Source organism: Pezoporus occidentalis, unplaced genomic scaffold (genome assembly GCF_034315485.1).
Source record: "Pezoporus occidentalis ecotype Australia unplaced genomic scaffold, CSIRO_AGI_Poc_V1 ctg40, whole genome shotgun sequence".
Classification (NCBI taxonomy): Eukaryota; Metazoa; Chordata; class Aves; order Psittaciformes; family Psittacidae; genus Pezoporus; species Pezoporus occidentalis.
The window spans coordinates 849,631-962,096 of NW_026915725.1; the positions used below are offsets into that span (position 1 = coordinate 849,631).

The 112,466-nt window shown below is 40.2% G+C and overlaps 3 protein-coding genes across 3 annotated transcripts in view; 2 read left to right on the top strand and 1 right to left on the bottom strand.

Annotated features, from left to right (window-relative positions):
* The first annotated feature begins 1,028 nt into the window (after window positions 1–1,028).
* On the top strand, window positions 1,029–38,020 carry LOC134171390 (protein adenylyltransferase SelO-like). Its single transcript, XM_062633524.1, is given in 25 exon segments — window positions 1,029–1,180; window positions 1,182–1,268; window positions 1,523–1,538; window positions 1,541–1,641; window positions 2,382–2,409; window positions 2,412–2,447; window positions 2,545–2,584; window positions 2,684–2,782; window positions 6,827–6,891; window positions 7,605–7,744; window positions 8,056–8,070; window positions 9,472–9,492; window positions 9,495–9,546; window positions 10,281–10,364; window positions 11,314–11,443; window positions 12,096–12,146; window positions 12,228–12,306; window positions 12,397–12,522; window positions 14,535–14,614; window positions 18,883–18,937; window positions 19,287–19,353; window positions 19,356–19,720; window positions 20,948–21,219; window positions 32,260–32,419; window positions 34,582–38,020. Coding segments are annotated over 22 exon segments (1,458 nt in total). The 5' UTR covers window positions 1,029–1,138; the 3' UTR covers window positions 19,400–19,720; window positions 20,948–21,219; window positions 32,260–32,419; window positions 34,582–38,020.
* Window positions 24,368–87,636, bottom strand: APBB1IP (amyloid beta precursor protein binding family B member 1 interacting protein). The gene is made up of 14 exons (XM_062633552.1): window positions 87,416–87,636; window positions 71,030–71,101; window positions 67,184–67,271; window positions 65,096–65,376; window positions 61,437–61,514; window positions 59,458–59,617; window positions 55,977–56,098; window positions 48,633–48,707; window positions 47,169–47,312; window positions 43,637–43,747; window positions 31,462–31,560; window positions 30,370–30,487; window positions 28,147–28,244; window positions 24,368–25,812 (listed from the first exon to the last, which is right to left on the bottom strand). The coding sequence occupies exons 2-14, from the start codon at window positions 71,099–71,101 to the stop codon at window positions 25,294–25,296; spliced, it is 1,965 nt and encodes a 654-aa protein (XP_062489536.1). The 5' UTR covers window positions 87,416–87,636; the 3' UTR covers window positions 24,368–25,293.
* A 15,131-nt stretch (window positions 87,637–102,767) lies between these two features.
* Window positions 102,768–112,466, top strand: part of LOC134171418 (uncharacterized) — a 19,499-nt gene continuing 9,800 nt past the window's right edge. Inside the window, exons 1-3 of the mRNA XM_062633553.1 lie at window positions 102,768–103,567; window positions 103,852–104,410; window positions 110,828–111,366. Of these exons, the coding sequence (XP_062489537.1) occupies window positions 103,529–103,567; window positions 103,852–104,410; window positions 110,828–111,366 (1,137 nt within the window). The 5' untranslated portion in view covers window positions 102,768–103,528. The remainder of the gene's footprint in view (window positions 103,568–103,851; window positions 104,411–110,827; window positions 111,367–112,466) is intronic.

Genomic DNA, 112,466 nt, shown 5'->3' on the forward strand with positions numbered 1-112,466 from the left:
ATTGTTCACGGCAAGGAGTAGGTGTGAAGGAAGAATGAAACACGTTTTTTCAGTATATATGTTGTACTACAGCAAGAATTGCATCTTCTTCCATTCGCTGTTTAGATTACTGAGAGAAGATTTCAAGCTGGTTTCTTAGGTTACTTGGTGATAGTCGCTGCACATGGACAGTATATACCATGGTTACTGGTGCACAATGACTTAATGTGTGGGGTTAGCTGAGCTTCTCTGTCTCATATAAATATCTTTTAGGGTGGCATATAACTGAGTGCAATATAAAACTGTTCCGTGACTGTTCTAATCAGTTAATTAAATCAATGTTTAAGTATGTTTTTTATATCTTAAAACTAGCATGCTTTATCAGGTTCTTTAACTGCATAATTCAGTCCTTCTTTTCAAATATCTCAAATAGAGTAAAATTCTTGCTTGCATGTAGGTTTAATGTACATTTGTTCTGGGTTCAGCAGTAGCAGTCATTTTTCTCCTTCTTGGTAGCTGGCGCAGTGCTCTGTTTTGACTTTTGGCCTGGGAACAGAGCTGCTAACAATGATGTTTTGGTCTGGCCAAGGACTTTGTGAGCCTCATGCTCTGCCAGGGAGGAGGGGAAGCCGGGAGGAAGCAGAGACAGGACACCTGACCCAAACTGACCAAAGAGGTGTTCCATACCACAGCATGTCATGCCCAGGATGTAACTGGGAGTTACCTGGAAGGGCTGGTAGGACTGCAGGGTGGGAGGAGGTATTGATCAGTGCTTGGTCGGGCTGGGGGGGGGGGGGGGAGTTATCTGTCGGCTGGTGATGAGGTTACGTATTCTCTCCCCTTGTTATTTCCTTTATCATTATTATTATTGGTGGTAATAGTAGTGGTTTGTGTTATACCTTAGTTACTAAACTGTTCTTATCTCAACCCAGGGGAGTTGCATTCTTTTTTGATTCTCCTTTCTGTCCCTCCGGGAGTAGGGGGAGGGAAAGAAGGGGGGGAGTGAGTGAACAAGCTGCCTGACTGGGTTTAAACCACGACAGCATTGTGGTAAAGAGTCAGGTTTTAATTGTTTCTGAAGTATTTTGATTGGATTTAAGAGAAAAGGTATTAAGAATAATATGATTACTTGTTTTTAAAAACATTTCTTGACTCTTTCATGTTTGCAGATCCTTTTCCAATTGATGTGATCCAGGCAAATTGATGTGATCCAGGTGAGGCGTTGCATTTTTTCAGTTGTCTATCCTACACCCTTTAAATCTAGAGTTCATTTTGTAGCTGTTTCAAAGGCTGGCTATTTTATTTTTTTTTTTAAATTCCTCTCTAATTAATAGAGATTGTTAATACATGTTCTAAAATATACCTTAATATTCATATGCTATTTATTGTGAAAGCGTCTTATCAATACATACTTTAAACACATAGAACATTTAAAACATATTGTCAGATGTCTCTTCATAACAAAATCTGTAGAGAAAACACATTCATTACCACTGAAAATATGACCATCTACAAGTACCATCTGTATTACTTTTTTCTCCAGGAAGTTCTTGAAAATATTTAATGTCTCTCAAAGGGACATCTGATTTTCTTCAGTTTGTCAGTGGTGGGAAAGTGATAGTTGGGTCTCTTCCATTGGCCCATAGGTATGGGGGCCATCATGTAACTGTGGCACTCAGTCTTCCAGGTGGAATTATGTAGGTTTTCATGTGAATTGTATCTTGATAATACCTGTAAGAGCATATGCCTGTGAGTATATATATTGAGGAACATTTTGCTTGCAGATTTGTTCTTCATAAGGGGCTGCAGATGGAAGAGAACTATGATATTCTTTCATGGTACCATGTCTAGTTTCTATGCTTATGTTTATGTCAGGAGCAAATTATCTTTTTAACCTCTGTTAGCTGTGGAGCCTTCTTAGCACCACTGCAGCCTAACAAGCTCCGATTCATGATAGGTATTATCAGCTTAGAGGAGTGAAGAAGGGCAAAGCCTCACTGCAATACCGTGATTACTAAGAGTTAAGTTTCATAAAATTATTCATGGAGAAGAATAGTAGAATTTGATTTGTAATTTCCAATTAAGAAAAAAATTATAACTTGTGTCAGTTTAGAGGCTCATTATACAAAAGAGACAGAGCTGTAGCTGTGCATCATAGCTGGAAGGTAGAGGAAAAACAACAACAAAGGATTATTGGTGTTATTCTTTTTCTGTGGTTTTCTGATTCATTATTGGTGTGGGTGTGGAAATACAGCTTTAGGGATCAACATCTTAATGACTACCTGAGCAAATGTCTCATTATATTGTGTAGATCACAGAGAACCTACGTGTAGCTTGTACTGTTTTCAGTGTAACTGCTATAAATGATAGAATAAAATAACTTGATTTTAATTTTTTGGCAGTTTGGCAGCTGGGCAGGTCAGCTGGGTGATGAAGAGCCCACTTGATCGGAGTATATTCAAGTAGGTGTGACTTTTAAGTGACTGATTCAACTTGGTATTCTGTTTAGCTGGTTCGTGGATAGCTCAAGGTATATTGTTAGAAGTGTTAATGCTACTTTTGCAGGCATGCACTTAAAAGGGTCAGGAAGGACCCCGTGCTCCAGGCAAGCTGCAGTTAATCTATGTACACCCAAAATGGATGTTTTCTCTTTGAAATTTGGTTTGATTTTATGACCTACTCCTTGTTTCTGTATTCTTCATATGAATGGCAATGGAAGAGCTGTGCTTTGTTCTTTTATGTGAGAGTTTTTGTGTAGTGAGGCCATGCACTATCTTGGAATTCCTACAGGCAGAGCTGCTATGTGTTTTTTTCACGGTACCTAGTTTGCAGGTAATTTTGTACCTGAGTTTCAGTGAGCATCAATAAAGCAGGACAGTATTTCTGTTTCCAGGAGGGGAGATCTTTGGTTTCATATGTGTACAATCAGAAACAAATATGCCCCTCCATTTTCACAGATTTTTGGATAAAACTTTGCAGTAATAATGAGCTCCAGCAATTAATCTATTCACTTTTGTCTTTGGTATGCTTTACAGTATTACTTTGTTTAGATACAATATTCTGTACTGTTTCTTTCTTGCAGTGAACTGCTCTTGTTCACTTGTAGAACTGAATTACCTTAATCTGAAATCTGGTTCATTTTGTAAAGAAAGTTTAAAGTGAAAGTTAGATCAAGTGTTTATATCTGACACTAATTTCCCTCTCCAGCTTTTATGATACTGCAATCAGGAGTTTCTTCTCTTAAAAATAATTCAGAATTGTTCTCTACCTTGTTACTCACCAAAAGACCTGTAAAACCATCAGGACTAGACTGCTGCTTTGTAAAGAATAATAATAATAATATCTTTAGCATATGTGGATAATCAGTGAGTCTATTAATACATTTTTATATGGTTAATAAATGAGTCTTCTGTTACACTAGAGCTAAGCATTTGGATGTATTTTTCTAGAATCAGGAAAATATTGAAAGTGGCTAATTCTGTATTGGCATAGTCGTCTAGTTGTAATTTTTATGACTGGTAGGAAAAATGTCAGATGGATAGGTGTTAATATTGGAAGTAGGACTGAATGTAGGTATTCCTTATTTGTGCAAACACCTCTTGAGCAGAAAGGGAGATTTTATAAACAAAAATAATTTAAAACTAATTCTGTTTTAACCACAGAAACATATAATCACAGAATGGTTTGGATTGGAAGGGTCCTTAAAGACCATCTAGTTCCAACTCCTTGCTACAGGCAGGGCCACCTTCTGCTAGGTCAGACTGCTCCAAGCCCAGTCCAACCTGGCCTTGAACACTGCCAGGGATGGGGCAGCCACAGCCTGTTCTAGAAGACCACCAAATTTATCAGGCACAATTTACCCTTAATTGAAGCCATGTTGGTTGTCATCAATCACCTCATTTTCCATGTGCTTTAGCTCAGTTTCCAGGAGGATCTGCTCCATGTTCTTGTGGGACACTGAGATGAGACTGGCTTGTAGTTCCTTGGATCTTTTTTTTTTCTCTTTTTAAAAGCTGGGGTTATATTCACTCTTTTCCAGTCAGTGGGAACTTCACTGGACTGCCATGACTTCTCAAATAGCAGAGTGGCTTAGCTACTTCATCCACCAGTTTCTTCAGCACCCATGGACTTGTGCACCTTCAGGTTCCTTGGATGGTCCTCAACCTGATCTCCTCCTACAGCAGTTCTTCAATCTCCTAGTCCTTGCCTTTGCCTTCTGAGACTTGGGCAGTGTGGCTGGAGCTCTTGCTAGTGAAGACTGAGGCAAAAATGTTGTTGAGTGCCTCAGCCTTCTCCATGTCCTAGGTAACCAGGTCCCCTGTTTCCTTCTGGAGAGGGCCCACATTTTTCTTTGTCTTCTTTTTAACCCTCCTGTACCTACAGAAGCTTTTCTTGTTGCCCTTGATGTCCCTGACCATTTGTAATTCTATCAGGGCTTTAGCTTTCCTGATCTCTGGCTGCTTGGTTATTTTCTCTGTATTCCTCCCATCCTTGCTTCCATGCTCTGTAGCCTTCCTGTTTGTGTTTATGTTTGTGCAGGAGCATTTTATTTATCCATACAGGCCTCCTGGCAATTTTGCCTCACTTCATTTCTGTTGGGATGCATCACTCCTGACCTTGGAGGGGGTGATCCTTGAATATTAACCTGCGTTCTTGGGTCACTCTTCTCTAGGTCATCTTCTTTATCCCATGGTATTCTATCAAGCAGATCCCTGAAGAAGCTGAGGTCTGTTCTGCTGAAGTCCAGGGCAGTGAGCTTGTTGTGTGCCTTCCTTGCTGCCCTAAGGATCTTGAACTTCACAGTTTCATAGTCACTGCAACCAAGGCTGCTCTGGAGCTTCACACTCCCCATCATCCTCTCCCTGTTGGTGAGAACAAGGTCCAGCATAGCCTCTCTCCTCATTGGCTTCTCTGTCACTTGGAGAAGGACATTATTATCACTGCATTCCAGGACCTCCTGGATTGCTTATGCCCTGCTGTGTTATCCCTCCAACAGGTATCAGGGTGGTTGAAGTCCCCAGTGAGGATCACAGCTTGTGAAAATGTGTCTGCTCCTGTCTGTCTATATAGTGCCTCATCCCCTCGGTCTTACTGGTCAGGCAGCCTGTAGCAGAACCCCACTATGTCACCTGTCCCTGCTCTCTTTTTAATCCTAACCAATAAGCTTTCTGTTGGCTCCTCATCCACTCCTCATTAGAAGACTAATGCATTCATTCATTTGGATGATTTTCTCAAAACTAAGCAAACTGATTTTTTTCAGGTGATTGTGTTTAAAATGTCAAGTTTGTTTTGTGTTCCAAGTAGTCTGATATATGTAATCTGGTATTTCAGGCTTTAATGAAAGTAAATGTTCTGCAGAAAAAGCCTGTACTCAATTGCCACATTGCTAGGTGTCTATATTTGCAAAGTGTCTGCAAACCTCTCTAGCATTAATTTTAACACATTTCATTTGTTCTGTTGAAGTGCGGTGTTTGTAAATGACTTTTTTGATGATTTATTCACTGACTTCGCCTTGAGACCCTTTGCTGTTTGCTGTTCATGTAAAACTTTAAATCTGTCTGCATATCAGCAGACAGCATCTGGCAAGGTTATAGCCTTTTTTGGCTGTCTCAACAAAATGTTCAGCGCAAAACCAGTATGAAATTACGCCTTAGCTGTGCACGAATTCTATAGAGTACACAGTGTGCTTTAGTTCTCTGCTGGCAAATTTGTTAAATGCCTGGCTCTTAACTGCTGTACAGCCTCTCCAGACTGTTTGCAAGACTTCATTTGGAAAAAACCCTGCTGATACCCATATTCTTCCCAATAGGGAGCTGTTATACTGAGGCTGGTAGGATGCACTTCTAGAGGTCTTGTCAAGTCTTGGCAGAAGTGTGGGGAAAAGCCTTACGGCTTATCCCAGAACACCCAGCAGGTTGGTTTGCTCTATTAATTTTAAGTACTGTGTTCCCAATGGGGTGCTACAGTTTATGGTTGTACTGCCAAATAAAGAACACTTCTTCATATGGTACCTTTTTAATCACATACTGGGACTATCAGTGAGCAGTGTTATGCATTAGGTCAAAAAAGTGAGCCAATCTGCATAGTTTTCAGAGTGGCCTTTACTTTCGTTGAGCTTGATGTTCATGCAAAACAGCCAGCAGAGCACTTGGGAGTGTAAAGTCCAGCCCTTAAGCTAGAACCAGGGGCAGGGAGGGATATAATCTGTCCTTCTGTGAGTGTTGTTCCAGCTTCTCTGGTGTAAGAGCAATTTCAGTGCTCCATAAACTGTGATTGAGCGTACGTCTGGTCTCCTACTGCCTTTCCTCAAGTAATGTACTTACCAACTATAGGGAATGTTTGAAAACTATTTTTATAGTAGGGGTGTATGTATCTTTACAGGTTTCTGATTGCTAAGGGTCCTAGATCTGTCCCCAAAGTTCCTGAGACCACAGTTTTGGCTCAAGTAAAAGGCAATCTCCATCTGATGCAAGATTTTGGTTTCTAATTTCTCTGTCCTAACTTTGCTGTTGTCCTTGGGGAAATTGTGACTTATACTTGTGACTCATCACACTTATATGTCACTGAGATTCCAAATGAATGCAGGAGTTTTTTTGAATGCAACCGTGTCTGCAAGATGGGGGTAAGTAATTGAAATTGGACAACATTGTATTAATACAAAATAAATGTATCTTGCTAATGAAGCTTGGTAAGCCTCAACTTACTGTTTGCCAGCGTCATTTATAATATGCCAGCAAAAAAAATCCTTCTTTTTATTAAAGAAATAGTTATACGAAATATGACTTGATCTCTATTGTAAATTATTTTTTCCTGAAATAAGTTAATGTTTATTCCTTGCTTGTTACAGCTTAGTTGTAAGTGGTGGTGATGTGTGAAGAGACCAGCTTCATCATGGAAATATTAAGAAAGAGGTAATGAACATATTTCAGAATAATAGGAATAATATGTTGCAAGACTGTAACGTAATTCTCCATTGCAAAAATGAATCTTAATATGTCATCTGTGTGTATTAAAAAGTACTAACTAGGCTTCATTTCATTTATTAAGATATAAAACCTCTTCAGATAAAATCAGTCTGAAAAATGTCATAGTTAAAGAAATGAAGCCCTATGAACAGATCTATTATGACTGTGGCATATGTTTTGTGGGGGTATAATTTTTATTTTCACCTGCCATTACAAAAATGACACTGAAAACTAGGGAAATTTTCCATTGTTCTGATAGCAGTACTAGGATTATGGGAACAATACTGTGGCTGTGCCTCTGCTAGATCATCTACACCTGCTCTGAAAAAGAGTGGGATGACACAGTGTGGGGAAAAAAATCTGCTTATGCTGGTTCTTCCTTTGTTTCTAACGTCTCTGGAGTAACTCTGATATTAATGCAGTACTGGAATTTTGCCTGTGTCTGCTGGTGTAGCAAATTAAGCTTTATCATTAAAATTGTGTTGTAATGTAGTATTATACATACTCATCTGCTGTGCATTAAGTATACTTGCAAAGATACCAGTTTGACTACGCATGTATAAATTCTGTATCTATAGAAACAACAGATGACAGCTTTTACTATGGAACTGTGTTATTTTGCTCATACTCTTGTTTACATTTAAACACATGTCTGTATTTAAGGTGCAATAGTGCTACATCTTGCCAAATCATGGTTTTATACAGGATCCTTAGAAATCTTAGGTCATTCTGGGGGATTGGCCTTACAAAGGTTTGGATTTAATCTTCATAGTAACTATATTATTTTTCTTAACAATCAAATATGTATTAGAATGTGTATATACAGTTGGAATTAAAACATAAATTACTTAGAAAGGAAGATTGCATAATTTAGAAAGATAACCTGATGGTTTTATGCAAGCATAAAAAAGATCTTACCTCATAGGGGTAAAACCACTTAGGTCTGGATCTTACAAAATGAGCAGAGTCTTACAGCTGAAGTAGTTCTGCTAACTGAGCACTAGTGGGGTAGTTGTTTGATTTGGAAAGATTTGTAAATTTAAAGCATAAGTTGCTACATTTCTCATAGTTGCCTGTGAAGCTGAATTAACAGAAATATGAAATAAATCACTGGGATAAGTATGTTGTACAAAGTATTCTCCAAAAACATGCAGAACCACAGAAGTATGTGTGTCAGGCAATTAGCATGACAAATTTTTGGTCTACTGTAAATATTTAAAAGTTGGTCATTTTTCCTCAGGAGCAATACAAATTGTTCTGGGGTGCTTAAAAATGGGCAGCAGATGTACATTGTAGTAACTGATAATTCAGTTTAACTTCCAGCATCTCTCCATACTCTTTTTTTTTTAAATCTCACAGCAGATTTTAGTTTTAAAACTGAAAGACTGAATTAAAGAGCAGGTTTTAAGTTTTGCTTTGGTTTGGTTTGGATTTAAAGCACATGTAAAGATCAATTGTATTTACACAAAATAGACAGCTCCTTTCTGCCTGTTTTGGAGGAGGCCTCACCAAGGCTAGTGTGACTGTGCTTCCTCCTCAGAATTGGTCCTCCTGAGAGAGGATGCTTTGGAGCAACCAGCTAAAATCCAGAGACACTCGGTTGGACACCCTTCTGAAGGTTAAGTGCTAGGTACTCTGATAAAATCATCACAGTTTGAGGAGAATTCAGTGATTTGCCCCAACAATCTGATTAGAAGGTAGAATCTAGACATTTGTGTGTGTAGCCACACAGCCTTTGCCCAGGTCCAATCCTTGCCCAGGCTACTCTACCCCACATGTAGATGGTGCTTACAGCTTCCTGTGTCTGGCCCTGGCTGGCTCTGACCACAAGGGTCAGAGCTCCTAAGTGTACAGGGAGCTCCTAAGTGTACTAAATGTCCGCAGCTCCTCTTTAAAGCTTTGTATCTTCAAAGATGTCTTTTTTAAAAAGTTATTTTCTGCAAGCATGTGAAGAAAAATTATACAAATCTTTTCAAAGTTTCAAGTTTTAGAAGGTTTTTAAATTTGAAATAAGCTTCCAGGCTTTATTAGCTGAAGTTTGTTAATTCTTTTCAGTAAAACTGCTTCTTGAAATCTTTTTTCTCTCAAGTATGTACATTTTCCACCACTTTTCATTGGGGAAATGTTTATTGGGAAGCTTTCATTATCTGTTTCTTTTTTTTTTTTTCTCTTTCTGTTCGGATTTCAAGTGAACAGTGTCCATAAAGTGATGAATTTTCTCTTGCTAATATAAATTCGGTCTATATAGTATATACTCTGGTATGTATAGTGTCTTTATTTCTTCTTTTCTACTCTTTAATTGCTTTTAGGGCATACGTATGTACTTATTTAACCATATATAGCCTTTTCTGGTAAGGCTGTTGTGCAGTTGCTTAACTTAGAATGTGAATGAAAGGTCCTGACAGAGATATTCATTTAAAAATAGAATGTATGACATATTTCTAAAGTGAATCAAATGTTTATGATATTTCTTGTATTCCATATTTTTGATTCAGAGGACTTGATGTAAAAGATGTGTTGATTTTAGGAATTTTTCTCTGCAGTCGTCTATTGGAGACTGCAGATCTGATTGCATTGTGGATGTCTGTGGGGTTTGCACATGGTAAGCTGCAGCTGATAGCATTGGCTTTACAGGAGTAACTTTTAATGGTCATATACTTAAAGATGGCTTTTATTTGTCACTTTGTTCTTCAGTTCTTCTGATGTCTTTGTCTACAGCAGTATCTGTTATGCGTTAATATAGAAAGGTGTTTTTTTTTCAGCTGGAGTACATTCCAGTCCTTCAAATCATGAGTGTTTCTGACAGAAGCAAGAATATAGGAGCAATAGTTCTCAGAATTGTTGGGATAGTCTGATGTACAAAGACCATATGTTAATGTCATATAGAAGTTTAGTTGCTCTGAATTTGATTAAAAACATGGCCTTTTATAGTGAATAGGATACAGTGCTGACCACCTTTCCTTCAGATTTATATTATGAATAAGACAATAGCATTGTCTTGCTAATACAGCACGCGGCGAACTTGCAAGGAAGCAGCTAATCACCGATTTGCAAGACGCTGTTTCAATGCTGTGCAGCACTGAAATGAAAAGGGAACAGTGCCACCTAGGTATAGAAATCAGATGCAAGATAATGCAGTAACAGGTTCTCTTTTTCGTCCTTAAAATACATGTCAGGTCGAGTGAGAGAGACAGCTTGATTTTCTAGAGTCTAATTTCTGAAAGGTAACTGCTCCAAAGTTCTGCAGATTCAGTGTATCTATTTCACAGCAGATTTTATATCGACCACACAGTTCAGGTAGAAGTTTAACTTCTGTTTCTTCTTGTTTAATTGTAGGTGTGTACAATACAGATAACTTCAGTTTATTATCCATAACAATAGACTATGATCCATTTGGATTTATGGATTCTCATGACCCAAGTAAGTGTACCACCTGCTTTTAAATGTATTTTTTTACTTAAAATAAATTCTTTATGTAGTTTCTGTATACGTAAAAACTAACATTATTAGGAGTTTTAAGAGATGTTTAAAGAATTTGGGGGGGGGGGGGGAATTATCAGAGGCCAGTTCCATGGCAATCCAAGGCAATTTTAATGAAATATCACTACTAACCCTATTTTCATAAGTGTTTCCAGTTGAACTTCATGAATTGAACAGATGTTACAACAGAAACCTAGAAAATTAAAAACTCTGTTGCTGTAAACAGCCAAAAGCAAAAGTGTCATATAATAACTTTGCATGCATCATGTTCTAGCTTTATAGTCACAACAATTACATGTTGGATGAAAACAAATCAGACCAACACAGCCATGGCAATGTTTCTTTGAAAGTATGAATTCAGTCAGTCTGGGATTGATAGATATCGGTCCAGTATATACATAAATGCATATTATTTGATTACTCAGATGCAACCTATAAATAATAATCTTCAGAGTCAGTTGTTATCTCGCTGTTTTTGTGAGATTGCAGCCTCAAATTAAGGAAGTCTCATGAGAATAAATGTTATATTGTTTCTATTGTATTTGAAAAACAAAGAAACAAACAAAACCACAGGGCTTTTCTGGTTTTCGATCTGGTGGATTGACCCCAGTTAGCAATTAAGAACCCACTCAGCCACTTGTTGACCCCCCCTTCCCCGCTGCAGGTTGGGGAAGTATATTTATATACTTTAATATATTTCCAAATAATAGATCTTGAGTTAATTCACTGTAAATAAGTAACCTTGTGATCTAATTTTAAATATTTAGCAACTTCAGGGCTTTTATTAGTTTGCTATGTAAATATAACAGTGGATACACGTCAATATTTTAACATTGATTGTTTATTGTAATTACTCTCTTGTGGAAAAGTAATGTTTTGTTTGAGACAGATCTTGTTCCAAACACGTCTGATGATGAAAGGAGGTATAAAATGGGAAACCAGGCAAATGTTTTGCTGTTTAATCTAAGCAAGCTGTTACAAGCTCTAAAACCTTTATTGGATCCCAGGCAAAAGCAGCTGTAAGTAATCCTTAAAATATCTTAATGCTTGAAAGAACTAGTGAGATGGGAGACCATCTAATCACCGTATGCATAGGAAAGAAAGGGATTAGCCTTTAAAAATCTTCTTTTCTAAGTGGAAATTGGTTCTGAAGTAATTATTGGCAGAGTAAGGTTGGAGGAAGGGGAGAAAGGTTTTCATTAGCCATAAATAATAGCAAAATATGACTGGCAGGTGGTCCTAGATGTTCTGTTGTCCACTCTCTTTTCACTAAGGTAGGTTCTTTGCCCACAGTTTTCTATTCTAAGTTTGTCTAGCTTGTTCTCTAAGATGCTTACTGATAAAAACCATGCATCCTCCTGAAGTAATGAGGTAGTATTTTAATATCCTATTGTAAAGATTCCTGATATAAACCTTCAGTTGTGCAGTTTAAACTCATGACATGTTACTCAGTATGAAAAGGATTTTTTCTTCTTTGCAGCAGCTGTTTGTATATTTGAAGCCTGTGAAAGTGTTTCCCCTCAGTCTTTTTCCCACTACAGATCCCAGTAGATTCAGAATAACAATGTTTGTGAGATACCAGTCAGAAGAAGTTTTGTTTAGTGTACAGTAGGATTGTACTCATAATAATATTTTAGTTCCATAGATCTGACATTGCTTTTGTTTTTGCAGAGCTTCCCAGGTTTTGAAGTAGTATGGTGACCGCTATTACATCCATATGCAGTTCCAGAACTCAAACCTCCTTGTCACAATAATATAAATAATATTATGTAACAGTTTCCTTACTTTGTTAGTATTTTTCAGCTTTACAGAACTATTTAAAACAAATATGGGTCTTGGGGAGAATGAGGATGATAATTATTTGATTGCTTTCCTCCTAAAAGTGAGTTTGCTTTGCTAATTTTGTTGGGAAAGTTCTGAACGGATACCACATATTTCAAAACCACTGATGGAATTATCTTTATTTCACTAGCTTATGGAAGATACAAAGGCTGACCTCACATTGAAATTACTTTTCAATGTAAATGTCATTGAAATAATATTTCGACAGCTCAGTGAAACTACTGAAGACCAGTTAAAGGAGCTCCACATTCCTGAGGTATTAATATAATAATCCAATTTTAGGAATAGTTAAATGAGTAAAGCAAGTTGGACATAACCCTGATATAATAGAGGATGTCTCAAGCCATGATTTGTCTGGGAAATGTGTCGTTGTTACATTATTAAGGGACGGGGTGGGGGGGGAGACTCATATATCTGTGTTGTGCTACCACCCCATGTTAAGCCTGTGTCTGTTAATGAAGGATACATTAAAAAAGAGTGCTAATGAAAGATACATTAATGAAGTGGGCTGAAGTCAGATTTTCCACCTCTGGTACAGGTCCAATATGAGCAGTTATAAATATTCATACACAGGTGGGAATGTGATTTCACATTCAAGATGGGTCTGCTAGGAAGAGCTTTCCTCCCACATCCCTTCCTTTTCTTTTTCTTTTTTCTTTTTTTTTTTGTGTGTGTGTATGTTGCTTGAGAATACCTTCCAATAGTATTTCATAAGACACAAGTGAAGTTGGACAGGGATCATAAGGAAAGGTTCAACCTTGGGTCATTCAGACTATTCCTAACATGGGTTTACCAGGTGGCCTAAACCTCAGCTCTCAGGCTCATCCACTTGTCTTGGTATCTAATGGTAAGTGAGATTCCATCTTGTCATAAACTCCTGCTAGAATCTCAGCCCATAGTGGCTGCTGCCCTTCCTTGGACAGAAGATGGGTTCTAAATGTAGCTTGAAGCGTAGGAACACATTTTGTTACTGTGTCCTGCTCAGCTTGGTATCCCATCCCATGTTGCTGCTAACTCAGCCTAAATGTATTCTTTAGGACCAAGTACAAAAGAGATAGAAGTATTAAAACTTCTTACCTGGATATAGTGTAGTCTTTAGAAGTGGAAATATAACTGAAATGGTTGAACTGGACTTTGATGCTAGGTAAATAATCAGTAGATAAAAGTGCAGAGGAGAAATTCTGAAAAGAAAGCTTCTAAGAACATGGTCTGGAAAGAAAACTAGGCCTTTTTTTTCTTTTTTTCCCACGCAAGGGTGTTATTTAGCCCACAAGTTCCGAGTCCCAGAAGTGATGTGGTAAAAGCAGGTACAGTTTTATGCTGGTAGAAAGTTCTATTTTTTTTAAAGATTTTTTTAAGTACAAAAGTAATTTCATCTGCTGTTTATTCACATTAATACTTTGCTAGTAGCAAAGCAAGTTTTCATCTTGGTCTGTAGATCACTTGCATTTTTTGAAGCTGCACACCAAAATTGACCTAAGAAATGGGAATACTTATGTTTAGTATTAACTGGAAACATTCTCAAATTCCTCCTAAAGCAGCTTAGCCCTGCACAGCTTTGAACTAATGCGTGACTCCCACACTCACCTGTAATCCACCTGCCAGACCCCCAGCTCTTAGTCACATCTGTAATATTAACTCATTTTTATACTCAAATGTGGTTTTCATTATATTCCTCTAAAAAAACTCCACAGATGTGATCTAAACTTCAATTTGTTCTTGCTTTTAATTTCCCTTACTTAGCTTTTGCCCATTTTCTCTTGTATATCTGCTGTTTACCTCCTTTTATCTATGTCCATGTCTTTCTAATCTGTTCTTTCTCTGAAGTGCATGCTTTGTCTGTGAGCTTTGGCTACTTTCTCTCTTTTTTGGCTACTTTCTCTCTTTTTTGGCTATTTTCTCTGGTATTTGCATCAGCTGCAATATGAAGCAGCTGTTAGCTCAGTGTAGTCAGCCAGGGAAGCCTCGTTTGTTGTTGTTGTCCAGCACTGGAGGCCACAACTCCAAGCTCTAGTTTCTCTCCAATTGCCTTTTTCAAGTTCTCTCTTCTCACCCTTTTTCATCTCCTATTGTGTCTATTCTCCTTAGTTTTCCCCTCCCATCATCTGATTCTCTCCCCATCCCACCAGGCAGAGTGAGGAAGTGGCTGTGTGATGCTTACTTGCCGGCTGGGGTTGAACCAAAGACATTTGTTTGCTTTACTTTGTTTTTTTTCTTAACAGGAACAAAATCCCCATTACCCACCATTAACTGTTTCTTTCTCTTCAGGAGTCCTGGACTCCCCGGGATCTGGGTAAACACAAGTTATTTTCAGAATGGGTTACTATGTACCTCTTGAGATTGAATTGGTAAGTCTGAGGCAGTTTCAAGTGTAAAAATAACACCAGATGTGTATTTGCCAAAGCAGGCAATGTTAAGCTGCAGCGATTTTCCAAAATCTTTAGCAGATCTGGTAAACTGGCCCAAACATGATTTCATATGCCTTTTTTGTCCTTATGGTTCTAGGTTGTGCTAGATTTCAGAATAATTACTATTGTAGTTCTGTTTTGACACAGAGATATACATAAAAATGACATGGGAGGAGTGGTCTGTACTTTCCGTCCTTCACTGAGCAACTGATGAGATTTCTTTGGTTAACAATTTTTGTTAAAATACCAGCTGTGATAAATTTGTGAAATTTGCCTGTAAAATACAATGAGCAACTGAAAATCTGTAGCCAAATGGGAATGAAGGAAATGCAGGATCTGATCAAATTCTTCACAAGAGATATTATAAGCTTCAACATTGTGCTGCTTTGCAGGGTCTTTTAGTCTCATTTCTAGTGGAAATGGCTGTGCTCTTTTGTTAGATATTTCTCACAATTTTACTTGTATTTTAGGAAGTTAATATAAGAACAGTTACCAAGAAGGAAGGTTTGGTTTAGCACTGGGTTTTGATAGGGTTAAGAAGTTTCAACTTTGGGACTCTGAGGCTCTTGGCTATTTTCCTTAGCTAAAATTTGATGCTGAAAAGTGTCTAAGCACACTTCATATTTTTCCGTGGCTTTTGAATCTGCTTCTAGAGAAGATCATGACGTTCTGAGTTTTTATTCCAAATCAGAAAGGATCCTAGTTTGGGGATGGTCTTCTGCAAATCAGCATCATGTTTTTCCACATGCATCCTGTGGTATAGAGGACAGACAAAACAAGGAAAAGGTTTTGCTTTCAGGATCACAGTAGTTCTAGTGGTCTGTTTTGGTAGCAGTCCAGACTTGATATGCAAAGATTCATGGTTATGCTAGTTAAGTTTTCTTCCATATAATTGGTCATCACAATATATCCATACAGCAGAACTGCAGAAATTTGTAACAGGCTACTGATGTTAATTTCTTTTTGAAATTTAATTTTACTTTTAAAACCCAACAGATCTTGTCACATTTTTGCTAGCTGCTCCATAACAGTGTGGCTGAAGTTTTTTTATGGAGTTCTTTTCTTGCTTTTGTTCTCTTTTGCATCATACATTTAAATAGATCTCTTTGATGTCCCTTGTGGTCTCTTTAAATTGTGTTTTGTTTCTTGTTTAGTTGTTTTGGTTTGTTTTTTTTTGTTGTTTAAGTATTTACTTGTAACAGCTGTCTCGTCAGTACAATTTGCAGCAGAAAGCTGGCTCAACTCAGTCAAGTGTTCATTTTTATCCACCATTTTATGTTAAAGACAAAACCGTCAGCTCTTTAGACTTCTATGTGGGTTGGTAAGTCCCACTAAATTTCATATTGCTGTCTTTAGTACTGACCGACCTTGAATACATTGCCATTACACCTCATTATTCATCACCTTTCCCTCATCATTACTAAGTGTAGTAAAATATCTTACTCCTCAAAGTACCTTACCTTGAGGCACTGAAGCTGATCACTTATTATCTTTTTTCTTTCTTCATTTACTTTTTAGTTCTTAGCAGCACTTTATCTTGTACTGCCTAAACTTAGGAGTTGTTCAAAAAGTTTTGACAATCCAAATCCCAATACAAGTCTTTAATTGTATTTCTTTACAAAAGAAACAGGAAAAAAAAAATGTAGACCAGATTATAAAATCCTCATAAGGGCACAAAATGTCTTCTGCTTTGTCCTTTTCTTATCTGGCTTGTCTTACTCTTTCATAATTATCTTGTCATTTGTTTTAATTAGATACTTTTAATGCCTTTGTGAAACTTGACAGTTTTCTATTGTTAAGAATATATTTCTGGGCCAAATATTCTCCTCTAGTATGAGTCATGGGTTTAATGTGAGTTATGTTTTTTTTTTTTGTATGAGTCATTTGTTAACTTCTCCACCTTTTAAATATTCTTTTTATATTGTTACCACACTTTGTTATTGAAAACCCATTTACCAGATGAAATCAAAAACTTGGCCAGAGCAGATTATTTTGCCAAGTAGGAAAACACTGTTCTTCAGCAGTTAGACTATGTAGAGATTATCAGGGTTCCAAACAGCTGGTTGTATTTTTTGGCTTTTGTTTAATATCTGGGAGTACATGCAGAACAGGGGTAATGTGAACATGAAGAATGTCTGTATCTGGATGGGTTGCACCTCTGCCTTTTTCTCATGGAAGTCAGAACCTGGATGTTGTGGTGGAATGTTCTATTACCTGTGCAGCTTTTATAAAGGAGGGAGTGGAAATGCCACCTGAAGTGCTTCTGGTTTCGGGCCATATTCTGATTTTGTAAGAGAGCTTCACCTTGTCCTTTCTGGCAGGAACATGGGCAGCCAGAGTCCAGCATGTACAGCATAGGGTGACTTTTTGTCCTTTACTTTTCTAAATAAAATAAAGACCCTTTGCGTAATGCTTGTGTATGTCAAATCTTGTGGTTTAAAATGGCTATCATTCTGTTTCAAACAGAATTTAATTGTATTGGATACATAAAATAATCATGCATTACTGATTACATAGCTTCAGTAAATTCTAGTTTGTTGGCTGGTTAAATGGTGCTTTTTAGAAGCAGTGCTTTATTACAGAGGAGTCTGTTCACTGTGCTAGGCACTAATTCTGTATGGGGAGCTATTAAATATGAATAAAGTCCTGTGATTGTCTAACCACAGAACCTTAGGAAGAGCCAGTCAGAGCTGTTCTCAAAGACATCAATTGTCTTGGTAGTCAGCTAGGATAAACAAGTTATGTTTGCAAGCTGAGGAAGCAGTAAAAGGAGATGCAAGAATACAGTGTATTGGGAAATGGAAATAGATTAAGTTTAATCCTTTTATCCAAATATTGTTTCTGATCATCTCCCTCCTAATATGATTTATTAATCACATCGTAACTAATTGGTTAGAGAAATTTTATTTACTAATTGAGTAGAGAGAAATTTGGGATGGTGATTTTGATGAATATTCTGCTTTCTCTAAAATCATCTTTCAAATACGCTGTAAGGATATTTACAGAAATATTTTATAAATATATATGTATATTTTTTTAAAGAAACATATAAAAGTAACATTTATGCAAATAAAACCTGCTGAGACACAAATGGAAAGAACAGTATAAGTTTGTGTATGTCCAAAAATAACAGACTTCCGGTTTCAAGTCCATGGGTGAAATGTCTCTGTTATCACTAATTCATCTCTTCATAATAATCAGCTACTGGATTTGGCAAAATATGCAGACCCACGTCAAATTAAGATTTGCAATGCAAGTTTGAAACGTTTGTTACAGTTAATCAGTAACATTGTTTTGTTCATTAAAATGAAAACTTTCTGAAGTAGAATGCTAGGCTTTAATTGCAGTTGACTGACATTATCTGCTAAAAAATCGATAATAAAAGCCATGTGTGCTTATGAGAATCCTCTTTGGCATACAGTTTGACAGGATGCCTTTTATGAGTTCTTAGTTGCTGTCCTGTAACATGTAGCCTGGTTTACTAATTCAGCAGTTTCATTTTCTATCCCTTCAATTTCCCTACTGCTGTTTAGACACAGCCTGGCACATGCGAGAGATGCAGTGCAGTGGTAATCAGTGTTTCCAAAAAGATACAGCAGACAGTTAGGAAAAATCTGGGGAACCTCCCACTATCCCTAACAAGAAATTAAAAGGAAAGTTGATAAAGTAGTTTCTAAAAATACAGCAGAAATAAACATTAGAGGCTTTTATGGCTAAAGTTTTGATACATGATACAGAAAAAGGGATATCTAAGTACATATACTTTAATTGCTATCTTAATAATTCCTATTCAAATTAAGTAATGTAAGACTAATTTTTATGCTCTCCAGGAAGGTACTGACAACACTGAAATATGCTTTCCAACAATATAGCAGGCACCAAAGCCATGGTAAACTCATCACATTTGAAAAGTCTGCAGGTGTTCACCACAGGAAATCCTTTGTGTATCAGTGCGATGTTCTGTATTACTGTAGTCTTTGTTTGGTACTTTGACGCACTGATTATGCAAGTTAAAAAAGTTCCTTTAACAGCTCATCAAAATAAGTAGATTAGTTCCTTTTCCTTTTTATGCATTTTTTTTCCTTGATCTGCAGATTAAACCTTCTTGAAGATTTCAATGACATGTTTCAATGACTGTGTTTCCTCTTGTTGAATATGTCTAACTAAATTTAACTGAATATACTTTTGGTTTCAGCTGTTAATCCTAGGAACTGGATGGCAGAATCAGCAGTGCAAAAACCTAATTTGAATGATTTCTCAGAGGTAAAATTATTTCATTCTTTCCTGACATATTTATTAATAATTGGCATAATTATTAATGAAAGAGTTGTTGCATTTACTTTTTGAACCAATACTACACTTTGATCAACACTGTACCAATACCAATTACTATTAACAATACTAACAAAAGTAGTAATAGTATTATTTATAAATAGTAGCAACTATATTAATAGTAGCATTAATAATAGTAAGCAAACTTTAAGTATAAAAATAGTAAGCAAAAATAATAGTTTCTGGAGCTAGGAGGGTGCATAATATGAAGTGGAAGAAACTTTTCTTGTTTTCAGGAAAACATTTTGCATAAAAACTTACCCATTTTAATTACTTACAGGTTTGTCTGCTACAGCAGATCTTACAACACCCCTTACAGAGACAGCAGGCTGCAGTGAGAGCAGGTTACTCCCAGCTTGGGCCAAGGATCTTAAAGTGAGCTGTTCATCCTGAGAGAAAACTGACCAAGCAAGAAAGATGATCGAGATAGACTGAAGCTCAGGCCTTCAAACAGGATCAGTGGATCAAGCCACAGGAACTTTTCTCCCTTACACTGTGTGGACTGAAATCTGGTACTCTGCTAGCCAAGACAAAGTTGTCTTAGCAACTTTATAAAAGATTAGAGAAGGGGACCACTATGTATGGTTGCATCAACAAATTATATTGGCGTTTATAACTCTGCCTTTTCTCTTCAGTTGTGCATTTATTTGAGTCCCAATATTTAAGTTCTCCCAAGCCGTCACACTTAACCTCTCAGAGTTCATGGCTGATCAGGTGGGTCTCAATAGCTTCTAATGGCTGGTCCATTTAAAATCCATCTAAGCTACTTTTAATAATACGGTATTTTGATGAATGTTTTCCTTGCTGTTACACACTGTTCAAATACAATTGTATTCTGAAGATATAAATGTTCTTAAATCTTTTGCAGAGACAGAACAGAGGATCATCTTACACTTAGACCTTGCCACCTTTTCTCTTTCTGACCTTGTTTTGTCCCATTAAACTGCCAAAAAAGATTTAAAGGAAATCTAATTAAATAATGAGCAAAGATGTCTGTCTTGGAAGTGACTTGCCTACAAATAAACTGTGGTGCCTTTGCCAGTGTCAGGTGCCAGTCAAGCCTGGTCCACTGCTCTTTGAAAGTCTATCTTTTGATAGTATTAGAAAGATTGTTGGCACATGGGTATAAAGCCTCAGGAAATTTTCACTGCTTGAACCTGGAAAAGGGCTTTCTTGGAAGTATCTTACTGTATATGTAGTTGAGTCAATGTGCCTTTTGTATCCAGCCACCTGATGCTATGAGGAACTAACAAAAGTCTTGCAGGGCAAGTATTTAAAATTCAGCTGGAGCTGCTATATAGAATCCTATGAGTAACAGGGAGAGACTAGTCTGAGTCCTGTGTCTCATTATTTATCCTTTTTTGATATTCCATTTTCACAAAACTTAAACCAAAATTAATACATAAGGAAGCAGGTTCAGTGGTTATGCTTGAAAATTGACAGTAAAAATAACTTATTTGGGGGCTTTGTTACTTCTTGACATGACCTTTACTCTTCCCAAAGCCAAAATCTCCAAATGTCTTGAGTGCCACTTTAATTTTGAAATAGAGGCTATTAAGTGGTGTAATCACCATTTCACAGATCTATCTCTAGAAACATAACTACAGTGGAAAAAATACAGTATTAGAAATTATTCAGAATGGTTTCCTCTCAGAAATATAGTTGTTCAAATATAAATACAGTTGTAATGTAAGTAATAGTATCATAATGTGAGGCATAGTATAGGTATTTAAATATTTTTCTGAAAGTCCAATGAAATTTGAGCAAGTGACACAGGTTCAGCCTGGGTTAGCTTCTTTTTTGCAGGTCAGAAGTGCTCTTCTGCAACCATTGCGATACTGTTTGAGCTGGCAACACTTCAAGATAAAAGGAGTGTGCTGGGGGGGGGGGGGGGCTGCGTTCTCAACCTAGTGCAACATTGCTGTTGATGTCTTTTCACAGATATGTACAAGCAAAACAGCATGTTGTGATGAAATCTGTGAATGCCAGCATTACCACCTGCAGTGGAACGAGTTACACTGCACCTAAGTGATGATTGGAAGGTGAATGTATTTGTGCCTGCAGGGTAAATACAGCACCACTACAGCTTGGACCCTGGTTTCCAGTTAGGTGAAAGGAAAGAACTCTGTGCTGAACCAAACATCTGTTTAAGATAATTTTGTGTGTGAGCCAAACATGACTGCCTGTACATCTTCACCTCATGGAGTAACTGTGTAAGTACAAAGCATTTTTATACTGCTTTTTCCTTCAAAGTGTTTTGTAAATGTTAAATCCTGTTAGTAACAGCAGCAAGTGGAGCTGTATTTCACCCATAGTTATATGTAAAGAAAACTTCCCAGCATCACAATATAAAACCAGAACATCCTGAATGGGAACTCTTTTTACAAGCAGTGATATGTACTTCCCACTGTGCTCATTGTGAAGCTTTTCTCAGGTTCTTCAAAACCATCTGAAAGAATGAAGCAAGCCCTGAAAATTGGTTTCACATATTCCTTTGGTTGCAGGGAGTAGGTCAGCTACTTCTCCAGGAGTTCATTCATGGATTCAGTCATGTATGTCCTCTTACCCTGTTTTACTGGCATATCTGCCATTTTTTTCTCCCTGGTTTTACCATGCAGATCAGATTACCTGTTTTTAGTAACTATTCTAATTTTGTAATAGTCAGTACTGACTGTTAATGGTGATAAAACTGTCTTAGAATATTCTGCAGGACCATGAGAATTCATAAGCCTTAACAACACTGAATCTATAGCAATAGGACAAGGGGCAATGGGTTTAAACTTAAACAGGGGAAGTTCAGGCTGGATATAAGAAAGTTCTTTACTGTGAGGTGGTGAGGCACTGGAACAGGTTGCCCAAGGAAGTGGTAAATGCTCCATCGCTGGCAGTGTTCAAGGCCAGGCTGGACAGAGCCGTGGGCAACATGGTCTAGTGTGAAGTGTCCCTGCCCATAGCAGGGGGGTTGGAGATAGATGTCCTTCCCAACCCAAACCATTCTATCATTCTCTCTCTTCACTCTCAAACAGAAAATGCATGTTTCCCAGTTACTTTGAGACTGCCAATAACAACCCATAAATAATACTTCTCTCCTATAGTTTTGCCACATGAGCCATTTAAGTTTCTACTTTTCCACTCTCAGTGCCTGACAGTGCGTGAAAACCACACGCAGAATAGTTATCTCAACACTACCTTTTAACTGTGTTTTGTAACAGTAGAGAAACAAGCCCACGTCATGCTCAGCATTTAGTACCACCTCCCTTTCCACTTCTAGGTTTTCATCATTACGGTTTATTATGACAATGTAAGCATTAATACTGTGTTTCATGATATATTCCCTAAAATCCTTGGCTTCCACCTGTGGTTCTGGAGCTGCCTCTTCCTTCACATTACATAAATACAGCAGTGGATGCAAGAGCAGATGGGGAATAGAAGTACCGTGGCTGGTAATCAAGGAGGCGTTTACCTGGACTCTCTTCCTCTTTCTGTAGCAGAGGCCAGATCTGAGGAGTAGTGGTATTGACCCCTCACATGTAGGTTTTTCCACACTAACCTTTCTAATCCTAAGGACTGATGGAAAAGCGGTCGCTTGAAGTTGGTCCTTCTACATCAGTGATGTAAGAGTCCAAAGATGACAGCTGCTGAGACTGCTTCCAGTTGAGGTATGGAGAGAGGTTAAAAATAACATGCTGCAATTTCAAGTCTTTTCACACGAAAATACTGTAATCTCCAGTAGTATACATACTATGGCAGTCTGCAGTAATTGGGCAATTTCATGTGGCAGTAGGTTAGATAGAGGTAGAAAGATTAATTTCTATTTTTTACAAATCCTTTGATTTACAGTCTTGGAAAGAAAGATCTTTTTGTACTTTGCAGCATATTTTTATGCCAAATAAAGCCAGATAATTGTGTATCATTAAGATGGTAGCTGTGTTCGCTGAATGGAGTTTGAATGCTTACATTTCAGAAATTCAATGCAAGCATGTACATACACAAAATAGTTGATAGAGGTCTAATCATCACATCATTTTAATTGATTTCTGGAGTTTTCTGTGGGTTTCTTTTTGTTTTGAAGAAAGCTTAACTTTTTCTTTTGTGTAAGATTGTGTGAGTTATGATTGACTGCAGATGTAAAATGTATAAGATTGAGTTTATTGTGCTGTAACAAAAGAGAAGGGACGAAATAGGGCAGGAGGCTTAGCATTCTAGTAAGGAGAGTGAATGCTGGGAAAGCCATGTGGAAGTCTTAGCTCTCTGAACGTAAAGAAACCAGCTTATTGTGCAACATTTTTCTATGGATATGTCCTGCTTTAGTTCGATGCTGGGTGTTTATTTCATAAAAGAAAATTCATTTGGTTTAAAAATAATTGGATAGCAGACAGCTGTTGTCACCCAAGTGTGCTGAAGATGTGCACTCCTAATACCTTGTCAGAAAATGACACCCAGCTCTTTAGCATTCAATGATCTACATAATGCTTACCTCAGCTACATATAGAAAGCCACTGGAAAAAAATAATCTGTTTTTCTGAACCCCTAGTTTTAACCCTCCTACTTTTAGCTAGTTAGTATTTTTTTTTTATCCTGCACTTGGAACTAGGGCGTGAACTAAGCTTATGGGCCTTGCACTCATCCTTCCAGGAGCCTGTCCTTTCACTCTTACTGCTTTGAGCAGGTACTACCAGCTCTTCTTGTGTTGAGATGGTCATGTTTTGCCTTTCATTGCTCCAGCTTATCAGGGACTGGTTCCCAGATACTGAGTGTTTGTGGTTTGTGCTTTATCATAGCAAAGCCCTGGTCTTTGCCATCTTGTAGAGGACTACACTCATGCAGCCACGAAAAAGTGCAAACACAGTAGGGACCAGCCAAACAAACGTGGGGCAGGCCAGCCAGTACTGGTGCCTGTACTTGGATAACAGGGCGGCTCTTTGTGCTGTGACCTTGCGGATAACGTGGAAGATGATGGTCCACACCGCATAGGTGAAGTGGCACCTCAGTTAGTGTCACACCTTCAGATTCTACCAGCAACATTTTCATTGATGTCAGTCAGTGCAGAGACTGCAAGGTGTCTGTGTGGGGGTGAAGGCCAGGCTTTGATAGCCTGATGCACCTTGGAGAGCCAAAAAAGTCCCCTACTTCTTCTGGGTTGGTCAGATGCTTCACCTAAACCAAAGACCCCACTGGAGCGGAGCCAATGCAGGAGCATGCAGTGTAGCTGTACTGGGATGGTGGAGAGGGGGTAAGCTGGCTTCAAACTGCAGCAAAGAGATTTCTAACACATACAGACAAAACCTCTTTAAAATATTTGAAGTGGTACCAATTGCCAGTAAAATGCCTGTTCATTAACTACAACACTTTGTGCAGATATAAAATAGAAGCTATTTTTATTTGAGAACTAATAATGACTGCTGCCTAAATGAACAACGGAGAATTAAAATGGGAGAACAAATGGAAAAAAAATGTAGGAGGAGACATTCAGATCAGGTACAAGTTAATTACAAAGTCTTTGAGAAGATAGACTATTTCTAGGTACAGTCTGAAGACAAATGTTAACCAACAGTAAAACCAAAATCCTGCTTACCACGAGAAACACAAGATTTTGAACTAAATTCTTCTTTGTCTAAGATTAACCAAATTAAATCTGATTTAAGGCAGCAGCTGTGAGTGCTGACAAGTTAGGACTGGAGTTGCATATGGAAGGAGGAGTTATACACATTTGGGGTGACCATCTCTGGAAATGGCCCTGGTCCTGCCTTGCATCTCAGAATGATCTAGCTGAGGTTTTGCTTTTAAAGACAGACTATTTTTGAAAAACATTGGCATCTTTTTTATTGAAAAAAAACCAAAACATCAAGACCCCCACAGTTGGGGGTTTTCTCATAAAGAACCGTTAAGGGACATTCTGTGAAAAGGGATCTTTGCACTTCTCAAAATTCACACAACACTGTTGCTATTTTTGTTCAGTTCCAACTCTACTAGAGAGGCAGGCACAGTGTTCCCTCACTGGCTGGCTCTGTGAGTGCTGCTCCACCACCCCTGGCTGTCCTTATGGAGTGAAGCAAGACTAGAGCCAATTCTTACCTCAGTCTGATGGCAGAATGGTAGCTAATAATGGAGGGGTAGGGGCAGAAGAGGCAAGTTACAGGGACAAAGAGGTGGAGAGAGGGCACCCCATCTTACTTCCTGAGACCCTCCCAGGAAGGAGAACTCCTCCTGGAGAAGCCTGATCCAACACAACTTTACCATGCTGACTCACAAACAGCTATGGCTTGAAGTTCACCTGCTTCCAGAGTTCAGGAGTTGCTGCCCCTTTTCTTCTCAAGAGCTTTCATTAGGTCAGACATGAAATCTGCCTGCCTGCCTCCACCCCCAGTTGGAAGTGGCCCAGCTGACCGTGGCTCTCCAGCTTGTCCAGTGTTTTCCAGCCTTTTTGATGGAAGTGGCACAGGTTTCTTTGGTGGCTTAGTGGAGACGGGTGGAGGTGGAGGGGGTAATGGCACATCTCCATTGCTGCTGCTGGAGGCTGGTGGTGGAGGCACAAAATCAGGAGGAGGTTCACAGAAATCAGATGGTGGTGGTGGAAAATCAACCTTCAATGCAGGTGGTGGTGCTGGAAAGGTGTCTGGATCTGTTAGGAAAATGCCGCTGTCTCTTTTGACTTTGGAGGGTAGAATTGGTGAAGCAGAAATAGCAGATGACCGCCTTTCTGGTGGAGGAGGAGGCGGCTGCAGCAAGTTCCTCTTACTCTGGAATTTCTGTGGCCTCATCACTGGCTGTGCCAGGCCAGGTACACTGATGTTATTTGAGTTAGCCTTTAATAAGCAGAAGGAATAAAAGGATAATACAGAGTCAGTGCACATACAAACTAATGCCACTGCTTGAGAACAGTGAAAGATGTGAAAATCCATGAGAAGACTGCAGCGGACAGACAGCAAAATGAAGTATGGTACATTTTGCCTGAAGAGTGCCAATAGTATTTTGTTTTCTTTCTGGAGCTGCCCACAGACCTTTAACAGTATTCATAATGCTTTTGAGTGCTGTCCTCAGAAACTGAGTGCTTTTAAAATCTCAAAGAACTGCAGTTACTAAGACATGTAAAGATGTTTTCTTGATCTTCCACCCTGCTGTTTATTCCCTGAGAACATGAAGACTTAAATAAAAATAAAATCTGTGCTGTGTTTTTACATCCAAAAATACTGAGCAAGATTTGAGAACATAAAAAGCAGATGTAGTTTTGGCTCTTCTATTTCCACCTCCTGTTCTAGCAGCAACTGCTGGATCTCTGGATCAAACTAAAATAATGAAGTCACCTATCTGCCAAACTCACCAGACACAGCAGCAGTGAACCGGGAAGAAGATGGACAGACTTGGGAATATAAAGTTTACATGCCTGTATCTGCTGTCCCCAGCACTTTGCGGCATGGTGTGAAGCATTTACCTGCAGGAAAGTGCCCTGGGCCCCCTCTGTGCGGGTGGGAGAGCACTGCCAAGCACTAGGAAGAGGCACTTGGAAAGCTCCATCTGTCATGACTCTGCAGTGCACAGTATAGGAAAGATGCTTCAGTAGTGACCTGGCAAGGGCCACTGATAAGCCTGGGGAAGGTGTCTTTTGTCTGCTGGGCAAGGCACAGGTACATACTGCATCCGCTTTCAAATCAGTAGTGTGACAAACAGGTCCTCGAAGCTATGAAGTTGTAGCCATGTTTGCAAGGTCATGAGGCAATCAAATCCTCTGACAACTTTTTTGAAAAAATGAATCAAAGCATCCATCATACAAGTTGATAAAAATAAAATGCAGGGTAGCAGTTAATTATGGAAATGTTTATTTTGACAAAATTTTATGTGGCTTTTCTTTTGTTAGCTCTGAACGTAAATAAAGCCCATTTGGTGATATCTGAATATGATTTGCTCTTCTTTTTTTCAGGTAGCAACTAGTAGCTGTTTACAGTTACTACACACAGTCTGTTCTTTTAAACCTGTGGAGAAGTCTGCTGTCCTGAAAACAAAGATTTGTAACATAATGCGTTTCTAGCTATGCTAATTTATCAAGTTAGCCCCAGCTAGCTTAGAGCTCTGACTGTAGCATGGTGCACTCTAAAAGACTTCAGCTTGCTCCCTTGGTCCCAGGCTTATAGAAACTGAGAGATGAAGAAAGCAATGTTTGCTAAGCAATGTGTTTGCTTCTGCTAAAGAAAAGCGCTCTGCAACCCTGCAGTCAGCAGTACTAATTCTGGCATTAGCTAAGTATAACTTCTAAGCCTTCTCTTCCTCACTCTCCTTGCCTACAAAGATGGAAGTAAATGAGATGCAGGAGGAGGGAACCACTGGCTGAGTTCTGAGAATGTGACCTGTTCCAGAGGAAGTAAGGTTCAGAACAGAGAAACAAATCTTTTTAAAAGAGGAACTCTACAAAGACAGAAACAAGAAGCACAGAACACACAATGCAGGTGGCAGAAAAATTCCACAAATTTCATTTCACTTGTCCTGTGCACTTTATGCATGATGGAGGGAATGAATAATGAACTGCAAACATATGCAGGGTTTATTTTTTCTGTAGGATGTTTCTGAAGTCCTCACACTGTACCCTGCTGATATTTTTACAGCCAGAGATGGTGCAAGTAGTCAAAATCTGGAGCTTAACCAAGAAATTCATTTAGAGCCTAATGAAAACATGTAATGTTTTATATCTTCACATTTTCTCCTTTCTTACATGTTCATCTTCAGCTGTGCACAGTGTTCCCTGCTGAAAACAGTACTACACCCTTTGTGCTACTAAGGCAAGACCTGTTTTCTGGTAGACACAGGAAATTACACTGAGGTTCTGGCAGCACAGACTCTTTGAGACTCCCAGTAGGCACATCCCTATCCTGCTACATGAACTCAAAGCTTGTTCTGAAGAATAAAAGTGATGCGTGACTGTGCCTTTACCTCCCATCAGTGGCTCCTTGCTTCTGGGCTACAGGCACACTATTTGCAGTGTGTAAAACCCAAAAAGGGGCAGCAGTGAACCAGCCACTTTGCCCAGGAGCCAAATGCTTGCAATAACAGTACACTGTGAGTGGGAAAGACAGTGTGTGAAGAAAAACAAACCTGAAGAACTGTTTCACAGGTGACATTTAACTACTGCACTGCTTGTAACTGCTCACCTGTACCTCTGGTGTATCTGCTTTCTTCTGAGCCTCTGGAAATTCTGCACTGGAATGACAAACAATTTGGGGAACCTGTCCATTTGGCTGAACAGCACCTGTGACAAGGAGGGGAGACAAAGGAAATGGAGTGTTACATTTTCATGGTATTAACCAGATCAGGGAATAGCAACTAAGAAAAACATCTTTACAAATTCCACCAAGCAACCACTCATTACAAGTTTCTTATACTTAATTCAGTAAAATCCATGAGGATGTCTGTTTTCTACTTCAGGCTTATTTTGAAACTTTCCATATTCAGTTCATTATCTAAGGAAAGTAAACATGATACCTTACATTAAAACTAGTAAGTCACCACATGATAAAGCCCACATGCCTCCATGGTTGTAGCTGGATAGTCCTACAGGAAGTACATCTGAATAAAGCAGCTTACTTAATCCTTCAAACACTGTAATATTGTGCTGGCACGTAACATACACTGTTTTTTTTTAGTATCCAAAGACACACACAATGAGGCATAGAGACAAACAACATTGCCTGAGATACACCTGGCACTTGGGACACTTCAGACCCACAGACTATACTGTAATGTGAGCAGGGACTACAGGCTTCACAGGATGTGAGAAGTTCCACCTGCCTTCCTAAACAGTGCTTGTGGCTGCCACTGAAGTTAACAGAGTACAGTTCCCAGCTAAGGTCACAAGGACTAGTTTTCTATAGCATATTTTAGTCTATACTGAAATCAGCCCCTACAAATAGCTATACAGCCATTTGAAAGCAGAACAGCAGAAAACATGCTTTATTCTATCTCCAAACCATGAGCCAACAACTACTCACAGTCAGGCAGTTCAGGTTATAGTATTATAGTCAGGCTCCAGGTTTTATATAGGGCAGTAATGATAACTTTTAGACAGAAAGAATCACAGTGACTTGCCTCAATTAGAACACTAATGATCCATCAGAGATATTTCCATAGAGACAACATACATGACTAAAAGCTTTCTAGGCTACTTAATCATTTACTGGGATCCATTAGCTAAGATTGGCAATATACTTCATGATCACATACAGTGTTCTTGCATTCTAGTCAGGAGCTGAAGTTACAGAGATATATATATACTTTACAAGGCCTCAATCCTGCCCATATCCACTACAGACTGCAGCATCAGCACAGAGCCCCACTGGCCAGCCACTTCTCTTCTGCAATCAATACCAGAACACAAAATGCTCCAAGACTGTCTCATCCACTCATTAAAATACCCCCACTCACAACCATCAGAAAATCCCTTGATTTTAAACAGCCTGTTACTGTTCAAAATCTCTCTCCCCATCCCAAATGTGCATTTATCACCATGATTTGACTCCAAGGAGTAGCAGAAAGATCACCCTCTTTTCACATGTATTGAGAAAAAAGACAAACTGAAGCCCTCATAAGGTGTTTGGAGGATTTTGAGTTGTCCATGTGAGAAGTCAGAATGTTAACTGCCAACACAGATTTTGACTTTGCCTGTCTTATGTCAGTAAGTTCTTAGCCAGCATGTCCCTCCTAATAAATACAGCATAAACTTATGCATGTAAACTAAAAACATTCATGCAAGTTACAGCTCGCATCATGCACTGTTCTATCTGTACCATGATAAAATAGGTAACAGTGGTATGATTAAGCTACTGGAAAAGTAAAGTTAGAAAATAACCCAATCATTTCTTACTCTGCATTCTTTTCCAACACCCACATTATTATCACACATGAGTGAAAGGCTGGGAAAGAGAATGGCTCACCCTATAATAATCTCTAAAATGATCATTCTCAGAATGAGATCCCAGTCATCCCTTTCACTCATTGGAAGAAAAGCTCTGATATAGCCAGGGTAAGAGATGGGCAAACAGAAAACTTCAAGACATGGACCATCAGTCGGTAACATGTAGAGGGAGGATAAAGCATTTGTATTAAGATGCCAACAGAAAAAAAACACTTTATTGAATTATGCAGATTTAAACTGATCTTCGGTGGACTGTCTTTGGATTCTCTAAGTGCTAACTTTAAAGTGAGAGCTCTGCTGCTAGCTTAGTTATAGGCAGATCAGAGCTACACTGGGCTGTCCAGAGCAAAACACTATCTTGCTGAATGAAGGGACGGTTTTCTGAACAAAGACTATGTTCAACATTGATGATGACAGAAGAGGGCAATAAATGTGATTTCAACTGCTGGGACATCATTGGTACCTGCTGGTAAGGATCCTGCAGGGGCAGCTTGTTCCACTGTTCCTTGATTTGCCCACCGTGAGGACAAGCCAGCCTTCTTCACTGCACATTTGTAATTATCATATAGCAGCTTGCCATACTGCAAACCAAAGCAATACAATAAGCATGGTATTAAGCTTGACAGAGGCCAAGCACTCATTTTGCTATTGGAAAACTTTTCCGACCCCATTCCTTTCCACCCAGTTTTGTTCAAAAATAGCTTTCTGCAAGTGGTGTGCCTATTTCTGAACAGGGCCAGGTGGAAAGCATCTCCCTAACAGCACAATAAAACACAAACCCCTGTGACCAGAGAGAGTCCTACTGATATCATTCTGATGTTTTATGTTCATTTCAGTATCTGTAAAAATCTTGAAACTTGGCTTGAAAACCAAATGTTCCCAATAAATATCTTTCTCCAATGCTTTCCAAGTATTACATTTTCAGACTGGAGTCATGGGACACTGAATCCTGGGCTCCAGAGAAAACAGCTCTGCCAGTGTAAGATACAAAATAACTTGATGACCACCCCAGACCTTTGTTGCATGCCACCCTGCAGCAGAACTGGCAGAAAAGAATATATGTCTAACAGGAGTAGGTCTGTGCAGCCAGACACAGCCAGTATAATGGGCTACATATAAATCCATCTCCCTTAATGTTTTGTGCGAAACAAAGTGGGCTGTGAGTTAAGACCTTTTGAACAGGGTGAGGTAGACAACATGGACAGAGCTGTCTGAAAAACGTCTCAGCTGGACTGACCAGAGCTTGTACACCTTTAGCCACAGCCCGTTATTATTGTGCCAGATAACTGTGGAGTAAGTTTTACAAGTACATGAGTTTTACAGCTACAGAATTCACCCGTGTTAATGAGAAACACACACTGATAACTAAGGTACAGGAACATTCAGCAAATCCATCCTGGTCATGCCCTTCTACTCTTTCTTCCTAGGACAAAATTAGCATAGATGTTCATTCTTGTCACAACATTTCCAGTTGAGGTTCTGACAGTCAGTAACGTGAGGAAGACAAGATGATTTTACAGAAAACATATTTAAGTAAATGTAATTTTAATCTCACCTTGGCAATTCTTATTCCTGTTACCCACTGATGCAGGGTTGCTTGATCATCACAGCATAAGTACTTGATATATTGTGATTCCTTTTGAATCTGGGGGTGCTAAAAGATATTAATTCATAAAATAAGACAAACATAGAAATCAAATCACTATACAGAAGCATGAAGGCACCACACAGTGACTTCTGTGAGAACACTGCCTATAGGCATCATGTTAACATGAAGATGACTTGAGGGGGGGAAAAGAAAGGCAGCAAAACCAGAGCATAATAAAATAAAAAAAACATGTTGGTTATGAACTATGCATGAGTTGCCACTGGCAGCACTTGCCCAAAATAATTTTAATGCATTGTGATATGAATTCAAGGGCTACAGAAATCTAGCAGTGATCTAGAGTTCAATGTTGTCTACAAATGCTATGGTTCAAGGTCTAACGCTCAATGTATAAACACTGGAAGAAGTCTGTTTCTCATTGTGGTTTGTCATATGTAAGGCATCCAGACTGAACACTGGACATAATTAGTTTTCAAAGAGGATGTTAAATTTGTTTAAGCATGAACTTGCAGCTGAAACAGTTTTTCCTTCTGACTGCCTTTCTCTGGGCCAAGTTCTAGCTTTCTTCCTATGCATTTTTATTCTGTTTTACTCTTGCTGTTGTTTGCCAAGTTATGTAAAACTGCTGTATGTTCTAGATGGAGGATCACTCAAACCACACCACCATCAGAAGTACTCTTTTTCACTTGCTTGTACCAGGAACCTTTATATTTTTAAACGTTTTTTATTCTTTTGGACAAAATTTAGATTCTCTTCCCTTTACTGATCAATGCAGTACTGGTATGTGGTGACAAACCGCTGCAACTCAAAAGATGACCAAGATGCCAGGCTGCCTACTTGCCTGAGACCGAGTATCCTCTCTAAGAGGCTGAAGGAATCTGGTTCCCCTACTACAGCAGAGAAGGCTGTAAGTCTTTATAGCCTGGATGGAATAATATACTGCCATCTCTTGATACACAAAGAAAGAATGAAACCAAAGGAAAAGGCTTCGTTATCCCTCATTCATGTGTTCATTTTTATCCATCTTCTTATAAATAACAGATGCACAGTTAGTGAAGTATTGTGAATGCACAAAAGAACATCCAAATATGCTCTGAGGATTCACTATTGTTAAACCATTCTCTTTTAAGCCCATGCAGTAAAAAATTCAAAATGTACCTCTGCCTAGCAGCAAGGCCCCTGCTTTTATGCATACTGTTATGCAGAGCAGTACCGGACACAGGGAACTCAGCAGGACCCATTGCAGCACACAGTACTGTGAGCAGCCCACCAGCCCAGGGCTGATGTACAAACCAGATGTCTCCTCGCAGGCACCTGCCTACCAGTGGCTGGGGCATTCCCAGCATAGAGGCCAAGCCCAGGCTGGGTGGCCCAGGGGCTCAAAAGCAGTGCTGAACAGAGGTCTCACTCCTCAGCCGTGTGTCCCTTCTCCCCGCTCAGTGCTGCAGGCACCAGGCTTCCCTTTCTTGTGCTGACCCAACTGTCTGTGAGGCCACACTGTGATACAAAATAAAAGGAATTGATCAAGTTAAACATAACTCCTTTCATCGTGCTGTAGTTTTGGTTTGTTTGCCTTTTTTTTTTTAAACTCAGCAGTACACAGTATGGCCTCACATACAGCATGGGGATAAGGAGTACTGCGGTTTGGGGAGACAAGAAGTAGGAAGGCACAGATGAGAGGATGGGACTGCACAAGTCAGCATAGCTACCAAATTCCTGTATCGTCAGATTATGGAGCAAGAGTGAAATAACTGTGAAGAATAAAAACCAAAGGCATATTACTCTTCAGGGGTCTCACAGTGACAGCTATGTCACACGACAGTGCTGTGTGTAACTGTTACAGCTCCATGTGTTTGAACTCAGCTGCTCACACAGATCATACTGTCTGCCATTTTTCTGCAAACACACAGCTGGCTATCTCCCCTGGATGATGAACATGCAAAGTCTGCTTCAGCCCATAGCTACCTGAACCTCTTTGCTCTTGGATGCTCTCAAGGTAAGAGCTAGGGACATCACACATTGCAAGCCCAGAGATGCCGCTTCATTGTCACCAGGTGCCTTAACTGCAGAGAATGGAGCTGTGCCTCACTGATCTGGTACACTCACACACTACCCCTTCACCGTTCAGTGTACAGGGCTGTATCTTGCTGCTACACACCTATGCCACGTATCAAACAGATATGTCTCTGCCTTCAGCAGCCAGAATGCTGCTCAGAGTGGGCTCCACTCCTGCAACGTGTAGCTGGGGTACAATGCCTGACAATCCTTATTTCCTTCCACTGTTCCAGTATTATGCAACCAAACACAGTGAAAACCATTAAGGAATTCAGTTGGAATGGTATCTTTAAAAGGGAACTTAAGCAGACACTTCTCTGTTTGGCAGAGTAGATCCCATATACCTGGGTTACATTATCACCATCAGAGCCAAAACAACCAGCAGTTACAAGCAAAGACATGGCAACCTTGGGTAAATTCAGCTCGTCAAGTACTTTTCAACCAGCCACTAACAAATTCTGCTCCAGTGTGTAAGGTCTTACTGAACCCAGCAGATGGCACCCAAAGCTTTAAGAAATGGCAAAAGCAAGGATTCTTTTTCATGAAGTCCAACTGGTCTACATATCTCCCCTCAAACTACACCAGCTTTTTATTACAAGGAAAGAAAAAAAAAAGGCAGAAAACACCCCCTTCTATAATTTAACATACAAATAATAGATTATTATTAAGGTGTTATAATTCATACAAACATCTGGAAGAAAGTGCACACTGTATAAACAAGGCAGAGGTAGATATGGCACAGAGCTTGCTAGGTGACAGTGCTGCACAGAGACACAGCTCTGCCATGGGGATCTGCTGATGGGGATCTCGGAGGGGCTGCCATGGGCCTCTTCTCTGGGGCACCCTACAGAAATACCAGTTTCACAAGAACACCCATACCGTGGCAGACCAAAAGTCCTTGTACCCAGTATCTGGACTTCGACAGTCACCACAAATGGGTACTGAAGGAGGAGAAATGACAAGCCTATATGATACTTCCTTTGCTCTACTTTCCCTGTCTGCATCTATTTTCAGGTCAGGGGGTTTCCTGAGCCACATGGGGGTTTTCTGTGTTTAGGTTCTTCAGTGGACTTCTCCTCCAGGTACTGCAGCTTTTTATTGAGCCCAAAGAGAGTTCTGGCATCCACAACATCTTGTAGAAGAGCCACCTCTGAACCTGACTGCTGCTAGCTGTGTATGATACTGCTGTTTTGGAAGAGACACTGTATGGCTGACCCCTATCCACACCTCTCCGTTGCCACTCCTGAGCTTAGATCTGCATCATATTCCTGGCAAGTTGTCTCTTTTCCAGCCTACAAGCTTCAAGCCTCTGCAGTCATTCTTCAAGTCAAAGTCATTCCTTGCCTTCGCGTATCATTGTTGCTCCTCTTTGATCCTTTTCCAAGCTTATAATATCGTCTTTGAAAGGAGAGGACCAGAATAGCACAGGTGAAAGAAAACCACTGACTTGTGCCATGGTATGGCAGTGTTTGCTGTTTTATCATCTATGCCTTTCCTGATCATTCCTAATGCTTGATTTACATCTCTGAACACCACCGAGCACTGAACCGCAGCCATACAATGGCCTTCCGGAGTTCTTCAGGCTGCCCTTTCCTCACTGATCTGAATAATGTACCATCATCAGCAAGCTTCCTCACCTCACTGCCTATTAATATTTCGAGACTGTGGGGTTCTCACCACCCTGAGAAGGGCACTGCCAGTGAACAAGGCTAGAGTACCCCATGCCGAACAACATGGGAGTTATTTACTGCCTGCCTTCCAGCCTATCTTTTACTAACTATTGTCTCCACTGGGCAATCAATCTTAACTACTGGCATTCACCAGTGGGGCCTATTCCAAATTACCCCAATCAGTTCCTTGATTAAATTACTCCAATCAGTAACCATGATTAAATGCAGAGTCGCAAGTATATTCTGTCAGTTAGGGACCAAACTAGCTAGCTGCTGAACACCCCGTTCTCACAAGTGAAGTTCTACACCTCAAAGCTGTGCAGATCTTCACTTTGTAACAACTAAGAAGCGCACTGCCTTTCACTTCGCAAGAAGCAGCAGCAGCAGCACTGGCTCTCTTTTTATGTGCTAACTTTAACACTGACACAGAAACCACACCTTTGTACTGGCCCCATAGCCCACTGAGGTTGACTGGAAATACCTCCATTACCTTTCCTAGACTTTGGATGAGCTCTAAGAAGCAATGTTGCATGGGGCCAGTGCAGAGGCTGCCTACTGCACCTGTGTGCAAGGCCAGACCACGGGACCAAACACCAGCAGCAGCAAGCTTAACACTGAAGGTTTATACCTGTAAAAGATTATTAGCAAGTGGCTCAGAAGGAGGCATTTGGCTTCCTGTGTTTTCTGATGCCCGAGGCATGCTACTTTGAACTGGGAAGTACAGTGTTTCTGCCAAGAACTGTCACACCCCAGCCTCACTCGGGAAGAACTGTACCATAGTGAAATACTTTGGCAGTACAAATGGCTGCCAACACTGACCTTTACAAGCTCAACCTTCCACTAAAAACATCAGGTCACATGCAAAGTCTATTAGATAGCACACAAAAATTCTGACTCAGGATAATCAATGCAGAGAAGAATCAGGACAGCTGAAAGCCCCTGGAAATGACTTGGTGTGAAGATCCATGTGAACCGAGTTCTTCCTGTGTTTCAGGATAGTTGCTCAGTACAGTACACAGACCTACGAGCTGCAGTCACTAGGCAAGTCTGGTTTTGCTTATCTAAATTCAGAGCCCCTTTAATAACCTCTCTGTGGGACTAACAGAGATCATAACAGTATCAAGCCTCACAGTGATGTGAGAAATACTGTAGTTTGAGGCAAAATAACACTGACCTCAGTATGCCACACCTTATACATCTCACACATAGAGACAGATAAATCATTTTGTTACATGGTGCATATACCATGTCCTGAAAAGGTCATTAAAATCATCTGACAGCAAAGTGAAAACATCTCCTCTGGAAAGGCTTAGCACCTTTGCCTCCAAAACATGCAGCACCAACATGAATTCTGAAAGATAACTGGTTAAAAAGCAACCACAGAGAAGTCAGAGTTTGAATGAAAAGTGGCAATATGCAAGCAGAAACAGAAGCCAGAATTTTTCTCACAGAAAAAAAAATGGAACAGCGCTTTGAAATAATACACTGTATTAAAATGCAACATAATTTGACTACGGCAAACTTTTTTCTCCGTCAGTGTCACAACTCTCAGTACTGATGACTTAGTTGCATCATGGGGCCTGAGTTTTGGAATTGTTGGTTCTTTCCAGTTACATATTAAGGGCTGAGCACCTCAAACACCAGGCAGCAAAAGGATGTGCTATGCTCCACCTGGAAAAGCCCTGAAAAGGTTTGGAACAGGATCTAGTGTTCTCTAACCCACTGTCTCCTCTCTGAGCATCACTGTCTAGAGATAAAGAAAGCAGAAACACTTGTGGATATAAAAAGCTTTTTTTTTTGGATAAGTTTCAAAAAAATATTTGTGCACAGATTACATTTTCAGATATAAACTCTCTGCCTAAGGAAGAAAAAGATAAGAACACATTGAAAACCTGAAGAAATGAGAACTGAACAATGTGTTTCTATGGTTTGTGCCAAAACAAACGACTACAGGCCAAGTGTGCATGAAATCAGAGATTATCCCAATGAAACGTTCTGAAACGTTCTTTTGCTTTGCCTTCTTCCTATCCCAAAGATGAAAATTGAACTGACATTACTCAGCATCTCATTGGATTCCTTGCCCCAAAATATATGGATCATTGCTCAGTCTCTGAGGCAGAAACAACAGCCAGAAGCATAAAGAGTGACTAATCTTGGATCAAAAGCTTTGGCTTTAGGCCAAAATAGTCAATGTTCTTGGATACCTTATATGCGTTCTAGTGATGAACTTGGTCTATGTTGAGTTAGCTTCTCAGAAAAGCTGAGACTCCTCTGGCTCCCATGACTGCAAGTAGAATTAATACTCAGATCCTTTTAAAAACCATACTCAAGTGGTTCAAATTTGCCACCTCCTAGTAAACTTGGTCAAATTCTGATGCAGTCCTTGCATTAAAATGACCAGCCTTAACTGACCTTCTAAAGACATGTGTGAACTGTACAGATAAAAAAGCAACTGCCCTAGTCTAAGGAAATTATTCTTTTAGCTTACATTTCTCTAATGACTGAGGCAAAATGTTTAGGTTATTACAAACATATGTAGCAGCCAATGTAACCAAACAGCACTGCTTTACACAGCAAGTATTTTCCAAAGCTATTATAATCCATTTCTCACTGTACATTCTCTGTCCATATTCTCCCCATTGTTTATGCATTAATCTTGCAAAACTGTGTGCATGCATTATGACTGTAATCTTGTATGTCTGAAAGTGTTCTGTAATAAAGAGTATTCCTGCTTTTGCTTTTTTAGTTTATCTGGAAATGTATTTTACTCTGCAATATTTGACTGAAGCATTCATGCTAATACAATTTTCAAACCTTTCAAATAGAAAACCTCCTGGTTTCTGTCCTCACTTCCTGCACAAGCCATTTGTTCTGCATCTTTTTTCTACCATTTTCTATCTCAAACACCTTCTACCTGCTTAACTGTCATTGTGTTGAATGCATTACGTACATGACTCAGTCCAGGACAGAGTGTACTGGGTGTGAGGGAGGTGGGAATCAGGAGTGCAGTGACTAGATTCTGAATTACCTGCTGGAATGACGTCCCTGTTGCAAACAGAAGATATCCTTCTTGAAAATTTATTTCCAAAATTTACTTTGGATCATTAGAATTTTTATTTTTTTTTTTAATTCATAGTTTCCAGATGACACCCGGAAAACTCTGCTGTTTAGACTGCAGAGAAAAATGTACCCAGCTGTGGAAATAGACGATGATTTGCCTTTGTCTCAGTTTATCCCCAGGAAACCATTTTTTTTCATCCTAGATTAATTCAGCATTATGCACCATTACCTCCAGATTACTCAAGCACAACTAGCACCAATAAACTATAATTAAATCCACTCTTTGTCACAGGCACATCAGACTGACTAAACCAGTAAATTTGCATATAGATTACCTTGCTATTTGTCTGCTTTGAAAGATTTTCCAACATGGTGTGACAAAAACCAGCTCCTGCACTAATGTGCGCGCACACACACACAGACACAGACACTCGATGCACAAAATAAACACTATGTTCACAATTCATGCTCGATGCAATAGATGCTGTCACTAGCACGACGAACAGATCCCTTCACAGTGGAATCTCCGGGGTTTGAGGGCTTTCAGCTCTGTAATATGAAGTAAATCACAAAAGGTCTCATCCATTTCCACAGCATTTCCCGTGTAACGTAGTAGATGGTGAAAGAGACTGACAGGGAAGCTACACATACAAATTCGCACTTGCAAAGGCGACTGTGAAGAACCAGACCGCTCCAACCCGTGCACTTGCTGTATGTGGTGTGTGGAATTACTTCGTCCGTGAAGGAGGTATTTGTTCCCTTGCCGTTTCTCTCCCAGGAATGGCCAGCACTCTCCGCAGGATGGCGGGGAAGAGCTGTGCTGGTACCCACTCCTGCCTCCTCTGCCTGGAACAGAGGGACAAATCTGACCCGAACAGATGCAGGTTTGAGCAAGGGTCTTCTTTCACACTTGGCTGCCCTTTCCTTTCCTTTTGCCTGCATATGGAGGTTTCTATTAAGAAAAGACTCACTTTATCTGATGTCAAAGTGAAGGGTGGGATCTTTAAATTTTTGTAAGCGTAACATTTAGGCTGAGTAGAAAACAGGAAGAATCTTCGTATTTACTGGGACAGATGTGCCAAAACTAATTCTTTTATTCAGACACCCTATTTTTAGTATGTTGAGGATTCTTTTTGTTGCTTTTTTGCTTCTTAAATGTCTGACTTCCTTTGAGGGAGGAAGGCTTGTTTAGCAGTGGTACAGAACAATTCAGTTTAAGGTTATAGGTTGGCATGGACCAAGTAGATACTGGGAAACAAAACAGTTCTTCAAGCTTTATAGTTGCCCCAAAGCTCCATCAGTGCAAGGCTGTACTCATCCTCAGGACACAGGCACATCAGTTCTGATTTACTGCACAGGGACAGCTAGAGGTGACCCTGCTCTCTGACACCAACCAGCCAGCTGTGCTCTTTTCAGTTGGTCCCAGCTGGGGTTTCTGCTGCCTGAGAGGGCCTGATATGAGGAAGTAACTGCTTTGTTCAGTTATTGCAGCTGTCTACTGAATCATTCTAAAGGGAAACTCCTGAGTAAGCTCAGCAAAGTGAGCTGGTTTTGCTGGCAGACACTATGATGTGCTTTTGAATGGCTTCTAGCACACCACCCTTTTCCCCATTATCTCCTCAGTGTCTTTGTGGTTAACAAGTAAGCAAAAAAATCACCCCATTTTTGTTCTGAGCTACAGTATATGCAATGGGGTGCTGATGTAATGAGAAGAAGTGATAGGCAAGGAGCATCTGCAACATAGCATGCTCCTCAGCTCTAAGACAAACATCTTACAGGATGGATCTGCAGACAAGCACATTTCTGTTTCAACTAGTTTGAAATAGCTAGTCTAGGTGCAGCTCCAACATCACAGGCTGCAAAACCTACCATGGCTTTCGGCTAAATACCAAAGCAACCTGCCCATGAAGTGCATGATCTTACTGCTACACGAACACCATACCCAAGCCAGCATCAGCTAACTTTGACCACTGAAGTTGGAAATAAATGGCTAGATTAAAAATGAAACAGGACAGAGGGACTGCCAGCTCCTGGTGATTTGGATGCAAGTCAGCTGGGACAGACACTAGGACCAAAGTCTCACAGTCTCTGTGAGCCCCTCATTTAACTGTAGCCTAAGAGAAGAAACTGGAGAAAAAGCCCATATCTACTTCAGAGGCATCAAGCTGAAATAACATTCAAAAACATGTCATTGAAGACTTTGAGGCAAAAGTCCACATAGTTCAGAGCAGTGAACGCCAAATCAGCCCACCTCACCGGCCATTTGAATCGCAGAATCTTAGCATTTGCTACCATTTGACTGCACAAAGGACATTTCCCTGTTTTTGAAGTAAGGATGCCAATTAGCTTAACCAGTCAGAAATAAAGATGGCATTTTTTCAACTCAGTGCTCAAAGCTAGGAAATTATGTCTGGTTCTGAATCCAGCAGCATTTCCCATGAAGCACAGAAGCAAGATACTGCTGAAGCTGCTAAGGCCTTGCATTTCTCCCGCACTATAAAATACAAGCTGGGCAGTTTCCTTCATTAAGTTTGAAACACAGCAGAGCAAGTAACTCGGCTGACGACTGCCCACTGCTTTGACACAGTAATTCCTAAAGGGGTCCTCAGAAAGCAGCAATTCTTTAAAAAAACCTAGTGGTATGCTATTATTCAAAACCTTCCCACGTGGTGTTACAGCTTGCTGGAGCTACTAAGGGCTGTAGAATAACCTGTTCTCCAAGATGTGAAAATCTCCTTTGATATACTGCCATCCTCAGTGAACAGCTAGCACGGGCTATGGCTGCTATTCTTCCAATTACTTTGCCCCATTTGCTTTAAAGACAGATAACCTTCTCCTGCAGCCAACACAAGCAAGTAACTGGAAGAGAACCTCCACAGAGCTCACTGTCCCGAGGCACACATGGGGGAATGGAAGAGCTGTGAAGACACAGCACCGCAGCCTTGGCTGTGGACAAATTTCCATCTGGCTTGGATAAGCTGGGCATCCAAATTTCTTCCAAATTACTAGGTTACCAGTATAATAAAGACAAATGTTTATCTGTTAAAACGTTTTGCCTTTTGCTCACAGCACCTGCCTGCAAAAGTCCTGTCAATTTTATCTTGAGGACTTCATTCTCAATATATATATGGCAGGATGAGAAATGTCTCAATGATGATGGTTTGTTTTCCTTTGACATCTCAGGACAAGCATCTCCCAGAATGGTATTTTCTTCTGGGAGACGTCCATATAAAACCAGACAGCTGCAAAACGTAACTAAGTATAATAAATGGCTCTATGTTCCTGTCCACATGCTTTTGTGTCACCAAGCATCCAATCAGCAAAAGAAACATCTACTTCGCTCTTTATCTCAGTCCACAGATCTCAAGATGTATCACACCCTCAGCTCCAACCTCCAAAGGTAAGAGAAGGATGCAACAGAACTCACCTCAGCCCTATGCCTTCAAAAAGGTATATATAGAGTTCAATTAATTACAGAGATTATAGTAAATATGAAACTCTCTACTGCATCACTCTCAGAAAGCCACCCTAAGTGGGAGGCTTCCACTTTTGAAACAACAGAAGATTTGAAGATATCAATACTTGCCCATATTTCCTGACCAACTCCAGCCACTGCAAGAGATAGCTGTTGAGAGAAGCTAAGTCTGAACTGAGCTAGTCAGGAATCTATCAAATGCTGATTTGTGAGAGTTAAAAGGAAGAACAATCACTGTAATAATAACCTATTCATCACTAAGTAGCGTTGGTCAGGTATAATGATCTTATCAATATGATGTTTATTCTAGCATACCACAAACATTTTATAAAGAAGCATCAGAGCAAACAGTTTTGCTAAGTAGATTTTATACATTTATAAGCCTATTACACATAAAGATTTCCCTAGCGAGCTTTTGATCTTGTTTTTCTCATCTCACGTTGAGGGTACAGTGCTAGCATCACACATCCAATAAAGCACGTATTTCAGTTGAGCTGTGACTTCATTTTTGGTGTTAGTTCTTATTATAGCATACCTCTTTTCACAAAAGATGGCAGTAAGTCCAGAAAGTTCTCCTGATTATTATGAACAATTAAACACATTGCTACATACACTTCAAAAATCATGGGTTTATTTTCATCTGCTAGAATGTAACTGTTATTAAATTGGCCAGATATTTCCCTGGCCAGTCATCTGCTTAGAAAATCCATTTCTACCTATTTTTTTAAATCAGGTTCCCTTTTCCTGAAATAAAGCTTACCTGTTCACTTCAGAAGGCTCACCCCTGTTTCACAAAAAAGGACAAAGTGGTTTTTTGCAGAGCATTTTGTGGAGAACTGTAGTATTAAAATAGTTCATCTGTGTTAGCTGAATACACCTGCTTCAGAAAATAAGTCTGGGTCTATACACCACTTCTGTTTTGCCATGTGTAAATCAGGATGGCAGACATTTTGAAACAGAAAAAAAGAAGTGCTGTAAGTGTGCAATGTGACATTATGTGACCTCCAGTGTAAATGTTTCCCCTACATTTTTTCTGAGATGGCAAGATATGGTGTTTTCTAATATCTTGTTTGCATTGCTGGCCTTTAAATAGAAAAGCAGCAATAAGATTATCTTCTATCTTGTACACAGTAATCCCACTTGTATTCTAAAATCTGTACTAATGACAAACAGCAAGCAACGCCTAATTCCTGCAACCTCAAAGCTTCATTTCTGCTCTTTGAACTATGTGAAAAGCATGGCTTTTCTTCCTTTCCTGAGAGGAATGCAGAATTCCCAGCCTATTTGTGGTGCTATTACTGCAGTAATGAGATACTTCAACAGCAAGAAGTGATTTTCATGAGTGGGTGAACAATGTCTTTTGCTCTCCTGCCACAAACAGCTGTACAACGAAATACGCCATTTGTGATGTCTCTTCCTGCAAGACTCTGCACCTCAGTTCAACAAACCACTCAGCAGGTATGACTACACTGCAGATAAAAAGTAGACATACTTTTTAGTATATAGTTCATAATGCTCATAATTTCAACATCAGGGACTGCCAGTCCTCTCATCTTACATCTGCCTTGTGTGCCATTTGTCCAGGTGCGTCCAGCCACCTGAACAGTCAGGAAGCATATTCAAGCTTGTTTCAAAGACAACAGTACAGATATAGTGTAGACAAATATCATAGGACTAACAGTCCTTAAAATTAAGGTTCTAAAGGTATGTTGCTGATCAACAATGAAGCAAGGAAGAAAATAGAAAATGATTTTGCAGAAGGTGCTCTATCTCATCAGGGTTCCTGAAGCTTCCAACGTAAACATGTTTTCATATAAAAGAAACTGGTGTGACATTTGCAGAACTTAGTTTTCTAGTACATTACCTTTAAGACAAAGCAGTGATCTGTAGGTGCCTTATATTTCACTTTGTGTTGAGAACCATAATAAACATTCATATTCTCAAATTGAATGAAGCATGCCAGGTCCCGTGAAGTCTACAAATGAAAACCAAGCACATCACTGTAAGAACAAACTGCGTTTTGATGTGAAACTCATTAGCAGCATTTTTTCAAGCGCATGAATGCCAATAGTTTTTAATTTTTTAACTGTCATGAAGTTGACTGAAGAAAGATGAATTTTAAGCGCGTGCATTCCTAAACTAACAGTTGGAAGAGTGTCAGTACACCTTAAAAACGATATATAACAGCGCAGCATTTCGCTGTTGTTCTGGTTTTGCTGTGCTTTATTGCTTTGTATGGAGGTTTTGGCTTACGGTTAGTAAGACCAAACAGAACACCATAGTAAGAAATACCTTTAGTAAATTAGATATAGGCCTTGCAACCACACCCTGAGTAGAGAAAGAAGGTCTGGGGTTCTAAATTGCTTTGGAAGCTTGTTTGTCTGTGGTATGTGTAACAAACAAACTGTCATCAGGAAATAAGAACACATTTCATCTGGTTTGCTTTGAATTTTCTCAAATTTTCTGGCATCGGTCCTTTTCCGCTTATAATATTTGCTTGTTCACAACATGTTGCTGAAGTAACAAGGTTTCTGTTGCTGGCACGCTTCTCAGCGCAGAATTCTGTATACAAAGCACGATTTTTGTAGTCTTTTGAGTGGAAAAGCAAAAATGGTTCTGTCACGTGATCACTGCTGGCTAACCTGAGAAATCAGGAAATTGTGAAAGAAAAGCAAAAACAAACCACAAACCCTCTCTCCCGCTAAGACAGGGTTATATTTCCATGCATGATGGTCCTTCCAGGCTGTGCTCATTCTTGCTGATATTTTCAGTACAATGCACTCTTGAGTTGTTATTTATTTACAAAGTGAGTTTGCATGTAAGATTGGTGGGGAGGAGATGTTCCATACTGTAGGTAGACAGAGCTTCTCTCTCTCCTGTTTCCCCTGAAGCTGATGTCAGGGATTTTGTCATTAACTGTGTGGACCTAGGATTTAAGCTCCTGAACATGCTCAAAACCTTGCAGTAAAATGAGTTGTTCCTTTCCTTTATGAACCAGGTAATAGCAATTAAGACCAATAGGTATGCAGCTGTTATTTTCTTCTAAGTAAGGAACAAGTTTTTATGCAAGGGACAAAGAGACTTCTTGTTAGTATTTCTGCAGTGTTAGTATGACAAAGTAATACAACTAACAGAAACAAATCTTAAAACTGTATCTGCAATTCTGAATCTGTTGTTCTGTGACTCTGTCCATTCACAGCATGGTTTTGAATGGGATACAAGTAGAGGAACACTGAAGAAATTAAGACAGCAGTGCTGACTAGTGCCTGGTTTGTAAAGGAAAAAGCCTCAAACCAAAGCCACCAAACGCATGTGAGTACAATAATCTGAACATGTCCCTATATTTTCACGTTTGCACTGTATTGTACAGCCAACATGAAGTGCCAAAGGTTTCCCAGACTTCTTTGCTTTTTTACAACTGAGAACACGATTACATGATGAATTTCAAAACAGCTGCAGCAGCTGAAGATACTATTGTCTGCCAACTGTTTTTGTACCTCAATGAAAGATCACTCTACCCACAACTGAATGGGTTGCACATATGCAAGGTGCACATGCACTCTTCGTACCACCCAGATACGAACTCTCACAATTTAAGGGCTTTGACTGAAGAGCTCTACTGAATTCTGCTGCTGTGCTTTAAGATGTTTAGCAGCCTCAGTGCACCCTGCCCATCTACTAGAGATTACTGTCTGCACAGAAGACGTGTACCTGAACCTCAGCTGTTCCAAATACAGATTCCAGTAATTAACTTCAAACACCATTAAACAGATTTGAGCTAAGAGATTTGACTTTCTCCAGAACGCCTCAGGCATGGACACATACATCCTTTTCCTGAAGGCTGTTACAGAAGCAGGAGCAAGAGCCACACTATCTCGAAAAGAACTAGATTCAAAGTTCTCAATTCCTGTGAGTGACTGAGTTGGTAAAATAGTGAGTTTGAAGCACTCACAGTTCCTTAAAATGGTTCAGTTATAGGTAGTATAGGCTACCCTGCCTATAACAACTAACAGGCAATAAAGAGTTAAAATAGCTGTTACGAGGTGACATGGCTTGGTGCATGGCTCCATCCTGAGCCTGTATTTGCAGTCTATCACCTGAAAAAAGAAAGCACTTTCCTAATTTGCACTCTGATAGGAAGTCACTGAAATGGGTATCACTGGATGATGAAAAAGGCTGGGTAACTATCAGTATAGGCTTGCCCTGTTTGGCGCTGTACTACTGGTTATCACTGGAGGGAGGCTACAAGGAAAAGCCCAAGATGGACTTTTCATTTGACTATTCTTAAGTGTCTTCCAAATAGCATTCTAGTTCCTAATTGGTAGGATGCTCTGTGTGTGCAACATGATTTGAGGACTGGAAGCTGATATCTCACAGGCAGGTGAAGTCCAAATGAATTGCTGTGAAATCAGCAAGGTAATCTAGGTCTGCCTTTCATTGGGATATAAACATAGGTCACTGGATCAGCATCACGGCATTCCTTTACAAGCTTTTTTTTTTTTTTTTTCTTCCTTCATGGTTTAGTCAGGAAATGGCAGAACAGTTTCACAGGACGAATCATAACAGCAAAGCTCCATTAGCAGCACCAGAATTTCCAAACATGAAGCATTAGCAGAGCTGTAAGTAGTAGCAGAAGTGGCTTTCAAAACACACAAAAAAATAACCCCCCAAAAACCCAAAACCAAACCCAAAAAACCCCACCAGTCCCAGAAGCCAACATTATACCTCATCACTGTGGAAATGAGAAGCCAGCTGCCCCTATGGCCAACATGTCCAGGACCCTGTTGCTTCTCCAGTGCTAGCAATTCAGACTCTTGAAACATTTTGCAATATTAAATGTCAGTGCATTTGATTTGGTCAGGTGGATACTTCTGTCTCACTTCCTTTTGCACAAAAGGCAGACTTAAAAAGCATAACACATTCTCTAGGTAAAGACCATGGTAGGAAAATATGTGTAGCATTTCTGCATGCTAGCTACTGGCACAGAAATTCAGTATCAAACAAAGCAGAATTCCACCTTTTTGTGATAAGAAATTAGTTTACTTAAGAACTTTTAATATATTCTTCCACAGGAAACCCATGTAACAGTGAAGCATTTTGGCAGCATAACACTCCCTGAAGGGTGCTGTGCTGTTTTTCTTTCCCTACTGACTTCCGGAGGAGTGCTATTGCACTAATGCTTTTATCTATTCATAGAAATCAAAGGGAGAGAAATGTGACAGGATTCAGGGACTACATTCCAATATTTGCACAAGTGGTGTAGTCAAAGTTAAACCAAAAAAACCCCAACCCTCTCAGATGCACCAGACACTGCTCTTAAAATGTCATCTTGGGAGTTCTTCACTTTCACCTATGTGAATTGTTTTATTGCTACAAAGATTATTTGGCTTCCTGACCTTGGTTTTTCCTTTGGGAACATAATAAATTCCAGAAGCTCGTAGAAGAAAATAACGCCTCTTCCATGACTTTTTTCCATCTTCTTTTAAATAAAGGGCCCCTTCAAGCTCTGGCACAGCGACAGATGTCCCACAGAAGCTTTCCTGTGCAACAAGAATAATAATACACAAAACAGATTTGATTTAAGCACAACCCTCTTAATAGGAGAAAAATGGTCCCTTGAAAAACAGAGGCTTTACTGTGACAGTGAACACCTGAACATGGGCAATTCAGTTCTCAGGGAGATGAACATCTTAGGCAGGCAAAGGAAACTTTTCCAAGCTAATGCGGCAACTCAGCCATGCAAGGTGGGTGCACTGGAAAAGGAGGCTCGCAGAACCTCCATTCTCCACAGGGTCAAGCTAAAACCTACAAAAGGTTTTAACTACATGTAGATGTGCTCAGTGAAGTCAATAAAACAGAAAAGTTGGTACTACTGCTGTTGGTTTTTCTCTATTGCTGGATCTACAGGTTCTGTAGAGAAATACTTCTACAGAGAGAATCTGCAGGGACTGTTTAGAGCTCTAAAAACAGCAAAGGAAAAAAATGCCCTCAATCTCTGCTTTCACTTTTAAATACATGCTAGCATTTAGAACACTGTTTAAACAAATACACTTCATTGTTTGCTTGAAGGACCTACTGTTGGGTAATTTTTAATGCCAACATGCTTATCACTTTATGTTTTCATTTAGAATTTACCAGGACTTCTGCTGGTTGATATCTGGTGCCTTCATGAGATGCGCTTAACTTCGAAATAGGAATCCTCAGTTGCTTGAGAACAGCATTTCCTTTGTGAATTTCTACCAAGTCAAAATGCTTGCCAGGAGAACTGTGATAACCTCATCTTTCATATGGCTCTGGATTTTTCACTCTTAAAATATGCAACTGAAGTCAGCAGGAAAGGCAAGAGGCTGAACAGACTTTCTGGAAAGTGCAAAGGTTCTTTTTCTGTTGTAGTGCAGCCAGTAATCTGAGGTAGTGAGAAGTACATCTGCTTCTAGTCCAAAAGATAATTGTTTGCTACTGATCAACCTTACTAATAATATAAAGTCACAATGGCTGGCCTAAGGGTGTGGCACAGCTGTTTCTTCCACTCATATTTGCATAACACTGCTTTAATTGTTATCATGGCACTACACTTCATAGACACACTAAGTGAAAACCTTTCGTGGCACTGGGTCTGTAACAACAAAATCTCCATCGTTTATATTCTCTAACGGGGGATACAATCTGCATTTTAATGGTGAGCAACAGATGCAGAGAAAAATCCAATGTTAAACCTTAGACACAATGACATCAACCAGCACACAACATCATGTCACACATTTTCCCACAACGACCTAAATGCTGTTGTTGCAGAGCAGACGCAGACGGTGGCAGAGTTTCGGTGACATTTGCATCATCAACCCAGAAAGTTAGCTTACCTCCAGTAAAGCCTCTTTGCTTTTATCATTCATTTCTTTGCTTTCATTCCTCCCTTTGCTTGCAAGGTAGAAGTTCTGATTAAGACACAAAAGAAATTGATGCTCATTATAAAGAGAGCAATACAAGTAACTAGATCACTACAGACCCATTCAATAGTTAGTCTTTCAGTACTGAGTACCCAAGCCAGCAGATGCAAGAGGCATATACCTACGGACTCTTCTTATAGAAAACTTTAATCACAGCTGCCTGCTCATGAGTTTTAATTCTTTATTTTGAATAAAATTCAGAAGTAATACAGAATTACTTCTGCCTATGGATATACAGCCTTCCAAATTTTTGAAAACACTGGCTTATGCTTTTGGCTGTTTTTTTCTGGATCAATGGGTTTGATTTTATCATTCCAATTTTCACTGCTTCCTATATTACTACAGACAGTAGAGAACATAACATGCTAGTGTGCTGGAACATGTGCAGTGGCTTTGCTGAACACCAACCATGGTCAAATAGCAGAGCTGATTGCCTGCTGAGAGTACAGCAGCTGGGCATGAAGGAAGCAGGTAGATGAAGGAGCTATGCCATGCATCGAGTTCTTGTACTTCACCATTTTCTAAATGAAAGTACACGTAGAAGAGGAGCTTGAGAAATACTTGATACATGGGACAGTCTCATTGATTTCCCTGGAATTAGTCAAAAAGCTAAGTTTGCAGAACAAAGGGCATAAACCAAACACACACTATTGTCTAGGAAATGGACAAAATTGTAAAAACCCAACAAATATTGAAACCTATCTACTTAAAAACTACTCCAAATTCCATAATTCTTCAGCAATTCCATAGGAAGAAAACTATGAGTTTTTCTGACTTTTTATCTCCATTTTTTCAAGTCTCAAGACTACGAGAATATGGCAATATATTTACATGCATAAAACTCCATAATGACTGAACTGCAACACAAATGCAAACATTACCAAAATTAAAATGAGAAGTGTGTAAATGAAGGAACATGCTGTTGCTATAGCATAAGAAAGAAAGAAACAAGCAGCGTATCTTCCCTGCCAGCATAACATGTTTAGAGCAATGAAGTTCATCTGAAGTGAAACCCTCGTATTCCACACAACCACATCTTCTTTCTCAAGCAGCACAGTGAACAGCTGTCTGCCAGAATGCAAGCCTCATAAGCAGCCAGCTTTTGGAGGGGCACCAGGAGAGGAAGGGGAATAAGTGTGGGTGATCTCAAAATCAGCTCTTTAAAAGCTTTCTTAAAATTTCACAGTAAGTCAGACAGGGACATTAGAAAAACAGCCACCTGCAATTTGGCCTATGCTGACACCACGTTTATGGAATGAACATAAGAAACTTGAACATTCAATACAACACACAGTTATGCCAGGAAATACTGCTGGCTCCAAACTGCCTGGGCACATTTTTAGCCCATGGCTGAAGGTAAGCAAGCACTAAGGATCACAGCTTCGTGACTGTATCTGAAGACAGTATTCATAGTGGAAAAAACCTCAAACTAGCTCAAAAAAAAAACCTGCTTAAAAGTGTATTCTCAGTACAACCCAAACAGCGATGCCTGCCAATGCAGTAAAGCCACAGGTCTGAGTGAGGTGACAATGCTTCACTCATCCCACTGGGGAAAAAAGTCACTGTTCTGACCCAAGTTCTCCGTACATGGGCAACAGCTCTTCTTGAGAGAGGGCACTATCACAGCACTGCTGGCTTGATGTTGGTATTTCTTTTTCACTGAAGAGCGTATGAAGAGAAGCCTCAAAGGGCACTGTTAGGCTGGGTTGGGCCTCCAGACTTTGGGATGGATTTGGAAAGTAGAGGAACATGCAAGTTGTAAGCTGCCTTCTGTAGATCATTATAAAATAGACATAGTACAACCCCTAAAATACCCAGCGAAGATTTATTTATCAAGGTAAGTACACCTTATCACTCTCTCAACAAGGCTTGGCTCATCAGCTTTACTACCAGTGGGAAGAGCATTCATCTGGATCAGTCAGCCTTCAGTGCACTGATAATAAGAAAACAAAGCTCCTCTGATTAGAACTGATTCACATTCAGGCATCTGGCATTTACTTAGCAGAAACAGACCACCCTGTACTGACACAATCAGTGGTAAAGAGAGAAAGTTTGTAATGATATCCATGCTGGATCTTTAACAATGCAGCTTTTTCATTAGGGAAACTGGGCTCTGTCACTTAAACCAACATTACACAGATATACACTGTCATCTTTCACTTGTCAACACACATTTTATTTATTACCTCCTTTATGTCTCTGCCCTGAAATCTGGAAGTACCTGGTACTTATTAGTTGTCAGCAGCTAAAAACCTGGGGAGCAGACTGTACTTGTTTTATCACTGTGTGGTCTCCTATTTTTGATCGGAAGCATTCATCCTATGGGAGACAAACCACATGTGTCCACAAGAAGTCATTCCAAGTCCAGTAGCCAAAGGTCATGATAAAATGCAAGCTCTTTCCTGTCTGAGGACACCACTAGGAAATGTGTGTTTGGTTTGAGATGTCAGGTCATTAATGGGACAAGATGTGGCTACAGGGCAGCTCTCTGCATATGTCTACAGATTTGAGAATTAACTATTTTTTACATTCAAAAGATAATGTTTTTCGATAAACAGCTGAGCTTACTGAACAGGATGGATTCATCATCTTGGGCTGATAACGTAAGAAAGCAAACATAAAGGGTTATTTTAACAAACAAAACAAAGTATTCTGTCACACTTTGACACTGGGTTTGCTTTGTTTGCAATGTTTGGGTTATCTGATGCTGAAATAAGCGGGTATTTTTGCTGAATTATTCCCTGTGCCTACAGAGCCCCAGACCAGCTGAAGCTGACATAAAGCCAGTTGCTCTCCTACGCCATTCTTCTTGACTCAGAATGCAGAGCCATAGTGGCAGTTTTGACATGTACTGCTAGCCAGGTATGAGACCCTTCAGAAACACTAGGTGATGACCCATCTATGGCATTACATTAGCAGGAAATTGCACAAAAGAAAATCCTGTAAAGATTTTATAGCCATCTTAAGTTAATTCTGTGCTTTGTACTGTAAAGCACCAGTAGTCTATGCATACAACCTTTCCATTCAGGGATACAACCATTCCATTTTGTGTGGAAAGGCAGGTAGTAAAATTCAGGCTGTATCTCTCTCCTCTGTATAAGCCTCAAACAGTGGAAGACAGAAGGTGTTTTCAACAGCTTGAAAGAACATCTCTGGTGGCATGTAAGCAAACCAAATTTGGATCATAGTAGAAACAGCAGCATTAACTACTGCACTGCCAAACTCTCTGATCAGTGTTCCATGCCTTTATATTTGTAAAAATGAATTCCCTAAATGAAAAAGCACCTCTCTCATACCTTTTTTCATACACAGCCCTATAGAAGCTGGAATGCAGCAGCTACTTGTCAGTATACAGCAAAAACCAGGTGTTCAAGACAGCATCCTCCCTCTGCTTCCCCTTCTGCTTAGATTTTTTTTTTTGCTTTCAATCTATTGAACCAGTTTTTCCAGAAGATCTGCAAGGTCCACAAGAGCCACTCTAAAGATCACAAATGTAAATAATAAATGAAGCTAAAGGCAAAGCTCTTTTGAAGCCCCTGAAAATTAATTTGCAACTCTGCTTACTTGATTTTATGTTTTAAAAAATCACTTAAAGAAAGCTGATTATTCATGCCTTGAGGATGATGGTCTTCGTCATCAAAGAGGGGGGAATATGGAACAAATGGAAGACATACATAAACTAGGATGCAGATAACAGCAAAGCATTTAATAGGCTGATTAAGTCACATGTGTAAATGCTTTCTGTATTACAGTTTCAAAGCAGAAAAAGAAGAACACTTACTGAAGTAGCATCTTCAACTTGAAACTATACCATAGACTGAGATACACTAATAGAGAGCAAAATTAAGATTACTAAAGAGTGGGAGTACAGTGAAAAATACTACCTTTTTCTCACTTCTATTTCTCTGTGCATACACCAACACACTCAATAATCAGGTTCCCCACCACTCTTCTATGCTTCCTTCTCTGGGTCACAGTTTTTAAAACAACTTTTCAAGCATGAAACTCACTACTGCTGTCCTGTTACAAAAGACATCACAAATTCTTACTCCACCTTCTTCTCATGCTGTTTAGTGCTCTTGCTTTTCAGAAGAAGTAAAATGTCAGTTCAGTGTGTGGGCTCTCCATTGGAAGAGATAGCTCTTTTCGCTTAGATATGAGGGAGCAGAAGCATAAAGTACTCACTATAGAGATTTTAATTCATTTTCATAAATGATGCCCCAAAATAATAAAAAACAAACCAACCAACAACCAAACTAAAAGACACATGAATGTGGTGTCACCTGCATTGTTTGAATTTATCCTGTCTGCAAAAATCAAACACTGGGTTCTAAGAGCATGACCAGTGTCTTTTTAGAGTCCCTTTTTTGCTGAGACTTACTCTTTGAGCTTTTTGAAAAGAGGTGTTGAGACCTGACAACCTTTCCTTTCAAGAGTCAAGCACAGCATCCCTCAACCACATAACCAAGCATCACCTTTCCTATGTTACAAGAGTTTTCTTTATTTGCACGTGTACCAACATGTATTTTTGTTTCACTTTTTAGTCATAGACTTGTGACACTCCATCTCTGTAGATGAGTCACTGATGACATTCATGGAACGGTCTTTTACTCTGAGTTCCCTGAAGGGTAAATTGTATCACGGTGATAAAATAGCAAGAGTGTGCCAGCCTTTGTAAACGGGGGGGGGGGGGGGGGAACGACGGACACGACAGTTGAGGATTTTGCAGGTGCTTTTTCTAAAATGCATTCCAAATACTTTAAGAAATAGTTTTCAGAAACAAAGCTGCAGAAAAAAATATTACAGTACTGCAGGACAAGAATGACAAACTTCAAAAAAAGCCACTGGCATTAGCTGAGCAGCTTGCTGCTAGCACAGACAGAGAAGATAAATCCTGCATTTCAAAACCTCAGTTCCTTCTTAAAAAATTAGACATGTTTAATTAATTGTTTAATCTGTACCAGGAATATAATTTGTTCATAGAGAGAAACAATGAATATTGGCACAGGACATTTAAGAATTTACGGATATTTAAGAATTCAAGGAAGTTCTTCACTGTGAGGGTGGTGAGACACTGGTACAGGCTGCCCAGAGAACTTGTGGCTGCCCCATCCCTGGCAGTGTTCAGGGCCAGGTTGGACAGGCCCTTGAGCAACCTGGTCTAGTGGAAGGTGTCCCTACCCATGGCAGGGGGATTGTAACTAAATGATCTTAGGGTCCTTTCCAATCCTAACCATTCTATAATTCTATGATTCTATACATACCTTTTCCAGAGGTCCACTGGTTCAGCAATGCAATCATGTTTATAAGACTGTTTTTAAAGCATTTAATTATCTATGTCAAACCTCCATACTGAAAATTCTGTATCACTAATTTGTCTAAGAATCAGTTGTAAGCACCTGGCCACCTTTGGAACCTGACTGGGGTCTTCTTCCAGAAAAATAACCTGCAAGAGTCAAAACCATGAGATCTCCACTGACAACTTCCTTCAGAATGAGCACTAAGAAAGACCAACAAGGACTCCAACTGCTGCTTCATTACCACCACAGGCTGTGTCAAAAAAAGCATTCTGCAGTTTCTGTACTCACAAAATGAGTTTATAAGGCAATCTTGACTGAGCTAGGAGGAAACGTCTGAAATATACTGAGAATGCGTATCACAGCACTGAATTTCAGTGTCCCATTGGTTACACCGTAATTTCCATGAGTAGTTAGTTACTTAATCACACATCCTGCCCCCCACTAACTCAGCATTTCCTCTTGGTTTACCTTTTCAGGAACTCACTCGAAATCATGCAATTTACCACGTTTCATTACCTAGTGTGAGCTCTGTCTGTACAACACTGATTATTTTCTGCCAAAACGACAAACCTCTGATACAACTGTGCTATTCTGCCCATCTCACAATGTTTGAATTTACTCAGCCTGACAGATGGTTAGACTTTATTACTGGCAAAATATTTCAACAGTGTGAGAGCTGCAACTGACCCAGTTTCCTTAGGCTGTTCATTTTACAGCTTATCACAGAGGGGCTGAAGCTCAAGGACTGCAGACATATCCAGATCCAGCCCATCATGTCCTGAGATGGGAGGACAGAGCTGCACTCTTATTTCTGGTTTTGGTTCAGGTCATGTTTATTTCTGAAGCTCACTGCAATCTGAATGCCCAGAATCTTCATCAATTATTTACTTCCTATGGGAGGCCAGCAGCCTAGCTCTAAGTCACTCACCCCAATAACGCTACCAAGTGTACATATGAATCAAATGTACTATCGAACCTCTGCTGCTAGATATGTTTGTGTGCACTAGAAATTATAACACCTTGACCCATCCTGTATGTTTACTTCCAAACTTGGCTTTTCTGTTTCATATTAAAAACAACATCAATCCATGTACACTGCAGGATAAGTTTTCTTTCCCTCACTGTGGATACCTGTTCTGTCAAAGAAGAAAACTTCCTCTCTGCAGGTTTTATTTGAAACACTGTCTCATTTAAAAAAAAACCTGGCTTCCTAATGATATGTTGTGAGGTTTGCTGCCAAATCATGTATGACTCATTTCTTCAGCAATGCTGAATTGATCATTTTTCTCTTGCTGCCCTTCGGAACAAATCAGATGCTCAGTGAGCTAACAGATGGCTGACAAGGGGAAAAGCTCTAGTGCCCGAGAATCCATCAACTGAATGTGCTAAGGTGTTTGTAAACACAGTTTTGACCACATATCACATGAAATAAATGATAACCTTTGCTGAATAATTTGTTGCAATTCAGTGTGCAGAACCTTTCACTAAATTAGGTGTTCCCGTTCACCCAGTTCTTCCCCTAGGCTAAATGAAACCCAGATAAACTCTCTGCAATACTCAGCATTCTCTTTACAAAGTTTCATGTACAACTGGCAAAAACTGGACCTCTGAGGAAATGTTGATTCCCATCAGTAGAAATAGTGGAGAAACTGTAGTAATGACAAAGGACAGGTTTTTACAGCCCCTACCTAAGCAACAGTACCAGCGAGAACCGTGTGTTTCATTTTTTACCAGTGAAGAAAAGACTTTAAAATAGTATCAGAAAGGAATAGAAAGCACTTATTTTCAAATACTTGCATTTAACATTCTGGTCTGGGGTTCTTTTTTGTTGAAAGCACAAGGTTGTTTTCTGTAATTCCAAACTGACACAGCTGAAAGCAAATTAATAACGCAATAGGCAGCATACAGACTAAGTGACAGAATTTTAGACTCTTACCCAAATTCCATGTTAGCTTACCTGGGGATTTTTAAATACAGCATATTTTTCACTTTTTTCCAAAAACATAACCTTATTCACAGTGTCTCGGGTCCAGTCTGACAACACTTCAACAACATTCTCATGGTCTTCAAAAAACCTTTCTGGAGAGACAGAAAAAGTAATGTAAGACACTCAAACTCTCTCTGTGCTCTCCTGAGGCTGCAGAAATTCCTGTGTACGAATGTAATCATTATCGGATGTTTGCTCAGAGCTGGACAGTCCAGCACTGTTTTGCACTGCACGGGAGGGACCAAAACCACACGGATATACTGTCAAGTGGAAGGGTTAATAAGCTACAGAAGATGCTTTATGTAGGTCTGGCATGCTCCTGAATTCCTCCTGCACCTCTGTGCTATTGCCCAAAGGCTGCAAAGGATGGAAACAGTGACCCACTAGGAGTAGATGGTTACATCTGTGTATCTCAATGGTGTTTCAGGTTTTTTTTTTTTAAGGTCTGCAGTATGATTTAGGGGAAGAGAGGTACATACTCACTCTGGAAGAAAATAGTAAAAACCTATTTCCTTGTCTTTTTACTTATTGAAACAAATAAAAAATTTCTTTCTGTCAATAGGAAGAATTCTATGCACTGAAAATAAAATGTCCTGTTTCAAGCAACTGCATTTAAAAACAGAAATAGCAAGCCAGTGGAAATTAGAAGAGAGACTGAGAACTGATGTGAACATACAGTTTCACCCAGCATCTCTGCAGTTTAAAACCTCACCAGAGATGTGGGAGTCCTAGTGTCAGTTCTCTCCCTTCCTGAGCTGATCTGAACCCAAACCCTCCACCCAGGAAAACCACAGGGTATGCTGAGGTCAGATAACTCCGATCTCTTCTTCTGAGGTTTCATTTGTATGAAGTAGCTGAAAAGTCACACAAACCTCCTTTGGAAGTAAAAGGAATTGAGCATAATTTGACAGGTAATTTTGGAAGCACTGAAACTGCACTTTTTCTACAAGTTCAGTACTGGGACAGGGAATTCACACAGCTCCAATTTTCAGTACAATTTTGGCAGTTCCCTGGGAATGGCTGTACTCCATTTTAGAGGTCTGTGGTGTTCACATTTTCCAATAGTGTAGACCGGCCTAGTATAAGAGGAGATAACAGAACATACATCTTGTAGGCTTTCTTTAACACTTCTTGTTACTTCTGCAGGGGTTCACTATGTCCCATTAAAACTAAATTAAATTTTTAAATTCACAAAATTATAGTAGCTTCACATGCACACAGTAATTTTTAACACCACAAGCAACATAACACTTTTCATTTAGCAACTGATACTTCTGCAGTGTACTGGAAACATAAAGCAGTATATAAACCCCACGTAAAAGCTGAAAAGGGTAAACAGTATCTTACAGTTCAGGATAGCTGTAAAATAATTCTCAGGTAGTAACACTAGCTATTTAACACCGATTTTGACACATGTACTTTTGTTCATTCATTTCCAGTACCAGGCTTTTCTTGCATAAGAGGTATGATCTTATCATCCTTAGGAGGTTCTTTTTTATTATTATTGTTACCTAAAAAATGTCAAATCTGGATGCCTATTATAAGGCAATACTCTTTATTGCAAAATATTGCTGGTATGTACAGCCCAGTGTTATATCATCATCTCACTACTGAGATTATCTATGATATTTAACAGGCAATTAATCTAAAGCTGTAGTTTAGTTTATTTGCAATGGTCATTTTTCAAAATAACAGTTATATATAAGATACTCTGTCAGAGATCTTCTGACATAAAACTAGCTTGGACTTTCAGTTCAGCCTGAAATATTTGCTGCTGAGATTTGCTTCTTATAGAAGGGAAAAGTGCAGAAAAGGGAAAGTGCAGGAAAGCCTGCCTTCTAAGCATGCTGGTAGTAACAGAGCTATCTAGAACTGCCAAGAAGTATACTGGCAATAAAGAACAGTTCACATTATTTTGATTTTAAACAAAATTTCCTGCAGGTAGCTGTGCACTGGAAGCATTCCATTCATATCACAATTTTCTTCTGCAAACAAAAAGGTTCCATTCCCAGCTGATTTGGACCTGGTAACAGACCTCTCCATCAGGAGTTTATAGACTTTTCCTTCTGAACCAACTACTGATTTGTTTCCTTTCGTACACTTCTTCTGTCTTGGCTTTTCAAACAGTTTATATCCATTATGAGAGCAATTCCTTACTATACTAATACCCTAACTCAAAGCACCCAGCGTTAACTAGGTCTAAAGTATCGCAATCTGTCTATATGCTGTCATTGTAATACTTAAACTTTGTCCAAGTCACACTAGACCAGAGGAAGCAACTTTTCAAGACAAGGAAACACTCCAAAATTATTCAGTGACACCTGTGACATTTCTAGGGTCTAATGACATTTCCAGTTTTTCCCCACTTAAGCTAAGCAGGTACAAAAGAATGCAGCAACATTGCTTCATGTATCATCTTAATTGGGTAGAAAGAATAGACTGGCAGTTGATGTCTCTGCCATTCTTACCAGCAGACAAGTTATCTCCTTGCACAAGAGCAGTCAGGCTTTTTCCAGCTATTTTTACATTTCTTTGTTTTAGGTTAGCAGGATGACTATTCCTGGGACTGTTAAAGTGCAATATCGATAATTAACTTTCTTTGTGCATTTTCACATCTCTGCTTACTGTAAACTGAGAATGCCAAAGGCTGCTTGACAATTTCCTGTGTCTCTAGGTCAAATGTGACCCTGGAAGAAAGTTGTGGCAATTTGCCTTTTCCTTTTGATGCAAATACCTTTGCAGCCTGGACAATAAAAAGATTCTGAAATAACTCACAATTAGAGACTATGCCACTGCTTGCTTGGCCTTGAAGCCTTTTTGAGACAAAACTCATTAAGTTGCAACAAACAATACATAAGATTTGCACAGCTGTTTCTTAGAGACCTGGAGGACAGGTTAGTTGCTTCCTAAATCATAAGGTACCACCAGCAAAGCTGCAGCTCTGTCAGACAGCAATATCCTGATCACAGCTACAATAAAGAAAACAACTATCACAAATGAAAAGCATCAGAAATTACTGAAATGCTTCTCAGTCTTGTTTAATTAAAACATTTGTGTGGCCAATATGTAACAGCCTATTGACAGCACTTCAGCCCTGGATCCTCTCTTCCTCTCTTCAAAGAGTAGAGTACTCGTGTGTTTGCGTCTGCCACTGCCTTGACAAACAGTGAAATCACATGGCCCCTTTACTTTGTGTAAAACAGAATGATGGAAATGGTGGTGGGCAAAGAACCTTCGGCAGCTCAGAGCCTAGATGAATGGAAGACTCATTTCTACAGCAAGAATGGCCCATGTGCATTCCCACACCATCCCTCAGCTTAAGAGAGTATGATGTTCCAAAACCAGTGGACACATAGGCACGAGAAATATTATTAATTCCCTTTCCAAGATTACCAGCAACAAAGGATACACTGTATCTATTTTCTACATGATGTGCCATTACACCACTTACCAATTTGCAGTTCTGGATACATTTCATACAGACACCAATCGACGTTGCAGTCGCAATGAGTTTTCTCAAAGAGGTTGTCTAAAACGTCCCGTGTGACCTGACGCTCATCCACCATTAGTGACTTTGAGCTGTTATCGTACATGTGCACCTTGACAACAAGCTGAGTAGAGTCACAGAAGAGTCAGTTAATTTCAGAAGCAAGTAAAAGGCTAGCCTGAATCTGCTAACACAGATAAGAAAGATTAAGGCTGAAGGTCATTACTGATTCAAAGGCACCCTGTCCTACAGTGAGCTGAAGAAATAGAACAGCTTGGAAGCTTTCATATTATATTGCTAGCAAAATAAATACCTTTTCTCAAAAAAGAAAATTGAACCTTATCCTGTGCATGACTTCAGGAAAGGTGAAACTGCTATGGAGAAAAAGCAGAAGTTAATCTCTTCTCTAAATCTACTAGATGTGCAATTAAGGAAAATACTTGATAGGGAAACCAAGTAGAAAAGGATGGTGTGTCCTTAGTGGAAGCTAGAAAAGTGGAAAATTTAGCTTTAAATAAGAAAAAGAATGGAAGAATCTTGCCATGCCAACAGACTAACCTAAAATCAGATTGTACTAAGATGGGCAGTAGGCCAAAACCCATCAATAAGCAAGCAGATGAGTTACTCATATTAACCAAGTTGACCTAAGACACTCATTATTTCTTCATAGTGTGAAGTATTTCTTAAACAAGACACAGTGTGACCTTTTATCCAGAGAGGAACAACACAAGAAAATGCTGAAGTACATAAAATGTGATTAAGAACTGCAAATACATTTTAAGGAAAGTGCTTAAAATGCTCCATTAGTACTGAAAACAGAAGAAAAATTGTCTACAGGATCTGTACATAGAAACTGGAACTAAAATGGTGTTTTGTTTAAACAGCTCCTTATTTTAAAATGTGTGCATAAGAAGCTCTGGTACTATGAAGGCAATCTCTGTCAAAGATCAGGTAGAAGCAGAGAGTGTTGATCCCCACGAGAAAATCTACACTGTCTCTGAGAAGTAAAAGCAAATGAAACAAAAAAAATTGCAAACTTGCTTTGATTCCAATGCTTGCAAGTATTTTCCTCTCTAAAATAAGCAACTGAGCCATAGTGTAGATTATGGAGAAAAAGAAATGTTGTATATGGATAATCTACAACATGTCTGGGAAAACAAGATATTGTTGTCTGGTTACTGCTCAGAAACACACATGCGGCTTCCATCTTCACAGAATCACAGAATGGCTGAGATTGGAAGGCACCTCCAGCCCAATTCTGTGCTCAAGCAGGGCTACCTAGAGCCCATTGGCCAGGGCCCTGTCCAGGTAGCTTACGAGTATCTCCAAGGAGGGAGACTCCACAACCTCCCTGGGCAAACTGTACCAGTGCTCAGAGTAACTGAACACCTGCAGCTTCTGTTGAGTTGAGCTGGAACACTAGTTTAGGATGTGTGGTCATAATTACATGACACACTGCAGTACTGCGCAGATACTGGCCAGAAGCTTTTTAACTTCTCGGTCTAAAATAATTTGTGTTATGCTTGTACATTACTACACTGCTGTGGAAGGATTTAGCAGGAAGACCCTCATTAACTTAATTAGGATTAGCTACATCTATATCCACTGTAAAAGAAAAGTTTAATACCTCTGTAATCAGCACAGCATAAATAAGCAATGTTTTTATGTACATTCCACCTTCTCTGAAGCGACCTATCAGAACAGTGGGCTTTGCCCCAACACTGTTAAAAAAAAAAAGAAGGTGGCAGAACCTTCCAAGCCCTCTTAAAAATAAGTTCCTCACAGGCATCATTCTCCCAGACACTTTTCTTCTGGTGGATGACAAGACAGAATACAGTAAGACAACTCAAGGTACAGGCAAAGTACCTGCTTTATTATTGACAAGAATAAGAAACACTTGGCTGGTAGCTCTTATGATGGCAACTCATGATTTTAAGGCTCACCTTTTTAACTTTGGCTTCCTTCAGTTTCTCCAATGCAAGTTTAATCTTGTCAGCTTTAGCCTGTGCCTCTTGTTCTTCCTGAAAAAACACAAGATATTTAAGTGAGGCTAGAAATTTATGTTTACTTGGAAAGAGTTGTTTCTTGTTATTTATATCCAGAACATAAGGTTTGTCATGGGAAACTTCATAGTTACAAGGAATTCCCAACTTTCTTTGAGCTAATATCCTGCATCAGCCACAGTTTTGTTTTACAAGTCCAGTACTCCATTGTGTTGCCCAGTCATACAGCTCCTACATGATCTGTTCCTCAAATGCTACAGGAATGCCTGAAAACTGAACCCTTCTATGTTTCTATATGGGTTACAGCTGATACAAAAGATAAGATTAAGGAAGATCTAGCCTGAATGAAACAGCATTTTGGATGCAGCTGCTTGTAAGAAAACTCACTTCTTGATAGGGTTAACAGAACCAGAGTTTTTAGAATCTTACTGACAACTTGGCTTGCAGTTATATCACTTACAATTTTACCCTGTCTGTTAAGTACATTAATTTACTTAAATTATTTCACTTGCCAAGTATGAGCTCTTACTGCATGCAGTTACAGGGGGAATCACTTCCTTAAATTGGATGGTATCATGGCTTTTTATTCTAGTAATGGACCCATTCATATTAACACAGGCACAGTTAGAGCATTCAAGTTCATTTGAGCTTTTGCTGAATGCTAGAGCAAGACTCCTAAAAATCTCAGTATCACCCAGCTTTTCTTTTATAAAGCAGCTGTATCAATACCACGCCTCTCTCCTAATATCAGTGGGGTTTGTGATCCAAGATTCAGCTGATCGAAGTTAGGTACCCATACCAGATGCTAGTGCCTACTGTTGCCTCTGTGACCGGTAGATTGTGACTACAGATTGTAACCATTTCTTTTTGTCATCTACCTTCCAGTAGTCTCCCCCAGTCACATACAGAATTGGAAAAGCGCAGTTTCTGTACTTATAATCATGGGAGATGCACTTGCAAGAAGCTAGGCCTAACTAAGCATTGCCTCCACTTCCTTCTTACAGAGATATCATAGGACCATAGCAATAGAAGAACTAAGAAGGTTATCTTATTTCACCCCAAGCTTAGAGGCAAGTTCAAACATAACTAAAGTACTCCTGACTAACTTGCTGAATTAAACATCTTTTGTCTTGTCACTACTTCCCTGAGATACTAAGATCTTTAGGTTGTCAAAAATACAAGGTGAGGTGTGCAACCTGAAAGAGATGGCTTCAAGCATGTTTGCTATTGTCAAATTCTCTGCTATAAACACCAGACAATCAGTTAAAAGAAGTCCTTTTTATTTTATCTCCACAGATATGGAAATTTGCATCTGCAGCTCAGAGATGCTTAACTTTGAGAATCCAAAACCAGCTTCTGTACTTGAACAGAAGCTGCTGCACAAATATTTCTTTCTGAGTAAGGCTGACTGTTCTACAGAGGGAAGAGCTCATAGCTTCTCACACCGTGGCCCTCTCCTTACCATCTCAAAACACCTCTCTGCAGGAATTAGGAAAAGCATCTTAACCAAAGTGGTTGAGTGTGGTGTGGACAGGCTTCCTGCTGAAAATTTTAAGCAGATATAACTCAGGCTTCACCCGCATGTCACTTGTGTTGAACAGAGTTCACACAATGCACAAATCTGTGCAAGAGCACTCTCACATTCATGTTTTCACAACTTTTGTCTGTCTTAATGTAGAAAAGGAAATGATCCAATGTCAGTAAGCTATCATACAAAATTTCAGCACTCTTGGAGAAATTTTTTGACAGGCTAAAAGATTTGTTTTCCAGCTACGGTATCATCACCATGTTTTCTGGATCTTCAAACAGAAGAACATAAAAGTTATCCAGATAATGTAATAGAAAACGTAGAAGCTTTAGTTAGCTTAAGAACAGTTTAAAAAAGAAACAGCTGAGTTGATAGAAACTTATGAGACAGCTCTATGTTTCCCTGAAAGGCTGGACTTCTTAATTCTCACAACACATAAAGGTCAGAAAATAAGAGTCTCAGTATCAGAGGTGCACTGGGAATAATTAACACTATTCTTGACTCCAACCAGAAGTGTTAATAAAAATGTCAGCCCTGATTGGTTCAAGAATCACTTATCAAGAATCCTGGCTAACAATAACATGGGGAAAAAATACAGTCCATTTTTAGCTGCATTTCAGTCTACTGAGCAGAAATGTCATGTCAAAACAAATACTAACCAAGACATTAAATGCTAATTTAAAACCAGTTCTATCCATATTAATTTTAAATGGTTATTACCTTCATCATTCATACTGCAACTTGTGTAACTGCCCTATAGGCAATTTTGAGGACAGTAAGCCACACAATGGGTATGCCATCAGTATTTGAATACAACCTGTATCAGAAAATGAGGCAAGGGCTGTGGGAGAAAGCAGAGCCAGTGCCTTCATGAGGAAGTCAACTACTGCAGACAGACTCCTCAGAATCACAGCATGGTTGAGGTTGGAAGGGACTACCAGAGGTCATATAGATGAACCTTCTTGCTCAAGCAGAGTCACCTAGAACGCACCACCTCTGTGAGCAAGCTATTCTCAAGCTCAGTCACCCTCACAGTAAAGAAGTTCTTCCCTACGTTCAGGTGGAACTTCCTGTGTTTCAGTGTATGCTCATTGACTCGTCCTATCACCTGGCACCACTGAGAAGAGCCTAGCCCCATCCTCTCGACACCCTCCCTTCAGATATTTATACACATTGATCAGATTCGCCCTGAGCCTTCTCTTCTCTGGGCTGAACAAACCTGGCTCCCTCAGCCTTTCCTCATATGAGATGCTCCAGACCCTTAATCATTCCAGTAGCCTTTTGCTGGACTCCAGGAGCTTTTGACAGCTCTTGTACTGGTGAGCCCAGAACTAGTCACAGCACTTCAGGCGAGGCCTCACAAGAGTTGAGAGGGAGAATTACCTCCCTTGACCTGCTGGCAGTGTTTTTCCTAATGCCTCTACCTCCTGTTCCCATCGTTTTCTGCCCTCTCCCTGTATCTGGAAAGAAACAAGAAAACACTTCTAGAGAGTTAACTAAGCACACAATCTCAGAGGAACACTTTAATTGAGGGAGACAGAAGTGAATTTTAGCTATGCTTTTGCATATAGAATTCCAGTTGTGTTTAGCAGGTATATCCCTTTTCACTCTGAAATCTCATTTGATCTCAGGTAATGAAGGATGCCAGCTAATTGCAAATCAGCTCAGTACAAGACTCAAAGGAAAGAACTGTGCATCACTGTTGGTTTCAGTGAACTTTAGATCACAGCATCATGGAAGTGGCAGCTGGAAGAGAGGTCTGGAGGTCCATAGTCTGGCTCCCTACCCAAAGAAGAACAGACAACAACATTAGATCATGTCAGCCATGATTTTGCCTAGCAAAGTTGGGAAAACCTCCAAGGAAAGAGAATTTCTGACCTCTCCAGGTCACCCGTTCCAGTGCTACAGCACTGCCTGAAATGGAAAAGGTTTTCCTAATGTCCTTTTTACATGACCTAAGAATTTGGCTCCACCAGCTTCTGTGTTTCTAGCTGGGATATGCACTGCTGTTCCAATGCCAAATACCACTTGAAAAATTAAAAGAACTTGTGAATGCTCAAAACAGGCTTACCTGGGTGAGTGGCTCAGTAGGAGGAGGTGGTGGTGGTGGTGGAAGGTCTAAGTCAGGGTCTGGAGGTGGAGGGAGCAAGTCATCCCCAAACTGTCCAGTAACAGGACTTAATTTAGCATAAATGTCACTATCCAAACCTGTTGAAGGCTGAGTGAGTGTATTCTGCTGGCTGCCAGAAGTTTTCTGGGTTTGTAAAGTTCTCTGTTCAACATCATTTATGTCTGCTACAAGATCAGCCATTAAAGCATCCAGGTCTTTGTCCTCTAGGGCATTTAGGGATTCTGTAAAGAAAATCACAAAATGTGTCAGAGTGAGTGCAATGCAAACCACTGTTTCCATTTCACTGGAGACTAAATTGCAGAAGACTTGGTTACTGTAAGATATATGGGTTATGGGAAAGGAAACAACATTTTAAATGGGTTCAAGAAATAAATGTGTTTTAGAAATAGCCATTAATCTGGTCATACTAAAGTTCAGAGTACAAGGAACTCTATGAATACAAATTAAACAGGACAGGAAGCTTTACTTTCACTGATACAGCCTCTGGCTCTTATGACGTTACCAAACCTGGCCCTGATCCAGAAAGATTTCTGGGTACATGATCGTGATACGAATTCAAGAAATTCCACTAGCTGCTGTTAAGCCATCTACTTATGATAAGTACATACATAAATGCTTAGCAAGTTTTGGTATAGCACAAAACAAACCATGTAATTCAGGCCTAGATCAAGAACATCTTCATATATTACTGCTATTCTACCACTCTAAAGTTAACGTGAAGCAGAATCAGAGGATTGTAAGACACAAGAAATCGTACGGTATCATTTGTAGCCCATCGGTAATTGTGTGATCAACATCTGTGACATACCTCATGTAATATGCAGGTTTTGTTCTTTAAGCAAAGAACAAACAAGACAGTCTCTTTTCAAAAGCATCTTATCAACCAAATGTAAATATTGTAACTTTTGCTTTCTGTCTTCTACAATGTCAGAGTACAAGATAAAATCCTGTACTGGAACTTCATACGCGATTTCTTTTTCGGTTGTTTGAACCAGCCATGGTATAAGAGATCCTGTGGAATAACACCTTGTAGGATAATTCAACTTTCTAGAAGAGAATGGTTCTTTAGCCAAGAGATCCAGTGATTTAAATCTCTTTGAAGAATCTAATTAAAAAAAATTATCACAAACTGGGAAAGCTTTAAGTGGGGTTCTGGAAAGGGATTGAGAATGCTGAACAAGATACCAAAAAATGCTTATAGAGTCCAACAAAGAATATGTCATTCATCAGACTAAGTATGAATATATCACCAGACTGACTCTGTTTACCTGTTGTACTAACAGAGTATTTTTATAAGCTTTTCTTTTCAGTGGGAAAGTTGGCTCTCCAGTTACATGCCTCTTCCCACTTTGCTGGTGGAGACATTAGGTAGATTAACAGTGAATTGATTCTGGGACAAAAACACAGGCTTAAGCCAGCTCAGGCAAACGCAAATGCAAACAACCAGCTCCCAGCAAAAAAGAAAGAAAAACAAACCAAACCAAAAAATAAACAAATCACCCACCACCAAACAAAACCAAAGGGAGCATTCTTTTTTGAAACTCGAATAAATTCCCTCATTTATTTTGCCACACACCCCCAGCAAGCAGCTGTACACGCAAAAGCAACAGTACGAACCAGAATGAGAAAACGCAATGTAAAGTGGAAGCAGTTGAAGCTGATACTTTCATTAGACAAAAATGCTTATGCGGCTCTAACCTCACATTGAGGAACTTCATTTTCTATTAAGTTCAATCTTCACATTAGAAAGGTTGCATTTCAGAAAGTTATTTGGGGGACCTCTCATCTTTGTTTTCCTCTGCACTCATTTTCAAGTCTGACACCTATATAAGACTGAGCAATGTTCCTTTAAAAAGAATTGGCCCCTTCAAAGTTTCTTAAATTGAGAGACAGAAATATACCTCCCCATCCAGCAGAACATTTTTTGTTTTGTTTTTAATTAAGAATATTTGAAGTTTTTCTTCTCCTTTGTTGCTGTGAGGTATTTTAAACAAGCATAAAAAGCAGAAAGTCCATTCAGCTACTTACCATTTAAATCTTTGAAACCAACTGTAAAGCTAAATTCATTGTTGGACACTTTGGGGGACGGAGGTTGTACAGTCTCCACTCCTAAACTCTTTAAAGGTAGAAGAAAAAAACCAAGGTTATCTGATGACATAACTACTATTACAGATTAACATTTGTAAATCAACCACCTGAATTTGTCTAATGAAATTGATTCCTCTTCAAGCAACAGAATGACATACACTTGTTTCAGGGATTATGCCTAGATCAGTAAACAGAATAGGGCCAGAACAAGGGTTCAAGCACTGTCTCACTATCATGCCAGGCGTTTAATGGTTTGAATGCTTCTCAATACAGTGTATACCCACACCAACTGCAGCTCCTGTCAGGCAACAGACAGGCTTGGTGTGGGGAACAGCAGAGGCTAGGGTTATTTCTAATAGAGACAGTGGATAAAGCCAGACTGGTTTTTAGGGTTTGCTGGGGAGTTTCCCTGGGGGTGGATGGGGAGAGTGCTGAAAGAGTTTAGTTGTGTACACATTTGAGCTACAGTGCCATTTGCTCCAGAGTGCTTTATTTACTACTATTACTATTTATTAAATGTAATCTAGCTGTTGCTTTATCGTGATGTTTGCAAAAAAAAAAAAAAATCCCAAACACAACAGACAACAAAACATGCTGCTGTTTGCAATACAAACTTCAAATCTGCATAGTTAAATAGAGAATTCCTAGTTTGTCACTTCTTGTTTAGGAAGCAGGCTTGGAACCAGTGCTTGACAAGTCAGGAAAAGTGCATACAATGGAGACAGAAAAAGATACATTCTCCCTTCCACAATCTGAAAAGTGACATCTTTAATAAACAAACACTGTAGACAGGACTGAAAGTAATTTCAAGGGACAGGACCATGCACCTGTCCTAAGGCAGGTCAGTTATGCCTTGGTGTTACCTGAAAAACGCATACCTAACCTAATTTAAAAAGCTTCCTATTACATAAACTCCGCCATCACCTCTGGCAACCTGTTCCACTGCTTCATTACCGAGGTCACTGTTCTTCCCATCAAATCTTTCTTGTGATGTTCATCCTATACTTTCTTTGCTGCAGCTGAAGATCATTGTTGTCCTGCTCTCTGGGCACATAAGGAAAGAAATACTTCTTTCTGCTCTGATGCTGCCTTTGATGTATTCTAAGATTGTTATCATTCCCTTCTTCTCTAAACAGCCTCCTGCAATCTTTTCTTACTGATGGTTTCTTTTCCCTCTCATCACTCCCATTACTTTCCTCAGGATTTTCTCCAGTAATCCAGCTTCTCAAAACGCTGTGCTAACACTGGACAGTTTACCTGTTGAGGTCTTACCAATGCTGTGCAGAACGGAAGGATTACTTCATCTATCCTACAAGCTATATCCTTGTTCATACACCCCTGTGAGATGCTTGTCTACTGGTGCTCATACTCAATTTGTACCAGAGCATTTACACTCCTTAAAAGCTGCCTGAAACTGAAGGGTGTTTTCCATGAAAATTAATGCAAATATTTTTCTTGGCAGCTCTTTTCACCTATTTCCCACCCAGGATACGCTGGTTTCTTCTGAAGTTATACAGAGCTGGACATTAAAGCAGTGATAGCTTTAAAAACTGTTTCTGGTTTAATACTCACTGTCATAAAAATAGACACTGTATAAATAGGGGAAGAGGAAGAAATTAAGAACATGAGATAGTTTTACGATGCCCACGAAAAAGAGAGAAAGGAAAATGTACTGATGAAACAGACTGTTAGAGCTTACAGGGAACACTTTCATCACTAACCTATCAAGAAGTTGTAGCATCTCTTAATGGCCATAAAAGTGTAGGAAAGAAATAAAAAGAAGAAAGCAAATGCAAAGGGAAATTGAAGAAAAAACAGTAAAATATTAAGGGGAAAAAAAAAAGTAGTACATAAAAATAGCAGAAAGGTCCAATTCTGAATTTGCATTTATTTTTCAGCCTTTTTATGCAATGTGAAGGCACTTCTGTGTGTTTCTATCATTTACACTTACTTTAGGAACAGATAGATTGACAAAAAAGAGCAAAAAACTATCCACAGTCTCATTTTGGAAATTTAAGAATCTAGAGGAATTAACAGACATAAGTCTGTTAGCTGAAAGTCTTCAGGCTTTCAGATATGCCTGTCTCCTCTTCCCATACAATGCTGAGGTAAGAGGTGATGTCAGCACTTCAGAGAGGAGGAAGAGTCAGTCTCCATCTTAGGAGCTTGTCCTACCCAGTACTGCACCTATGAGCAGAGAGAGAAGGGGCTCACTCTCTCACTCTGTTCCCATCACCTGCACTCGTTAGAGTGCTGTGTCCAATCTGAGGATGTAATATTTATGACACATAGTCTTTTGTTAATTTTCAAGGCATAATATTGAAATTAAGCTATCCTAAACCCCTCCCCCTTTATATACATATATATATAAAATAAATATGCATAGTTATAAAAAGCCCTTAAAAAGCAGAAAGACTACCAAGGGGCAAAGTACTGTGATCTCACTGCTAAGAATGTCAAGTTAGATTTTGGCTTTCAAACAGCTGATGCACAATTTCTGTTCAGTGGCTCAGAATTGTTGGTATCCAGTTTGACAAACACTGGGATTCACTAAGAGGAAGGACCCCTCAAATCAGAGTCTGTAAGCAATCAAACTCACACAGAATCCAAGATAACAGCTTAAGTGGTTTCAAGAATAAAATTATTAAACTACAACAAAGTTACTGACTTTGTGAAAGAAAACTTTTTTTTGGTAAGAAATAAAAATTCTCCTTTCATCAGGTTTTGCAGGACGTTTTCCATGACTATAGGTTTAGCAGTACGCTCGCGCTGTTTTATAGTTTCCTCTCAAGAGTGCATTCAGCAGTGGCAATAATGTCTCCATATTCTTGAATGCTACCTGTCCTGGGTTTAGCAGTAGCAGTCATTTTTTTTCCTTCTTGGTAGCTGGTGCAGTGCTGTGTTTTGACTTTCGGCCTGGGAACAGAGCTGATAACAATGATGTTTTAGGCTGACCAAGGACTTTGTGAGCCTCACGCTCTGCCAGGGAGGAGGGGAAGCTGGGAGGAAGCAGAGACAGGACACCTGACCCAAACTGACCAAAGAGGTATTCCATACCACAGCACGTCATGCCCAGGATGTAACGGAGAGTTACCTGGAAGGGCTGGGACTGCAGGGTTGGAGAAGGTATCGGTCAGTGCTTGGTCAGGCTGGGGGGGAGGGGGGGGAGTTATCGGTTGGCTGGTGATGAGGTGTTGTATTCTCTTCCCTTGTTATTTCCTTTGTCATTATTATTATTGGTGGTCGCAGTAGTGATCTGTGTTATACCTTAGTTACTAAACTGTTCTTATCTCAACCAGAGGGAGTTGCATTCTTTTTGATTCTCCTCTCTGTCCCTCCGGGAGTAGGAGGAGGGAAAGAAGGGGGGGAGTGAGTGAATGATCTGCCTGACTGGTTTTAAACCACGACACTACCCTAATTTAGCAGCTCAATATTTTGCCATATCTAAAGATTTACTCTTATGCGTATCTTCAAAATGTGGCTTTCATTTCCAAAGTTTACATTTGACATTCAGGCTACATCCCTTTTACCCATGTGTGCAAAGCATTCATTCCTGAAAATTCTCACTCAAACTCTTCCTGTTTTGACAGGATCTTTCAATTTCTTTGGATCAAGTCCAGGAGAATTTAAATTGCTTATTTGTTTGGGTTTTTTTCAAATAAAGAGTCTACAGTGTATCTGTATTTATTCAGAGTGGAGGTACATGAAAAATGTAGAAAAGTCACCTCTTTTCTCTAACACATAATAGCTATTTTTCTCATCTTGATAAAAAACTCCGTAATTTACCTGAGTCAGCATGTCCATCTCCCCAAGTAAATTGCTGAACATTTCATCTATATCATCACAGGTTTGCTCCATCTGAAAGAAAAAAAAAAAAATCACAGACAAGGAATCATCACAAGTTCACTTCAAAGCCAGCAGTGGCCAAAACCAGAGGATATGCAAGGTTCCTTTATACTGCATTTCCAATTAACTTTAAAACAACTGTTCATGACTTGCAAAACACTCCATTCATAGTTCAGAAATAACTGTTAACAGATCAGAAGGATCTCAATCCTATGTACGCCTCAACACACATTTGGGCTCTAAACTCATTAGGGACTTGTGCAAAACATTCGTCACTGTCCCACACAACATCCTTGCCCCTAAATTGGAGAGACATCAATTTGATAGGTGGACCACTTGGTGGATAAAGAATTGGCTGGATGGCCACACACAAAGAGTTGTGGTCAATGGCTCAATGTCCGGCTGGAGACCAGTAACGAGTGGTGTCCCTCAGGGATCGGTGTTGGGACCGGTCTTGCTCAACATCTTCATCGCTGACATGGACAGTGGGATTGAGTGCGCCCTCAGCAAGTTTGCCGATGACACCAAGCTGTGTGGTTAGGTTGATATGCTGGAGGGAAGGAATGCCATCCAGAGGGACCTTGACACACTTGTGAGGTGGGCTGATGCCAACCTTATGAAGTTTAACCATGCCAAGTGCAAGGTCCTACACCTGGGTCGGAGCAATCCCAGGCACAGCTACAGGCTGGGCAGAGAAGAGATTCAGAGCAGCCCTTTGGAGAAGGACTTGGGGGTGTTGGTTGATGAGAAACTGAATATGAGCCAGCTTCAGTGTGCGCTCACAGCCCAAAAAGCCAACTGTATCCTGGGCTGCATCAAAAGGAGCTTGACCAGCAGGTCAAAGGAGGTGATCCTGCCCCTCTAACTCTGCTCTCGTGAGACTTCACCTGGAGTATTGTGTGCAGTTCTGGTGTCCTCAACATAAAAAGGAAGTGGAACTGTTGGAACAAGTCCAGAGAAGGCCCATGAGGATGATCAGGGGACTGGAGCACATCCCGTATGAAGACAGGCTGAGAAAGTTGGGGCTGTTCAGCCTGGGGAAGAGAAGGCTGCGTGGAGACCTCATAGCAGCTTCCAGTATCTGAAGGAGGCCTATAGGGATGTTGGGGAGGGACTCTTCATTAGGGACTGTAGTGACAGGACAAGGGGTAACAGCTTAAAACTTAAACAGGGGAAGTTTAGATTGGATCTAAGGAGGAAATTCTTTCCTGTGCGGGTGGTGAGGCACCGGAATGAGTTGCCCACAGAGGCTGTGAATGCTCCATCCCTGGCAGTGTTCAAGGTCAGGCTGGACTAAGCCTTGGGTGAGATGGTTTAGGGTGAGGTGTCTCTGCCCATGGCATGGGGGGTAGAACTAGATGATTTTAAGGTCCTTTCCAAGCCTAACTATTCTGTGTTTCTATAGTTTCAACAACCTCCTTGTATTATTTACATTTCATAGGAAGTCACTAGCTAATAAACCATGGCTGTATCTTAAACATCAAAGAAATGTAGCTTATAAGAGATTGAGAGGGAAACAAAGTTTAAGATTGAAAAACTCCTGAATGCTTCATCTTGAAAGCCTTCTTTCTTTGGCTTAGATGACTAATACAGGTTTATTAGGTGTTATCTAGCGCAGGACCTGGTTATGGTTACGTACGAAACCAACTTTTTGTCTCAACATTTCTCTCCATTCGCTTTCAAATACCAGTGCACTAGTGTGCCAGTGCACTAGTGTGCTAGTGAACAGGACAGGAACAACTCTAATGATTATAAAGCCTGGGAAGAAAGGAAGACCAGCAGGAATCTTGTTCTTCCATCTTATTGCTCTTCATTTAACAGAACATCTTAAATCATGTAACTATTCCACAGTTAAATAATAAAGGTCACTGAACCACTGAAGTCAGCATCTGTTGTTTGAGAATTATGTGGTAGCATGTCTTTAATATGATAGTTAATACTGGAACAATCTGAGCTGATCTGTCTCCTTTGGACTTGATCTTTCTGACATCAACACAAGCAAGACTGGCCTGTCCATTTGTCCACTTACCATCTGTGTTAGCTCTGACACCAGAACTCCTGAGGAGTACATATCTACCGCTTTCAGCAGTCAGGCTCAGGCACATCCTATCTGCTTACATTTTTTGTAGCTGGTATAACAAGTCACAGGCAACCCAGAAGTGGACTTTGAACTTTCACAGTTCACTCAGATCCCAGAAATCAAAGACTTAAAGATTTGGGAACTCGATGCAGTTAAAGACATCATAATAGGATATGGTTGGCCAGGCTGAGAGTAACCCTAGCCCGGTGGTAGAGACAGCACAGTTATGCCCATGTAATGGAAGATGTCACACTTGACAGAGTGAATGGAGAGCTAAAGTCACGTTATCTGCTTCATATCCAGCTGACAACCCCACACTGGATGGCTCACTCTGTCTCTCTGATTCACAGTTAGCCTACAGAAACTTCTATGTAAAATTCCATTTCTGTAGAGTCAGCAGTACAGTGGCTGAATACTACTGAATCTTAATTCATTTATTTGAACCAACAGCTGTGTAGCTTCCTACACACCTGGCACTTGGAAAATCAATTTTCATGAAAAGGATAGATAAAATGACACTTATTTGATCAGGCAGAGCGAAGTCAGATTTATTATGTGACAAAAAATGGGAGCTTCAGTTCATACTGACAAGTATCTCATTAGGGCTTAAATAATACTGAATAATTTTACATTTTCCTGTTTTCTTATTAAAGAGAACAAAGTATCTGCTAGGAAAATTTTATTGGCTCTAACCATTTGTATATTTCTGTGGGGTTTTTAAGCACTGGCTAGATCTACTTGCAGGAAAAAGTCTTCATACTGGTGCCTTTAACAAACTGAAATTCTGCTTTGATATATTTTTCCAGAATAGAAATACAAAAATGGGGGGAAAAAAAAAAGAAAGATACTATTGGTTTACAATGAGGAGACCTCATCAAGAGGAGGAGTAACACTTGTCTGAAAAGGGAAAAAAACAAACCCAAACAAAACACTAAGAACCTTCCTCAGCAGTGAATGAAAAAAAAGGGAGGGGAGGGAGACAGAGAAGCAAATATTAGACTATACACTATTTTCACCAAATCACAGGATTTTTAGGTTCTAGTAAATTTAGAGCTTCCTTCTTTGCAATTATATGACATTATGAATCTTCAGACACATTTAATTCATAAGGAAAAAAATGTAATCTTACAAAAAAAGCAATATGCAAGGAATTCTGTAAGAACTTCCACTGTAAATGGGAGCTCAATTCAAATAAATGATATTTAATACTAGGGTTTGTTTTGTTTGGTTTTTTTTTTACTTTAGGCTCATAGGGGAAGGGAGAAGGCCTGAGCATATGTTCTGAGAAGGAAATACCTGCCAGTTTCAATGAACAGACATCCATCATCATCACCAGGCTGATAAAGCCACCTTGTCACCAAGACATTGCCCCTACTGGTATCTTTCTTTTCTCTTGATTTTTCACTGATTGCATTCAGGAAGACAAAATTAACATCACAATCAGCAAAAACCCTGGAAATATTCTTATGTTAAAACACACTGAATGATCTCTTAAACTGATATGAGAACCCTGCAAATTCATCACAGGTTTTGTCAAGAGCTAGAAAAGCTTGACAAAAGACAGTAAATCGAGTCACCAAAATGCAGAACTGCAAAAGAGTATCCATCCAGTTTCCTCCTCTTTTACTCCTCTCCACAGGAACTTCTGTTTCTTTTATTTGATTGCCACAGAAGGAACAAACAGACAAGGCAGGACACAGATTTTTGAACTATCCCATTTGAGGAAGATGTTGCTGCATTTTAGACCATCAAATTCTTTTGACTTTTATAAATAACCTTGAGCTTATTCAAACCAGAAACTCAAAGTGAAACCTACAGGTGTACGAGCTATCATTAACAAAAAACGGGAAAAGATTTACCAAAGTCCCCAGAAGAATATCAAGTTTCATACTCAGTCCTCCTCTATATCCACTAAAGAGTAACTTGTCTGTCAGGTTATTCTGTATATAGTACTAATACTGGTAACTCTTAAAATCACTATCAATTACAATACATTGAAGAGAAAAAAAAGTACAGTACTTTTACAGTAAGTTTCTCATGTTATGCATAAGATTGCAAGCACAAAATATTCAGAATTAAAAAGAGGAAATTGTGGTTGTTAAGAATAAGCACACTAAGGAGGGGCGTGTGGGAAGGCATACATGTGAAACCTAACTTATTTTAAAAGTGACTGGTTTTCAAACTAATTTTTTCTAGACTGCATTTTGAAGTAACACCAAGCATACAGGCAAAGGTATTTTTCCTTGCCTTTTGTTTCCAACCAAATTTCACATTCTCAAATCTGCAGTGAGATCTCAGGAAAAACCTTTTTTTTTTCCCTCTTAAAAAATACTCCCACCTTCCTTATACTGTATATCTAATGGGTGAGGGAATTTTCTCTTCAGCTTGCTATTCTTACCACAAAGCCTCACTATTTAGTTTACACATATTAAACCCCTCACAGGTTTATATGATACATACATATCGACTCATTGTATTTTGACTTATCAATACATTTATTCACTCCACCATTTACCAGAAGGCCCCCAGACCTCCTAGACCTATTGGTTTTTTGCCTTTTCAATTTCAGATTTAGCAGCCTCTTTACTGATAAAAATAATTCAAATCTAAATCAAGATGAGAATAGCAAAACCCTTTATTTTATTGTACTCTTTCTAACATCTTTGCATTTCAGCTCACCTTAATAAATGGTTTCTGTGTATTTGTTCTTACTTCTCCTTACCTGCTTGAGTCTGCCTTTTATGGTCTTTTCTCTGTCACATGATTTATTGTCATTTCCAAAGACCTACCTGCAACCATTCAGGTGCCCTGTGAGGGGCCTCCAACCATTTCGTTTTCACAAGAACCAGCCCTCCTGCCCTGGATGACAGTACAAAACTCCTGTGCACTGGATTCCTAAACTTGACAACAGACCTGCACAAAACTTCTTCCCTCTCCTAAATACCTATTCCCTATATACCCTTATTTTGAAATTGAGATGTAAATCTATACATTCTTTGAGCTATGTGCTGGGAAGCTGGAGTGAAGCTATCTCACTTCAAAACTCAGCGAAATTTGGCAGATCCACAGAAAGCAAGCTAGCCCACAGGGATGGATGCATATACTCCTTGGTCCAATTTGCTGCGCGTGCATGAGAATGTACTTTGCTGATAGTGAACAACATTGTTTTCCCATGGGGATGGTCCAGTATTCAAGAGCAACAAAGAAAAATACTGAGAAATTTCTTGCTCAGATGCAAGAATGGAGAAACAGCCCTTGCACTCAGTCTCATGATGCACGATCTTACCAGGGTTAAGTACAACTTCACCTATGTTATTTAGTGTCATCCACTGACAGGTGAAGCAGGATCTGCCTTTCCTTCTATCATTAAAATCAGGATGCGATTTTTGCATGGTTACATATATTTTTATTTGTTAAGATACTAGAGAGAATAATAGAACAACTTTTTTTTTAAGAATGAAGAAAGTTTTGTGATTTGCACGCTGACATAAGACGACATAGCACTATGTCTATGACAATACATAGAAAATGTATAGAATCATTATCATTTGGCAGGAAGCTAACAGAAGGAGTAGTAAAAAAATGGCACAATATTCACCCTGCTTAAAAAGAAACTATGAAAAAATATCATGAAAGCTGACATGGTGCTCATATGGTACAACTCAAAAACCCAAGCATGGTACTATACCAAGCAGAGTTTGAACTGTTACAATCTGATAGCTGTGAGAGTTAGTGAAAGACAGTCCCTTTCAACAGGAAGAGTGGTCTAAGTCACATGGTAACAAGGTTTCTTCACTTGCAATTTGAAAACAAGCTCAAAGCGCTTGTGCAATACGGAACAGGAAACACCAACGGTATCGCACATGAGATTACCATCTCTGCAACTCAGTCTCAGTTGAGTTGATGCAGTTTAATCAACCTAAGGGCCACAAACAAAAAAGTAATGAGGACAGTATAGTGTCAGTAGAACAAAGATATACAACAGAATCATGCTACCAACAATATTACGAACCAGTCCACTTAGTGGTATGGTGAACAGTTAGGACATATTCATTAAATTCAACGCATTGTTGTTATTCTTAAAAATTCAAGGCATTGCTTGCATTCTTAAACTGTTACATATGCATCTAGCAAGGGTAAAAATACATGAAGTACAGTTTTACAAATCACACAGAAAGATCAAAAGCACACCTCACCTCCTAGTCCCTGCACTACAGTGCCTAAGTGGTGGAACACCAAGTCCACCAAAACAAACACTACCTGTCTGACTATCCAGGTGACCCCTACCAGCACTGTAACTTTCTGATAACGCTTCATGCTTAAATGCTTCCTGGGGTGGAACGAAGAAATCTGTACTATTCTGGAGAGACCCACCAGTAGCCCAATGATTACATCACTCAAATCAGAGATCTACCCTTACCTACAGCAGACTATGCAAAATAGATCATCCCATATCAAAGGCACAAAAAAAAAGAAGATAATGAGGACAGAGGGATGATAGTGACGGAAGCCCCACCATAAAGAACAAAGCTGAAAAGAGGGTAACTGATTGTCACAGGAAACAGATGTGAAAGTAGTGTGATAAAAAAATGCATCAAAACCTAAAGGAAAGCTACTGAGGCATCATCTTGTCCTACCTTGTAACTCAAAACCAATGGGACAGTAAATGAAACTAAAAGTCTGCACAACTGTACCAGGGACATATGCACAGTGCAATTGTGAAGCACATCATCAAAAACTGGTGAGTTAGCAAGTTGAGGAATTGGTTTTCTCTACAAGCAGTTATAGCTGGAAGTGTTAGCATTTCAGAGAGTTTCTGGCAAGGATGATAAACTTCATGTTTCAAGACCTAAAACAAAGGCTTCACCAATTTGAACTGGTATAAAGTTTTTATGATAGACAGGTTACACCATGCTTTCCAGCACAGGATTTCTGTTCTGACTTCTGAAGCACATGATGCTAACCACTGTTGGAGACAACTTGCTGGCCCAATTGACAGCAAGTCTAAAATAGATCAAACTAGGTTTCTTACAGTGATTTTAGATGTCAAGAAAAACTCCAGCTACCCAAATATCTCATATGCTTAAGTGAGGCAAGATGGAAGTTCCTTAGCCAGCTATTTCATCATGTCTAGTAAAAATTCCCTAACAGACACTCACGTCAAGTTTTATGAAACAGAATTCAAGAGAACATCTACCTCTGCAGAATTCAGTCTAGAAGAATAATCCAAATGGTTACTAACTCCAGCAAATGCTGGAAAAGGAAACTGAAGTTTTGGAGTGATAATGTAGAAACAGCAACTGCTCCCAAGCTTTCAAAATCACAATCAGATTTGGCCATTAGTATGCTGACTTTTCTTCTTCTTACTTACATCACATGACCCTGTAACTCTCTTCTGTTTTAATACTAACTCATATTTTGGAAAGGATGGATCAAAAGCAATAAGCCTGCTTCCAGCTCTGCTCTTACCTAACATTGGTAAGCGCGGCATTTTCCAAGAAAAAACTTGCACATACAGATGATAACTCTGAAAACAGTTTCTTACTCATATCCCTTACTCTTCTGGGAAATCTGCTGTGCCAATGGCTGTAGGTTTATCTGCAGTTGAAATTACATTGCACACTTATCTCAGTGATGGGTGTGACATGTCATAGCTCTGCTCATGATGGAATAAAAGAAGCATACTAAGACACTAGGAGCTGCCGTAAGACTGATAAAACTGCAAAGTATCCTTCCTAATTTAAAAGTAAGTCACATTTGGCTCGCTATTAAAATAAAAATGGGAGATAAATGTAATCATGTGAGAGAATCCTTTTCTAATGTTAACCTGGAGCACTAGAGCATCTTCAGGTGACCACACCACAAAAAAAACCCCAAACCAACACTTCTAGAGTTTTCCATTGATTGCTCCAGACACACTTTTACATACACTATGGAACTGACTGCACAGAAATTGTAACTATGCCATTTATACAATTAAACCTCTTGAAAGCTTGTTCTCCTTTTTTCTGGAAATTCACAGGGAACTCGCATTACAGGAACAAGCCTGCAGTTAGAGCCGAATTTAGAAGCCTTTATTAGTCCAAAAGACAGAGGTTTCATAAACCTGAAAGCTACACTGCTGCACTTTAATGATGACAGCAGTTGTATTTTTCCCTTGTTTGCCAAGATGATGATAATTTAAACACCACAGGAACTTCCACGCATGAGTGCACCAACAGAGTACAAGTACACCAACATCTTTTTAGTGTTACATATTTGAGTACGTGATTTTCCACTGAAGAGAGAGAAAGAGAGAAGTTTTAGTGTGCTTCTAAAGCACCATGGGACACTCAGTCTGAGGCTGTTCTTCAGATGATGCTGCCACAGCATTCACCCCCTCTGTGCTCTCCAGCCTTCCCCTCTCCTCCATACACTGCCTCAAACATATACTCTCTTCTTTATCTCACCTACTGAGAGTGGCATTCAGGAGAAGCAGCCATGGGTTCTTTGGGTGAGGTGGGATAGCAAGATTATCAAATGATCCCAGAGGCTTAGGTGAGAAAGGCTGAGAGGAACAGGGAACTATCTAAAAGCTGTCCACAGTATGTCAGGAGGAAATTACTCAAGACCAGAAGAAGTGGAGAGCAAAGGACTCTTGTGCTGAAATGAGAGACAACAAGAAAAATATTTAACCAGTGTCAAGCAGCATATGCTATAGCTATAGTGTAGAGTGATACGGTATGCAGGATGGGTGCAAAACAGCTCATTCACTGAGCTCTTCTCCAAAATCATTTTCAGGCACAGACAGAATCTAGATCCTGGGCTCCAGAAAATGTATCCCACATGAATTCGAGCTGCTGAGGACTGAGTGTTAAAAGCAGCTTATACAAGGAGAAAAAGAAACCCCAGTGTAAAGCACAAGCTCAGGGAGAAGAAAGCTGGAGAGCAATTTCTATACTTCTCAGAATTTCACCTTGCAGCTTCCTGTCAGCTCCTGTTAGCTTTCATGGAGCTCAAAAGCAGTGCCACTTCCGCTTATTTTACATAACATACTCCTAGCAGACAATATGCTTCAGTCTAAAAACATTACAGAAATACCATATGGCTACAGACTTGGACATCTTTTTCCTCTCTCACAAAATTATTTAATGCAGAATGGTCCAGTATGGGGACTTCCTCAGTATGAGCCATATAGGTAGCACAAACTCTCTATGTAGAATGAAATTGTAAGAGGAGACATATTTCAAGTCCTGTGTCTTCACACAGATTTGTAGAAAAACAATTCCCTATTCTGTGCCAGATTACTGGCACACAGGAACAAGATCTCCATTCCCCCATTTTACCTTCTCCTGGCCAACACAGAAAGCTGTATATAAGTGTGTCCCCTGAGCTGGATTCACCTCATGAACCACCAGATGATTTAGGATCATCTGTCTTGTGTTGATAATGCATCTACTTCAGCTCTACTCAGGTATAAACAACTGTAGACATCAGGTTTACCAGAAAATATGAATCTCAGCTCTAGATCCCTCCCACTCCCTGCCTTGGTGGGAGAGGAAAATAGTGAAAGAGTAGTGTAAGTCTGAGTAGCACAAATTTGTTCTGTTTCCACATTCCTTCTTACAATCTGTAGTTTGCTCATGTTGGTGAAACATTTTCCTTCCCATTTTTTGCAGTTACCCAACATCACTGTACAGAACTTACATGACAGCAAGACACTGCCTGAGCCTTAAAAAACCTGACAGCAATTAATAGTGTAATTTTTACTAATTTTTTGATCCAAGAGAATGCTCAGCCTAACTGCACCCTGCAATAGATCAGATGAGCTGTAAGCATTTCATTCCCATTTGCTACTTCTGAACTATTCCCAGAATTCCCTTGCCCTCAGGTCACTGAGCTATGGGACGTAGGTATTGTGGCTCTCTAATAAATGAAGATTTTTATATTTAGCTTCACAACCCATATGGTAGGCTGATCCCACATGAACGGACTGTCTAACCAGCATAAACTGATAGACCAGGAAGCCCACCGATTAGACAGGAAAACATACAGGGTCCACAATGGGAGAAAATCCTTTCCCTTCCCAATTGCCTACAAAATCAAGACATATTAAGTGTGGAATAATTAAAATAATACCACAAGCTTAGGAAGAAATAAAAAGCAATGAAAAGTTACAGTACAAAATTTAAATGCAGGAGCTGCTACATTGACTAGTCAAAGGCTCATCTTTTCCAATATTCACTCCCTCCCACAATGAGCCATTAGAGGAAGTGTAAGATATGCTATAAGGATCCATGACAGAACTGTCTATACATACAAATAACTTATTCCTAAACAGCAGTCATTGGCAAAAAACTTTCAGACACCACCTTATCTCTTATAATTACATGTTGTTATTACTGCCAGGAATGTTTAAGAGAGGGCACACATGGTATGGAAAAGGAAGATTGAAAGCAGAAAAGATAAGTGTAAAATGACCTAACAGATAAGAGTGAAAGAAAAGGGTGAAAACAAATCTGTAAAAAATCTATTGAACCCATCTGTTTGTTTCATACAGTTTGTGTATTAAAGACAAATGAAACAAGTAATGCTTTAATATGAACTTAGAGGTATTTCGCCAAAGTATAATGCTCAGTACCACAGTGAGTGGTAGAAAAATCAAATTAAGACCTTTTTTATAAACCTTTCTCTCAGCTGCAATACTGACTGAAAAGCCAGACACAATTTCAAGGCCCATTATTAATTTTCCACCTAGAAAAGCTGTTTCTTTCAGTCTATATAATGCACAGCGATCACAAACAGCTATAAGCAGTGGGTTTCAGGAGAAGACCTGCAAGGAAAACGGAAGCCTGAAGTCACCACAGATGGGTGTTACATTGCAATGGCTGTGGCTGCTTTGCCACAGCCCAAACAAGCCCCGAACCACACAAAGGAAACAGTTATGGGAAGAAAATCCAACAACGGGAGAAGAACCTTGTGACATTTCTGGTGTAATTCTTCCACTTCTGTAAGGTTTTCCATGAGAAGGAAATGCCATTACCTCCCTCTCTTTTTTTCCTTATCAAGTGGAGGAGGGATGGAATGACTGATCTGGTCAGAGACAATAACCCCATCATGACACAGGGGAGACAAAGGAGGTCAATCTAAATATGAAAAGCTTTGCTGAATTTCATGGAAGAACACGGGCCCCATAGGACAAAACTGCAGTTAAGTTTATGCTGAATCCCTTCCCAGCACTGGCACCCAAAACCACTGGCTCATGTTTATTTACTCTCTCAACCATTAGGTCTGCTGTCTTCCTCTCAGTCCTGAAGATGTGGTCATAAAAGTACAAAACTAAGCTGTAACCACAGGTATTTGGGAATGTTATCTGTGTTCATTTTTTTTAGTGCATTTTCTCACTTGCTCAGAGTTATTTCAGCAACATAGGCCCTCCAAGACACATGTATGGCAGATCTTCCAAATACAAGATTTGATCAAAAAGCACTGAAACCAGTAATGTAGACTTGACTGTTATTTAATTGATTATTTTTTAAAACTTGCAATCAAAGACAAAAAACATATAAGCTTTCAAAAATGCCTTTTTGGGCTGACACATCCTCCTTATTCTGGTGCTTCAACGAAATTCTCATATGAAGTGAGAAGGAGGCTTCTAGTTCAGTTAGGGAATACTAGAATATCTTCAAAAATACATCAAAACTTTGCTCTGAGGTGGAAAAAAGTTACTGTGTCTGTAGTCTGGTTCACCTGAAGATGCAGTGACAGTACCAAAACTAAGGCCACTGAGGAGCAAGTTTAAATTTGCTGCCTATATGGACTTGATGCCAGCAGGTTAAGTGACAATACTGTAGAACTTGCCTACTCCCTCGGTTAAGGTGCCTTCTAGGCAGACACATTATTTTGCCTAAAACTGGGGACTCAGAAAGTCATTCACAATTTTTATCAACCAAAGCATCAGGTGAGTGCCTTTATGATTTTAGCTCCTAGCTGTTCTCTCTATGCTTGATGGACTAGCCATGCTGCTAGCAGCAGATCTGCTCCCCATACATCCCCACTGTCTTTGATAGGTGTAGATACAACAGCAAGATTCTCAATATATTTTTTATTAAAACACTTGGCTCGTCTGAGGACAACTGAGAACCTTCCGTTTTTAGTGATATCGGTCATGTAGGGTCTGTACATCACTGACAGCAGATAGACAGGGAGTTTCTTCCTTTAATATCAGCATTACATGTCACACTTTTACATGCCCTGCTTTAGATTATAAGCGGAAATAGACTGAGGAGACGCATCCCATGCAAAATTTCTATCAGAAATGTCTCTGTATGTAGTCCTCAAAAGAGCATCATAGAAAAATGTTGTTACTGAACCTTCTTCTTCTTCTAGGATTCCTAATACATCTACTCCCTAAATGCAGCCGTAATTTATTTGACCCTAAACTCATGGCATGTTGGATCAATGGTCAACAAGAGGGAGCAGTGCTGTGTGCCAGCTGACGTGGCCCCTGCTAGCAAAAAATTCTGAGAGCAATTAGCTAGCCACAGGTATAAAAGGTCACTTTATTGGAAGAAAGGCTTTGAAACTAATGACAGATTTGAACTTTTTAAACAGCCCTTCTCAAACTAGTTCTTGAACTCTCACATTAAAGTTGTAAGTCAGATCAAAGTCATGTGCGTTACCTTTTCAGTGGCAGCCCAGGAGCAATGCTATAAATTAACAGAGGGCTGATGAGGAACACATGTTCATGGTTCCTCATGTAGATGCTCAAAAGTCTCCTACAGAAACTTAAGAACATGGCACCCTAGCTTCTTTATTTCACAGTACAACAAACTATCTTCTATACTGGCAGCTGTACTGTTAATATCTCTAGGGTAGCCATGAATCAGTAGGCTGGATAATAAGGAAAGCTGCCTAAAATGCTTCCTTTTCCAAAAGCATTTTTACAGTATCATGGATCACTCCTAATCATGAAAAGACATATGGTGGAGTTTCTATGCCATCTGCATCTGACCTGGTCATCCCAGGCTCTTTTTAGTCAATGAAGGAAAAGAAAGGCAATTTTACAGAGCATAATTCACGGTAGCTGTCTAAAACTGGGCACCTGAATCAAGCTTTAGCAGTATCTATTTCTCTCTGTTGACTGTAAAGGTGACTCAGAACCTCAGGTGACTGACTAAAATACTGATGTCTAAAGTTGGCTGAAGAGGATCCTGCCTATAAAGTCCAACGAGTGCTTTGGAACATCTGCATGGATGGATGCAAATTAGCACTGTCACTAGACAACTTCCAAAATAAACAACCTAAAGCTTCTATATTGCTGCAGGCAAATTAGAGGTTGCCTTTCACTTTCACCCCAGATCAGCACCTGACCATGATGATGACTTCATTATCACAGCAGGTCAGACAGGCCTACGACAAAACAAGTCCAGACATACTGAAATGAAAGGTGAAAAAAAGGTCTGTAGGAAAGGAAAACACATGTAGTTTGCAGAGAGAGCAGGAAAGGACAGAGGCTTTGGTATTTGAATAATAAGCAGGAAAACCATATCCAGCTACATTACTGTAAAGCCACCTCTGAAACACAGACAGTCTTTCAAGAAAATCTACATTCCCAGATCTTCTTCTCAAAGGATAGATGTTCATGAGTCTGTAGTCAAGACAGGTCCTCTCTTGAACAAGGCACCAGCTCCTCTCAGCTCCAGCAGTACTTCAGACTGGTAGTTTTCCCAACATTTTGTAGGGCCCAAGAGATGCAATAGCTGATCTCTCCATTCACAGCTTACCCAAGTCCCACCTCTCCCTTCACCACACACTGCATACCAAGAGAAGGAAAGCTTTCTGCCTCTGGTTCCTCTCATTTCTGTAAGATATTTCTTCTAGCAGGAGAGGTGAGCCACGGCAAAAGCAAAATCTTAGTGGGTTGGGTAAATTCTTTACTACCTCAGAAATCCCAGACCGCAGGAATTAGTTCAGCTGTTACAACATCCAGCAGGCCCCTCTATTCATACTGTTGCCACCTTTGTGCAAATTGTTACCCTCCCAAATGTGTCTCTAAAGCTTCGTAAAATAAAAAAGCTCAAGTTTACAGCCTGATTCACAGGTGCATGAGCTACAGCATGTGATCTAGTAGACACTAGTAAAATATAGTGAGTATCAGAGTTTTGATCTGTAAAAATCAAACTTAGCTGGAATTAATACAATTGATAACAAAACAAACCAGCATTTCAAAGGTATCATGTCCTGCTTGAACATACTACATATTAAATAATAGAGAAATTTTAGCATGAACAATTAAAACACAATTTACTCAATAACTACTTTAAACTTTCAGTCATATTTGCCTCCAAACACCAGAAGAGTCTGAATACCCACAAGAAGGTATTTAAAGAATAAAGATACAGTCAATGACTGAAAGTACCCTTGCAGACAGTACATTTTTCCAGCTATGTGTGCTCCCAGACGGACCAGAATTCTCCAAGAATATAAAACAAGGATCATTCAGCTATCTGTAATGATCCATTGATTAAACCTCAAAAAGACATTTGTAATCCATATTTCAACCCAAATTATCTCAATTTTTAAGCAATGCTTGCACAAAGCATGAAGTACAATTAAATGTAATAGTCTCCTTAGAAAGCCCACAGGGGAAAACAGACCTGAACAGGTTCCATAAAAAGTTAAACGTTCTGTTTTAAACAAAGTTTTAACCTAAACTCATGTTCTTTACAAAGTTACTAGAAAAGCAAACAAAACCTAAACAAAATGCAAACAAAACTCAAAACTCAAAACCAACCAAACAAAAAAACAAACAACGAAAAAGAAAACCCAACAACCACTTTTGTAAAGTTTGGGAAGACAAATGAGTAGGAGCCTACACAGGTAGAGCAGGTTATCTAGTATAGCCCTTTGCAGCACTGGGGCTTACCTCTTTGTGTCTAATGAAACAGATGTACTAAATTGATTCCTGGTAACACTGCATTTACACTACTGTCATGCAGCAGCAAGGTAAGCAAACAGTGACATTAAGAGAGTCACGCGTGAAATGAGTATTTTTTAGAAGCAAGTCAGGAACAGATGACAAAACATGTGTGTCATGTAATTTACAAAGGGGAACTAGAACCAAAGAAGAAAAATGACTGCCAAATTCCTGCAAACAGAAGTACTGAGGGGTGAAGTCAAGCTTAAGCCATGCTAATAACAGAATCAGAGTAATGTAGAGCAGGAAAAGACCTCACAAAGTCAAGCTGTCTGTCCCAGTCTGGTGGCATATTTTGTTTGCACGCTGTATTCCTGCACTCAAATTTTTATTGACAGTTGAGACAGGCTGGATGATATGGTGCCTAAAAGACCCTACTAGATCCATCTTCCCAATGTGACAATGAATGGATTTAATAACTTCTCTTTTGGTGTACAATGCCTTGAAAAACTACCCCAAACTTGTGGAGACGGTATTTATATTACTTCTCCATGGTATTCAGATGAGGGTGTCATGCAGGATGGGCCTTCTCAAAGTCAGAAGACACATCTATTTCTTCCCTAAACCATGTGGCCATGTACACCAACCACCAGTGAGATGTAAATCTCATTCCCGGGCAGCCTGTACTGGCTGCTTTGGCATAGCCGCACCACCTTCTTACATGCTTAGTTTAAGATGGATGGATTAGCACATTCACATGGTGTACTTCTGCCCACTCATGCCAGGCCTCTTGGTCTGCAGTCTCTCCTGCCTGCATTCACTTTTCCAAAGCAGCACATAAAACAGGACACTGTGCATCCACCGGGATCCCACCTGCCTCACGACGCTGCAGGGAAGCTTTTGCAATCCTTGCATATGACTAATCTCCTACTCGCCCCCTCTGGGTCCGGACACAGCGAAGGTCTGACTCATGTTAACCCTACCGAAGAGAATAACCAACGCATCGCAAAATCCCACTTCTGCCCAGCGAGGCCACGTTTGCCGTCGGAAGGGTCCCTGTTCCGCGGAAGCGCCTGTGTGTAAGAGCTGGCGTCCGGGCGGCATGGCGGGGGGCTGCCGGGCTCCCCTCTGCGGGAACCCGCGTTGCCCACTCCGGGCTGCCGCGCTTCAGGGGGACCGCCAGCAGTGCCCAGAGAGGGGTTTGCCGTACCCTAAGCACCGGTATTCACCAGCTTCACTTCCTACCCCATACACCACGCCGCAGCCGGGCGCCTCACGCCCCGTCGGGGTCCCGGGCTGGCGCTGAGAGCTCTTGGGGGTCCACTTCATCCCTCCCTGCCCCGCTTACCTCGGCGGGCCGGCGTCGGAGCCGCCGGCTCCCGAAGGCGCTGCGAGCGGGACAAGCGGGGCGGCTGTGCGGCACCCCTCCGAGTCAGGACCTCATCCGCCCTCAGCCCGGGGGGAAGTGGGGCCGCCCCGCAGGCTGCCGGGCGCCCTGGGGCCGCCACCTCCTCGGGAGCCGCCCTGGTGCACGCAGCACCGCCCTCCGCCATCGGCCCGGAGACCTGTTCCTCGGGCCGCGAGGCTGGGGGCGATTCGCCGCTCGAGGCTGACCCGAGGTCTGTGGAGCGGCCTCCTCCTCCCCGGAGCCTGAGGGGCAGCGGGGCTGCCCACAGAATGGAGCCCGAGGGTCGCTCTGCGAGGGCTTGGAGGCCAAGCGGAGAGGCTGTGCCCGGTGCCGGGACAGTAGCCTCCGGCAGAGAGCTCCAGGCAGGCCTGAGCAGCTCAGCGCGGCTACCTCCCCTCCTCTGCTGCAGCCTCTCCGGGGTGGCCTCAGTCGGGCCGGGTGGCTTTCGGCTGGTCAGCACAGCAGATGTTCTCTGGTTTTCAGACAGAAATGTGTTTCTTTACCCACTCCGTTTAAGCGACCATATTTCTTTTAAATAATGCTGCCACATGGCAGCAAATAGCTTTTATGGCGTTTTCACATCATTTTGTAGCATTGCAAAGTGATGCTCTGAAGGACATATTTTATTCACTGGGTAGAAATAATTTCATAAATTTATAAATCATATAAAAACATGGGGAGGATAAAAGCAAACCACAGATGTTTCCATCTGAAGTTAAAAAGGAAAATGTCACTTGAAAAATTCCATGTGGCCTTGGCGAGGTTAACGTCATCAAGTTAAAAAGATGAGCCTCCAAGTGATGCAAGTAGACCTGTCTCGGTTTAAACTCCTATTTTCATTGTCCATAACTTTCCAAATCGATGCTTTTAGCTGTTTTTTTCTTACGTATTTAAGGCAATGACAAGCCTTCATGGAGCAAACAAGGGTGAAGATGTCACCATCTCCTACTTCCTTTACTTCAGTTTAGAAAAGTCATCAGGTAGTTTACTGGCAATTTATATTAGAAGTCCAGGTTTTGCTCCAAAGCAACCAAGAAGTACCATGTTCTGTTCTTCCAGCCCTGCTGGAGGTAATGTAATTATAGCAGATGAAGCATTTTAAATTACCACCATGTTCTGCACAGAGAATGTTTCAATGCTTTAAGGGGTAATTGCTTTGAAATATTCCAGCTGAGACAGCTCAGCCATGTTTAAGGAGGCATTTGGTGAATAATGCACTGTTCTGCTCATGTTATTTAAAAAGCCCAAGTTACTTCACTGAGAAGCTGGCTAAAATTCATCAGAGTTTGCTGAGGTCAGAACTGCACCTTTGGCCAGGCACATGAAAATGCATCTAAATTTAGCAAGCAACCTAGCATCTGAAAAATCATGCACATAGTCAATAGAGAGTTATTAGCTCAGCAGCTTGGGAGTCTGAGAATCCATGGATTTTGCATATTCCCTTTGCTCACTTTCTTTGCAGTTGCTCTTTTGTGGCTTCTGGCGTCATTATGGTGCCAAGGAATGAAGTAATTTTAAATGATTGATTTGCAATTATTGTTATTTTTTAATAATCCCAAAGTCAGCTTTGAAATCAGCACTTTGCAGTGAGCTCTGTATATGTATTAATATTTGATGATGCATTTCGTTGCCAAAAGGTGTTTTCTTTCACTTCTATATGTGACCCATCAGTAACATGGCCACACCCTGGTTGCACTCCTGGTTTTGCACTTATTTTGCTATTGTTGAAATACATCGCCAAGATATTTGTTATGATAATGTAGAAAACCTCTTTTCTGCTTGTGCAAATAAGCCTTTGTTTTCTCTGTATCTGGGTTTATTCCTGCCCTCTCCAAGTAGCCTGAAGTAAGGCTCAGAAAGTTGAATAGCCGTGTTTTCCAGCTCTCCTTGTACTTAGCTGGAACAGGTAGGCATCGTTGTAAGAACAGTGAAGATGAGAACCACACATCTCCAGAAAGCAAGGAGAAAATCATAGAAGTCACAGAAAATCTTGACTGCTATCTGAAAAGTTTTAGGGCTGTGTTTAGGAGCACGAACACTGTGCTCCAGTGGGATGGGTGGGGGCCATCATGTATTATTCAGAAGGAAGAAATGTGATGAGGGAAACATTGCAGCAGATACGGACTTGATTAACACCGTGTGTCCTGATGTTAGAGGGAGGCTTAGTCTGTGTCAAGAGCATGTGGAAATTCATAATGCTTCCTAACTTGTTTTCTGGTCTCAGCTAAAATGAGTATGCAGCAGAATCATCCCGCAATTCTGCCCTTCTCCAAAAGCAGTGCTTTCTAAAGGAGAGACATGCACCCCACCCACATTACAATTGTGTGTTTCACAGCAGTTGCATGACTGAAAATCTAATGCATGAAATTACAAATCGTTCTTTTCTTATCATGGGAGCATAGATCACTGGGAAGATATGCTGTCATACACCCTCAGCTGGGGACGGGGGACAGGGGGGTGGGGATGGGGTGGGGAAGCTTTAACATCCGCAGCCCTTGTGGGTTACATCTCATTGTAATGTCAATTTCTCTAAAGCAGCAGATAATTTAAAGCAGAACATCTGTTTTTGAAAGGGAACAAATAGATGCATTTCTAGTGTCAGTAAACTAGCACTTCATTAAAGAAAAAAAAGTAATGCACTCCCTTAAGAGAAAAGGAAAGAAAAGAGAAAAGAAGAGAAAAAAAAAAAAAAGAAGAAAAGAGAAAAGAAAAGGAAAGAACTATAAATCAGTGTATTAATTAGATATTTTGTCATGGCAAAACATAAAATAAATTGAAAGGTTTATTTTGTTGTTTAAACAGAGCAACTCTCAGAATAATGGCAGAGTGAAGGTTTTGATCATAGAGGACAAACACATATATGCAAGACACAAAATAAGATAGAAATGCATCCATCTATCCTTCTGTCCTTTTGATGGCATCTTTCTGCAGCTCAGAGCCACGAATAGAATTCTTTCTCCGTAATTATTGATAGGAAAGCTTATGTGCATTGGTTCTTAAAGTGGAAGAGCAAAAGCAAAGCAAAACCTTAACCTGGATGAAAAGCCAAAGAAGAGGTTCTAAGTCCATCTGAAAATGTCAGCAGTGATGCTAGCAAATTCACACTTTTAACTGCAGGAAATTAGGTCAGAAGTACTTATGGGAAGTTTATGATCTAAGCTTAGTTATTGGAGCTCTTTCCACTGCATTGATCTTAAAATTGATTTCCACCTTTTTTTTTTTTCCTTTTTTTTTTTTTTCCCTCTGTGTATGATGGGGCCTCAGGTTAGTCAGTGGCATTGGTTTCTGCATGAAGAATATGTTCAAACAACAATTTACACGTCCAGGTTTTACAGTGCTTAAATTTCAAAGGCTTTGGTTCGAACCCTAGAGGTGCCTGAAGGAGCCTTTTTCCCTGGCTTCAGTGAGGTTTCGATCAAAACCTGAATTTTCCGGCTCTCACGTATAAGTATCACTGTGTGTACATCCATATTTCTTTTAACTGTTTATACATAGTAGATACATATCCCTTTCTGTTCTTCAAAAACATGTGTTCAAGCCAGACCACTTTTCACTGTGAGAGCTGAGCATCTAACACAATTGCAGCTGAGGTAGGGAAAACCCCACTGTCTTGTTTATTAGCTTTATTAATCTTAGGATAAAAGGAAATTGCCTGCACCCTTTAAAGGAAACCTGTAAGTATTATGAAATGGAATATTGAAATCTCATGTAACTTATTTGGAATGCTGCATATTATTAACTAGAAAATTGTAACCTGAGGGTATTAATTTGAAAATGTCAGCATTTATCATTAACATTACTTCTTTAGCTTTACAATATAGGCTTTTAGCTATTGCTCAGAGCAATGTGTACAATAATTCACTTAATGAGAAGCATAATTTTAAACTGGACATTTGATTTTATTAATGCTCTGTATCAGATTTCACATGTATGACAAACCAAGCATGATATGAGCAAGGTTCTGAAGCTTCTTACTGAAGTGAATATAAAAGGCATTTGAAAACAAAAGATGGAATTAGCTGGCTTCATGAAAGGAAATAAATTAATGATGTATTTTACTCATTTCAAGCTGTTGAACCCTTTCCTTACTCACTTCTTTCACCTGTGATTTATTTCCCTATGCACTTTTTACTCCTGGTTGTTAAAATGCTGTAAGCATGATTTACACAGGTAGAATGTTCATTTGAAGTTTCTTCCATCTAAAAGTCAATCTGTGTTAACTCATGTGAGAGCCAGCTCTGAAATTGTTCCACTGATTATAGCAGAGTTAAATTTTCTCCTTTATTTGCTACATGTTGACCTTTTAATTACATTCACATGAATATTAAAATGTATCCCATTGCCTGGAGGTCTACAGGAAGCCTTTGAAACATTTAACAGTCTTATTCTGACTACACAATAGTAGCTTAAAACAACTTCATAACTTTATTTTGAGATTGTTTTCTGTTATTCAGGGCTCAAAATAAACCCACATTCCTCCCCTCGCTTTCTTTTTCCCCCAATTTTCACAGTGTTTTACAGGAAGCTTTGTGGAAATAATTGTCAGTATTTTTCTCTTGTCAGAAAATCTGAGTATGTATGTACATTTCAGTGGGTAATTTTCAAGTCCAAATGCTAGGTTACATCTTTTGGCACATGCATTTGATTTTCTGTACCTGCAAGTCAATATTAGGATGTAAAGTTCTCTGCTATTTATAATTACGTCAGCCATTTAGAATATATGTATAGTGAGTGTAATGTGCATATAGGGTGAGGGATAGTATGGGGGAAGTAGCACTATAAACTACCTGTATTTTTGAATGTGAAGAAGCAAGAAGTGGAGGTTTTGCACAATTGCTTGTTTCCCATCAGTGTAAGCAGTGTCTGCAAGGAACTGATGTAAACCTTCAGAATAGTTGTCAGACCTGTGTATTTTCTGCAGCAGAAGATCCTCATAGTTCCTGGAAAATACGTTTTAGGTGTGTGTCTCTTACTGCTCATACAGGGCCAAAGTAGAAAGCAAAACTCGCTTCAAGTCCTTCAACTAAATATGGAAGCAGCCTATTTCAAAGAGAAGTGCCTATGTAATAGATGATGCATATGAAGATAGGCTGAGCAAGTTGGGGCTGTTCAGCCTGGAGAAGAGAAGGCTGCGTGGAGATCTAACAGCAGGCTTCCAGTATCTGGAGGGGGCCTATAGGGATGCTGGGGAGGGATTCTTCATTAGGGACCGTAGTGACAGGACAAGGGGTAACGGGTTAAAACTTAAACAGGGGAAGTTTAGATTGGATATAAGGAAGAAATTCTTTCCTGTTAGGGTGGTGAGGCACTGGAATGAGTTGGCCACAGAGGCTGTGAATGCTCCATCCCTGGCAGTGTTCAAGGTCAGGCTGGACTAAGCCTTGGGTGAGATGGTTTAGGGTGAGGTGTCCCTGCCCATGCAGGGGGGTTGGAACTAGATGATCTTAAGGTCCTTTCCAACACTAACTATTCTATGATTCTATGATTCTATGAAATTAACAGATAGTATTTGGATACACAATCAGGCAATCCTTTCTGGTAGGTCTCAGCGAGCCAGACCAGGTCATGTCACAGCACTGCAAGTTAATTCTACACAAAAGGTACCCATAATACAAAATCTTGAGGGTAAAAGCCTTGTCATACCATGACAACTTTGTCCTATCTTGGCCAAGTAAGAATATTATGTTAGATTTGTATAAGATATGGGACAATAGTTAAACTAATATTCATCTTTTTCCACCCTACCACAATTTTGTCTGGTGAATGCTAAAAAATAGCTACTTGCTAGAATTTAACACACAGCAGCAGAGGTATCAGCTGATGCTTGATGATTGCCACTGCTGCTGATAAATAAGATTGCCAGGGAACTTTTTTATTTCCATGTTATCCATAAAAATTTGGCTCCATAAATTGTAGATTATCTGTAGGTTATTGCTCAGGTAATGTACAGCTGAGCTCTGAATATTGCTATTAAGAATTTGGAATCCTTGACCTTCCTATCTTCTCTTCCTCTACAGTGGTCCATGGCCTATATTGGCAGTGGACTGCAATCAAATGTCTGTGAGCCAAGTAAGAGTCAAGGTAACACTCTTGTTCCACTGGGTAAAAAAATTACATCACCCCACCTGTGTCCAGCTGCATCACTTTTACACAAGACTAACATCTTGCATGCTTCATAAGAGCATAAAGCAATGAATGATGTACTGATACAGATGTAGTAATCTAACTGTTTTTCAGATGGTGTTGGCCATGTAGTTTTCCATAAAAGAAAAGTGGAAAATTAGCTGTACTTGAATGTAATAGAATCAATAATATGTGAAAGAGGAACTTGGCAATAGCATTGTGCTTCCTTTGGTAACATTTTTTTTTAAATTTTAGTAGGAGGAAGTGAATTCTCACTTCCCCTTCCACTGAATAATTCAAGTTTCTACTCTGCACAGTTGCAGTGTATGGTTTGTATTATTTTTAGAATACGGTTATAGCTAATATATTAAATACTGTCATATTTTCCTCATATAGTAGCTTGACTGACCAGTTGTCAAGAAATCCTTGTACTCTTGCATAGTGACACAATCATCTGACCACAACCAAGCTTTTATGAGAATAAGGAAAAGCAAGCTTTGACCCAGAACAGCAGTTAAAATCATTCAACAGTTTAAGTATTCCAGTGAGGATCATATGCTTTACTAGTTTTTTCATGTTTCTGGGCATGGGGGGTTCCTCTGCACTAGCTGTCAGTAGGAACTGAAGGAGTTTCTCCCAGGACACATTAAAACAGGTTGTGGTTTTGGGTAAGATTTTCAAAGAAAATATCTCAAATAATGTAGGTTGCCTTTGAGAAAACTCTGCCTCCTGCTCTAAAATATGACCAGCATGAAAGATCTTTTGACTGATAATGTTTCTCTGAAAGTAAGCAGATTATTTTCTCAAATAGACTTAACAATTTCAAGCTCTTAACCAATTTTGTCCAGGATTTTCTGGAAAAGGGGTGTGTTCTGATTTATGGCTGTACTTCAGCAAAGCAATGAAGGAAGTGCTTGTCTATGTTCAGACCACCATGTCTGGTGTTTATACTCTGTGCTTTCTTACTCATGTTGAGGTTTTGTTTTTGTTTCTCTTTCTGCTTCTCCCTTTTTGCTTCAGCAAGACTCTTCTCATCTCTTGGATTATCTCTGAACATAATTCAAACTATTTGTGTGCTGTTCACATTTCACTCTTCAGTATTAGTTTTGCTCATTTTCAACTGAAAATTCTTTACAGCAGCATTTAGATGATCCCCATCTGACAGAGACTTTCTAAATAATGGTAGCAGTAGTGGAGTAGCAAGTATCTGTACCGCATTCTCCCTGGATCTCAAAAAACGTTTGAAGAGGCTTTTTAGAAGTTTCAGATGTGAAAAATAAAACTACATGAAGGCTCTTGTGAATTTTCATAAATGCACCAAGAACAGATGAGAGCTAATGATTGTGTACTGTAAGAGTGGTGGTATAGAATGCAGAGTCCATAGAGGGATGTGGAAGTGAAGATAGCTTTTTGTGTTTGATATAAGTGAGAAGCCAGTGCCAGCCAAGGAATACAGAGACTAAGTGATGCTATTAAACATTGGGCCTAGAAAATAATCTTCAGAGCAAGAGGGAATAAATGAGAAGGGAAAGACCACACCTGGAAAACAAGCATAAGGATATGAAATGCCTTGCTTCAAGCTTATGGAAAGAGAGCACCTCTTTTAGAGGTGCTGCAAAAAACTAATTGGCAGGCTCTAGACACAAGTTATCTGGGAGGATTTGGATTTATATCTGAATCAATGATGGTGCCCGGTTCACAGCATGGAAGGACAGCATGTGGAAGCAAGTATTTTCTCAAGTCTTCATTGGGTCAACTTGAGCTTGTGTTGACAGCTGGATAAAGAGGAAAGTTGAAAAGCATACATTGGAAGTGAACCTGGAACATATAGGTGTGCATTCCAAGTAAATTCATCAACTGGCATGCACTGATTTTTTAAGCAGTCGATATTGTCATGTATGTGATATGCCCTTAATATACTATTGAAGATTGTGAAAAGCAACCTCTACATTTTGTTCTGGTGGTAGTGTTGTAAAAGTAACTGAGCTTTCATAGGCCAATGTAGCATCTTTAATAATTTTTTTTCTGTATTTAGTTTTCTTTTCCTTTCCTATGCAGAAAGAATTCATTGCTTTATGATATAGACATACAAAAGGAACATCTCATTTATGTGAACATACTCCAGAAAAAAAGGCTTAAACATTACAACTTTGCAAATATATTCTTGTCTCATAAAGTGAAGATGGTCTTGCATGACCACTCTGTATCACTTCTCCTCTGTAAGGATCATATGAAATGAAAGGTATAGTCCTTTTCAACTAAAAATTAGAATTTCCATAGGTTTAATCTCTCCTGAGGGCTTCTTTTCCTCTAGTAACTCCAGGTCTCCCATTCCCCAATGTGAGAAGTGCTTCAAACATTTCTAGAGTTGAAAGAAGCCTCCTCTTTCTCTCAAATCACAGAAAACTGGTAATAAAGAAATGGAGAGCGATGTGAAGGAGCTAAATGAGGGTTTGGAAGACCTGAGCTGGTTTTCTGAGTCTGACACTGGACATTTTTAACCAGGTTGCTAATGGCATTTAAAGCCACCTGAGAACATCAAAGGAGATAAATGTCACCTCAAATTGTAAAAAAAAATATTTAGGTCCCATTAGCTATGTGACTGTGCCTGGAAATCTGCACCTTAACTGTCTATGAATCAAATCCTTACGGGTGAAGAATGGGGGAGGGAACACTTCTTTAGATTTCAGATGTGATCTAAATATACCTGCATTGGATTATAACCTTTTCACAAACTCTGGCCAAGTAACTACCTCAGAGACCTAGATAGGTGATTTAACCGCAGCACAGAAACTCTAACACAGCTCCTGAAAATACTGTGAGAGAAACTAGTGTAGTACATGAGAAGAAAGACACAGATATTTAGCCTTCTCAGTGGCCTTTTTCTTTATAGAAACAACATTTTTGCCAGGTTAATATTATTTCTAGAATCATAGGCCAAAACAAACACTCTTCTTGGATTATCTGATGAAAATCTATCTTGAGTAGAATAAACTCAGCTGGGTCTAGATCAATCAGTGTTTGAAACGTTTCCAGTTTGACTGTTAATGTGTTTTTTTGCCAAAACCTTAGGCTTTAAATTTATTTTAGAGCTACATTGTTGAGGAAAAGTCTTTGTAACTGATCCTAGCCTATTTTTAGGATTACCAAAATAAGGTCTTGATGATGGGCAAGTAGCCATACTGAAAAAAGATCCATACACATCTCACAGCTTGGAGCAAAGATCAATGTAAATAGTTTACAAAGGGTACTTGAGAGATCACCAGACACTGGAGCATTATTAAGAAGAACCTTGTCAGTAACTGTGCCTAATTCTGCACTAGGAACCAAGGAAACTTACATGTTATTCTCTTATACAGCAGGAGTGTAGTTCCTCTCTTAAGGAGAGGACTGAATTCTTCTTATTGATAGAAAGGCACTAAGATAAGTTAATATGGGATGTTTGTTGTAAGAGGTTTTATAATAGGTTAGAAAACACACAGAGCACCTGATTTACATCAGTAGTAAAGCTCCTTCACATGGGGTAAATGAGGATCAAGTCTACAGTATTTATAAGCTTAAACAGTCTTAATTTGTTGTCCTTCCAAGAATAACTCCCTTTTCTTAAAATTCTAAGCATGCATATGAAAATGCACAAATTGTCAGCTAAATGTCTAAATTGTCAGCTGCTACAGTGCTGCCTATCTCTGCAGAAGCCTTTCATGGAGATGCTCTTTCCTTGGGTATGTCTGAAAACCATTTTCCTGGATATGAAAAGCTCCAGTTGCTCTGTGGTATCCCTCCTGTACTGTTTCTTCCCTTGTTATTCTGGAAGTAGAAATTCTCATAAATTAAAGGAAAAATGTGGCCGTAGCAATTATGACAGCCCGAGATTTCTTCCTGTTTTTGTCATTTGAAGGTAAAAGGCACCAAGATGCATTCCCATTTTTTTGTAACTTTGCAACCTTGCTTTTTTGAAATTACACTGCTATAAGATGTGTACATAAAAATTCTCTGGGATCTGTCTGTCTTCCTTTTATTCTCTCTGGCAGACTGAATGTTGATATTTTTCAGCATTAGTGAAATATAGAAAACGCTGCTCAAGATTTTGTCATTTTGAATTTCAGGCTCAAGCCCCCATTTTTAACAGTTATTGGACAATTGTTTAAAACAAAGTAGAAACATGACCAGAGTCATACCTGATATTTCTCTAATCTGGAGTGCTCACTGAAAGATTTCACAGCTAACACTTCCCTTGCTTAGATTTCATCTCTTCATTGTTGGCCTGTGCTTGACATAGTCATTGTTTCTAACAATTAGACATAAATTGATAAGAAGGAACATTGCCAAAAGCTTTTCAAAATGCTAAGTATACAATTTTGAACACAGTTGCTCCCTCCCACCCCCCCTTTTTTAAGTTTTAAGAAGACTAATCTTAAGAGAATCCAGCAACTGAAGTAAAATATAAACAGGAGCATCTTGTCCTACTTCCATATTGACAAGTCCTGGTTCAGAAGTTTTGGAAGTGAATGTTAGATCTCTTGGTCTGATCTTTTTCATGAGACAAGTCAAAAGCCTCTACATATACACACTCTGTATTAAGCCAAATATTTTTGGTTTTGGAAAAACATTGTTTTGTGATTTGAAGACTTTTAAAGATAAAGAATCCAGACCTGCATCCAGCTAGGGCCAGATTTTCTAGGTTTGCCTTTTTTTCTTTATTTCTGGTTTGGTTTTCTGTGTGGAATCCTGACACCATTTATAGCTCTGGGTGCTTTACCATTGACTTTAGTGGATCCAGGACCTTTCCCTCATTTTTCACTCATATTTACTTTAAAAAATATTTTCTTTAACCGCTATCTCTTTTCCGTTTGGTGTTCCAAGAGTAGTTGGTACATTTTAGTCCAACCTTTACTATGCTTACATATGTTTACTTGCAGGGGCCATGAAGTTTTGGTAGGTGATAACCTGCTAGTGATTTATTTTATACCAAATATTTGACACAAAAGCATATAAAAAAACCCAAAGCTCTTATTAAGGCTGCAAAATAAAACTTTTGTGATTTAGGAAATGCCAGAATTAAGATTGCTCATGTAAATTAATTTGTCACATTCTTTGCATGCAGGGTTTTATATGACCTCTACGCTTTTTTCCATAGACCACTGCCAAAGGCAGAAACCTACCTGAGTATGTATTGGCTCAAACAGTTAAAAACTGGCAAAAGTATAAAAACTCAAAACAAATCTTATAATGGGAAAATCTGAGACAGTTTTACTAGTAAGTGATAGTTACTGCTACTCCTGTAATGTAAAAGAGAGACCACAGGTTATATTTGAGGTTATTCTCTAGCCATTAGAAACAGTATATGGAAGGAAATACAGCAGTTAATTTGGAATAGTTAGGTATCTCTTGCAGTAGATGACATTTATTTATGTCCAGTAGGAAACCCTGCTGCACAGTTCATGGTAGCCCAAATGGGCACCAGTGTGGTGTTCCTCAAGCATACCTTCTTCTCTTAGTAGAAAACCGTCTGTATGAAGGCTTGTGAAAACAATAGTGTCTTCCAACACTTAACTCGGGAGTTTCTCATGAGAAATCTTCCCTCATCACTTCCATGCTGTTCTGACTACCATGTTATAGGGACCCTGTGGAACAAGACAGACTCCTTGTTAAGGGGGGTTGATAGGGAGAATCCTGGGCAGCCTGGTGATCAATATCTAACTTACAAGCCTTCAATGCAGAATGCTAATATCTCTGCCCAAGAGATTCTCTCCATCCAAGCGTGACTACATTAATAAGGATTCTGTGCTGTGCTACTAGTGCTTACCTGTGGCATTACTGAAGGAGTGCAGTCAGCAATTAGGAGAACAGGAAGTGACTCAGTGGTTGTTACTTCAGGAGGCCGAGACTTGCAGTACAAGCTAATGCTGATCAGCTAATGTAGCCAAGACTGAGATGTTTTTATCATTGTGTCATCCAACTACAAATGTATCTCTTTGGAAACACAATTCTGATGGCATGTTTTCTGTCAAAAGCTGCTGGTTCATTGACAGTGAAACATTTCATTAAAGCTTATCTCAGCAAGACTTACAATGGAATGAAGATAATTTTTTGATAGTTCTTTGCTAGGCAGCCAGCTGCCAGTTTTTCATTCAGTCTGATCTACTCCTGTATGATGACCTCTTCCTTGTCTCAGGGATCCAAGGAATACAGGATCTCCTGGGATTCAGGGTGCTGCTGCTTTAGAAGAAATTGTTGCTTTTTGGAAATGCTGTGTATCTTTATTTCCCAAGCGACTTTGTTGCTAGAAGGTGTATTGAGATAAATTCAGATTTCAAAGTGCTGAGATTTCTCAGAAAATGTATATTCTGAGCTGTGACCTATTCTAACTACGAACAACTTTTAAGTATTTGTTATATGGTCCAGCTGTAAAATCCTAGAATAGGCACAAAGCCTAAAGGCTTATCCAGAGGGCATATACAGCTCACTTGAGGAAGCAGTTGCAACACAGAGCGTATCTACAGAGCTGTAAGTAGCCCCATGAGTCAACATAGAGCAAATTAGCACACCAATATGACACAGCACTCTATTGAGCAGAGAGAATGCACTGGGTTGTGGAAACGATGAAATGGTATTGCTAACCTTTCAAGCTGTCATGTGTGCCTTCTCCAGCTCAGCTGTAGTACAATTAAGAACTATACTGTGAAAAGAATCTATTTTTCTCTCAGCAACTGGAGAAAACCATTTTTATTTTCTGGTTTTGTACTATTTTAACCATAGAAGTATAGCTTACAAAGACTAATTTTGTATTACCAGCCTAATTTGATGGCAAGTTTTTTATCAACTTGTATAAAAATCATTTTAGGTGATTCCTTAAAATTGTTTGGATAATCAGGTCATTCCCAAACTTGCTTAGAAAAGGAGATTCCTGTTTTGTTTGTAGCTAGACTGCAAAATTGACGCTATTGCTTCTGTGCAGGTGAGGGTTGGCAGTATGGGTTGTCTGAGATATGTGGCATTGAATTTCTCATACAGAATAACTCTTTTTTATGACTCTCAGTACCCATATGCCAAGATAACAACTTCTGCTTGTGTGTAACTTAGCAACAGTAAAGTACATCCTTTGAACTATGTTGCTTCCCTTTTTTATTGTTTGCATGAAAACCAAGCATCTCTGGCTGTTGTTTTATTATTGTAATCATTCAGTGTAGTTTCTGAATCTTCTCCCTTTGGACAGATGTGAATTTACGTTTCTTTCCCCATACCGGCAAGACGGGAAACTGTTACCTGTAAAAGGATGACACTATAGGCATCTAAAGGAGTTTGGCTGTCTTGTAAGATTTGATGTTAGTTCTTTATGGAGGACACAGCAGAGGGAAGTGGTGTTTCAGCAACATGTCTATCCTCTGTTTATCTAGTTGTTCAGCCCTCTAATGTATTGTTACAGGCAAATTGGTCATTATTACATGCCATTTTACATGACATAAAATCATTCAGAGAAAGAAGGAATGAAAGTTTGAGGTCTCTCCACTCTGTATCAGCAGCTGTAGGTGATGGCTGTTTTAAGAGGAGCTTGTCGAACCCTAAACACATACTCTTAATCAGCTAATTTATACTTTGATTCAGAATCCTTTTCCAATGTACAGAATAAGTTGCTTGAAAGCCTGTCAAATAAAGACTGAAGGCCAGTGGATAGTAGAGTTTCTAAATAGGAAGTTTAGCAGTTCTGAAAATACTGAAAACACCTTGGAATTTAAATTTGATAATGTTTTGAAAACCAGTGAATGACACAAAGTGTTGAGCAAGATTAGGGTGTTTCAAATGCTGTCTGATAGTGAGTTAGATTGCAGTGGGGTTTGTTCATCCTTTTCTTTTTCTTTCTTAGCTAATGATCATGCTTTGATGGAAACACACAAAACTATTACTATGCCTTTCATTTACTTCATAATTCTTTCTTTATTTAACTATCAGCTTTCTTTGGAAACAAAGATTTACTAAAAATGACAGCAATATATAGAATTTTAGCCTGAAAAATAAAGACTTCTAAAAAAAAAAAAACAATAAAAATGGAAAACAACCAGACAAAAATATTTACTTTGCTCTGGTTTGGGTTTTCATTAAAGAAAAATGTGCATCTTGAAAGGTATGCTCTGTAAGCAGTCCTGCTGGATGTCATAGTAATTCGGGTTAAGCATGTCTGTAATGCCTGTAGGATCAAATAATTGTAGTACATTGCTATTGGAAAAGGCTGTGAAAGGCAGGAAAACAAAATAGGGTTTAGATGATATGTGGCATGGAATTGTTCCAAAACTACTGCATGGTTAAGCTAAGGATTGAAGAAAAATTAATCATATTGAGCAAGCTTTGGATCATTTTTGTTATCAATACTGCAAAACACCATCCAGTTTCAAACATGTGTAACGCAGGTTGTCCGGACTTTTGCAAAATACGGGCTCATTCAGAGAGAGCACACAAAAAAAAGAACAGTTGAGGGCATCCAGCTGCCTCAGGTAGTTAGAACAAGGGAAACATGCAGGAAAAAATGTGCCGCTCAGGTTCTGACAAAGCAAATGGCTTTAAAGAAGTGGAGCCTCCCTGCTGGTGTCTCCTCCTTCAGGGCCAGGTGTCGCCGTGCGACCTCGAGAAACCTCAAACCACCAGCCACGGGGAGTAAAAACGAAGGCGAAAGGCGGGGGATTAAGAGGCGATTTTCTCGCTCGGGACGGGACAGGGACGTGGATGGGATGGGATGGGATGGGATGGCACGGGACGGGGAGTGGGGCTGCTGGGCAGGAGCGGAGGCTTACTGCCCTCTGCTGGCTGTCGCCCCCCGGTGTTTCATGCAGGGCTCCCTGCTCCGGGCCGGAGCCCTGCAAGCTGACAGCATCTCAGCTTTGACAACCTGTTTTTTCAAAAGAAACCATGCTCAGACAAAACCACTCCAGCCGAGTGACGTGTTTGGTGTAATCTTTTGGTAGGAAGCGAAACAGTGAAGCCCGCAGTCCGAATTAAAAAAAATGAGATTCCCAAATTTCAGATGGCATAGGGGTAGGGGAGGAAGAGGGGGAGGAAAGAACAATGTGCTGTTTCTCCTCTGTATTGTATAACTGATAGCGAAGGGACTGTGTAAGAGGTACTCTGAGGGGGTTTACGCGTGTGTAAGCCCGTGGATGGAAAGAAGCTGAAGCTAACGAATCCCTAAATTGTATTTTCTGTATTTCTGTACGTTCTTCTGTCCATAGCTATTGTACCTGTGACAGCCAGCTTCCCCAAGGCAAAAGGTGGCACCGCAGTTAGTGCCGAGGTGAACACATACTTAATGTCGCTTTCCCGCGGTACCGTGCGAAGAGATTAGGTAAGTGAGGTGGCTCCAGCTGCGGGCCGTTACTCACGCCTTAGAGCGTTTGAAAGGTATGCTGGTTCTCACACCCCGGTGTGAGCGCTGCCTGAAGGCGTCTGGGAAAGCTGCTCAATCAAAAAGCAACACACATCACCACGGCTGCCTGGCTGATTTAAAGTCAAAATTGCCCCTCCACTTCAGTTAGTGCTGCGCTACAGGTAGTCTCAGAGAAAGCGGCAGCTGCCCGTCGCGGTTATATCTGATGCAGGTTTCTGACGGTCAAAGTGAGAATTAAGGAAACTCAACTATCAATAACTTTTTCCAGCCGCATGGAATTTTATTGGAAACTGCATCGCGCGTTTACTTCATTCCTATTGTTTTGGGGTCACTATTTATTTTTTTTTTTTCTAGGAGAAATAAAACCACTCGGAATGAAAGCCAGCCTTTTAAGACGTGCCCATATCCCTGCCGGACGCCCCAGATAACGCTTACCGCGAAGAAGTGCTGCCGGGAGAGCCGGACCCCGGCGGAGCCCCCTCCTCCGCCCCGGGCAGCCGGGAGGGACCGGAGGGGAGGCGCTTGGGAAATTTGATGCTAAAGAAGCCCCAGGAATGTTGCACATTGCCATTCCCCTCCAGCTTTCGGAGGAGGTCAGTCCCCGCTGCGCCCAGCTACCCTGAGGAGCCAAACCCGGAGGCCGCACTTGCGCCGGGCGCTGCGCAGCACCTTCCCGCAGGTTACGCCGGGAGACACCGGAAAGGGACGGGACAGGGTGGGGGCGTGAAAAGTTTTTCCTGGATTTGGGATGCTCCGGCGAGACCTGCAAACCGAGGGGGAGAGGGATGGGGAGGTAGCGGCTCTGCCCACCGCGGGCTAGGTCGGAGGGAGCGGCGGGCAGCTCCTCTGACCGGCCGCGGTCTCTCATCTCTTGCAGGCTTGGCCGGAGATGCTGGGGAAACAGCTGTGGTGGGCGCTCTGCTGGCTCGGCGTCTGCCTCTCGCTGCTGTGCGCCGGGGTCAGCCCCGCCGCCGAGTCCTGCCGCGGATCCCCCTGCGGCGAGGCTCCCCCTCCGCCCTGCCGCGGGGCCCGGTGCGGCGGCAGGACCGGCCGCCCGGGGCGCTCCTTCCTGCACACCGCCACGCCGCTGCGGCTGCCGCAGGGCAAGGCTCCGCACGCTGTCCCGCACGCCTCGCCGGCCGGCAGCGACCCGCACCCCGCCGCCAAGAGGGGCGCGCAGGAGGCCTGCGGCGGAGACTGCGCCGCCAACGGCACTCGCCGGGACTGCCAGGGCCTGGAGTGCCGGCTGCTGCCCCGCCTGCGCCCGCCGCCCCGCGGCCCGGGCTGCGCTGCCGCAGCCGAGGGCTGCCCCGAGCCCGCCCTGCTGCGCGCCGCCGAGAGAGCCGCTCAGTTCGCAGGGGACGACATCGCCTACGCCGCTTCCGAGCGGGGAGGCGGTGCCCTGGGGGTGCAGCTCACCTGCGACGTCAAGCCAGGTGGGGGGCGCCCCAGGGGGGCTCGGGCTGAGGGAAGGACTCGCAGCCCCCGGGGGAGCGGGTGCTGAGGGTGGCGGGGCAGTGTGCCGTGCCGGCTGCCGCTGCTGGGTGTTCTCGCATCTGGCAGGTGTCCGCGCAGCCAAGCGGCTTGAGCACTTGTGGGAACCGGGCCACAAGGTGCCTGTGCGGGTACACCAGACTCCTTCGCTTTGGGAGAATTAGGGAGGCAAATCTGGGACTGGTCTTCGTGGCGTGTGTGGGGATTGCTGCTCTGGTTCCCCTCTCCCCTTCCCTTCATCTCCCTTCCACACGCACGTGTTTCATTGTCTATGGGTCTCATATGGTAAAACCTTTTTTAGTGCTATTTTTAAACAAGTGTCTTTACAGTCTGGTATTTATGGGGGGTTAATTTATAGCAACATTGTATAGCTCTTCAGTAGGGTGTGTATGTACGTTCTGCACCCTGGATGAATGGACTGGTGCCATTGCTAAGAAACTTGATACTGCTGACAAATTGTCTCTCTGTAATAGCCGGGAAAAACAAACCAAACCGTATCAGATTGAAAAAAAAACCCACCAGCTAGTTCAGGGCACTTGTCTGTCAATGGACAAGAGCACAGCTCTGGTCAGTTCAGTATGCCTGTAGGAAGATGTCCATGTGTGTCCATGGATTATACTCACAGGTCAGCAGAGAATATTCTGTAATTGCCTGGGATATATAGATTTGGCTACATGGGAAGCTCCACCAGATCTTTAATGCCAATAAAGCAGTTTGGGTCCTGTTTTAATACCTTGTCTGAAAGATAGAAAATGTATGAGGAAGGTTGATTTATTCCCCATTGATGTTAAAAGCTAATGGAAAGCATGAAGAAGGTAATTTAAACTTTGTCACATCTGTGTGGCTGATCTGAGGGCTGGGGCCACTTCAGAAATGAGAGCACATGCCAAGCCTCCTCACCAATGTCTATTTAGTGAAGTGACACCTCCTCTAAGGTGCAAGCACTTAGTATCAATTCTAATCCCAGGGCTGAGATGTATCCCCTTTTGTGCCTAGTGCAGTGACAGTGTCTACCTTCATCTTTCCTGATACTGCTCCAAGTATTTTACAGAACCTCTGTATGCTCCATGACCAAAGGTGGACAGAAACTGGAGAAGGCAGTGTGGTTAACCTCCATTTTCTCTGCTTCTATTCATGCTTGTTGCACTGTTGACATAACTGCTGTGCCTCTCTTTTGCAAAAGGAACCAGGGTATTCATTTTCTTAGTCCTTATCAAAACCCATCTCTATGTAATACAAGCCCTGGCAAATAAGGACTGTCTGCATGGACAGAAAAGACTAATACTTCTTGGATGGTGCTGAAAGCAGACATACTGTACTTCTGTGAGGGTCTTACAAAGAGCATCCAGCTCAGCATGACTTTTTTCTCCAGACCTAGTCTCATTCTCTGGCTATCTTTAGGGGACCTGGACCACTCTGTGCTGCCCAGTCTCCAGTTCCACCAGCACTTCCAGCTGTAGCCTCATTCATGTGAGGTGCAGTCTGCTTGAATGCTTGCTGAAGACCATGCCTGATATGAGCCCTCCAAGATACAGGCCAGTATCAGGGGCTCTAGCTGGTTTCCAGCACTGTGTCTGTGTTTGCAGGCTTATCTGCATGAGGCAAGTGACTATTACTCTCCACCAGCTGCTTGCTAGAACCAGCACTGCCCTTCTGTGGGGATCACACCAGCATCTTCATCATGTTTTCATCCCATATTGCAGCACCACAGCTGCTATCTGGAAAACTCCTGCCAACTGCAGCTGAACCACCACTTCTTTTGGCCAGGTGAAGATTCTGGAGTGCAGACTTGTACTCCCTTTTCAAATCAGATGAGCCCATTCCTCTGCAAGATTGTCACTGCTATTTCTGAGCAGCACTGTGAGTATACCTTACTTCTGATGAAAGTCTGGCATCCCAAAAGAAGGAATGCACAGGACCTGTTTTGGTTGTCTTATTTTGCATACCTCTGTGTTCCTCTACTTGCTCATTAATTGCCATTAAATCCTTCATATTTCCTATCAGACACATCTTTCTGTTGTTTTCTTTCAGGCAGACTTCTCTGCAGCTGCAAACACCTGCATTTGGGCAAAATAATGTGCAGCTGCCATATCTCATACCTGCCAAACCTGGTAGATAAGATTGTAGGTTCTCATGCTTTTGCTACCTGTGCACTAAGCAGTGCCTGCAGCCTACAACTTTCCTTCCCTTTGGTTGCCAGGAGTGACTGGCACAATCAGAGGGTCCCAAGAAGATTTCACCCTCCCTTCTTCACAGTAGGATGACTACCTGCAGTGTCAGACTGTTCCTGAGGGCTACCTTGTCCGTCCAATATGCCCTCAGGATGGTGCGGTCTTTCCAGGCATACTGGGGAAATGTAGCAGAGGTTCATGTGTGATATTATTCTTACACCATGGATTGATCCTGGAAGCATGGAGCAGATGTCTGCAAAACAGACCTTGCTATGGCTGTGTGTGGTGTGCCGGTGTATGGAAAGTAATAGTGCATCTGTGGTCATGGGAACATCTGAGTGTTGCTAGTGGGAGAACCTGTTTGATGCTTGTCTGGGCAATGTGGAAAGGTGTTAAGTGGGATTACTGGCATCCTGTCATCTACTAATGTGTAAACATCACTTGCAGTGGAAATCTCATAATTTTAGGCATCTGCAATAGACATCCCCATCTGACCTGCTCACTGTGACTTAACTTTATGTAGTTAATGGAGAGAAACAAGGGCACTGCATCTGAGCTGTTTTAGATTTCAACTTCAGAATTCTTTGGCAAATGAGATAAACCTTCTTCATAATTGAATGTAGCTTATTTTCAGTAGTCTTTTCCAAGAAAGAGCTTTATTATGCTGTCAATCTGGCATTGTGAACTGCCAGTAGAACCAACTGTACTGTGCAGTGAAGGGCCTCTTATACCGGTAAATTAAAGTTTAGGCATAGTACTGCATACTGGTAAGTATAAGTTTAGTCATAGTACTTCAAAATGATTTTGCAGTACTATGGAAAAAAAGAAGTCGCAAAGGATTTTTTAGGCCTCATATCCTCACCAGCTGAGCTTTAGACCGCCAAAGGGAGTAAAACTAAACTGACCAAAATACGGCTGTTGTCACAAAGTTCTGGAAGGCTGTTTAGGGCAGAGATAATACAATCAGGTGGTCCATCAGGTGAGTAAGCTTAACTGCAGTCGGTGCTTAAAACTATAGCCATTGTTGCTGCCAGTAAGCCAGTCATTTGCTGGTTGAAGACAATGCTCCTTAAGTATGTGCTTAAAAATAAGCTCTAGTTTATGTCTCTTATTCAGTCAGCACTTCAGTTACCCTTTCCTCTAATAGTTTTGCTTGTGTGTGTGAGAAAAGCCCAGTAACTCTGTCTTAGAAGAGTCTGTATTCTCCCTGTCTATAAATTTGTGATGGCTGGAATAATTCAGAATGGTACTGTCATGGGGCCCTGAATCTCAGCCACGGAGAACTGGAGGAAAAGTGGTTTTGGAAAAAAGTGGTTTGGTAATATATCCTGGACTATATCCCTCTTGCAGTTCTTCAGAGGCAGTTCTCCAGAGACAGTTTCCTGGGCTGGCTTAAGTGGTGCAGTTAGACTTTCCTTACCTCTGAAGATTATTTCTTTTTTCCTTTTTCATTGAGAAAGATGGTCAAAAGGCCTGGAAAGAGGAGCTTAGACATTTTTGTTATTATTTGTTCCTTACAAATCTGAATTCGTTAACATTTCGAGTGTAAAGTCAGAAGTGTCTCTTTCTATAGTTATTGATAAAGGCAGATATGTCTGCAGATCATTTGGCAGTAAATGCGATGGCTGTTAGTACTACATAGCAGTTTCCTAGGGAAATACATTTAGATTTTAGGTTTTCTGGTATTAGAATCATAGAATAGTTAGGGTTGGAAAGGACCTCAAGATCATCAAGTTCCAATCCCCCTGCCATGGGCAGGGACACTAAGAATATTGTGCCCATTATTTACTATGTTTGTATTATATTTATCATTAACGGGATTATAGTACTAGCATGGAGTCCTGTTCTTACATGTGATCTCAGCATGTAAGAAATCATCTTAATGCAGGAGAAGAGGATGAAGTCCCTCTCGGAAAACCTACAGGGAGATCTGCCAAAGCCCACCTAAGTAACAGTAGTCAACATAGTAGCTAAAACCTCAATATGCAAGCTTTCATCAGCAATTTTTCTAGATGTGTATGCTTTATTTGACCAGGTAAGGGCCATCCTTTTCCTCACAGACTGTCTGCTTTGAAGATGTAACTCTTGCTGATACATGGTGTAGTCCTTTTGTACTGTGTTGTCACTTGTACAGTGAAAATAGTTGGCAAAGACCTGCACTCTTCTGCCTGTATTCTTAGTTGTAAGCCAGACTTCTGAGAGTAAACGTGTTGTGAAAAGGAATTTGTTAGTGTCTTTCCAGCCTCAAGTACAAATGGAGCCTATATAGGGTGATGAAAAATCTTGATAGGTAATCACAGTATGCTTGTAACTGTCTTGCTGCCCAGTATCTGTCAAACCTATGGGCTGATGTCAGGCAAATCTGACAATGAGTAGAGGTATTAAATTTAGGCAAGCTTGTATAAACTTTGTAAGAGGTGATTAAAGAGAGAAGAGAGTGCAATATGAGTGTCTGAAAGTTTACCTCTAGCTGTTAATCCTTTCAGGTGGGAGGACAGAAGTAGCTTGGTTGTGGCTCTGTATTCTGAAGAAGAAAGGTAGCAAATGTAGTTCTACTTATTTAGCCAGCCAAATGGAAAACACAAATTCACAGAGAATCAGATGATGTTGGTTCTGATCTTCACAGAATTACTTGTTCATGTTATAAGGAGATCTGGGGATATAATTCAGCAGACATTTCCAACTTGCATGGGGAGTATGGCCTTTCTTGGATCCTGGTCTTTACTTCTTCAAATCCAGTACCCTGCGAACTGCCTTAATAGTTAAGCAAATATTGAAAATAGTAATAATAATGAAAAAGTGTGCCTTATGCTGTGAATAAAAGTAACTGAACAGCAAAGTGTTTGGAGAACTGTAAATAGGGACTGGCTCTGACCTTTTTTTATTGTTTCATCCTTGATGTTCTGCACGTAAAAGAAGAAAATTCAGTGCTACATAAGAAGAGATGAATGACTGTATGGATACAGGATTCTCTCTCCAGCAGTGGATACTGTGGAAAGCGTGGCATGATATTTGCTTAGATCATTTTCCCCGCTCTGATAGTTTGTTGCTTAGATTTCCTGATCCTGATTGATGCCTGTGTATCTTTAGCCCCAAACTGATTTTATATTATATATTGGGTCAGCATCTTTCTGGACCTGATTGAACTTTTAACAGGTATTGAAACTGCTGCCTTCATTTAATGTCTCCTAATTTTTGTATTGGAATAAAGAGTGAAGAGTCTTTACATATCCACTTCCTTTAGGACACCTGTAATACAGCACAGTTTTTTGGTTTTGTTTTTTTTTTTTTTTTCCTCCCAACCTGAAAAGCCCTATGTACTTACTCATGTTGTAACAATATCATACATTAGATTTTCCTTGCTGCCCTTTTGTGACCTCTTGCGTTCTTCTATGCCCTTTTTTTAGATGGGGAACCAAGACTGCTTGCTATATTAAAGGTGCCCTGTTGATTAATATACTGCCATAATGATACATTTGCTTTTGTTATGTATTCCTTTTCTAATTAGGCCTAGCATTTTATTTGCTTTTTTGACATCTCTTGGGCACTGAACTGATGATTACATGACTCTGTAGCCCAACATCAGCTGTATCTAGATATATTGCCTCAAGATTGTGTCCAAATGATAATAATAATCTACAACATCTGATACAAAAAAGGGTTTTTTTTCCAGTACGTGCCTGATTTCACCTTTATCTCCTCTGATTTTTTTTTTTTTTTCTATTTTATTGCTGCTACCCAGTATCATGGACTCCTTTTGCAGCTCTTTGCAATTGACCCTTACTTTTACTACCCTTAATAGCTTAGTATTCTCAGCAAGTTTTATCACCTCATTTTATCACCTCTACAGTGAAAATTGACAATTTACTCTTTACTGTATTTGAATATGTACTTGGGAATGATTAATCTGTTATTGAACCCCAGTGATGATTAATTCATGCCCTGAAGCAGGGGGCTTGATTACGACATTTTTAATGTCTACAACTATAAATGTTGCATATGAAATGGAAGACCTTGTGGTCCCAAGAAAGGGCTACAAAGACAGTAAAGGAACTGGCCTTATAATCATGATTTGAATTTAGTGAGACTTTTTATTAGCTTATTAAAATTTTAATGCCTTTGAAGAGATAATAGTGCAAGCTGGAATGTTGTTTTTCTAATAATAATAATCTATCATTTGTATTTCAGGAGAAAATGAAGTTCCATCTGAAGATGCCTTAATACTGCAGCTGCACCTTGTGAAAGGGCATGAGAAATTTACTGAAATGCTAAAAAGCCAACAGCAGATCATAGTTGATTTGCAGCAAAAACTTGCTGAACAGCAGCGCATACTGGTTAGCCAGCAACAGGAGATTCTTGAACAGCAAAGAAAAATGTATCAGCAAATGGATCTGATCAAAGTCCAATATGGCATGCTTCTTGATACGGTGAAGCAAATGTCATTTCAGAGTTTGCAAGAAGATATTCAAAATTATTTTGAAAGTCATCTTCAAGGACTTCAGAACCAGGTCAGAAATCAGCTCCAGAAGTCATACTCTGTGCATAAGGTAGAAGTGGATGCAAAAGTGATTAATGTTGGGGAGTCTTTGCTGGACTGTGGCCTTTGTGAAAGTGATGAATTTTGCAATTTCCAAAAGAAACCATCACAATGTGAGAAATGCACATTGTGTCCTGCTGGCTTTTTCCAAATGGCTGAGTGTTCTGCAAACTCTGATCGGATTTGCCAGGTGAAATATAATTTTGTATCTATCTTTTAAGTTATTGCTTTTGAAGTATTGTGTTGGACATAACTGGGATAGCCTTCTGGAAATGACTACGTCGAGAGCTAGAGAGATCCAGTTTGTAGTATGTTTTACCAAATGGGTCCATGGCACTTCAAAGTCTGCCTGAAGTTTTCTGTGGCTTTTCTCTTTACCATTTACTGCTCTAAATGGGCCACTAGTCTGTGCCTCTTGGGTGTGATGCTTTTGCAAACCTGGCAGCTGGCAGGACTTTTATTCTTTTCATCATGGTAGGAAAAGGCATCCTAAAACATGTAAACCTATGCATGCTAGATTTGTTTATGCAGGAACTTCTAGACATCTCTGAAAAGCAGAGGAAAGCTTTACTGAGCAAAACTAGAGGTCAGATATTTATTTATAAGCTTGGAAACAAAAGTTGTCAGTTAAAACTAATGTAAAAACTAGTTCCAGCTTAAACATAGCATACAAACATATAAAAATGTAAACCACATGCTTTCATTATTTAATACATTTTATGGTAACATACATTTTATTATTGCAAACCTAGTGTGTAATCAAAATAAGATGGTTCTTTGGTTGCTTTCTCTCATTTAGAAGCCCTAAAATATATGGAGAACTTGATATTTAAAGCATTGTCTTGTTTGCCAAATGTTGCCCACAGTTCTTAACATTAGGTCAGCTGGTGACCTAAGCCCAAGATACTGAGAACCTGAAAGAGTCTGTGGGTTCCCTCTCTGCTAGTCTCTGGTTTCTTTAATGCAAATGTAGCCTGTTATTCTTTTGCCTCTGTTATTCCCCTCCCCTGTGCTGTAGGGTGAAAGGAGGGCTTGTTGACAGGAAATACTACTCTGTCATTTACCTTTCTTGTGTGTTTTTGGGTTAGCACCTTCCTCCTAAACTAAATGTCTTTAACACTCCCTCAATTGTTATAACATCCTTGAGGCACTGTCTCAAAGATCATGCATTGTAACAAGTGTTAGTTATACACCCAATGAATTTAGCTGGTTATCTTCAGACTCTCTATGGACACCAGGCTGTCTTTCTGAATACCTTGTTAAAACAGGTGACATATCCAAAACAAGTTG

Excerpts from the sequence above, each read along its gene's own strand:
- APBB1IP (XM_062633552.1), bottom strand. The coding sequence starts at position 71,101 with ATGGAGCAAACCTGTGATGATATAGATGAAATGTTCAGCAATTTACTT. Across the intron at positions 67,272-71,029 it reads AGATGGACATGCTGACTCAG|AGTTTAGGAGTGGAGACTGT; the intron begins GTAAATTACGGA and ends CTACCTTTAAAG. Across the intron at positions 25,813-28,146 it reads CAGATACACCAGAGGTACAG|GCTAACTCAAATAACATCAG; the intron begins GTGAGCAGTTAC and ends TGCTTATTAAAG.